Genomic DNA, 119,664 nt, shown 5'->3' with positions numbered 1-119,664 from the left:
GTTTCTAAATTTCATATAGCAAACATTTTGTAATACCTTAATTTTTATAATTAATTTTAATCGGTCATTATATTTTTAATGTACGGTTTATTACGTAGTTCATCTTTTAGTTAAAATATTTTTCAAATATTGTGTCATCATATGTAGGAAAATCCAACTTTAGTGCTATTACCTCGTTTATAATTAATAGGATATGATTCTTGGATGAGGATTTATATTTCATTTATTTGTTGTTATTTTTTGTTGGACGGACAATTCTAACATGTTTAAAGGCTAGCATTACAATATATCATTAAAGATAATAATGGAGAGAGTGTTTTTTATGTAGCCTTTCTCATCTTGCTCCTAATAGAACGGTTTGTCTTAAATATAAAAGGGTTGGAGACAAATTTGAAAAGTATTTTAAAACTTAAGGTAGGTTAGAAGGTTTGAGTACGACATTATCCCATTCAATCACTATCATATATATTAAATAAAAATATTTTAATTAATTTTTTTCTTCATTTTTCAACTTTGTTAAATATATATAAAATATTATTTTTTCTTAAAAATAAATTAAAAATATTTATTAATTTATAAATTGTATTTATTTTTAACACATTTAAAAAAAAAGTTTGAAAAAAATAAAATAGAAAGATTAAACACGGTAGAACAATGAAAGTTTTCCACACTCCCATCACCCCAATTTAACTCTATAAATATAAACAAATAAGGTAGGTTTAAGATGGAGTGATTGATCTCGAACTAGGTTTGTCCTTTACTTATCAATTTCATGTCTCTCCGTGAGATTCAATAAAAAAAAAGAATTATTCGTTTTTTTTTTTCATACTTTCCACATTTTATTTTTTAAATTTTATCATATTAAAACAAGTAGAGACATCATAAGTTATGTCGTTGAAAATTAAAATTCCCAATTTATGATTGGGATGTGAGAAAGTGACTTTCTTGGAAGTACTGGAGGATCGGTGATCCTCTAGACAGGTCCCATTTATCATTTTTAGGATGAGGGCATTGCGTGTTAAAATTGTTTTAATGTTGGCTTTTAGAAATGCTGTTCAAGGTTGTCATCTTATGAAATTACAAATATATAGATATACATACATGTTCCTCCCGGACAACCTTCATTCTCAAGTTCAAGTTTCTATCACGTCTTGACTAGCGGCATGTTTGTTTTCATCCGAAATGGAATTTGCTATAGCCATTCTTTCTTGCGTGATTTGTACCCCCTCTACAATTGTTCATACATCATTCCTGCCTAACTCCAATCATCACAATAGCTTATATCATAATTGATTACGATACTAAAAATATTTGTTTATTGTGTTCAAAATAGCTCTAATCATTAATATTTTTTAAATTTTTTCTAAGGCTTTGTTTTTATTTTAATTTTGTTTTTGTAAATTTGCTTGGTTTTTCTCTATTTGTGATATTTGCCTTTTTATCCCACCCCAATCCCATTGAGTACATCGGCCAAACGTCATCGTTTCATCCACACAAACGACTATCGATAACGAATATATAAACTATCACATCTATGAAAAATATAGCAAAATACGATAATTTTGTGTTAGTTGTAGAATATTGTGAATCATCGAGTATTTGAATTCAAGTTACCCCTTGTCCCTTCCCATCCCAGCTCGTTGAGAGCCCTCGCGAATTACATTGATCATAAATAATTTTAAAATATACAAATTTTAGTTAATTTTAAATTTTTATATTTTTCACATAAGAAAATTATTTAATTTTTATTTTTATTTTTTGATATTTTTAGGCAACCAAATATAACCTTAGGGTCCAAAGAAAAAAAAATCCCACATTAAATAATTTTAATGTCAGTTTGAATTAACAAAAGTAAAGCATATGTAGTCTAATCTTCATGTACTAAAATCATTAAAAATAAGTTTCAAAAATTCAAAATTGCGAAGCGTCTGCCAGGAATATAGCAGGACCATGGACCAATTTTCCATTTAGATTGTGAGAAATCCCTTCCGCTGAGAATGTTCATGAACTCGTACCAGGAGATGATGATATGTTTTCATCACGCCCACCGTGTACCCAATGGCAATCTGGCTATCACAGTCACGTGACGGACACGTGGGAATTTGACATTTTGGGAAAAATTTAATTTAGTGCTTCAGAAAAAGCTGGTGGGCAAACCACTCAACTAGTCACGTTACCGGTTACCTCAAACCTTTCGTTAAATGTTTGGATTTGTTGATTAAAATTAGGAAATGTACATGAACATTGGTATCATACATTACAGACAAACCCATTACTCAGATTTTTATCACTCTCTCCAATGGGATAATTTCCCCTCTAATTTCTTTAATTAATCAAGGTTAACTGAATCTAACCCCTCGCCGGAAATTTTACCTTTTATAGCCGGAAAACTGATGATTTCTTGCCGGAGATATATCAATCTCTATCAAGTTGTCTTCTTCAACGTGGAACATTGCATCAAGCTTGCCGTCCAATGCTATCTCAATCAACCCTTCACGGTCGTCTTGGTCCCACCTGAAGCTCATATTCTCCGGTGAGTTCCAGCCGTTGCTTGCCTGGAATTCACCGTCCGACGAGGTATCGGAGTCAGATTCCGGGTAGCAAAGCGACAGTGATGGGTATCTCTCGAGTCCCAGGAAGCGGGTCTCTTCTGTTACATTCGGATCTTCGTCTTCTTCGCCCTCGAACTCTTCGTATATCACCTCCAATGGCGCTCTCACGTTCCACCCGACGAACGAGTCACAGAAAAAGGGTTTCGTGTCAAAATCGGAGTGAATTTCGGGCCATTTTTCAGGTTGTGGATGGACGCATTTGAGTTCTCGTCCTCTCAAATCGGGTTGTTCCGGTTCGTTAGAACTGGGTTCCCCTTCAACCTGTTGGTTCACTCCTAACCGTAGAAGACTCAACAACAGAACCCCGGTGGAGATCAGTACGGGTGAGAAAACGATTCCCAGGAAAACCCTGGGGAAATAGAGGAGAATCAGAATATACAGCGTAACAATACATGAAAACAACGGGTCAGACGAAAGAGACGATAGGCAAGAAAACGCTTTTGCGAAGAAGTTCATCGCTTCAATTAGACCCAGAGTGGAAATGGAATCCAATTCCCATGGACCCTCCTCCATGAAGAATACAACTTTCCTTGAAAGCCAATGCCGGAGTGCAACTTTCAAGGACAACCCAAGAGAAAAAAACTGAATCCCATTGGAGTAAAGACCAGAGGAGGGAGGAAGAGGATGAGAAATGGAATGGGGAATTTAAAAGCAGGAGGAAAAGAGGGATGGGGTGGGGGGTTTTACAAGGTTGGCTTGTGGGGTTTAGGCCTTGAGGGAGAGAGAACCTTTTGGAAGTGCGCAAGAGCAAGGCATGGAATATCTAAGAGTGATGGGGATATGAGTGCAATTACTTTGATAACCACTCTTCATCCCCCTTTCTACGCATCTTAGCCTCAATGTCATCTCACAATACAGATTGGGGCACCATTTCATTTTATTTTATTTTATTTTTTGCATGAATCTTGAGGGGGAAGAATCAAGATCTTACTCACAGCCACATGAATTGGTCAAATTTGTTTGAAGGAAGAGATTGACTAACAAAATTTGAAGAAAAAGCAGTGCAAGACTTTGTAGAGTTGGTGTGCACTCAATTATCAATGGATTAATTTTCGGAATTGACTGTGGAACTACATCCTCAGCTCTTGTTCAAAACTTTTACTCCCAATGTTCAAACTCATATATTCAATGTTACCCAAATGAATTCCATTGGTGATAAATAAATAGCTTTGAATTCAGAATATGAATTCTTTTCCTATTACAAGGGCTTGTATGTTTCATGAAAAATGGAATGATTTCATTTTTGTATTTCATGGAATGTATTGCCATTTGCCACAACAATCCATTGGAATTTAGGGCCATTATAAAACAAAAACAAAGTCATGTCAAATAAATACTTTGGTTTTTCTGTTGGGAAGAATAAAGTTTTGCTTTTGTGTCAGACACCCATCATTTAATACTGCTATCTTTAAATAATGTAATTTCTTTTATTTAACTTATAGCATGAAAATATTAATTTCGCATAAAAAAGAAGAAGAAAAGAATGGAAAATAAATTGATGAAAGGAAAACCAATTGAGAAAAAAGGAATCCGGTCCTGCAGTTTCAGTGGCAGTGAAGTAAAAAAGAGGGAAATGGAAGGCAAATTTAGATCTGAATTGAGTTGGGAGGCTCTGGTTCATAAATTTTCTAGGACAGTTTCATCACCCTTTGAATTATTTCTTTCCTTTTTTCATGGTTCACTTTTGCCACTCTCCTTTATTGCCCATCCCCCTTTCTTTTCATTGCCTTATAAGTTTCAATCGTCCTTTTTCTGTGATATGGAACTTGTCTTCTAAGGTGGGGAACTCGTTGAATACCTACTTTTTCTATACCCTCTCTGAATTTTGTTGGTATTTTTAATAAATTAATTGAAATTTAAACTTCAATTATGGTTTTTTTTAGTAATGTAAGTCAAGAATTTAAAAGTTTTAGAAAATTCATTTTATATTAAAATTATGGTTGAAATGGGAATTGATGTGATGATATGTATTAATATTTGAAGGAACCATGACCCGACTCTAATGGTTCGGGTACAATAAGTATGATGAATTTTTCATATGCCAACAAAGGGATTGACCCGCTTGATGCCCTTTCTTCTCGATGATTAAGACAAAATCATTGTTACTTTCTCTAACCCTAATTTAGAATATATGGAATCATAGATAGAGCAAAAACAGAAATTGAGGGAGACATGATATTCAAATATCTGTACGACTTAATGATAATCATTTATTTTTGTTTAAAATCTTAGGTCAAGGAATCAAATCTTATCTCCTACATATTTTTTTCTCCTTTATAAATATCTTGATTTTTATCCCTTATCTATCCTATAAAGTAATTGTTACCTTTCTCTCACCTCCATTCAAAATATATAGATGTCTTAGATTTTTATCTCTTGTCTATTCTAAAATAGAATGAATAAACATTTCATCAATGCTTTATTTATTCATAAAAAGTGTGTGGAATTGTCACTTCGATTCTCATATGAGGCTGTTAAAGATTTATACCTAAAAAATAAAAGGCAAACCCACATATCAATGATCCATTAAACTATATATGTTTACACATAAGTAGTTAGTTTGAATCACCTCAAAAAAGATAAACCCACATGTCAGTGACCCACTAAATAATTTGTGATTATATATGGGTAGTTAGTTTGAAGGTAACGCAACATAAATCTATTATTAAGAATATTCTTGGTGTTATTCCCCTTTTTTTATTTACAATTTAAATAATAACTTGATTGTTTGGGAAAGATTGATCGAAACACAACAATTTGACATTTTTTTTTCTTATTTGCAAGAGCTATAAAGTTCAATTATGAACAAAATTATTGCATTTCATGATATAGTTATGTATTGAACATGCAAGAGGAAGAGTATTATTGAAAAATTATTGCTTCAACTACATTTTTATTAGACATTAATTTGTTTTATTAGTCGTTGTCTCTTTTGGTAGTCACCTCTTTTAAATTGACATTTTGGATTTTTAAAAAATTTGAAATCTTTAATACATTGTACATCTTGTTGTCTCTTTTGGTAGTCACTTCTTTTAAATTGATATTTTGGATTTTTAAAAAACTTGAAATCTTTAATACATTGTACATTCATTCGTCAATTTCAAGTTTCACATGAATTTATAATACAGTTGGTAATGATTTTAAAAAGTATTTTTTTTTATATTTAAAATATATTTTAAGTTTTTTTTTTTTTTTTCAAATTAGCAAACACATTTTTATTTTATTTATTATTTTTCTATGCAAATAGGATATTTATCACCGTAAAATATTATAATATTTCATCCTAAGAAATAAATTGACAAAGTCAAGCATATCGATTAATGAAGTAGAGGGTGGTTAGGCCATCACTAGTCAGAACATTGCATGAAGATGGAGTAGGGCTATAAATGGGCTGAGCTGCCGAGCACATGAGAGATAACGGTTTGACCCAATAGACTTGGAATAGAAATCCAATCAATAGTTAGGCGTGACTTGGTTGGCAGACCTAACGGTACCCAGTGTGTTTCTGTCACCTTGCTCATATAAATCAGGGAACATTTAGGCCCTTCCAACCCACTCACCACTGTGCCACTGTGGAGACGGTTCTCCGCAGCCCCCTTTGTGGCATATTCCCACCGTAAATTTTTTTTATAATTATAAATTATAAATAATAGTTTAGATTTTAAGAAGGGAGGAAAAAAATAAGGAAAATATCTAAGAAAGTAGGAATCTTATAACATTATTTATATAAATGTCGTCTCCTTTAAACCTTGATGGTTAATACACATGTGAGATATCAATTACAATTACCATTCGTGTAAATACAATAAAATATAACAACAATGTTGTTAGGAGTATGAGATTAATAGTACTTATAATAATTCGTTCTCAATCTTATAAATATTATCTATTTTGGGTCTTAAAAACTCTTATAACTTTAAAACACATTTATATGCTTAAGAGAAACTTCCACGTTCAATATGAGATATCGCAATTTAATATAAAAAATTGTATAACATACTCATCTATTTTTTTTTATAAATGCTGCTTTTAATCTATTATTTTTATTTATTTGTTTTATAAAAAAGATGTAAGTTAAATTTAAAATTTTACAAAGGTGTGATTAATTATGTATATGGCGTAACTCCATTTGGGTCTGTCGTATTTATTCTTAAAAATCTCATGTGGAAACATGAATTCAACAAGAGGGAGGGTCCCATGGAATTGAGATAGAGAGGAGCATTCCCTACATTTGGTCACCGAACGCATGTGATGTGCTCCTCATAAACGAATGGTGTCCCAAGAAAAAGCATGTCCATGAAAAGCTAATTGAAAAAGGAGAGGAGCCAACACAAATGCCACAAGTTCCATCTTCCAATTCTCCAACTTCTTCCGGGTCTAGAATAAAAGACTAGCTGCTCTTTCACTCTTTATCTCTCTCCAATAATATAATGCTATTTTGTTTTTAGTTTTGATCTTAGCCTCACTTTCAAAATAATCCCGAATGGAAAGGAAAATTTTCCTAGTAAATATATTAGACTCCTCTTAATTATATAAATATATTTTAAAATTATAAAAGTTCATTACATCTACAATGGAATAGGTAGGTAATTTTAAATGTTTTGACTTCCATTTAAAGAATGATTATGATATATTACATTCGATAAAAACACAATATATTCTTAATTATATAGACATATTTAAAATCTTGTCTATTTAACATGATAAGTGCTAGAATAATTAGAAAGTAGTATATAGGTATTATGTGAGAGAAGTTATAGAATTGTATTAGAATAATAAAGTATAGTCTTATAAACTTTTTAATTAAGTGATTAAATTATTACTCGATCTTAACATTTTCATGTTTTTTCTATTATTATTATGGATAAGCATTTGTATCTTGTCATAAATGAGTTATAATGGGTCAAAGATGTTTTATTAAAGTTATGAAAGTTTATTGAGTTTGGAAATACCAAGTCATTATAAATGTTATAAAATGAATATGTATATGTAACAACCCGCACCCAATCATATAAATATTGTCCGCTTTAAGCTCAAAGGGTTTCTCACGGCTTTAAAATACGTCTATAAAGTTATGAGGAGTTCATACTTCGCCATGAACTTTCTTCCTTATCTGATGTGGGATGTCATAAATACCCTCATGCAGACACAATGTCCTCGTTGTGTTTTACGGGATTGTAGGATCAAACAGACAAATACCTCTATGGGGTCAAACAAACCTCCATACTAAGGTCGGAGATTGGATTTGATATCATTTATAATAACCCACATTTGATATCATTTATAATAACCCACTTCTAACTGTGTAGATATTGTTCGTTTTTGACCAAAATGAGTCTTCACAACTTTAAAACGCGTCTATATGGTTACGAGGAGTCCATACTTATATAGCATCATGACTCCTATCCGATATGAGATATCATAATATATATTGAGTTTTTCCTAACTTATATAAGGGTATATTGCTCTCATAGTCATAAAAGAGGAAGAACAATGAAGATGAATGTGTACTGAGAATGAATGTCAATCATAGTCTCTTCTCTTAGATTTTATTGTATGCCTTTTATGGCACATTATTTTAAATTCATATTCATGAAATGCGCTCACTGCGTTGATTCATATCATTTCTGAAAAGAAAAAAAAAAAAAAAAAGTCATATTAGAGTGCCGTGGAGCCCCGGCATCTACAAAAGAACTCTATTTTATTTTATTTTATCTAATAAAATAAAAGAAAGAAAGCATGCCGACCCCTATAGATTAGATAGGAATCTTAGATTGATTTGTCGAAAAGTCGGGCAAATTTAACGTCAAAAGAAAGAGAAAAGAGGACAAATAAAAAGGTATGCAGCCTTTTCAACTCTGGCTTTCGTCGACGCTGAGACCTTAAGGAAAAAAAAAAGTGAAAAGAAACTTTTGTCACACACTAATCTAACCAATCAAATGACTGTTATGAGAGAGTTTTTTACTTAAACAAACAAGATTGTGAATTGATTTCCGAAAAGTTTAAAACCTTTTAATAAAACCAAGTGAAAAACTATTCACTCCTACAAGAAAAATAATTATTCTTCTATTTTTCTCTCCTTAATTGGAATGACGAGACTATAACAGTACTGAAAAATGAAAAGAAAAAAGGCAGGAAATTCCAAAATATTTGAGGTGGGTAACAACTAACACCATTTGACAGCCTTTCGGTTGGAAGCTTGTGAGCTTCTTTGGCTGACATTTCAGCTTCAACTTCAACATCAATGTTTCCCAAACCCTGCTGAAAGAAAAGAAACTACACCCACTACACAAAAAGCAAAGAAAGCAACCCACACAGCCATCCCCACCCCACCCCACCCACATCCACACCTCAAGGTCCTAGCGAGGGATCTCTACAGGGTAAAGTGACTTGTTTTCCCCAGAGTAAACTCACCCAAAGATGTCTTCTACTTTATCTTAAATAGTTCCATCACATCATGGCCCGAGTCACGGCCACAACAACTTAGAAATATCTCTTCCAATCATCCAAATGCACAAAACAAGAACATGACAGACGACAAAAAAAAGGTAGGCAGATTGAAGAAATTATACGCCCCAGTCACAAAATCCTCCCAAAAATTATGAAATGATTCCCCTTTTCATTTTGGTTAGTAATAGATCAACAAAAAGGGGAGGGAGAAAAACAGGGTTGTGTCAGTCACCATCATGTACAATGCTTCTCAATCGTATTCTTTCAGGTCATAAGTTGATAATTACAAAATTCAGTGGCTAAGACCCCTCCATTTCCCATGTTAACAACTATAGGCTTCTATATGATTTTTCCCTTCATCATGGACAGAGTTGTAAACTCTGGTTTTGGAACTCAGAAGGACAAGAACTTTATCCAGCAGTCAGTAATATCTTGGACGAGGAGGAGCATACCCTCCAGGATGCTGCATATCAGTGGGGAAATTTCCATAAGAGGGCCTTACAGGAGGAGCTCCATAAGGTGAACCTGAAAATATATATAATAATCACTCAATTCTTGTGTGGGAGCAACAAAATAACCAATCAAAAGACAGATTAATAACAAAAAGTTAATGTCATAAGAAACAAAGTGATTAAGGCAATCATCACTGGAACATTAGATAACAACGGTTTTCGAAATGAAACATGATACACATGATATATATATCAAGCTACTCTTTGTAAATTTTTTACCTACAAATGAATATTATAAACAACTAAATCACATGTACAATTTGGAACCTTGAAGTGATCAATTTCAATTTCTGGGATCCTAAGCAACAAAAGAAGTTTCCAATTGATGTAGTGGTACAAGTATTGTAAGCCATGAAGTCATGTAATGATACAGTACAGCAAAAGTAAAAAAGAACCAGTTAATCCTACCTACAAGACTAGGTTTGCTCCCTTTGAGAGTTTTTCTATGATGCATATCACCTATTAAGAAAAAGCGTCCTTAAAAGACTAGATTAGCATAATGCTTAATGAACCAAACCACCAGCGCAACAACAACAACAACCAAAAAAAGAAAAAGGAAGGAAAAATTGGAAATTTATGTGTGAATTTGTTTCACATTATTTCCAAAAGGCCAAGTAATTCAAGAATAAAAGTGTATGCTTCTTTCATAAATGAAAGAGTTTCTTCCACCCAAAATCTATTGCTTTTTCCAGCTACTATTGTAAAAAAATGTAGGGCAATAAAAAAACAATACTTTGAAAAGTGAGTGTAGCCAACTGAGGCTACTGCCATTGGCACAATAAAAAAGGAATAAGAATTAGAAATGGATGAATTAATCAGAAGAGAGTAACACAGATCCAGGATTAGCTCAGGAAAAGTTCTCTATGACAGGCCCTGTGCAATACAGGCCAGTTTTACTGCATCAGTAATGTGAAGGGCTCTACCAGTGACAAGAGAAAGGCCAAAAGGGTGAGGACTGCAGTGTGACAAGGCATTTAAGTGTATGATGGTGTAGGTCTAAATAAAATCAAATGATGAAAAAGGATTTGAGTGTGAATACCGGGCACATATAACTTAAGGCTTTCATGAACTGAGTTGGTTGAGATGTGCTATTTCTAACTTATTCCTAGAAGTATGGATGAATCTTTTAAGCAACAGGTTGTTCAACTATTTTAAAACATTTCCATCTACTTTAAAACATTCCCTAATTGAATATGACTTCCAAAAACCAAAATTGTTTCTAACAATAAATGATATCTAATTTCCGGAGTGGCTGCCATGACTAAACATAACCAAACCACTACAAACTAAACAGAGTGTTAAAATCAGATATCACATACAGCAAATAAAGAGTTAAAATACCTACCATATGACATTTGGGAAGGAGTAGGCAGATGTCTAGGGTCTCTTGGTACTAGCTGATTAGCTCCAAAGCCTCCAGGGACACTACCATGTCCACCAAGGGTGTTGTGTGAAAATAAAGACGTCCTCATACTTTCAGCTTGGGTTTCATAATGATTCACTCCTTCAACATTATATCTATCATGGGATTCAACCATTCCACTCACATAAGGGTCTGTAGCACCCATGGGAATAGGATTCCTGCTTTCAAGGTTGGTTCTTCTGTAGGGGTCAACCATCCCAAAGCTCTGGTAATTGGCCATACCAACCCCAGGAATGGAACCTCTGGAGTTATCATACCCATAAGTCCCATAGCTATTGGAATCATTTCTAGAAAGAAAATGTCTACTGTAACCTAAGGAGGTTTCATACGGAGCGTCTCTTGGCATAAACGGATTTTGATTGTCTTGGTACGCTCTGGGAAATGGTTCCACTCTTCCATGTAGTGCAACCCCCTGATGACCTGAGTTCATCTGCAGCATTTAAGCATAGGTTATGAAACAGTAAGAGTAACATCCTCCAAAATAACATAAAAAAAAATGATCAAGTGAATACATTGGAAGCCTAAATATGTAACCAAAATGACAACTACAAAAGTTGACATAAATTTCAGCTTTGTGAAAAAGCAAAGCTGATAGATCCTGATTACAAATTTGAAAGGCAGGGGTGAAATGGGAAAATTTCACTCACATGAGCAGGCCTTTGGTAATAATAGTTCTGAGGAGGGAGAGGAGGATGATAACTCAGGCTACGTTCATCAGGGACTGAACCAAAGGGAAACATCATCAGAAATATACATAGGACTAATTTCCAATTTCGAAATGATGTAAGGCTAAACAAAAACCTGATGGAGCCCCTTGATTTTGCAGTGAAGAGCTATTAAATGACTGGAGAGAGCTTTCCTGAGAATAAGGTGAAAAGTTGCTTTTCAAGTTCAAATGGGATGCAGTTCCTAAGGCACGCTTCATCTCTTCCAAACATTTTTGTGCTTCTCCTCTGTTCAGTTCTGGAAACAGAACCTTATGCAGGAGATCACAGCATTAGCTGCTATTATTATCAATGGCATGTGTAAATGGATTTTGAGATCTTGGATGACACTTACCTGATCAAAATCCTCATCTGAACTAGGCATGTCCTTACTTCCAGGCAAGACATAATTGGCTGTCAGAAGCACAGTAAAACCAGGAATTGTTAGAGAGAACTTATGAATTGGAAAAGGCAACCAAAGAACTATTCAAAGGAAAAACTAACACAAACATTAGCAGAATACCAATCATTTCATTTACTGCATCAGCTGGTACCTCCTTTCCCATTTCTTTAAATCTTTTTTCAGCACGAAACTTAAGCTCTTCTGGCTTTGGAAAGAGCACAACAGCAATCTGATTTGGAGCCATGTTATTCATGAATGTCACAGTAACTTTAAAACAAATAATCTAAATTTTAATTCTTCATTTAGAGATACAGAATGATATTATGTAGCTACCTTCTGAAAATTTGCAAATGGTTTCAGTTTACGTTTACGTGCATTCTTGTAAACATTTGTTTGATCAATAATGTAGTTGCGAGGTGTCTTGGAAGCCCTGGACAGTAAAGTATTAAATATTCCAGTTGCTCGGTCCATTAGACGCTCAAATCGTTCACCATAATTCTGCTTACGCAGTAGCCCTGGTACCTGTAGAAAGACTTAACTTGTGTCAAGCAGTAAGAAATGACAATAATGAATAGCAAAGTCAAAACAACTCTTGGAAGTCCAGCTGGTCCTCTTAAAGACTCAACAGAAAAGACAAGCAGAAACCTTCATTTGATCCAGAGCCAGATTTGTTCCAAGTAAAACATATCGCTTCTCAGCATGCTCTTTCACCCATTTCTCTGCCCAAGTGGACTTTCCAGAAGCAGGTAATCCTACCATCATCATCACTTCACAATCTCTTGGGCTAGAAAAAGAAGGTCCCATTATTGCATTTCCATCATAAAGTGCAGAAGCCCAAGGCTTATAGCCTTCTTCAGGAACAAGTCCCTCTTCAGTACTGAACTGGACTTGAACCATTACATTTTTCAACAAAACATGAGGAAAGAGAGCTGATTCCCAATGCAGCTGCCTCATTGGAGAATCCACAACCCCAAGACCCTTTACACCTGCATCAAATTCCTTTGCAACACCCAACCATTTCCCATTTTTGGAGAAACTAATGGAAGCCAAAGGTTTAGTTTCAAGATTTACAGCACATACAATTGTATCCCCAACTCCAAACTTTTCACCATAATTTGAAAATTTTCCAGCAACTGAAAATTTTCCTGTGCCACCAAACCCAAAGCTGTGCTCTGTTTCCCCAAGGTTTCCCACTGCATCATCTCCTCTTGAAATGCCAAGCCGACAAACATGCTGCTGGTCAGGAGGGGTGTCTTCCATATCCACTGGCTGAGTTGAAATAATTTTGCAACCAAAACAATACTTCCCTCCAGTTATTCCAACATTACCACGAGCACCAGACCAGCAATAAGCAAATCCATGGTCATGAAGTGCAGAACCTTGAAGACCATCACCAACAATATTGAAATCTGGTGACAGGGTAACAGTTCAGTCAAACATATGATACTTGCAAAATGAAACACAATTTTAGAAGTTAACTCGACACACAAGTGCACATGCACAAACACAAAAAACAGAGCCCAAGCCACGGCCATTTAGCTCTAGGGTGGACGCCTTTATGTTTCTATTTTAACTTTTAAGAATGGAAGGGTGTTCCTTTCTCTTCTCTCCCTTCTTTTCAATATTAATATGGTCCTTGATGATGCCGTAGTTTATGTGGACGGGAAACAGGGGAGTCACCCAATTGAATTGAAAAAGCCTGGGTTAGGAAACACATTCCTTTCCTATCCCTCTCTCTCTCCCCCACACCCCCAACCCACTTAATCTCTCTCTCTCTCTCTCTTTCTCCCCTTAATGAATCAAAACCATAGCAAACCTAGTGCTTTCGTCCAATCTTGGACTACAAAACACACTCCTTTCTAGTCTCTCTCTCTCTCTCTCTTCTTTAATGAATCAAAACCAAAGCAAAAATTTGATTTCCTCCAATCTGTACCTAAGAGGCAACGTAAACAGCCACTTCTTTACACTCATTTCTTCTCATTTTTGCATTTTCTTTCAATTTTATTCTTCAATATCATAATTTAGATTGAATTAAACTTTCGAAATATATTTGCAAACAGAGAAACTAGGCCCGGAAAAAGCTACATATTGCTCGATCAAGTTAAACTGAACGGAGCAAGAATTATTAATCTCAATGAAACCCTTTGAAATTCACAACACAACAAGAGCAGGCAGTGATAGGCGCGCAGCACATTATCAGAATATACCAATAATTAAGAATCTCATGGAAAATACCAAAATGATAGTGACGGACTATATAACATCAAGAATTCATGCGATTACAAGGAAAGAAACGCGAAATTATCGGAAATGTGGAAATGAAATTTGAACTAAAGACACGAAGTTTGAAACTAGGGTTTGATAAAAATTCAAAAGTAAAGAAGAATGATGAATGGAAGAAGGGGTTCTGAATACCTAAATCGCAGTCTGCGGGATTGAGCACCACGCGTTGCTTGGTCTTGTGTTCGGGAGAATCCGATAAGGCTGCCTTCGACTTCTTCGACTCGGGTTCTTCTGGTTCTGAAAGCTGGCGTTTGATCGACGCCATTGAAAAATAACTGAAGCGAAAAAGGCAGGATAGCTGAAACGTTTGTGCTGGTGTTGGGGTTTATACAGGGAACTGTTATGATCGCAGAAATTTGGAAAGGAAGGACGACAAGCACAAATTTAAGGTAGAGATCCGACCCGAATCGACCCCCATCAAAGATTCAACTCGAGCATAGCCCAAATTCACCAGAGTTTAATGACTTGGGCTGCGGTTGGCTCTCAACCCAAAATTGACTATACAGAATTGTGATTATTCAAATGTAGTAAAGTAGACCCGGGCCAACCCACCGAGTTGCAACCCTACTCAATCAATATACAAATTCAAAATTCAAAATGAAATAAATGAGGGTGAAAGTAAAGATAAAAATAAAATAATAAATAATAAAAAAGAGTAAAACAAGATGAAATAGAATAAAATAAAATGAATAAAAATAAAAATGGAAATGTATTTATGAACATGGCCGGCCCAGATGGGTCTAAATTGTATTGGACCTAGAGTGTATGGGTCTAAATTGGGCCAAGATGGAATATGAACATGGCCAAGGTGACTGTCATGTGAGGGGTAAACCTACATGATAGCGGGTAAGAAAAATTTGGGGTCTATAAGTTCCAAATTTGGGCCGGCCCAGGATCGGTCCATTATACCTGACCGTTGCTAAAACCCTGCATTCAGGGGTTTGCCTTGTAGCGAAGGAAGCCACGATCTCTGTCTACACAAGCCTTCAATCGTTCCGTCTGCGCTACGATCGATCTCCGAGTTCAAGTACTGCTGCAATATCCTATCCCAATTCAATCAATTGACATATCTGTAAGATGCAATCGCTTGAATGATGAGAAAAACATATATGGAAGATACAATCGTTTGAATGATGAGAAAATAATGAGGGAAATGAAAGAGAATTTGAATTGTGAAATTTCACCATCTAGGTATCCACCGCTGGTGGATACAGAAAACCCATGTGACTCTTTGTCTTAGTTGACTTAAGTTTTAGATTTTATTTTTAAATTTTTATTTTTCGTTTGTTTTGGATGTTTGGTAAAAGAAAGTGACAGCGATATAACATAGGAATCGAAATGTGGTTTTCTTTTGTTTTTCTTCATTTTCTTGGTAACCAAATAGAGGGTCGGATCCTGCTCTGAGTGCTTTATAGCTTGGGAATGCTACTGCTGGAAAATTTGAGTTCTATGGCTTCTCTTTGCACAGCCGTGGAACTGTTGCAATTTTGGATTACAGCTGCAACTGAAATTTTTTTTAGATTATCGGTCTTTTCTATTTGGGAATGTTTTCTTGTACAAAAATCATTTTAGTTTAGATGCAGGGAAAATATGAGAAGAGTGAGTAAATTTTTTAATTGTAAAATTTTCACCAGAAATGATTCGGGTGTTTGGCTTGGTTGATCTGTGTGTGTGTTTTGTGGGAAACCAAAGATGAGGCATAGAAATGAGAGTGTTGTTTTCTTTTATTGCTCTGTTTTCTTGAAAACCAAACAGAGAGCAAGGATTTCTCTTTTAATGCTTTGGACGTGTCTTTCCCAAACATTCAGTTATTTGGATTTCCAGAGGGATAATGGGGATCACCCCATCTCACACTTCATACTTCCCCTGTTAAAATGCCATGAAAGACTTAACACACTCACCAATTTTCATTACAATAAATAATTCTTCTTCTACAAAACATATTTGGGGCATGATTCAGCCACTGCAGGTCGGTTAGCAGAGAATAACAAACAAAAATAGTTACGAATAAAACTCAAATCCAAATCAATGCTTAAATGCTATAAATTGGCATTTCACACCTAAAAATGTTTAAATCTTGTAAAAATCTTGATGAATGAAAGCTGGTCAACTGACTGACAAACAACTTAACAGCATGCGCAACGAAGCAGGTCTCTGTGCATCTGCTCATACCTGAGCCGGTGATCACTGGTACAAAATAAAAGAGAGAGAGAGGTGATGAGTGCAAGCATGAAGTTTATAGCTACTTTAGTTAGTAATCCACAAAACATGTATTTGATTGAGATTAGGGCCAGAGGAAACCAAATTCAGTAATGCATAGAGGTCATGCACACTAACAGGGTGCACCTACTAGAAAAATAGTGAACGGACACTTGTCTGAGGAAAACATTCTGAACCTAATGTATTAAGCTCAACTCAATGGCTATGTGCATAGAATTCCCCAAGTATCAATTGTGGATGAATAATTTTTCTGATCTTTGATTTTTAATCTCACAACGATCCAACTGTTTCCAAATTAGCATATATAAGGGCTTATGTTGGTTGTCAATTGTTTTCATCATTGGCATTGTTCTAACGAGTTGGGGGTTGGCAAGAAAGCAAACAATCACACAAGAAGGATTATGTGGTTAGACAGTATTCTTATATCCAAGTAGGAGAATGATAAGGGTTTCAATCATACTCTTGCCTAAGCTCTGAGCTCAAAGCCATTATTCCAATTGCCTACCTGTTATTGCTTTCTGTTAAATACTTTTAACATAAATGCAAAAACAGCCTCAAATACCAAAATGTCCCTTGCCACCATAGTGACTCTCTCCGATACAGGGGTGGATAGGTCACAGAGCTGGGTACAGGCACAAACTAAATTCCCGTGTATAGTAGTGATAGACCAAGTAAAAGGGATATCAAGAAGGTCTAGAATGGCCAGACCACCTTGAATACAAATGCTCAGCCCCTGTAAGCTACTTCCATAGCTCTCCATTCCTCCACCAATCAAAGCAAGAATCTCTTCATTTTAAAAGAACTTTAAGAATGTTACTTCATGGCTGCCACCACTGTATTTTATTTTTTGAAGCATGGCTGATCTTGGAATTCTTTCACATGACCTTCTAGTTGTCTAAGAGGCTCTACTTACAAATAGATCCTCCCTTATCAACCTTCATGACCTTCTCTGCCCTTGAAAAGGTTTTAATATCAACTTGTAGAAGATAAGAACTCCCTGACAAACAACATGACCTGACACCCATTTCTTTCCCTTTTAGAGTTATTTTTTATTATAGTTAAACAGCGTTCTCAGCTACGCTTTCATGAAATACTTATGAATCAAAGCTCAAAGAAGACTCTCATTTATCACATCTGTAGAACACATTAATGATGCCCGCACCATCTGAAACTAAAACAAAATTGGAGTATGACCTAGTTCATCTAAAATTAATGTAGTTCAGAAAAATAGGGCCTCTATTGCTTCTTTGATGTACGACTACAGAGTGGAAACTCATTAGAAGCACCATCACTCCTCAAATTAAACATTATGCTCCCCTAATAAAATAGCCACAGATTAGCTAAAACAATAATAAGAAGAAAAGCATACCGGTCTTCTTTAAGAACTATTTCAAAACAAAACATCCACTGCTCAAAGGTGAAAACTGTGATTAACAGAATGACAAGAAATCTAATGAAAAAATAAACAGCCATAACTATTGTGTTGAATTTTGCTTCCTAGACTACCATTTCCTTCCCCTTCCAACATCATAAATGCCTAAGAGGATTTAGATCCATCATGAATATCTTTCTTGGCGTCTTAACAAAGGCACTTCTTGTCAGATGAGGCTATAAGCATAGAATAAACCACTGATTTCGATTAGAATTTTAATTAGCAAGTTAACTTGGAGGTGTTTATCATATCACAAATTAAATATGGGCATTAGGGCTAGGTTCTGTAAGATACAGAGTTGTCATGATCTGAGCATCCTTCAGCTAATAACAAGTTTCCATCTGATGTAGCGTATCGGTATCTCTGAAGCAGTAGGTGAATTCTAAAGCTAGAAATTAACCTTGTAAGTAAGAATCCCATCTGCTAAAGTAAAATGTATTTTTCATCAAGAAAGGTAATGTAATACTGTTGCAAACAAGCAGATATTTCAATTTTTTTGATAGGCACATTAGACAAGCAGATAAGCGACTCTCTAACCAACACAGCAAAGAGGAGTGATATGCCAATTATTCATGGTCACAGACAAATTCTAAACAAATGATGCAAAATGTTTATTTGTCACCTTATAAAGCCAGAAGAAAGAAAGCATTTCTGACCTTTTAAAGCCACTGTATTGGATGATGATAGAACAAATACATCAATGATGAAAATCAGAGAGGATGGCAATTCCCACACCTGCACAATACATATACAAAGTTAGAGGAGGGAACTGTCAAATATGCTTCCACCATTAAACTATTACAGTTAACCCAGGGACATTAAGAAACCATACCATCATGGAAATAAGAAAAATCTTGAAGTAACTAGAAATGAGGATTGCTAGCAAAAGGTTTTTGTACCTGTACAGTTTTGAGAAGAATGAGACAAATCGGCAATGCCCCTTTTTTAATTCACTTTGAATAAGAGAACGACAAATGGATAACTTTACAAAGAGAAGCCAATGTCAATCAGCTCAAGCTCAATAAAGGCTTATTAACTTCCTAAGGGCAGCACAGATATACTACCGTACCATTCTGCTCTAAAACCCTTGTTAAATACACTTGAATGTGTTTTTTCACAATTCATGTTCTTTTAGGCCTTACTTATCCTTCATCACCTTCAACTTGGACCAAGTCACCATCTTTGCTGTTGTGATGAATGGTCTGCATATGAAAAGACCATCACAGGCTCACAGCTTACCTTTCTTGAACTTGTTCTCATTTTTTTCACAGAGCGCTCAACATTCTGTGCCATCAAGCACAGATGGCCTCACTTGGGTTATACAATTTTTCCTTTAATTTGACATCAAAGTAATCATCAATCATGAAGCAGTCCAGTAGCACTTACCCGCTTCATCCATCACACCTTGCCAAGTGCACAACTTGAACCAAAGTGCTCCTCACCAGTATAATCATTGAGCTGCTATGCATATGATCAGACTAGCATAGCTAACCTTTCCTCATCTTGTCTGCATTTCATTACACTCATTTTTATGTACGGCTCAAATGCCTGGATAGCTTAATGGGCTCATTCTTATGAAGTTTCTTTAAATTTGATTTAATTGGACTTCATTGACTTACAAAAAATGAAATTTTTTTAACCATCAGTGTTTGGTATTTGTTTCTTTGATCAGACCTTCCCCCAAGCACAAACGACTACATAGTTGTGGTGAAAAATGGGAAAGAAATATTTACTCTAGATATTGTTAGAGGTGTACATCTAAAAATGGTATTGTTGAGCACTAAGACAACTCCGTTCTAGTGATAGGACCCACTACCGGCAATACATGGTCTCACACAAAGGAAAAATCATCAAAAACATTCTTTTTTTGTTCACGGCATCAGTAAATTCAATACCAGCTGAAAAGTAAGGCATATAGAACATTTAAAATTACCAAACAAAGAAATAACAAGTATCTTCATGAAAAGAATCAACTTAAGCTTTTACTTGGAGGCTCCACCAACTGTGTTGAGCAAATTCCTTGTTGCAAGAAGGAAAATACAAAGAAAAGCCAAGTTCCCAAACAAGACATCCATCGGTATCTACAATTGGAGTGGAGAAGCCTATCCCATCAGAGACGTAGCATAAAATCCAAGGTAATCATCATTTATTCACACCCAACACAGACATACGAACCTTTGCAAATCTCCAAAATAAAGAAGAAAAGCTCATGGATAAACCCCATTCGTCTTCACTCCTTGTTAAAACGAGTATCCTGTCTTGGATGGATAAGGCTCTGTCTGTATATATTTTGCAATGAATTTAAAGAACTGCAGAATGCTCCTAAAGACAAAATAAAATGGCAGATTGATGAAATGGATACATGCATTCAAAAGAAGAAACCCAATGCAGACTTCCACAATAAACCCTGCAATAACAGTTGGAAAGTGAGTTTACCACAACAAAGAATCCACTTTTATCGAACACCCACAAGCAATCAAGAAAGGAAGGTGGGAATTTCACTGAAGTGAATGGAAAAATAAGTGGATTATACCTGGAAATTGAGGGTTTGCGGATTGAGCAAATTGAATAGAAGATGCCTAAATGCTTTTGGCTTGTAAAGGATCAAATCAATAAGAATAATCTATGGCAAAAAGGATAATGATCTATTGATCATTGATATATATATATATATACATATATATATATATTGAGATAAAGGTTTTGAAGGGTTTCTCGATTATCTCACTGAAATTCAAACTTCACCTGTAGCAAAACCAACATGAAGCTACCTTTTTAATTAATATGAGTACTGAACTAGGTTGGTAATTTCATACAAAAATTCCTAAGTATCTATTAACTTGGTTTTATTTTTTTATTTTTATTTTTATCATTTTTCAAAGTACTTGCTTAATAAAGATCAAGATGTTAAAAATGCTTAGGGCTTAGGGGTTAAGGTATATAGTTGAGGGTGTAGGTGAATATGAATTAATCAAGTTTTCAAATTGCTATTTTTTTCTTAAACTATCTTTTAAGAGAGTTGAGGAGGCCAAGATAACAATTTTTTTTTACCTAGTGTTTTTGTGCCTTGTTCTAGGATTGATTCAATTTGGTAAAATCAATCCATCTTTTGTTGAATTTTGCTTTAACTATTGAATCAAAGATTCCTTTTATATTTAACTTAAATGGTTTCGTAAGGAATAACAATAATCGTTTTTCACTCCCTTTGAGCTCTCTTTTCAATCCAAATTAAGAGAGTGTTTTGAGAAAAATTTTTTCTATCTTGATTTTTAAATCATTTTTCAATTGGATTTTCTAAAAAAAAAAAAAAAGGCAAAACAATGGGTTGATTCATTTATTCCATTCATTTCTCATGTTCTTCTTGATTTAGGTTTAAGAGAAAACTCATTTTTTTTCTTGTACAAATTCAAGAAGAGATAGAGATTAAGTTTGGAGTGGACTCTGATTATGCTTTGAAAAAGAAGATATGAAGCTGAAGTTAGAAAATGCTAGTCAAATAGGTTGGAAGGATAGATAAATTTAAGATAAGGTAAAACTTTGTACTTGGTTATTTAGTGGAAGTTTTTTTTATTGTTAATAAGTTCAATATTTTCATCTTTTAGAATATTTTCCACATTAAAATTTGATATTATTGTCTTTCTTATTCTTTTCTTTTGTTCGTTTGCATTTATAGATCTCAATTTCATGCTTGGGCATATATGTTGGATAAGTGAAAAATGAGTTGAAATGAGTTCGATTATCCTTTGAAAATTTTGAATAATTAGTCATTCAATTTGATTATGATATCAAGTAGTAATTAGAAATGTGTTAAAGAGTTGATTGTTCTTATGAATATAGGTTGGGGAATGATGATATACTTGCATGCGAATTACATTTATAAATTATTGGGAAAGTGTTGTTATATTTACACTTACATGTAACTTTTATTTTTTTTGTTAAAAAATTGTTAAAAGAAAAGAATATAACTATGAAAAATCTTAATGCAAGATAATATGCATGGGAAGATCTCTTGAATTTGTTTAAAAACACCTACTCCTACTTTGGTGTAGTTCATAATTGAGATTGACCTTTATTGTAAATTACAACCGATTAACTCTTCTTTAAAGGGTCATTCAGCATTTGAACACTCATATTAATTTATTTTAAATCTTTTCCCATTTAAGTGTGGAATGTTAATTTTTTCTTCTATTTTATCCCATTATCAGATTTGATAATTAAGCCAAACATTCATTTTGGGAATAATACAATTTCCCCTACTTTCTTTTTTCTTTTTTTGGAAAATTATCTCTTTAAAAACGTAAATCTATTTACTTCAAATGTCTTTCCATGTAGGTGTGAAATGTCAACTTTTTCTTCTATTTCACCTTCAAATATATTCAAACTCCATTATTATATTGATTCTTTTAGCTTAAGTAATAAGTTTGGGAATAATACAACTTCTACAAATTTGAGTTTCTATTTTCTTACCATGTAAACAAAATGCACAACTCTACAAAAATTTCCCTCCTAGTATAACAAAATCTCCTTTTTTTTTTTAACCACTCAATCTTTCATTCATATATTGATAAACTTTCAAATAATCTATACTCATTACAAAATTTCCATACCCATTCATTGCCCATACAACTCAAAACAAATTCAATCAAGCTCTCCCCCAAATTTCCCTCCTAGTATAACAAAATCTCCTTTTTTTTTTTTTAACCATTCAATCTTTCATTCATATATAGATAAACTTTCAAATAATCTATACTCATTACAAATTTTCCATACCCGTTCATTGCCCATACAACTCAAAACAAATTCAATCAAGCTCTCCCCCAAATTTCCCTCCTAGTATAACAAAATCTCCTTTTTTTTAACCACTCAATCTTTCATTCATATATGGATAAACTTTCAAATAATCTATACTCATTACAAATTTTCCATACCCATTCATTCTCCATACAACTCAACAAATTCAATCAAGCTCTCCCCCAAATGGTTTTACTCAATGGATTTGTTGTGAGCATGGTTGAAATGACTTCTTCAACACTCTCTCCACTCTCTTTATTAAGTGCTCTTTCAATGGTCTTTTATATAAATAAGATAGCAAAATACTAAGATGTTTTTATAAAAATGGCATATTGGTCATTGGGGTCAATAAGTTAGACCAATCTCCTTTTTGAGATTAAGTTTAAGGGGGTCTTATTATGCAAAGTTTCCCTTTTTTTGAAGTCTCTTTTTGGGATCTAAGTCTTGTGTAGTCTCTTTTAACAAAACTTTTCCATAATTTTTATTACTTTTAAAATATACCTTTTATTTGTAATGGGCCATTGGAGAAGCTATGAGATTGTGATTTAGAGCTTATACAGAAGGCAAGAAAGGAAGAAAAGACCACAAAACAGGTGCGAGTGAACATACAATTATGCCCAAGAAAGTTAAACATGGTTTAAGTAGTTTTGAAAATATTTACTTCACTAGCATATTTCTATCATGCAATTATCAAAAACCGTATACAAAAGAGTTTTCGCTTTGGTTGAGAAGAGAGAATTCCATGTGGCATCACAGTAGACATATATATTATACAATAATCAATTCCTTTGTGCATCTCTTACTTCATGTTGATCATCTAAGATTCAGTCTGATGATGGCTTTTCATATTCTACACAGAATGGAACCACAGCGCCAATAAAGAAAATACAAAATGATTGGAAGGTTCATTTTTATATACAAAAATGGTATGCAATAATGGATTGCACACGAACTTTATCAAAAGAGAAGAGCCAGAGAAGTTGCTCTTCAACAGAATATCTATGGAATACATTTACTTACAGATGAAAACAAGGCAACCCGACTTCAATGCAATGGTTGAAGACGGGATGAGTAGTAAAGATTTGTTGACATGTACAAGCAAAATGAAGACGTGATACCCACATCACATCCTATCATACAACAATTCATTTACACAGCCCTCGTGTCTCTGTTCGGCACTCACTCTTCATCTGATGAGAACAGCGCTATCGCGATGCCGGATAACTTTCTTCCCCTCAGTCGAGACCTAAAATGCCTCGACTGCTTAGGTGCATCTGGGGTTTGAAGGTCATCGAAACCACTGGATTCTTCTGGATCGAGGGGGCTTCGAAAAGTTTGTACCTTTGAAGGAGTACTATATGCGAAATGCGACTTCTTTGCTATCAAAGTCTGTTGATTGCAAACAGAAATTGGGTTCAAATACGGATCGAAACAAGAACAAATCAAACCAAACGAATTTTTCAAAATATGGGGAACTTACTGCGTCTCTGATTGTGTTTGATACATGGAAAAGCTGCTTCAAATCATCATGATCCACACCACACAATATCCTAATCTGCAGAAAGGAAATCGTATGATTAATAAAAAAATCATTCAATCAAATCTAAAACATCAATAGAAGGTAAATTAATAAAAAAATGATTCAATCAAATCTAAAAATATCAATAGAAGTTAAATTCATAAATCTGCTACCTACCAAAATATCCTGAGGCATAGCTTCAAGCATCGACTTGTCTGCTTTCTCCTCCACCATTTCGCCGCATCTCCTCTTCAATGGAGTCCTGAGAACAGAACTCGGAGATGAAGATTCTGTGTTACTCGAAACCAGAATTCTCTTTCTACTCAATGACCGCGTGACTGGAGCAAACCCTAACCCTAATTCTTCATCACCACCCTTCATCTGTGATCCATGTCTCCTTCCTAATGCCATTTCTTCACCGATTCGAATAAAAAACCAGAGTCCCAAACTCCCGAATCCAAAAAAATTCAGAATGAATCTCAACCGAACTGAGAATCCGTGGCACGATTGGTAATTATTTTGAGAGACACAAACCTGGATTTTCGCTTGGATCAACACCAAATTTCAGGCTACTGCTGTTGAAAACACTCTGTGAAAACGGAAACAACCAGTCTTCTAACTGCAACCTTCCGCTGGTTAATATATTACCCTATATATGTTTTTGTTTTTAGGAAAAATTGTGAATAAAAAGTTAAAAGTATAAGTAAACCCTGGTCCCTGTGAGCACTTTCTCGATTTCTCTAGGTTAAAGATATATTTGAGGCGGTTAAAACTAGCCGTTGCAGGGTTACACGTGTCAGGATATGAGCCGTGGTGGGAAAGAACCTGGATGCTGCGATGCGGACGTGGAAGACGTGGTCGGTCCAAGTCGGCTGGTGTCGGTTCCTTATCTAACACGTTTCTGTTGGACACGGCGGTGTGGGCAATTGTGGAGTGCACACGTGGCGAATGATCATATGGAGACCGTGTCACGGTGACAGCTGTTTAGCGCCAGAGGATCGTTGTGTGGATATCTGACGGTGGGAACGCTGGGAGAAGGCAGGGGCGAGGAGTAGGTGATAATTTGGCCAATAGTTTCATTTGACCGGGCTTCTAAACAGGCGGCTGGCGACTTTGGATTGGAATGCCATATTAGGCCAACTAAATGATGAGTCAACAACGCGTCAAGACCTCAACCTTTACCATCGGTTGGGCCCACCACAGGAATGAATTCGGGTTCCTTCTTGGTGAAGAACCCGGAGAAGAGTCTGACTGGGCCGGGATCCAAAGACGGAAAAATAGCATCACTTGGGTAGAGCAGACCTAACCCTCATAATTTGAACGTGTTTTTTAAGGCAGTTTTTTTTTTTTTTTGTTATCTAGAAAAAACAGAACGTGGAAAAATATATTTAATACCTAAAAAATAGAAAATAACTTTATATTCGTAAAAACAGAAATTATTTTCATAAATATTTTTAATTATTTTAAGTTACTTTTACTTATTTTCCAAGATTTATTTTTAAAAATAATTATTAAAAATAAGACATTACATATAAAATTTCTTTTTAAAAAATACAAATAAAAAATTAAAAATATTTTAAGTTTTTAAACATTTTATAAAATATTATAAAACAATTCTCAAAAATTGTTTTTTAAGTTATTCTTAAAAATATTTTCCAAAGTAAATGAAGCTTTTTTTTTTTTTTCTTCCTTTTATCCCATCATTTCATCATAAATTTTAATTATTCCCTTAGTGACAAACTATTTGTGTCAACATCTTGTAAGTTATAAACATCAAACTACTTTCAACTGGTCGTCTTTCCATCACTCCTTTTATTACTCCTCTAATATTAATATTTACTTTCCACGTATCCTTTCCTTCGCACAACAGCCGGTTCGTCCTTAATTTCATTATTTTAATCCCACAACTTTTGCTATCTTATAAAGCTCAATCACCAAACCTCTTGATCTCAAAGTCTCATATTTGGTCTAACCTTGTATCAGTTCTTTCACAGCCCTCATGTTTACTTTCTACCCGTACCCTCCGTACCCAGAGCTTTCTCCTCTCTTTGCATCATAATTTTCAAATTCTGAAAGTTGCTGGTCTCGTTCCCAACTGGAGTGATGGAAGCCCCCACCAAAGCTACGTTCCAAAAAAAGGGTGCAAGTGGCCGGATTCAACCAACCTAAATTCACCGCGGATGTAGATAATCATTTTGAATATTTGAGTGGGGTTATATAATATTTATAATACATATTAACAATAATATTTCTTTATTTTTTAATTTAAAAAATATCAAATATATTATATCATATGCTTTTTTCTATTTTCTTAAAAATATATAAATTATTTTTTTTTTTTATTGCTATCTTAAAATTTTTTAAATTTTCATATAGATATAAAAAAAAATTTAAAAGATATTATAAATAAATTTTGAATTATGCAAATATGATAAACTTGACCAACTCAACTCTATCTCAATCAATTCAAATATAACCATTCAATTTGAAATTAGAGAAATGAGGTTATGAGGTTAAGTTGACCCTCGAGTGCCTTCCATGGTGGCACTTGAACGCTTCCATGCTAGCGCGCTTAAGCACCCTTGGACCTCGAACTACTTTTCATCTCCGGTCCACATTCCACAACCCAAAAATTCCTCTTCTAGTCACTTCCGACATGTGCTTACCACCAAAGCTACTTTTTCTCTTCTTTTAACCTTACCTTTGAATTACTTTAACACAAATTACTTTCCATTATTCCAATTGGACACAATTACTTAAATGTGTTTTCCTCCTCATACCATATTCGTTTGATCCCATTTAATCTTTCTTATAAGTAAACTTCAATCTCTTTTTATGAATGTTTTTGAATTTATTTAATTATGTGATTTAAAACAGTTTTTTGTTTATTTGATCGTATGATTTAAAAACAGTTTTTTTGTTTTTAAAAACATAAAACTATTTAAAAAAAAATTTAACATTATTTGATTGTTGTTTAAAAAAAGTAATTTTTAAAAATAAAGTGAAATAGAAAATTATTTTTAAAGAGATAGATAGATAATTTTATGTGGACATTTAAAATAAAATAAGATTTGGTTCAATGGTATAGACTATTTAGTACAAATCCAAGAACCTAGTTTTAGTCCTTTCTTTGTATATTTTTTATATTTTTATTTAAGTGTAACTAAGAGCACAATCCCACGTCCAAAGTTTGAAAGAAAACAAAGCTCCATACTCTTGTACTATCATAGTTAACAAGTGTAGGCTTGGGCTTAATTTAACTTTTGGCCCATTGGATATAACTAAAAAATTTAACTTGTATGGGTTGGGCTTGTTTTAACTCCTGCCGTTGCACACATTTAAAAAAATTTCAGGCTGGGCTAGTTGGACTTGTCCACATCATCGAAATTCTGCCATTGGATCACCTTACTTACAATTTTGGCCGTTGATTAGAGGAAGAGGGAAGTAATGGAAGCATGACCGATATTTCCCAAAAAATCATTGATTTTTCTTTATATTTCTCCGAATTTTTCAAAATTTGTCAATATTTCTTCAATTTTTTACAATGGCATGTGATCCAAAAGAAACATCATCAACTTCATTAGTCATATCAATGTATTGCCAATATATCGATGACTTTTGTTGATATTCTTCAATTTTTCCTATGATCAAGCTTTTGGTGGAGATTTTCGATTTGGGTATCACTGATATTCGATATTTCAGCGAAATATCGACAATATACCGACTAAAGCCCCCCACAACTTTGAAATATGTCTAACCAATTAAGAAGAGTTCACTATATATATATAAAGTTTTAGGAACTTCTACCCCTAATTACCAATATGAGATATCATGTTAGTCCCTATACAAACACAATATTTGCCTTGTGCTTTAAAAGACTCCATATGTAGATAATAATATCCTTATTGCGTCCAAGGATGAAAATATCCGTAATCACGGATATATCGGTATTTCGATTTTACGGATATATCGGATATATCGGAGATATATCGGCGGATATTGGAAAAAAATATTGGTAGACTTAAAATTATTAAAAATTCATAGAAATGCAAAGAAAACTTCATAATAATATAATTAGAAGTATAATGGACATTTTAAAGTTGTTTTATTGAAAATTTTGATATATATATATATATGATATAATTTGCGATATTAGATATAATTATATCATGTTGATCTATAAAAAATGTTAATTTTGTAATTGTTCTCATTATAAAGTCACATAAAATACTTTATTTCATTAAATATCAATAATTTGTACACATTAAATTCATTAAATAAACATATTTCATATTCAAAATATACTAGTTCATGTTAATTAAATTAATTAAATAATTTAGCATATTAATTAAATTAATTAAATAATTTAGCTAAGTTAACTAGTTTAATTTAATTCTAAATGTGAAAATAAATCACAAATAATAATCTAAAATAAACATATCAATTTATAATTAAATAATCAAATTAACCTAAGTTAATTCAATAAAAATATCAAAATTAATTACAATTGAATGTAAAAATAGCATTAAATCATCCATATTACAAACATACTAATTAATTGAAAATACATGAGCTAATTATAATTGCAAACAAAATTAATTACAATTTAAATTAAATATACCTTAAAATGATTAAATAATTGAGCAACCTTAATAAAAATTGGAGTAATGAGAGAGCAAATGAAGAATGAAAGAAAAAATTGATGAAATAGATGAAATTTGGGCTATTTATAGAAGAAATTTGAGCCAAAATAGTCGTTGGAACATTAATTTACCATTGAAAATCAATTTTGGCCGTTGGATCAAAATCTGGGAGTAATCTGGCCGTTGGATTGCCATATTACCATTGGAATCACATCTAGGCCGTCAGATCAATATGGATGTGATTTGGGCCGTCAGATCACGTTGCATGAAGGAGGGGAAATATCACAAAAAAAAAATCAGCGATATATCTCCGATATATCATCGATATTTTGTCACTAGAGGTGATTTTTTCAAAATATCTCCGATATATATCTCAGAACCGATATATCGCCGATACATCGTCGATATTTTGGCGATATTTACAGAAATATCTCCCCTCCGATTTTTCTTCATGAAATATTGTGTCGACCCCTCCCGATACACGATATATCGCCGATATATCCCGACATTTTCCTCCTTGATTGCGTCCTATGAACTTACAAGATAAGACAAACAAACATCTCTTATAAGCCCAAATATAGCTTTATATCAAGCATTTATGATAACCTACTCCCTTTCATGTAAATATTATTTACTTAATTCTAGTAATTTGAACTTGGAAATGTGTTAAAGTGGTGATAGTAATTGTATCATCAAGTGAAGTCCACAATGGTAATGTCCATTCACATCCACTATCTATTTGGCTAGCTTAATATTTTGAAATGAAAAAACACTCTTAATAAAGATGACATGGTGAGAGGTATACATATTATTTGGTGGCAATATTTAAACAATTTTAGGCACTTTAAAGTACTATTGTATTCTACCAATGTGAAAGAAAAAACTAATTACAGATCTATGGAGGAGCGAAAAGAAATATTAGTTAATAAATAAAGATTGATTGGCAATATCTAGACAACGAAGCAATCATCCCAATCTTCATGCTTTTTCAAATATTGATGGCTTGGAAATCAAGATGAGTACCATACAAACATCGACTTACATTATGTATCTTGGAGTTAACCCTAGTTTATAGAGTAAATGTAAACAACATTTTATGAAGCTGATCATTATTTAGCATATTTTTACCACAATTGTGAAAACAATTAGCTGTGATCCTTTCTCTAAGAGATTTGTCCCACCACCAAAAATCATACCTACTATTTATTGTGATGATATAGGGATTGGTACTTATCTCTTTATGAACCCAATGTTTAATTCTCACATAAAATATATTTCAATATATTTTCATTTTGTCAGAGAACAAGTATCACAAGGAAAACTTCGGGTCATACATTGGTTCCTTTAAACTAATTTTTATTACAACAAAATATACGATTTGTATTTAATCTTGTCTTGAAAGATTTGATCTGGTTACAAATTCAAACATAACTTAGACGGATAATGTGCAACCCAACTTCCAATATTTCTTCTAGGAAAATTAATGATCAGTGTACCAAACAACTTGTATACTTCAAAAAAGGAGAAAAAAAAAAGAAAAAGAAAAATGTTACTGTATCCCTATTTCCTTTTATTTCATTTCTTGCCACGAAATTGGGTATAGAATGTTTAATCATTTTCCTTAATTTCAAACCCTCAAGACATGTCTGTATGAGGACAGAGTTACATATTTCTGATCATCATGACTGTTGGTGATCCTTATTAGCACCACGTCTTCAAATGGTTTGGTACAATTGAACTGGAGTCCTTTTCATACAAAACTATTTTGGCTTTTGGAGATGCTCTCCATGTAAGAAAACAGTGCTTATATACTTGTGCATCTACATGACCAAATTGCATGTGACGGGTTTTGGGAGTGATCAGAGCTAGATTCTCCAAAATTATTGCCTTCTCCAGGAAGAGCCTCACCAATTCTAGTTCGGGCCTTTCAAACTTGAAACCCTTCAACTTAACATATTTCAGGAACTCGAACTTCAGTGGCTGGCTATCTTCTTGGAATTTTTTCTTGGCATGGAACTCCCAGTAGTACCCGCATCCAAAAGAGAAGTTATTGAGCTGCATAAGATTCGGGAAAGTAATAAGAAACCAGTCGAATTAAAGATATAGATATAAGTTAAAATTCTAATGAATACACTCACATCAATGAAAACCTTCTCGATGCATGGGCAGTTTCTGATAAAAGAAGAAATGTCATGAGGATTGCAAAAGCTGGTTGCATCCATGATCAGATGAAGCTCCTTCATATTCCCTAAAGAGAACTGCATTGCTCTGAGATCTCCCTTCTCATACTTTTGAGATAGCCCCTAGATTACAACATCAACACAAACCAATAAGAATGAGTAAAAACCATAATAATTAAAGTTTTGAGACTATATATATATATAAACCGGAGGAGAAGAATTACCTCAAGAAATGTACTGGAAACAGTGAGACAAGCGACATGAACAAGATTCAGTAGGAGATTTCTGGTCCGAACCATCTCCAAACAACTTCTTGCAGGTGGGCAACAGAGAATCACATCTTTCAGCTGTGGTAGACTGCCATTGAAACTCAGCTTGCTGAAATACCCGTGGTAGAAAAAGGAGCGAAGTGTGGGAGCCGAAATATGAATACTAGAAAGATCACTACAGTCTACCACCTTCAACTCCCTGAACCTTTTCAACTTTCCAGTCGAAATCTTCAAATGGAAGACTTTAGAACAGTGCAGTAGCTCCAAATTTTCCAGCAGCAAACAGTTGGCAAACACTGTCTGAATCAAACCCTCAGAGGCTGACATTTTCCTGAGGACAAGAGTGTTCAAGGAACACAAATCTTTAGGCTTGAGAGGCAGATGGAGTTCACAGAAGGACAGCTTTAGAACCCTTATGGATTCAACATCAATAAGATCAGAAACAATCTGAAACGGCTCTTTCCCTTGACGGAAGTCCAAATCGAGCTCTTCCACTCCCTTTTTAACCGATTTCCTGATCCAGCTCTCAGCTTTGGACTCCATGCCATCGTGATTGAAATACAGTCTGAAGCTGTCGATCTTAGAACCCAAATGGTGTCTGAAGACGCTGTTCAAGATCCACATGATCTCCTCACGCCCTCGTCCTTTCGCGAAGTCCTCGTCGAAATGAAGCTTCCGGTTTATAAACCATGAATTTCTGAAGCGCATGGACACAGTTCCCAATTGCACCACCTTCTTGATCGGGAGAAAAGAGAAGATTTTTCTCAACAAGATCATAAGGAAGATCCTTCTGAGGGTGGTTTCTCTTGAATCGCTTCGGAGCTGGTGAAAGGGACAGCTTTTGGGGCTGACTACTCGGATCCATCATGGAATCACCAAGGCAAAGAAAATACAGATTGTTTCATAAAAAAATTTAGTGTGTTTTTCTGTGAAAAAAATTTAGTGTGTTTTTAATGAGATATCTCTTTGCTGGAAATGGAGGAGCTCTGAGAAAAACCAGTGACGTTGCGCACTCCTGTTACTCCAACAGCGGAGATGGCTGCGTTTGGCTCGTGGGTATTTATAAAACGGTGTCGTCCTGACGATTTGATGAAGACAGGTGGAGTCCTTTGTCTCTTTCTATGAAAATCACTTTCCTTTTTTCTGCAGCTGATTTTCGTAGTAATTATTTTTTGTAGCCTCTTAATCACTTTTCCATTTTTCTTTACATCACTTTACAAAAGAAAAAAAAAAAACCCTTGCATACAGAAGTTAAGTAAAAAAGAGAAAGACATTTTTTTACTTTTTTTTTCTTTTAAATTTTAAGGAGGGTGAAAAATATTTTATTTAAAATGGTATTCTGTTAAATAAGAGAACCATTATTTCCCTTTTGCTTTAATCACTTTAATTAATACCTATTAAAATATTATGGAAGAGAAATTTTAATTGATATTTATCAAACATTATCTACAAAAGGAAAAAGTTTACCCATAAAGAGTAAGCAAGGAATAATTTTCCCTTTCTTTCTCATTCAAATGAATAAAGTAATAATTTTTATATATGGTATTAATAATTAAAATTTTCTACCACAAAGAAAATGGGTCATTTATAATTTTAATATAGGCTATACGATTTAAGTGGGTAATGAAATTTATTTTATTTTAATATTTGTGAGAAATTTGTTACCTATAATCTCCAATTATTTTTCCTTTTCTCCCTTGTTAATTTAGAATTAATAAATTCAAATTTATAAATACAAAATTGATTAAAAATAAAAAGTTAAATAGATTTTCTATTAGAGTGAAAATCATAAATCCTTTGTTATCATTGATTTTCCTTTTCTTAAAAAGGGCATAGTAACATAAGCAAGATTAATTAATATAGCATTATTCTAAAAAGAAAGGTAATTGTGATTAATGGTTGAGGGTGTGTAATTTGGTTGAGTAATGAAATTTTATTCAACATTAATATGTAAAAAAGAATTTGATGCCATCATTTTGAATTATTCTACTTTTTGATAATTTAGCATTCATTTTATTTAAAATTAAAATATTTTCGCACATTGTTTGAAGGCACGGTTTGGCCTTATACTAGATAAAAATCCGTTCAATGGTGTTTTGGATTTTTCTATTCAACTAAACGTTACTTATTGATATCAACCAATATAACTACGGGTTATTTGATTAAAAAGGCCTCTCAAAACCCAATTTTTGAAATTCAACCTCTCACCCTTTTTTGACATCATTTGGACAAAAATATCCTAATTATTTTCTTATAAAAATAACTCTTTCTTTTAAAACCTATATGTAAATACTTAAAATAGAAAAGGGCATTTATGTCAAAAATTGATTACTTTTTCAGACAAAACATGAGAATGGTTAGATTTCCGATTTTGGGGATTATTTCATCCCTTTTAACCAAATATTTCTATAGCTAAATTCAACAATAAGAAACTTCCAATTTAAGATAATTGAAAAAGGTATGCCAAATAAAATAGCAAACCCTCCAATATAAGCAATGAACCCATCATCAGACAAATAAATTGAAAAAGCACCAAGGACAGCCCAAAAAAGGGGATTGGATGCAACATTGCCATGGATTTTCATGTGTAATGTACACACAAATTTCTTAAATTGGGTGCATTCAGCCTCTATCCTTTCTCTCAATGACACATATCTCTTGATGTTCTCTAGGTTACATCAAAAAGTTTGATGTTACATGTACAATGAAAAGGTAAAATGATAGTAATCTATCCTTGACAAAAACTGATGGCCTGTATGTAGTTATACATACCTTTTAGAGTTGCATGAGGACCGTGAGTGTAGGTTTCTGTCTTTAGATGCTTTAAGTTCCTATGGGAACATTCTCAGCTGCTCAAATACGAGAAACTCCACACTGAAGCACAGTTTTCATTACCTACAGAAAACATAAAGCAATTTTAGGCTTGGCCGTCTCAATCAGTTTGAAGGGGATCCTCCAGATTCCTCCAGATTAGGACCCCATTTATTGACGTCACATGTATTCTTCAATTCAAATTCGGTAAGAAGTCAGCAACAATATTCCATTCGGAACAAGTGCGTGCAGCTCGGAGAGTAAAAGTGACCTTTCAAACCAAAATCTGTAAGCTAAGTGTTAAAAACAACATTTTCCTTTTGCTGATATAGCTAATTGGCTTGAGGTTTTTTCAGACAATGACCACTATTGTCTCAAGCATGCAGAAATGCTCCTCAATCTCAGGCTGTCTTTCATCAAATTCTAGAAAATTTCAACTCTCTTACTTTCTCATGCCTATATCTTTTATTATTTTTTGGATTCTAATCATTGTTATAATCCAATTTTGAATTGTTTTGTCATTGTTGTGTACTGGTTTGCTAACCAGAGATCATTGTCTCACCTGATTTTTGAAATTAGGGATTCCTCAAGTCATACAAATTATTCAAATTCGAAGTACCACAAACTTCATGATAGCTTGGCTGTTCAATATGTTAATCACATTAAATGGAAAGGTGGAAAATGAACCCTGTAGTAACACCATATGGATTTAGGAGTTACCAGATATACCAAGGCTCAAATCCTCATTGGATTCAGGAATTCCAAATCGCCGGTGGCCTGATGATGAGGCAGCCATTGGCAGAAATGGATGGAAAGAGAAACCATTAATGGTGTCTGTATATAAGACAAAAAGCAAGTTAAAATAGGTAAGAAACCCAGAATAGATGCAAAATTAAATTTATCATGGCAATTTCTAGCAAATCACATGTCAACTAGTCATACCAGATGCAGCTTGAAAGCATGATATCCACTGCCCAGTTTGAAGATCATAAATATGAACCAAACCGTCCTGGAACCAAAGGTCACAATGAGAAAAAAGAAAAAGAGAAAAAAAGAGGTAATTGATTTTGTTATAACACCATGATCAACCACAGCAAAAGGATAGAGGCTAAAATGATACCTGACCACCTGTACCAAGATGTCGGCCACCGGGCTCAATGTCAAAAAATATCCTCTGGTTGGTTGTTTCAGTTGATCTATAAAGCCTAATTACAAGATGCAGAAAAGTGAAAGCACTTAAATCTCATTGCATTTCAACGTATTTAATTACATAAAGAAAAATGGAGCCTGCCTCGGTTGACCACAGGAAATCTCACAAGAAAAACAAACATAGAACATACAAGCAAAAGGATTCTGCTAGACATACTTGTACACAGTGTTGACAGTGTTGCGTATATCCCAACACAGTATATAAGGGTCCTGTAAAGTTTTCAAAGATAAAACTTTGTCAAATGCACTTACAAAATAAAAACAAATGTACACTTGATATCAACATATTAACAATCAAATATGAACTTCACCAGATCAAGATAATGTTAACTGTGGAGGTCCTTGAAGATCACACAAGATACAAAGACTGACCATCATTTCAGAACTTTGCAATAGAAATGAGGAATATGTACATAATTTTTTACCTTTCGGCCTCCAGTATACAAAAAATTGCCATCTTTTGAGAACTGGACCTGAAGATGGGAAAAAGGGGTGTTTCACCTGAATGAGTTATTTGATGACGTTATAATTAGGATAATGAATGACAAATGGTTGCTCACTTACACTTGTGACCCCACCCTCTTGGCCATGTAAGATGTATAAGAGTTCCATGTTATCTTCCCTATAGATTGCAGTAGTTCGGCTATAAGAACCCGTAGCAAGCATCCCAGTATGAGTTGGACAAAATGCAATTGCAGCTATAATGCCTGTATGCAACAAAGAAGCTCAGGGTACACAAACTAACATTGAAATTACTCAAAAGCAAATTGATTTACAATCAAACTTCATCATTCCAATGTTTTATCACCCGCTTTTACTACTCATAGATTTCCTCAACTACAATCTAGCCACATAGAGCACACTCCTTTAGAAACACTGAAGAGAAGAAAAATTAAAAGGGAAAAAGGCAAGTTGAAACTGCTTCAGACTCTTAAGAGGAAAAATGCTAAAATGCAATGTTTATTGTGATCCTTAACCAACGCTTTACAATTTGTTGCATTCATCAGGTAACTAAATTTTAGGAAGAAAAACTAAGAATAGGTACCTGATTGCCCTTCTTTATTTCCTTTAATTGTAGAATACTGTTCAAAATCTCTACCAGGGCGATGTACATCAAATGCTCTTAGACATTTGTTGTATCCAGCAAATATTCTACAAGAAAATTTAAAAAATTATGGTAAAAAATGATTAAGCTTGTTGGATCATCATCTAATTTGGACCTGGACTTCATACATAACAGTAAAACCCTAGTTAATTGAAAGAGTAGATGCCAGACTGAAAGATACATTGATGGTAGTCAAAACACAATGATAAATAGCACACAAATGATGAACTATAAATGGTTCACCTTAAAATATTGGCACCTCACAAGCCAAAGGAGCTTAAATTGATCACATTTCTAGCATCATAGTTTTCAGCAATGCTTAAAACTGATTCAAACTAGCACAACTGAAAGAAACAAATGAACAAGTACAATAACACAGTACTTATAGCTGAAAGGGCTAAAACTGCTGTAAAACTACTATTTATACAAGACCTAAAATTATTAAGGCAGTACAAATGTACTCTAAAGTTGAAGCTCTTACATCTGATACTCTATCAAGTTTGAATTGGTTGATCAGGAAAGCCAAGAAAATGCACAAGACATTCATAGTGATATCAGCCACATTAACAAATAGATTAGTTCCACCAATATCCAACAATGTTGCATGGACACTTGAAAAAAGTGTGTATTACCTATGTTGACACAATATGACATGGTATAGATATGTATCCAACATGCCTACTATTGGACATGAACCAAACAGAGTGTCAGAAAAAGGAAGAGAGCACTACATTACTGGTTGATTAGAAGTTACTTTAGATACCTTTTTAATTTGTTGTGAAATGAAAATGTCAAACTATGTGAAAGTATGTATGTCTAACAAGCTTTACCACATTGAAATTTCCATTTAAACACAGGCAAAGATGAAGAAAATAGAAACTTTTCATTGTTCAGCCTTGTCATGTCTTGTAAGCTTTGGTGACTAAACAAATTGGAGACACCTGCACATTAGCATCCAACATACTTACCCAAGGCCATGACTATAGCCTTCCAAACCCCTTCCTTTGCCCAGTTTGTGATGTTAGCTGAACCATGAATCTCATGACAAAAATCAACATTCAAGATCCAGTTCTGCTGCTTCATTTAATGGAAACAAAAGGTCAAATATCTTTTTTCCTCACTACATCCAACATAACAGGACTGGAACACACAGGATGGTAAGGCCTGTATAATCCCAAAGGATCCTAAGAACAAGTATATAACCCATGCAGAGTTCCATGAAAAACAATTATACTTGCTGAGTTTCCAGCAAGGAAATGATATTGAAAACCATGGGATTACAAGATTCATGCAGCCTGGAAAAGAAGCAATAGACTTCCCAGTCACTGAGACATCATGCATGCAAAGAATAATAATTGGCATGTTGGACCATTATCATATTGTTCTTTTTCCTTCAACTTGTTGTTTCCTTATATGCAGACGAATTCATCTTGATGACCTATCAAAAAAAGAAATAGAGGTTCCACCTTGACGGTGACAGTACAGACTAGTTGATCAGAGACACCAAACAGCAGGCAGATATGTAAGAAGTTGAATATTCCAATACAATGTCCCTTGCATTATTTTCATCAGTGAAAGAAGGCGAGAAGTGTAGGTTTCTTAATTTATATTCCTAATGAACTGTAAAATTCATATAACAGACCATCCTCTGTATTACATAAAGTAAATGGAGAACCCTATCTCTCTTCATCTGCCAAAGTTCCAAATATGATATTGGTAACCATAAAATATTTAAACAGGATCATATCTTATTAGGAATCCCATAAAAAATGCAACAATGTCTTTCTGAAATTCATTATCCATAACAATAGCAAAGTGAATAGCAAACAACAACCAGTTCCCTGCTTGAAGGCTAAGATAATTCTAGATTTTGTTTTCCCCAGCAGACTTGGATTCTTTAGAAATGAAGTGGATGGCTGCAAAAATGCCAGCCCCATTGGAATCTAAGAATTCTATCCACATTAAAATCTGAAAGGCAAAATTTCACTCTCAAACATAAAACTTTGACAAATTCATTCAGGTGTAGTAACAGGGAGCAAATTATGAGCCATTCAAAATAAATCTTGCTTACTTAGTTCCTGCAGGGTTGAAAGCAATTGAAAAGGCAGTTGTGATTTCATCCACAGCATCATAAGCTCGATATGTGCAACGCAGCTGCAATTTTCAGTTAAAAACAGTTATTAGTAACCAAATAATGCCATACTGGACCAGCCAAAAAGCCAAAAAAAAAAATGGCTAATGACATTGATTGCAAAGCATAGCAAATTATAGCATGCTAAGGGAAGGGAGCACTGCATCATCACACTGCAGAAAATAATGCATAGAAAGTTCATTTCATTTCTGTGTTTGACAAGGCCATTACTAAATCTTCCTCTGTTAAAAATATTTTTCCATCATCTCCTTAACAAGCATGCTAGCAATAACAGTTCTATACCTCACCAGAAGCAGCATCCCAAAGGTGAATGGGATGATCCCGAGTAGTACTTGCAAAAACACAGGTAACTGGGTCTGAAATATCAACAAACATTGTAATTAAACTACCAATTTAAAAAACAATGGTTGCTATAAATAATTTGAGTATAAACTAAAAGATATTTGAAGTAACTGGAAGCAAAATTAATACTATCTCCTCATTAAGAAATATTACAGAGCACCTGAAGCAGACATGTATGGGTACCAACAGTGGTCATGTATCGACTCTCCCTCACTGACAACAATGCTTGCAGCATAAGAATCTGCAGATTAAGTGTAAAACTATAAGAATGAGTATAGCAATAAATTATAACACAAGAGTAGAGCTAAGCTTAAATGGGAGTGCACAAGCATATTTACCTTCATCACAAGCACTTTCATGATGATCACTCCCATTTTCTGGTCTGATAAAGAATAAAGTATTAAGTGATCAGAAATATTCAACAATTCTACACTGTGCATCAATTAAGAAACCATCATGCTAATAGAAGCACTACAACAAAGCACACTAATTGCTAATCCAAACAATTTTGATCATTATTTAGATAGAATTTACCAAAAAAATAACAGAAGACATTATCCAGCAGACTGCATTACTTTGTTATACTCAAAACATCAAAAGCAAACATATCTAATAAAATCCATTGGCAACATCTATATGAAACTAGGTTACAAACTCGAAAAGAAAACCAGTAGGACACATAAAATACCTAGACATCATATTGTTCCTATTCATCCCCAATTTGCCACTACATCCAATAGCAACAGTAATCCTAAGGTTCCTAAACCCGATTTTCACATTTCGCCTAAACATCCCTCGTATACAAGACATAAAGTTCTTAGCTCACCTTGCCTCACACAATGGTTTAGAACAGATCAATACCAAGCCACACAATGAGATACAAACTATGCAGAATCACTCTCAACCCGTACAAACGCACATTGATTCACATTCAGTTCATATAAATATATGCAAAACCACACTCAATTCAATTAAATAATGGCGGAATTACACTTGATTCATACAAATACGCAAAGAATCATGCTATATTGATAGAAATAAATGCAGAATAACATAGACTCACAATGAGAATACACGAAAAGTATTATCCTCAGAGCTCGTAAGGAAACATGAGCCGTCCGGAGACCTACAAAAGGTTCTTCAAACAGTTGAGATAACCGGAACCGTATGGATTGCAGATTTGGAAGAAGAAGAAGATTTCAGAGAAAAATGTCAAAGTTAATACCACTTAACTCCCTTGAGAAAATTATTAGGGTTTGAAGGAGTCCTGAACTGGTGGCAGAAATGATAGGCTCTATGAGGAGGAACATCGAACCTAATCACAGGCCAAGAATATTCTTCTTCCACCTGCTTTGCTTCATTTCCAATTTCTTCAGCTTCATCGCCCAAATTAGGCTGCTCCTCCTCTCCCTCTTCCATTGCCTCTGTTACTGACATTTTTTTATATTCAAGATTTGCTTTTACCGCCAAATGAAGTGTTGTGAGCTTCCACCCCCGAGCGCTGCTGTCGCGAGGCTGTCTTCCATAGAGGCTTTCGTTTGCCAATTAATATGATGATTATTTAATAAATAAATAAAAAATAGTGCTCAGAATGCAAATTTTGGGCCAATGAGGCCGAGTTACGTCAGAAGACGGGGGCCTAGGCCCACGTGAGTCCTTTCTAGGGTCTGGGAGGTTTAGGGTCCGTTCAGCTGCAACTGCTAATAAAATGCCTCAAGATTTTTAATAATTCAGATATTTTATATTTAACATGGTGTGATGATGCATGTGCTTTTAGAAAATATTTTTAATATAAAAAATATTTTTGAAGAAAAAAATCAGATGTTTATCAAAATTTAAAGTGTATTTTAAAAGGTTGAAAAATCAATTTTGGTACTTTTTTTATAAAGCCATTATAAATGATTTTATTTTATTAAAAAGCATATTTAGAGAACATTCTAAATTTTAAATAGAAAGTTCTTAAATATTTATGGTATAATATTATAGACTTAAGGCTTTTTTTAAATTTAGACATCTCAAGATATTTGATGTTGCTAAATCAATCTTGCCTTCATACATAACTTGCAAGGCTAAGTAATGCATAAAACTTGGAAATTAGGATGAAAACTGAAGGCACTTTAAGAAATGAAGATAGTATTGCACAAAGAAATTTTATGATACTTAGAAAGCTCTCATTTGCTTAGTGTATTGGTCAAATATGATCATCACTTATATATAGGCAACCAAGAAACTCTATAAAACTCACAAAGGCTCCTTATATTTCTAGAATTCTCTATAAACTTCTTAACAAAGGTTATATACAAGTATTAATAAGACTTATCTAGAGCTCTCTAAATAGTTTCATACTTTTTTTTTTGTCTTTCACCTTAATGTAGAAATATGTGAACATCTCTAAGTCTTTTTAAAATTTTCCATAGTAGGAATGGCAACAGGGCGGATTCAGGACGGATCGCTCCCATCCCAACTTCGCCCCGTTTATTCAAAACAAATCTCATCCCTATCCCATTTAAAAAATTAAACGGGGCGGGGCGGGGTGAGTATGATAAATTCTCATACCCGCCCTGCCCCGCCCCGTTTAATTTTTTTTTTTTTGAATTCATAACTGAAACAACTGCCCTCCTTCGCATACTGTCGCAGTGCCATCGTGATCAGATCTCTGACTGTTGAATCTGGTGACATCACAACTTGGACTGGCCCTAAACTCCTCTGAACGGTGAGATTGAGCAGCAACTTGGTCAACCTCCCGCGATAGTCCAGAGACACTCCTACCTAAGAACAAGTCTGACAAGGTCTTTGGATGGCAAAGCTCCGCCTGTGGGGCCATAGTCATCGGAATATCGGAGTGGAACAACGACGATCTCTGGGCCAGCTTCCCCTTCAGGTTCTTCTCTTTGTGTCCTCTCCGGTGAGTCTTGGAAGTAGACATGATGATAATAGTAGAATTCTAAAAGAGCGGGAAGGAAATTTCAATGAACAGATTATCTCAATCGACGGTAACGGAAGAATCTAAGGTGAGGGAAGCCAAGAAATGGAGAAGAGTTAGTGTTCTTTGGTTTCCGGCAACAGGGAGCTACCATACCTAGAACGGTGGAAGAGTGAATAAAAGAAACATTAATCGGGTCGGGGCGGGGCGGGTGGGGTGGGGAGGGGCAATACCCGAATCCACCCCGGGTTTTTTAAATAATTCCCAAACCCGTCCCAAACCCGTTTATTACAATTTAACCTCGTCCCATTAGGGACAGGGCGAGGCAGGTATTCGAAAAAACCCGCTCCATTGTCATCCCTATTCCATACTCCACTAATGTAGATGATTATAAGAGGCTTTGAAAACTTTTTGTTTTTCTATATAATCTGAAGAGAGGTTCATTTGAGCAAGTTATAACAATAAACTCCTTTTTTAAGCCTCACAAACAACCCAACATGAGCACAAACACCCTAACATGACATCCATTGATTAAGATTCTTCATACTTTGTTATTAGTGCTTTCCAATCCACAAAAAAATATTTCTTTTTGTGAATTAGCAAAAGGGTCCTTTCGTAAATTGCCAATTAGGAAATTGGCACGAAGCTGGCTATACACTCCCTTCTTCTACTAAAGTGCAGCGATGAAGCAGTTTGTATGTTGGTAAGGAGCGTGAGCGGGGGAGCTCACAGCCTCACACAAGTGAAGAACACTAATCATTTCACTATATTTATCTCATTATCTTTGTTAGTTTGTTTGAATATATATATATATATATATATATATATATATTTTTTAAATCATTCTCTCAAGAAACACACTCTTCTAGAGAAAATATTGAAAATATTTCAACTAAACAAGAGCATTCTGACACCTCTTGTTCGTTATTCATTTCCCCATATTTATGCCATCAGCTTTATTTATTTATTTAAAAAAAATAAAAGTAACGCAATGACACTGAGATTGAGAAGAGACCAATGGAAGAAACGCTAATGAAACTCTTTGCAAACGTGTGGTGTCTCTTCCACCATATATAGACAAACTTGATAGTGGTTTGATATCTCCTTCACTTCTAAATGCGAATATAAATACTGGATCTCTTCCAACATTTATTTGCCCTCCATTGTGTTCTCATGGTATTTTAGCATCAAGTCTCATCAAAATAAGAGAATATTAGGGTCACAATCATTTTCCTTTCAACTGATATCTCTCAGTTTAAGAATGATTTTCGACCCCATGCAAGGGGATTTTCAAGTAGGGGTCATCCTTGAAGTTTGAGTACAAGGGAAGATCAAGAGCTCTTTCTGCAATTCTCCTATCCTCATGAATCTTTGCTATCAGGCTCTCAAGGGATGAAAAATTGGCCTGTTGCATGACAAGTACAAAAATCAGTAACATAATATTAAAAAAGTCAGGAATTCGGATAAGGAAGCTGCTGATTGGTTACTAATACCTCAGGTCGTATATAGCCAACAATGACAAGATGTAATTCCTCGCCATAGAAATCCTCATCAAATTCATGAAGCAGCCATGGCTCCTAAAATTGTAAATGAGATTTAGAAAAACAGAGAAAAAAAATATTTGGAAGGTCCACCTTTACAGTCCAAGTTGCACTCACTATTGTTTTCTCGGTGTTGTTGAAATATGGATTCCAGCCAATGCTCATCACCATCTTGTAGACACCCTGTTTTGATAATCCAGCCCAACCGAAATATACTCCCGAGGATTGTTCAGAAAGAAGAGTTGAATAGCCCTCGGTGGATAAATTAGCTGAAAGGATGAAGTTATGGGTGATTTCAATAATTAAAAAGAACTTGAAACTGCTATCTTGTAGAATGAAAAATGCCTAACATTCTTAATAGCCTTACATTCATTATTGTAACAACAAACCCTATTCATGCAATTGGTCAATAAATAAATAATATCAGTTTCCAAATATGATTTGTGTTTTTGACCCTTATATATATAGCCTACTGATTGGGCTTGCATTTCTTCAGATTGTGTACAGTTGACAACAATGGCCTTGAAGTGGTTCCTAAGTTTTGTATTTGTTTTACTGATGGAAGGATCATAAAAGGAAATAGACTAAATGGAGATAAAACATAGAGAAAAAAATTACTAATAATCCTAATTCCACCCAGCCAAAGTCGTAATGTAGAATATCGAGTCACATCATCAACAACTATAGAACAACTATCTAAGAGCTAAAATTAACAACCAGAATGAATCAACAAAAGCACATTATAAGTAAAGCAAGCTACAAGGACTCGTGCAATTCAACACCAAGCACATTCAAAGGTCAAAGAAATGTCCATAGGAATTTAGCTTATCTAGCCAAAGGTATTGGAGAAAGTCATAGAAAATCACGAACCTGTTGGGATTCCAAGTACCTTTGACCCACGACCAAATCCCTTAATGACAGGCCCACCTATATACCAAGGCTCTACTGGTAAGGTATCCTCGACCCCTGCAGTTACAAATCAATAGTTCAGATGAAAATAAGTAATACCAAGAGAACCTTACTAGGAAATGTTTGAGAATATGATAAGAAGTATCTGAGAGGTTTACAATCTTGGAATGAAGGTAAGCCCCACTGTTCTGGTCGCAAATCAAGTAGAGAGTTGATCACCTCATCTGCCGAATTGAAAATATGGGATTGTTTTGGAATGGAAGGTACAGCAACCACTTCCATTCCAGCAGCCTTACCAGCCATGACACCAGGTCTGACACAATGCAGTCCCACAATCAAAAACTGATATGGAGCTTTCTTTATTGCTTTCTAATCAAATACAAAAAATTATGCCAATTCCAGATCCAGTTGATCAGAAGGAGGAACAAAGAAGAACTAGATGGAAATAGAACATAAATGTCTTTGGACTAAAAATCTAGTGAAATGTTATTTGTTAAAAGAAAACAAACCTTAGTCCAGAATCCTCCTATAAATAAGTTTAATCTCAATCCAATATATCTTTGATACTTGATTGGTTGGTCTAAGGTCATTGACAAAAAAAATTTGTCGAAGTGAGATCATTGTCCAGTTCAACCCCCACCCCCAAAGTTGCTTCTATTATTTCTCACAATATATATCATCAAGGCATAGATGCAATAATTCATTGGTTTTCAACTACCTACTTTTCTTGGGCTGTTTTTTTTTTTGATAACCGTGGATATCCGGGCCAGCTTACGCGCACCTCGACTAATCCCATGGGGCCCTGAAGTTAACGACCGGGTAAACCTTCAGTGGCCCTGAGGGGACTCAAACTGGTGACCATTGGGGAGCAAACCCAAGGCTAAACCAACTGAGCTACCCCTCAGGGTTTTACTTTTCTTGGGCTGTTATCCACAGGAAGTTGTCTCTTTGGTTATTTAATTAAGTTGCTAATCTTATCCTCTTTTATCCAACATAGAAAACATTAACAAAGAAATATACAATCAGACTAAAACAAAAAGAAACAAAGACATGGCAAAGATAATCTCAATGGGAAGTCATTTTTATCATTCGATGTCTAGCAAGTAGTCCAGTATGCTCATCTTTATAATGCTAGAAAGTGTTTCAAATTCCTAATTAGTAAATGTTCTTTTTTGTAAAGAATATTGTATAGAATACTTCTTATATGAATATATCATTGTAATATTATAATTCCTTATAGAATAAGAAAAATTATTAAAAATATCTTTATAAAGATTTTAGATCATGCGAGAAAAAGTTTATAAGATAGCGATAGACTTGTGAAGATGATATGTGGTAGATAGAGATGTAGGGAAGAATAAGAAACACCAGATAGAGCGAGGGGCTTGTGGTTCAAGTGTGGATACGGGCAAATATGGGATATTTCAAAACCTAATAGTTGTATCTAGCTTCTATTCTTTGTAATATCCTCTATGGTATAGTGAATGATTTTTCTCATCTGTGGATGTAAGCAGGATTGGTTGAACCACGTTGAAACCTTGTGTACTTTTATGTGTGGTTGGTTTTATCTTTATGTTAGCATATTAACATCTTTGCATTAAAGCTTCTATTAGCCTAACACATAAAACTTGACAGATAGAAGCTGCAGTGATTGTAAAAAAAAAAAAAAGATGAATCCATTTCTAAGAACTGTAACTGCAAATACTGTCCAGCCACCTGGAAAATGTATAAAACCATAAAGACTACTTAAAGGCAGTTCTTTATTACACATACAAAGTGCATTACACTACTTTCATTTGTTTAGGCATTAGACTCTCTTCATTTGTTTAGCATATGACAAAGGCACATTATTAAGGCTCATGCAAATATAACCCAAAAATTTGAGCATAAATAATTAAATATTCATACATCAGATCTTGTTATATTGGATTTTCTGGAAGCCAGTTTCATCTTTATGGAGGATTGGGCTTTTAATACTTAAAAGAGAATGAAGTGTGCAAATTGAACAAAATTGGAATGAGTCCTCATGCAGCCATGTTCATTCCTAAGCGTAGAGAGAAAATAGAATTATGACAAAACAAATGTTTTTATATACCTGATCAACAAATAAAAAGCTTAAAGTTTTTAGGAAAATATTTCTAGAAAAATGTTAGAAAATTTCCCATTTCAAAAATTAATAATATATTTTGCAATTGATATGGCAGCAACAAACAAGGGACACATATACAAAGTTCAGAACTGAACTCTCTGTACCTTGAGGATGACCAAAGTAGATTGTAAAGAAGGAATCAAATTGGAATTTATGGAGATTAATGGCTTTGCAGACTTAAAACTTTCCAAATAAAAGCTGATTGATTGTTACTTGATATGCTTCATATGCTTATTGTTTGCTACAAGTTAGAACGTGGCGAGTGTTTTTGTAGTAAGCATCCACACGACCTATTTCAAGAAACTGTCCATACGTCAACTAAACGGAACCACTTCTCAAGTCCCAATTTATTCCTTCCATGCAGTTCTTAGAGAAAACTGGGCATTTTACTCTTGAAAGACATACTAGTATACCATTTAAACAGACATCTGTCCCTGAAGAGCTGTGCCCAGATGCTATTATAAAAGAATAAATTCAAATCTGCAATGGATTAAAAATTTAAGACACTTACAGTGAATCTTCAATGACGAGGCAGTTGGAAGGTTTGACGCTTAGCCTTTTTGATGCTTCAAGAAATCTTAAATAAGCAAAACCCACAAAGTTAGAATTTCAGAAGACTGAGAATTTATGTTTTATTTAGACGATAAATAATCACCAAAGTCAAGCTCAAGCAATGAGTTGTTGCATCTCACATTTCAGGAGATGGCTTCCCCATTCTGACTTCATCACCTCCAATTATAACAGAGAAGGATTCTTTCCAACCTATAAATGAAAGAGCATGAACAAATAAGGTTGGCAATAAAAAACATGAACCATAAGATTCCCTTATTCATATCTCACTTCCAGTAGATTATTCTCAGATAAGGATGCTAAAACCTACCCTGATGGCAAGATATTTTTGATTCTATGGATGCCCTTGGAGAGTTTGAAGCCAATGCTATTGGCACACGATGACCATGCAAATGTTTAATTAATCGATTGGCACCTGGAAGAGCCTTAATATTGCACCACCTACAGTGAAAATTGTAGCACCACATTCAGCAAACTGTCACAAAGGTTCCTACTACGTGAGCACAGAAAGTAGTATGTAAAACACTAATGGCTCTATTATTATAATCTGGGAACCTATTTAGAAATAAATTATGCAAATAATTTCTAAATCAGAATGCAATAGCTGAAAGCCTTTGATACATTAAAAGTATATTTTTAAACAAAGAAATGAATATAGCATACATCATATAACATATGGTTTCTAAAATCCACTAAAATCAGCAACATCAAGGAGATCAATTTGAGCCCTTTGCTTTGATGTCAAGGACAAACTCCACTTGAAACAATGTTAGACAGCATTACTGTAGCAAGAATATCCCACTAGCATGAAAACAATAAAGAATACTACGGAAAACACAAGAAAATAAAGATTGAATTCCTACGATTTGCAACAAAAATAAGATTACAAATCATAGGGATTAGCTAAAATTTTAACAAAAATTAGTCGAGAAGCTAAGGATCAGGCGAGGTCATCACTCTCATTGGATTTAAATCTTCTATCTGTTTTTCCAAGATCTCTTACTTGTCTAATATGAAGAGAATTGTTCTGGAACTTCTCCCACATTTATGGATTTTCATTTTTTCTTAGCTGACACTAATCTTATGTTTTAGCACCTGCATGCTTTTGATACAAAAAATAAAAATAAACTAATGTGAGATAAGGGGAGTAAGGAAAAAAAAAATGAAAAAGAAGTTAAATATGTTGATTAAAAAGAATCTATCACTCATTAACAAGAAAATTTCCAGTTGGGGTGGGATTAGAATGCTCTAAGTTTTAGTTCATAAATACAACACAGGTGGAAGCCCCTATGCTTTGGCTATCAACATTGCAACAAGTTTGCAGTTGGAATACAGTATCCAAACTTGTATTACACATCCATACCCAAAATTCAGAAGACTTCACCTTTGCCACTGCTGATTCCTAGACAAGTTAATAACTACCAACTTGAATCACTTGAATCAATACACACTAAGATTTCTGGAATTTGAATTAAGATCCTCCTAATTTAAATTATTCTGATCCATATCCTTAATTCTGAAATAAAAGGAAATGTATAAGTTACTTACTGATTGGAGAACATCGGGGTAATTTCTGACATAAGTTCTTCAGTTGTGCAAGGGAGCCCATAGTCTTCCACAATAACAGCTGCAGCTTCAAAAGGTGTCTTTCCAACTAACTTATGAGCCACTTTCCCATTCCATTGCTTTTCATACTTAACCAAGAAAACTTTTAAGACTTCACTCACAATGCCATCTGCAATAAAATTGAAAGTAAACTATAATCTACATGCATCCATTTAATCTAATAGTGGAAAAGAAGCATAACGAAATGAAGATGAAGATTAATGGGAAGAGCACAACTTCACCTGTGTTAAGAAGGGTGCCATCCAAATCAAGGATAACACCAGAGACTAACTTCTTTAGAGGCTTTGCTGCAGACATTTTGAATACCAAACAAGGACTTTCAACAGAGATTATGCGGCCATTCTATAGCTGAAGAAAAATAGAGATGAATAAGATTAAAAGAGGAGACTGAGGCAATGGAATCCCACCAGTGTAGAAGAAAGGAGAAAATGTATTTTATGGATCAGAGCTGAAACCAATTTGGAATTCCAATTCCATGGAATACCAACACCATGTTTTGCCTTTTTCTTTATGTTCCGTACATTTCTTCAGCTTTCAAAAGTTTAAGTAGCCAAATTACCTCAACTGATATTTCAAAACTCCAATTCAGAAATGCTCCAGCATGCACTTGTAGAGTCTGCAATGAAGAATGCACAATGTAATTGAAATCGTGAAAAGGGTGTCAAGGCACCCAACATTTGACACATATTTTATGTTTTCCTGAAGCCAAACATGAGAAGAGAGAAGGAGCCCCTTACATGGATATGAAATTCTTGCCCAAAAAGATGATGTTGTCATGAGAGAGAAAAGGAGGGTACTGACCCAAAGCGCTTACAGAGATAGGTAGTTTTGAACAGGGCCTGCATTATTGCAAGGACATATACACATCACATATGGATAAATTGATTTGAATAGGGTCTTTCTAGAGACTGAGAAATCAAGGAGCAATAATGTGTCAGCATGTGATTGACGTGAAGTGGATGTTATGTAGTCCTTGGATGGGCTCCTTCAACTCTTTGCTATTATAGTATTAGGGGATTCAATTTCAGTCCCCACTTCAGTCTTTCCTATTCCACCATTTTTTTTATTTTTATTTTTTAAATCAAAATGAACATGTAGACAAAGATATACAATTGTTCTCATGTTTTTCCTCCAATCAAACCTCATCCAAAAACCTACATCCCTCCTCTTTTCACTTTTTATTTTATTTTCATTTTTTAATTTAAAGTGTAGAAGAAGATGATATAATGAAGACAAAATGGAAGGGAAAGAATGCTCACTTTAATTTAAAGGAGATTCTTACATTATTAAAGAGGTATCATATTGAAAATCAATTCTTTCATCATATTATATATACCTTAGTCGTTTTTTTTCATCCAAACTACGTTTTTGTACTCGTATTCATGCTAGAAAATTAGTAGAACCCTAAAAAGACAAACCTGAGACACTCCTCATTTCACGAAATAGCATCACTACAGACAACCCTAGTTTTCATCATTCAGAAATCAGAATACCATAAAACATGAATTTGGGAAAATCAAACAAGATAAACAATCTTCGTTTTTCCTTTCCTCCACTTTCCAGCTACCAAACGAAAAATCCCAACTTATCAACTACCAAAACAAAACAGAATCTAAAATTAAGGGGAAAAAAAAAATCTCCTCCTTTGCGCTACCCCCCACAACCAAGGAGAAAATCAGCAACATAATACATATTTCACATTCCTTCCTTCTCTCATTGGCAATCAAACAGAATTTACCCACTGACCTGAGATGATTCTTGGCATCCTCATCCCACCGGCGAGAAGAGAGACAGACATCATAAAATCCGTAAGCGTTGCAGATATGCGCATATAAGGAATATTTGAAGGTATCAATTGATGATTGGCGTAGCCACCAAGCACCTGGGGCGTTTATTTAGGAATTTAAAATTTTAGAAGGAAAAAGGGACAGTCCAACTAAAAGAATAATTTTGTGTGGGAAAAATCTTAGATAAATACGGATACGAAATAGATTTTATAAATTTTTTTATTTTAGATTTTATTTAGTGTTCATAAAATTAATTTTATTTGAAAACTATGTAGATGTTAAAAAAATAATTTTTTTTTTTATAATTTTATATTTAATATTTTTTTAATGGTAGTTTATCTTGTTTTGATTTTAGATTTTTTTTTTTAATATTTAGATTTTTAGGTTTAATTAACTAGATATTAATTTACAAATGATTATGTAAAATATGGTTTTAAACAAAAGAGAAACAATAGAAAGTCATTGTCAATTAATTCTTATTTATAAATTTTTTATATTAATTGGTTCCTTAATTGAATTTTGAATTGCTTTTTAAAAATGATTAAATTTGTTAATAATTTAAATGTCCTAAGTTTTACTTTATTTGAAATTTATTTACCTAAGAAAAATATAATTTCATATAAAAAAACTAATAAAGTAATTCATAATAAATTTTGAATGATTTTGATAAAAACATGCCTAATTAAGAAAGAACTCATATTTGATGCTTTTATATTACTCAGTGAAAAGAGAACAAGAAAAGAAAAGAAAGAGCTCCCATAGTCCCATTAGGGCCTGTTTGTTTAGTGTTTTCAAGAACTGTTTTCTGTTCTTGAAAACAAAAAACACCAAAAACTCGTTTGATTGAGAGAGCCATTTTTGTTTTTGTTGTTCCCCGTGTTCTCAAAATGGCACTGTTTAGAGAACAACAAAATGTTGTTTTCCCCGTTTTTTTACTGTTTATAGAACAAATTAAACAACAAAAAAATCATTTGTTCTCCGTGTTTTTTTTTCCTTCCCGTTCTCATCTCATCTCCAGCACAGTCCGTCGCCTCTTCTTGATTTTTCCCGTTTCTCATTTTTGATTCAGGGTTCGTGAAATTTAAATCCAATAGCACAATAGCAAGGAGACCCCTAAAACGGATCCAGAAAACACAGTGAGCAAAAGAAAAGCAATTTTTTTTTTCTTGGGGGTTTTGCATGGATTTTCTCGGAAATCAAACGAGGATGAATTTTCCCGGAAATTGAATGGGGCATGGATTTTCTTGGGAATCAAACGGAGGTTGAAAAAAAAAAATAATAACATGATTAGATTAGTACCTGCGAGGATTGAGAGTGGCAGAGAGAAGGGGATTTTCCCGGCTGAAGGGCAACTTCAGAAAAGGGCTTCTTGATTAGATTAGTACCAGCGAGGATTGAGAGTGGCAGAGTGAGAGAAGGGGATTTTCCCGGCTGGAGGGCAACTTCAGAAAAGGGCTTCTTGATGCCCGAGTGAGAGAAAGAGATAAAAAAAATTAAGAACAAATTTATCTCAACTTAATAAAATAAATATGCTATAATTTTTAATAAAATTAAAAATTAAATAAAAATATATTAATAAAAATAATTTTATTATGTTTGATTTATTTTAAAAAAATATAAAAAAATATTTTTATTTTAAAATTAATAAAATAAATAATTTTTTTAATTTAAATGAACTATATATCTAAAAATTATTTATAAATTTATGATATAAAATTACTTGAAGAAAATATTTTATTAATTGAAAAAGAAAAAAAAAACATCTTTCAAACGTGTTTTTTGTTTTATTTGTTCTAAATTTTTTTTATTAACTCATCCAAACATGTTTTTTTGTTTTTGAGAACAAAAACTGTTTTTTAAAATTCAGTTTCCAAACACAATTTTTTTTGAAAAAACACCAAAAACTGTTCTTAAAAACCGTTCTCAAAAACTGTTTTCCAGAACAGTTTTCAAAAACAGCAACCAAACAGGCCCTTATATTTTATTTATTTTTTTATGATTTTTTTTTAAGTTTTATTTTTATTTGTTCTTTCGTGTTTTCTTTTTATTTTTAAAAAGGATTGAAAATAACAATCCACTCATATTTTAAAATTTTAAGGCATTTGAATTTATTTTTAAAAATTATTTTTCCTTTAAAGAATAAAAACAAGTTTTAGAAAAAAAGTCAAACAGATTCATATTTCATTTTTGTTTTTAAAAATGAGTAAAAACAACTTTTACTTATTCTTTAAAAATTATTTTCCATTTCATTTTATTTTTTAAAATTATTTTTAAAAAGCAATAACTAAACAACAATTAGAAAATTTTAAAAACAGTTTTCTCTTTACATAAAATTGTTTTAAAATCATATCAACAAACACGCTCTTATTTTTTAAAAACTATTTCTAGACCACAACCATCAAACATGCCCTTAAATTTAAAAAATAAACCGTTTTCATTGATACCTGTTTTTAAATCATACTGACAATCACACTAAAAAGATTTATTTTATTTGGCTGTTTATGAAAAAATTAAGGAAATTAAATTAAATTTACTAGAAATCCACTCTCTTCAAACCTTTTTTCATATTTTCTTTTAAAAATAGAGATGAAAATCTTTTAGTATTTTCTCCCTCTAAACATAAACTACATGATAAAGTTACCTTCTAGAACACCAGCAAGCACTAAGAAAACAAAGTTAGTAACCAATTCTTGACCTAGCTAAGAGAAAAGAACCACTGCATTTGGGGAGGCTCTTGGGAAGCTTAACAAGCTTTGAGCTGAATTTAGTGAGCTCCACCGCGATCTAGACTGAGAATCCCTTTTGGCACAGATCTCCACCTTTTCCAGCATCCTTGCATTCTTAAGTAGAAATTTTACCAGTCCAAACACAAGTTCAATTCCAGGCTGGTTCCAGATAACGCCAATAATCTTGACAGTCTTGAGATTTATCAATGAATTAGCTAAAACCCCCTCCCTTGAGCTCCAGTATTTCTCTTCATCAAAATTGTGAACGTCGGTGAAGCTGAAGCCTACCTCTACAGAAATCTGAAGAGAAGGATAATGTTAGGTTTGAAATCTTTTAAATGTGTCCTGAAGCAAAAAGAAAGCGAGAAGAAGCATAAGAACAAAAAGGAAAATTCATTCTAAACAAAACTTTTTAAGTAGAAAACATCAAGGATTTGTAGTTACAGAATCCTTTCTCTGATCAGTCTCCTTAAAGGCCACCTAGAACTTAGCTTCTAGGAATCACCTCAAGATAGATCAATTCAAGTCATTGAACAAAATGGAAAAAGAAGATAATAAAGCATTCATTACTAAAATTCCTTCAGACACCATAACAAATGAAATTAAATGAATAAGGAAATAGGAGAATACTTCAGAAAAGACCCACCTGTTGGCTGCAAGGGGAGATCATGTTTATAACGAATGTCTCCAGATGAGTTGAACTTTGTAGCAAATTTGCTATTCCAGGGAGGTCCCACTTGTTGAGGTGTGTATCCAATATTAGACATTTAAGATTAGACAATAGAGAAGACAAATCTTTTCCCTCGAATATGGATAGAACCTTAGCACATCACACAAAAAGCATATGAGCACAAACAGGGTAAATGCAACTACAAAATAAACATCATTAGCGATCAATGTAAAATATACTGTGAGCATTTATTCATTTTATGTTTTTCAAAAGTCGACAAAGGTGTTTTGCTATGTATCAATAAGGGTTTGATAACTGTAAAATACTTTACACTCAAAAGGCATCATGTTTTTAGACTTCAGAACTCACCAGGGATTTTGCAGAAGCTAGGAAGAATCCTACCAAGTCAAGAATAATATTGACACATAGACATAGCAGGGTCACTCTTGAATAGAAAATGGACATGGAACCAACTTTCATGGGATATAAAAAACTAGAATGATCCCCATTAAGAATACAAGCTTTTGTTTTTAAGTGGACCATGTTCTGCACTGTATGCTGGCTTGGGAGCTCTGGTGTTCATCTTTCCTTGTTTTGTAATTATAGGGTCATGTGCAGTGGTTCAAAATCCGGGTTGCTAATGGAAAAATCATTTGGGGAGTTGTTTGACTTTGTTTGCTCTGGTGCTAGGAAGGAGAGGAGCCATAGGACCTTTTGATTAAGGAGTTGAGCACCTACAAACTTAAAAACATTGTTCTCAAAACTCTTCTCTAATGGACCTTCCCTATTCCTCTCTTGTCATTGGCTCTCCCTTCGGATTTTGTAGAGTTTTTCTCCACAGGAGTTCAGTGCTACTAGGCCTTGTGGGATCCCTGTTTACTCTCTGTTACCAAGCCTTTTCTTTAAGTATTTGCCTTACAAAAAATAAAAAATAAGAAAACAACACTGGTTCGACTCAATTACTTGACTAAGTTAATTGGGCAAAAAGAGTTCAAATTATTATAGGCATAGATTCATAAGTTCTTGTAGAGTTTGCTTGAATAGAATTAACTAATATGAAATATTCACTAGTAATGACAACTACTTAGTGAGCCAATCTTACAAAATGACCATTTGATGATAAGGGTCACCAGGATGCACTACATAATAAGCAGAAGCTTCAAATTTGATTACTGTACATGCTTTAACTAATAGAAACGGTATCAAGATATGTAAATGTGAAAGAATGTCAAGAAAGACTTACCTGAATACACCAAGTCCCAACAGTAAGGGCTTTAACATGATTGACGCTCTTAAGGAGCTTCATCACCACCTTGTGGTACAGTTTGTAATGGTCTTTAGGGTTTCCCTCCTGCATTGCTAGCTCAAAATTGAGGCTGGCATCAAACAGCGATGGAACATTTTTTACCCGACATTCCTTTGTATACATATTCCCTAAAATGCCTAACGACTGGACATTAGGAGCAGAGATTTTCAGCACACTTCTATGGTGGGAATGTGAAGAATCCCAATATCTATTTATCACCAACTTTTTCAAACTTGCAGAAGTTATATCCAAACTATTAATGCCGAAGCAGTGATGCAATTCCAAGGATTCCAAGGCAGGACAACCAGATAAAATTTCTTCAATTAAATCATCACATAATTCGACAGAACCAATAGACAAAGTTTTCAATGAAGGCCAACTAATCACCCAAGTGGGCTTGATATTGCAAAACCACAAACTCAATTTCACTATTGATGAATTGGCGTACAAAAACTGAGGTAATGCGTGGGCATAATCCATAGGAGAAGAACGAATATGCTGGCCAACGCGGAATTGGAGATGGAGCTCTTCAACGTTCTTTCTAGTGGCATGACGGATCCACACATTAACCGATGACTGAAATTGCGACTGATAGGTGAAATCGATGAGAAATTTCTTAATCTGAGAATTTTGGTGAAGAACTAGGGTTTTATCGATGGAATTTACAAAGTGCTCATCCCTTCTACGGAAACGGAAAACAAGATTTGGCACCATAGTCCACAGAAACTGCCATCGTTTCGATAAAATTGAGGTGGCCACAACATATTTCATGGGTAAGAAGGAGAGAATGCGAATGAGAATGGAGTCAGAGAGTTCACTGATACCATCTTTTCGACTTGAAATTTCTTCATCACCATCATCCTCATCATCGTCACCTCGTACCGACTGATTAGCACCGGAGTCATGGCTAGAGTAGTAACCATCGTTTCCCTCTGATTCAGAGCTGTGACTTCCCTCCGATTCAGAGCTGTAACTTCCCTCCTCCTGTTCGGAGATAAGGCTTCCCTCGGATTCGGAGCTATGGCTTTCCTCCGGTTCGGACTCCATAACAATTACGGAGAGGAACTGTGTAACCCTAAATCTGTGGGATTGGAAACCTAGAATATCAAGCACTGTCGTTACAAAACCTCTTTCAATGTCTCTGCTGCATGGCGATTCCGAGGAAAAATAATTTAGAGCTTCAGTATTGTTTGAACGGGTTTACTTAATCATTTTTAATATTTAGGTTAGACTTGGATTAAGCTTTCTAATCTGAAATTATCTTGGATTGGGCTTGGTTTAAGTTTTGACCAACCAAGTCTAACCCAAATTCAATATAATGCATTATAATAAATATTATCCCATATAATAATATAGATTTTTTTTTTTTGAACTTTTCTTAAAAAATATCAAATTATATTATATCATTTTTCTAAAAAATATATAAATTTATTTTTAATTTTTTTATTACTATGTTAAAATTTAGTTTATTTACCATTTAAATTTTAAATAAATATAGAGAAATTTATTTATAAAAATTCATGATCAAACCAATTAACTTGATTAATATAAACTCAATTCAAATTTAAAGAAATAAGGTTAGATCGAGTATCTCAGGGTTAAAAATCGGAGTGAGTTGGTTTTGGGTTGATGGTTTTTTATAATTAAGGTTAAAGTTTATTTATTTTTAATTTTTTTGAATCATCCTAAATTTAACAAGAGTATTAAATTATTTGTTCTATTCTCCATGCTTTGCTTATATGATTTGTCCATTCATTATTTTGTATAATTTTTAAAAAGATTTAGTAGAATCCCTTATTTTAACTTCCCTTATTTTTGTATAATTTAATATTTATTCCTTAATATTTAATGACATTAAATTAAATTATGATTTAATTATTAAGTCATTCAATTGATTTATCATTAGTTTTAATTTTAAGTTATAATATTAAATTATTTTATTATTCCTAATAATTTAAATTAATTTATTAAATCACATTAAGTCAATAAAATGATTTATGAAACACTTCAAACTTATTATTTGATTTTTACTTCAAATATTAAGATTATTTAATAAAATTAATTTTTTCTTTTCAAATCAAATTAATAAATTCAACCTCATTAATTTTAACCCATATTTATCATCATTAATTGTAATTAATATTTACTATTATTAAATTTAAGCAATAAATTTGCTTATAAGTAATGAACCATGGATGTAAGAAAAACAGTAAATATAGTAGGAATTAAAATTTAGAATAAGTTAATCACTTTAACTTAATATTTGTTATTTTTATTTTAAGTTGTGATATTAAATTATTTTATTAAACATATAATTTAATAACTTAAATTAAATTATTAAGTAATAAATTATTAAATTAACTTATCAAAAACTCTCTCACTCTAAATAAATGTAATAACTCTCTCTCATTAGATCATGCATTTTACATGAAAATAGTAGCAATATTCCCAAAGCAAATTTTCAATAAACCATTTAGGGCTTTTGGAATTATTTTTGAAAATAGTTATTTATTTTAAAAAGCAAAAACCAGTTTTTTGACTTAAAAAAATATATTTTATGAAAATAATTTTTATATGATTTATTCTAAAAATAGGTTACTTTTTAAAAACATTCCAAAAAACCATTGAAAACTATAAAGAATATGTTAGAAATTTTTACATTATACAAAAGTCTGCAACATTTCTATAGATAATCAACCCAACTAAAAATCATGTCATTGATATTAGTTTCCAAATAAAATTTTATTCCTCAATATTATTCAGAAATACTTTTAAGAAATGTTTTTAAAAATTACTTGCTTGAGAAATATTTCAACAAAAGTTACCAAATACACCTTTGCTCATCACAGCCACTCAATATTTTAACATTTTCCCAAATCAAGACCAACAATTAAGCAATGAACCATCAATTGAATCTTTCAAATCAACCCAACAGCACAAGCATGAGCAAGCAGATGATTGTTAAATAAAGATAAATGAACTGCGGTTACGTAGGATGTCTCTGCAAGACATAGGTGGTGTTTGTTTTTTTAGTTGATATTCAACTAAAAGCTGTTTGATAGTGATTTTAGGAAATGGTTTTAATATCTTTAATACTTGAAATTTTTTATTAATTAAATATTAGAAATACTAAAAACACTTTCTTGAATCAATTCCAAACACATTCTAAAATAACTAAAGTCAAACACTACCACAAGCTAACAAATGCTCAAAATTTTTACCCAACATAATCGCTCCAATCTTCTCACAAATGGTTTGTGCAGCATCTTTTCAACTTCAACTTTACACCATTTTCAAGAGAAAACAAGTTCCTTTCATGGGATTACTACTCTGGACATAAATTACATCATATAACATAGAAATTTTGTTGACTAACCCAAACAAAACAAAACAAAAAACAAAGTAAAACTATTGTGACTTACCTACAAGGCCTGAACTATTCTCAGTCTCACTTGGAGAACAAAACTGCTGCTCGTGGAGACGCTCTTGTGAAGCTTAACAATTTTTGAACCACTGGGAGTTCCTGTGCAGCATAGGACGTCTGCCTTTTAACCTTGCGCACATTGATAACCATCTTCTCAAGCACCTGTGCGTTCTTAAGCAGAAACTCTATAAATGCAATTGCAAATTGAATGTCACAATGGCCAGGGTCGAAGCCAACGATCTTGATAATCTTGAGATTCTGCAGCAAACACTTGAAACTCTTTTCTTCTGATTCCCAGAAGCTCTCTCCATGATCGTCTCCATATTTGTAATAGTTGTTAAAGACTTGATGCTCCCAAAACTACAGATGATGAATAGATTAGGCTGAAATTTTGTTCCAGTTCTGATACAGTGTATATTATTTTTTCCAAGAGTGGGTCTGAGACCAAATTTAATGAAAAATGAAATCTAATGGTCAAGGGGGATTTCATCTACTTTAAATGTCATTCTGAGAAAAGAATTTGAAGCTCAAGATATTTAAGGTGCATAACAACCAAAAAATTCTTTTCCCAGCCTCCAAAATCATCTTTTCATCTCCAATGTGAGAACATCATCTTACCCTATGAATTACTTCAATGCATCCAGCCAAAAAGGAACCATCATAATTTAGGAATTAATTGGAATTATTAGCTAGACAATTTGAGATTGCTCAGAGCTTCATTCTTCATTCAAGCTTTTACCACAGATAAATCTCAATGAATGAGTGAAGGAAATGGGGAAAAGAAATGGAAATGGTCTGGAAAAACAAACCTTTAATACGTTTAGGGGGTTCACGTCTATATGCAATTTCTCCAAATCAGGTGAACTTTTTAGCAGGCTTGCAATCCCAGGGAGGTCCCATTTTTTGGGCAAAGTGTTTAGGATTAAATATCGGTGCTTTGACAACGGAGAAGGCATAGATTTCATTTCCGATACTGACAAAACCTATGTGCACCAAAAAAAGAAGCAAATGAATATGAATGCAAGAACAATATATTAGTCATTTTAAAGAACAACACTACTACTAGTCCCGGCATGAACAGTAGCCTTTTTCTTTGATGTATGTGAAATTTCGCAGAAATGTTTATGGAATAAATACAATTTTTTTATTACAATTCTTAATTTAACCGAAGGACCAAGTTGCATGGACCCAGGAATGTGTGTGGTGTGCATTTGTGTAATTATTAGTTTTATGAAATCCCAAAATCTTAGGACACTCAGACATGTCAGAAATAGCAGACGTCAATCTTTCTTCTATAACACCCTAGTTCAAAATGAACTGTAATATAGCATGTCTAACAAAGAAAGTAGACTGGACACAAATCCTATAGATGTTCCTATTGTGCACCCTGAATGACACATGCTTCACATACATTTTCTAAATGTCCATGTAACAAAGACAACACACATTTTCAAAAATGAAGAAGTCATGGCGGAAATTCTCATATAGATCTTTTATTACTTATAGAAGGATATATATATATATATATATATATATATATATATATATATATGGAAACTTTGCAATCTTAAGTCTAAAACCATGAACACTTTCTTATAGTCATGCTATGGCTATGTTTGGTTCCTAAAAAATTTGAAAAAAAATGTAAGGGAAAGAAAATAGAGAGGAAAAAAAGAGTTAAGGAAAATAACAAAAATAGATTTAAAGTCAATAAATTATTTTTATATACTACTTCAAACTCATTTCACTTATTTTAACTCTTCGATATAAAGATTAAATAATTTGAAAATACATAAATTTTTAATTAGTTTTAATTATATTTTATATACTACTTCAAAATCATTTTCCATAACATTTTTTTTCCTTAGTACTTTTTGGGAACCAAACAGAACCGGAGATATAACATTTTTCATTGTAGATAAGGACAGTTTAGGAAATTGGATTGCTACAAAATTTATTTAGTTATATCTGCGGATAACGCACCCTTATTCAGGATGCACAATTGGCACTATTAGGCGTTAATTGTTGTGTAGAAAGAAAATGTGTACACAGAATGGGCAGAGCTATGACAGTATAAGACATTTCGTTCACCAGTCACAAAGGAATGGGTACAAATACCATTATTTTCATTGGCATCTTTGATTAGATCCCCACATAAATCAGTTGATTACAGCAAAGCTTTAACTCTATTACTCTCTAAGTTAGAAAAATTTGTTCAACACAAAAGAAAATATTATATATCAAGATTCTGCATTGAATTTTTTAAACCAATATCATGGAGCATTCACCAATTTTAATTCAAATCAAGAATCAAGAAGCACTGAACTTCCTTAAAGCCCGTGAATCTCCAGCTAATTCATGGGGTGGACACGAATTATCATTTACATGAGAAACCTTCTAATCACAGAGTTCAATGACAACACAGGGCAGTAGGAACATGTTGTGAATAAAAATCTGGAAGGCCCCTCAGTTCAAAGAGAGTGGAGACCCTCAGAATTTTAATGGTCAGTGGAAAAAACCCTGAAGTACTCCACTTCCCAATCACAGGTTTTTCACACTTCATTCAAAAAAGCAGTATAAATATTGGAAATTGGCAGAGAAAGGTAGAGAATAAGATACCTCAAGGCACCAAGTCCCTACAGTAAGGTTTTCAACATGACTAAGTTGTTTAAGAATCTCTCTCAGCATGTTACTGTAGTCCTCACTGAAATACTGAAAATTTCTATCCTGATGCATCATCTGAATATCAAGCTTAGCATTAACCAAAGACGACATGTCCAGTAACCGACACATTTTTTCCCAATTGCCTGAAAGTTCAAGTGACCGGATATTAGGAGCCGAGACTTCCAACACAGTTTCGCCTTCTGCATCATTAGGAGCCCAAGGTTCGAGGATGGACAGTTTCTTCAGACTCTCAGAACAAATATTAATCCGAGCAAAGCCGTGACATCGGTGGAATTCCAAGCACTCCAGAGCCGGACTGCCCATCAAAATGTTCCGAATCGTTTCCTCATTCAACTCAGCATACCCAATTGATAAACTCTTGAGCCAAGCCCACGAAACCACCCCATAAGTCACGAAATTGCAAAACCTCGTAGCCAATTTCCTGAAGGAAGAATGACGAAATATGAACTGAGGCAACAAGTAACGATAAGAATCATATCTAGACTCCCACAGATGGAGGGGATCCTCATCATCATTGAACCCTAAATTTAGCTCTTCCACGCCCTTCCTCGTCGCAAAACGAAGCCACAATGTAACACAATCTTCTTGTAAGCTATTTTCAATAACTTGGTCCATACAGTCCATGTAGATGGTAAATTTCTGAACCTTGCAATTGGGGTCGTGGAGAAGAAGGGCTCTGTTGACGAAAGTGATGAAATCGTCGATCTCCCACTCTGAGTCCTGATCGAAGACGAGGTTTGGGGTTGAAGCCCATTTGTACGCAAACCTTTTTGATAAGACTCCGGTTCGGATGGCGGAGTCCATCGGCAGAAACGAGAGAATGTGGACGAGGACCAAGTCTGGCAACTCGCTGATTCGATCTACTCTGCTTTCTCTGGGGTTTTTTCTTGATCGCTCAACATCAGTGCTGGCCAGGCAGGAAGCGCCGACGACGGTGTTCCGGCCGTGGCTGGTATCATCCATGGTGGGGGCCGGTCCCGGTTGGTTCCCTGCTTACACAGTGTTTTCTCAGCATAAAAAGTTTCAAATTCAAAAAATTATATAGGTGGAGATCATTTCAGAAATATTAAAATCGTGGCTAAAGATGATTGTGAATTGTTTAAGAAAATGAAATGAATTTCGGATTTTTTTATAAATATTTACGGATAACTGTGAATGACTTCACAGTTCACAGTTATTCATAGAGACTTTTGCTATTTTCCGTAAATTTAAAAAAATTAAATTTAAATTTAATTCTGGCTTTTTCAACACAAAGACTTGGGTTTCACTTGTTTTTTTGACTTTTTGTTGAAAGCAATTTACTTTTAGCATTTAAGTTATTTGTTTTTTTAATTTTTAATGACTTATTACTGAAAATTTAAAATTTTTTGTTAAATAAAAAAGGTCAGTTTTTGAAACCTCCCAAATATGATTTTCAACCCGACCGTTATTCTATGGCGGCGTCGTTTGGTGTGAGGAAGGCAGCCCCGAGATTGGGTGGCAGTGCGGCGGTGATAGAGTGTTTGTCGTGGCCATAGAAGAAAGCAACGTCTCACCACATTAAAACTCGCCCACATAAAACCTAGCCATGGGATATTCATTTGATGTTGATGCATCCGATGTAGTTGTTCCTCCTCCAACACCCCAACCTGCAACTGAGTATTCAAATTTTCTTTCCGTAGTTTTGTTTGTCATTCTCTCTAGTTGTTTGTGTAACGACCCGCACCCAACCATGTCCGCTTTGGGTCCAAAGGGTTCTCACGGCTTTAAAACGCGTCTACTTGGTTAAGAGGAGTCTCTACATATATAGCGGCAGAAACTTTCTCCCCTATTCAATGTGGGACATCACAAACCCCCCATGCGGGATCAAACAAACAAACACCCCTTATAGGGCTAAACAAACCCCTACACCGAGGTCGGGGATTGGCTTTGATACCATTTGTAACGACCCGCTCCCAACTATGTAGATATTATCTGTTTTGGGCCCCGGGTCGTTACAAATTCTTAAAGTCGTGAGGGCCCCCTTGGGCCTAAAGCGGACAATATTTACATGGTTGGGAGCGAGTCGTTACAAATGGTATCAAAACCGATCCCCGACGTGGTGTGGGAGTTTGTTTGGCCCCACAATCCCATAGGATACAACGAGGACGTTGTGTCTGCATGGGGGGTGTTTGTGATGTCCCACATCAAATAAGGGAGAAAGTTCCTGACACTATATATGTAGAGACTCCTCTTAACCAAGTAGACGCGTTTTAAAGCCATGAGGATCCCTTGGGTCTAAAGTGGACAATATCTACATGTTTGGGTGCGGGTCATTACAGTTTATTTAATTAATTGTAGGATATATATTGAACTAAGGAAATGTCTACAACCTATTTGATTTAAATCCTAGTAGAACCAAAAGTGCATTCTCGAGGCGGAGTTTGAGTTGGGTTGGGTTGAGTCAGTTGTCCAAAAGCCCATTAACTCAATATGTCAACTTTGAGAATTTAGTACATCTACGAGTTTACAGAGCCCTAAAAATAACTCAATTTTTGAAACCTCCCCAAATAGAAAAAGCCAGTTCATATTATTAAGTTTAGATATTTTATTTTAATTATATAAAAAATAAATATATTAATTATTTTTTGTAAGAATGATAATGATAAATTATTTATTATAACAATTTTATTATTTTGAATAGAAATACATTAAATTATATTTTTTTTAATACATTAAAATATTAAGATATTGGTTTTTAATATATAAAAAAACAAATAACTTAATACTTAATAGAAATAAAATATTAAAAAAACAAACAACTTAATACTTAATACTATTAAACATTATTTAGTATTAAGTTAAAAATAAGTTCTATTTAGAATTAAGTCTAAAAAACAAACGCCACCTTGGATTATTGAAAATCACATCTTAACGTTCTTTTTGGTAATAGCTATGATTAGCTTAGATGATGCATATTTGAAGCCCATCTTAAACCAATTAGAATGAAAATAATGATTGTTTAATGAAATCGCCAAAATTAAGTAAAAAAGAAAAAAAAATGCAATGGGAATAGAGAATTTGTTTTTTACATGGGAGAGTTTAATATCTTCATGTAAAAAAAAAAAAAATGAATAAAAACATGTATTAAGTTGATAAAAAGATATTATATATTTGGTAGATTCACCTACTATATTGCCCCTTTATTAATTTTCTTTTTCAAAAAAACAAAAAAGGCTAAATAGATGGTAGACACATAATTAAAAGGGGTAGATTAGGAACTATAGTACCCACTCATAACAAAACTTATAAAAATGTTAAAAAAAGAAAAAAAAACATTAGTTTTTAATTAATAATTAGAATACGTTTTATAGTGATTTTGAGAAGTATTTATAGTATTTTTAATAATTAAAAAATAAAAAATTTTAAGTATTACAAAAATTAAAGACAGGTCCTAGAATTATTGTCAAATATAGTGTGTTTGAGAGTAATTCTAAAAAGTGTTTCTAGTATTTTTAATATTTAAATGATAAAAATTTTTAAGTATTAAAAATATTAAAAGTGTTTCCTAGAATCATTATCAAATAGACTCTTAAAATTTGATTAATAATGATTCTATAAAACGCTTTTAACTTAAAAAGTGTTTTTGAAAAAAAAAAATAAGAATGCGTTTGATAGTGATTCTAAAAAGTGTTTTAAACCTTTTTAATATTTGAAAGATAAAAATTTACAATTGTTACAAAAATTAAAAGTATTTCCTAAAATCACTATAAAATGCACTTTAAATATTTGATAAATTTAGGAAACACTTTTAAAATCTAAAAATTTACTTGTAGTATTAGAAAATCACTTGTATTGTTTTCTAGAAAAATACTTGATAGGTGTACTTGTATAACTTAGACATCTTGTATTTCTCGAAAATGTATTTTGATTGATAGGATTGATGAAATTGATATTTCTTCTAAGGATGTATTGATTTGAACCCATAAGCGGGACCACCATCCAATAGCATGTTACTGCCAGAAGTAGAACCCGTATTTCTTTTAGAGAATCTCCTAATTGTTCCAGAGCAACTAGAAAGAAATTATTTAACAAAAAAAAATTCAGTTCAGATGTAGGATATTTATCAAGTTTTTACAACTCAATCATATATGATGGAATTATAAAAGATTTGACATTTTTGAATTCTATCCATAACCACTCACTAGAGGCTCGACAAACAAATTGAAGATGCATATGAACGAGATCTTCAAAATATTTGTAGAAAAAACACTTTTACTAAAGACACTTTGAACAAAAACATGCCAAACTCACTCTTAGTGTTAGCCAATTTAAAAAATAAATTATCTAATATAAAAAATATTGAAAAAATGGTAATTAATTATTAGTGATCATTTGCTAAAAGGTAAAATGTATAAAATGTGAATAAAACTAAAATTAAAGTGGATTTGTCAAATAGTAAAGATTGTTTAAATTAATTATAACTATAAAATTAACAAAAATAATAATATCAAAGGAAGGGCATATCATTTGAAAAAAAGAATTAGGCATTTTGGATAATGCATTATGTGATGAAGATATGAAATAAGTGAAATAGGGAAAAGTGTATGGAGACGACCCAAAACTCATCCAGAACTCAGGCTTTTGACTCCAACCCAAAATTAATTTCATTCTTGTGGTTAAACTTTTAAATAGGAACGGAAATTAGTCTATGTAACCTTTATAACTCTCAACACGCCAAACGCATTGAGTGCAGTTGTTTTGAAATCTAGGGTGTGTTTAGTGGTAGAGTAAATTTCTTCTAACATTTTTTGTCTTTGATATTTCAATGATCTTAGTGGGAGTCTTTACCAAACTTTCAAAAGATTCATGATTTTAATCTTGGTAGAGAGATAGAAGTTTCTAAGGGTTGAAGATGGGGGTCTCCATGTAAAATCTTTTCATTATCATATTGGGTCATAGGAAAGACGTTTGATATCATAGCTAAAAGGTGTGTTTTTAGGTGACATATATAAATTCAAATAAAATATATTTTTATAACATATTTTTATTCAATGAAAATATCTTAACGTGTATAAACCCGTCAAATTAGGTCATCTTTTAATAGAACTCTTGATGAAGCCCCTCATATATATAAAAGTTCAAGACTTATATAATGAGAGACTATCCATTTGAGTATAGACTCTTATAATACATTACCGTATCATATTAGGTAGCCTTTACTTAGATTGCGATGGCTTTATAATGATAAAGGTCCAAGAATTATTTGATAGAGGACTTAATCTAATTCAACCTATAAATAAATCATTCCTTTTTCATAGAGCACTTCCAAAAAAGACAATCATTTGTGAATATTGTCTTCTTTCTCTCTTATATCTTGGATGAGACTTTTGATTGTTAGAAGTAAAATGAGGGTGTGTTAAGAGATTCCTTCATGCATGTTAACTTCATCTTAGGTATGTAAGTATTTTTTAATTCACTTAAATTACATGCTTGAAAACGATTAGTGGAAAGTACTCTAATATTACACTACTCATATATGTAGGTTGTAAGCTTCCAACCTTGGTTGAACAGTGCAACCTTTGGTGCAATATACTTATTTATCAGTCCATTTAAAGGGTATCAAACTGCTTACGATATGTGAACTATCCTTAAGAATAGATTAGGACCTCTACTACCAAAGAATGTGCATTGACTCTTAGATTTGACACCTATTAGATGCTCTCAAATATCAAATTATAAAATTGTGCCTTGGAACTATTTCATCTATAATATGGAACTGAAAATAGTTGGAAACAACCTTACCAATAAATAATATGTCTAAATTGACATTCATTTCCTACTTGATTTACGGGAGCATATGAAAATCAATATGATGTAGAATGAGAACATAAAACATTCAATGACTTGTTGCATCATTCAAAACATGAAATTGAGTGCTTAGAGGCTACTAAGGCTTATAGCTCCCATCCTGCAATGAAGGGAAATTAATGCAAGGGACTGAGCCTTAAACATAATAACTTTAAGAGAACTTCGTAAAAGGGAAATAATGACGAACTTAAGTCTCATAAGTCTATAACCATCAAGCATAAGCTAGATAAGCATAGAAAGAAGAGAAATGCTGGAAAAGCTAGCATGCTTCAATTGTGGTAAGAAATGAGACTTCGCTTGTGTTGCATTGAGTCGATAAAGGCACTCCCTAACTCAATGTGTGTACGTTTCCAATTAAGTAATCAATAGTTATAACCTTTTAAGTAAGAATAGTTTATTAGTCTAGGCATGGATGGTTTTATTTGGGCATCTTGTTTGGACTATTGGGTTTGTGTTTCTAATTTTCTAGTGTCTTCCCTATGGTATCATTACTTAGGTCTTTTATTCTTGTTTTTTTTTTTTTCTTATGTAGTACCCAATAATGAAAAGATTGGTTTTGATGGATATATTAGTAACTTGATTTTAAGGATATATTGAGATATATTGGTGAATATGTTAATGCAAAATATCAATGGATGAAAAGATCAAGGTTCAAGTGGCCCTATGGGAAGCAAAATGAAGCCATATTCGAGCCAACTTCCCAACATCCTTCTAGGGGATTCTCTTTTGACTCAACCTCCATCTTGAACAAGTACCCTTAGAGTCAACCACTTACACTCCTTATGAGTCATAGACAGGTAGCTTGACCTACCTCACTTATGACCTAGGGTTACAAGTTATACTCAAGCTAGTTCCCATAGATATGAGAAATTAGGCTTTTGTAAACTTCCAACAATTTAATTATTTAACCAACAAATTGCCTCATTTATTAAATTTTGCACATTTGGCGTTATTTAATCAGATAATGGTCGAGAGTTTTTCTTGACAAGCAAAATGGAAGCAACTAGCGCACCAGAATCACATTAAGATGGTCTATGAATTATTCCCTATTATTACTGGATTGTCCAAAACATCTTTTTGCAAAGTGGTTTTGGTTGTCCCATTTTCTTTCTTGAAAGTTGAAACTGGCCATTTCATTGTTTTGTCCAGGAAAAAAAAGGTCACAATGGTACTTGTTGAGGTCCAAGAACTTGGATGAAATTGTAAAAGCAAAGTAAAAGTGCTCCAAACATATAAAACAACTGAATTATAAAGGCAAAATGTTATCATTCACCTAAACATGAGGATGGATGTTTAAAAGCTTATATAAATTAGAGGAATTTCTTATAGAGAAAGCAAATTCTTTTCATGAACAAAGCTCCCTACATAAAAATGAAATGATATTCACATAAATGTTGTGTTCTTACTAAGAACTCTGGTGATGTACTTACCAGGATTGGGCTTCATAGACAACCCTCACAATATCACTCGACTGAGAATTCCCGTGCCGCATAAGAGTACATTATCTCCTGCTTGTTTCCATCTTCTCTAGTTCCTTTGCATTCTTGGGCAAATTAAAAACTCTATGAATGCAATTACAAATCCACTGGAACTACGAATCGGGTTGGATTCAACAATCTAGATAATCTTGAGGTGCTGCAACAAACACTTGAAACTCCTCTCTTTGACGTCCAGTAGCTCATTCGCAAATCAACAGAAGTGAACAAGTCCTTAATGATTGGATCAAGTAAATAATCCTACAGAAAGAACACATGAAGCTAAAATTTTCTTCCAATTCTGATTATAATGTTATATAATAAGAGTAGATATGAGACCAACTTTAACAAAAGAATGAACTCTAATGGTCGGCTACATGAGTTTTCTCTACTTAGATCATGTCAGTTCAACTAAAGATTTTGGAAGCTGAAGATATTTAAGGTGTATATATAACAGTACAGTCATCTTTTCTTCTCCAATCAACACATCCAGCTAAGGAATAACCATATTGTTCAGATCGAGAATTGTTCTTCGTTAAAGCTATCACACTCAAGGATATTATAGACTAAGCATTCAACAGTAAGAAAGTTAACACAAGGTCGACCTTGAACTCTGATTGGATCCTGGAAGCTACCGAGTAAAGAAAAGAAATATATAGAAAGGAATATCAATTTCTAGGCCATGGATGCTAAGATTATCATTAATGAAAATGAAATATGATGAACGCATGTCAAGAGAACAAATGTAAAGAATGAGATTCCTTAACAGAAGTACGGAGCCCCACTTGACTAAGTTTTAGAAGGATCACTCTTAAGCGTTTCTGTACCCAACAAACAATAGAATTATCTTTAACCCATAAACTTAAGATTGATGATAGCATCAACCAAAGAGGGTACGTCCAGTAACTGAAACATTCTCTTATAGGAATGCCCCAAAATTATTAAGACATCAGTGCATGGTAGGGTACCAATTAATTAATTCCATGATCACCATTTTTTTTATTTATTTTTAGAACCAATGTGAACTGTGAAGAGCATCAAAGCCCTCACAGTTACTCAATCCAAAGAGCTCCAAATGGGGACTGCCAAACAGAATTTTTTGGATGGCACGTATACTCCCACTGATGAATGCAGACCGACCTGATTGATAGACTTCGGAGGAAAAGGCCAGCTAACTGTACCAGAAGGCTGAACATCGACATAGCTGATAGTCAATGTCTTCATGGAATTGTTGTATATACGAACTGAGGCAACACGCAACTACAAATGCTGCCCCTAAAATCCCAAGAGCGGAAGTAGACTAGATCACTTAGTTGTAAATTCAGAGCTTCAGCGGCTCTTCTTGCGGCCCAATTCGATGGCAAACTGTTTCACTTGAAATCACAGCTGTCTCGCTTTTCAATTTCTGTGCTAAGTTATCTCCGCCTTTGTACTTTCACCTGATCCTGTCACTCAAAAACAAAAATAAATAAATAAATACATAAAATTATTTGTATTCTTCCTGCATTTTTAAAATCAAAATAAAGCAAACAATTTATTTCAGTTTTTGGAATTTTTACGTGATTGACTCACTCCAAGAATAAAAGAAAATGAAATAGAAATTGACACTACCAAGAAAAAAAAATATTGTCACTATTTATATATAATTATCATTTTCGGTTTTATGTATGTTGGGTATTCTAAAGTTTCCTGTTTTAAAGAGCATTAGAACACCCACTCGGTATTTAATGGAATATTAATTATATATATAAATATATTATTTAAATAAAAAATTATTTGTCTCTTCTTTGCACTTAAAGATGTGATTGTGTTGCTTCAACATCATGAGCAAAAAAGGAAAAAAAAGCAATTTCAAAGGATGGAAAATTGTTGTGGTGATTCCCATAATTATTTTTTTCTCATTTTATTAATGCCAGAGCTAGCTCTTTTTAAAAATATTTTATCTTGTTGTGAATAAGTTCACCATCAATTATATACTCTCTCATGCATGGTTCTACCCACAATTCTTTTTGGTTTTCCTATAATCTCCACGTGCTTATGCACCTTCTTTCGTAATATCAAAGAATATTGTTAATTAGAAAATTAACAAAAGAGAAGCTATTTGCATTTCCACCATATTGCATCACTCCAAACACAAATAAATAAATAAATAATAGTACTTTTAATAAATGCAAATTTGTTGATTTGATTATGATCATATTTTTCTTTCTTTTATTTATCGGTTATATATGATAACTTTTTCTTCCTCTAGGAAGGCATCAATACAAAGACCTAATTTCTCCTATTTAAATGACCAAAGTAAATATGGGTGAATTTTTTTTTTAATCGTATTTTTACTTGGTGTCTTAAATATTTCACTTGATAATTCTAATTAGCTTCTCTCGCTAAAAAAATAAATTTCGGAAATCCTTTAGAAATGTGAAAGACTATTATCCTAAATTAATTATACTATAATTCTCTTTTTCCTATTTATTTTACCAATTATTCTGATCATAATCACCTTTTTCTATTTGAAAAGAACTGATTTTTCCAACAAAGAGGCCACTTAGTGAAAAAAGAAACCTAATTGTTGAGGTATAACAACTAGGAATCAGGATTCCAACAGATGATCAAAAGGCTCATTGAACTAGCTTTGTTGCAAGCATAAATGTGAAATGTTTCATGTCCTAAGAACATGATCATGAGATCGGCTAGAACGATCGATTTCATTGCAACATACATGAGACAGTCTAAACATACATACATCTACCAAAAATATGATTTACTAACAAGAGGAAGCCTGATTCACTTCATGAGAATAGACTAGCTAGCTATTGAAAGTTTGAATTTCCCACACAAAATTAACTAAATTCATTCATGAAGTTAAACCAGTACATATGAATAAAACTACTGAACAATACTAAGTATTCTGGTTACACAGACCTATCGTTAAGAAAACTGGACTAGTGCTTTACGAGAAGCTCTTCTGAAGGTTAATAATTTTTGAGCTACTAAGCCTTTATCAGTGTTATATTCAATCTCTGGTGCATAGATAGAAATTTTTTCTAGTACCTTTGCATGCTTAAGGAGAGACCTCACGAGTGCAATCACAATTCCATTCCTATCATGGGTTTCATTGAATCCAACAATTTCAACAGTCATGAGGCGTTCCAACGAATGTTTGGAAAGCCTATTCTTGGGCGTCCAGCAGCTCTCAAGAATAGTATAGGAGTCTGGATCAAACTGCAGCTGCATATATATGAAGAATACATCAGGCTGAAATTTTGTTCCAATTTTGATTATGATAATATCATATTATATTTTTAAGACTATTAGGGTTGGAATGGCCCACCATTACATTAGCACCTTAAGCTTCTGGGCTAGTAGCTTAATTAACATGATATAAACCTTGTTGTATGGGACATTAAAAACTAGAACCTGCTCACTTGTTTATTTTCCTCCTTTATCGATAATAAATGCAAACTCAAAGACGGTTGCCCATAAAATGTTGTGTACGTAGGGTACAGAGCTTAAACTTTTAAGTCAAATTGATAACTTAACAAACAGTTCTAACCCTCCAATATGTATGATATATATTATAGTCCATCATTATCTAACGGTTTAAGCTTTTGGGTAATATAACAAATTAAAGACCGTAGCTCGAATACCTTCAAATATTAAGATTGCATGAAGCATATAGTTCATTTCATGAAAATAAATCTGAATGGAAGAAAATTAAGCTCTGCAGAATTATTTAATTCAACTTATTCTTCTACTGCATTACTTTGGTATCAGAGCATTCCATAAAACCTTGTACTTGTCTTCAAACCAACCCAACCTTCTTCACAATGGCCACGAGCAACAACAATATACTTTTTAACTATCTGTTCCAATTTTTTATGGAGAACACAAATATTAGAACATTCGGATGCAGACAATCTTTACTTACCAATAGATGGGATTTCAGTCCAAAATGGCTATAAAAAATCAACAATATCATGGTGATCAATAGGAACAAAATTGCACAACCAAAGCAGACAGGTAAAGTGAGCCAATGGGTTTTGCAGCTTATTCACTAAGAGGTAAGCATTCAGCAAAAATATTTCACCTAGAATTATGAATGCAACTAAATCAAAAGATGCACAAGATATTGTAAGAAAAGTTTGAAAGGTCTAAGAGATCTATCACCATTAAAAATCACTAGGGAGGGACTCATAATTTACTAATGAGATAAAGTGAAAATATTTAATAGTTTTTCTCTTGAGTTATAGAGATCATCAATCAAATGGGAATCTTTGATAATGACATTCATGAGAAAAAGAATTGCAGAATTTTTTTTTAAAAAGTTTTCTTTCAAAGTTCGACCACATAGCTACTGCAACTTAAGAATCCAAAAAAATATTGGTCAAAATTAATTTTCAGGAGTTAATGGAGTCCTTTAAAATACATGAACAAAGAATCAACGAGCATTCCATTGCACTGGATCAATCTTTACAATCAAAATATAATGTGTCTAAGAACAAAGTTTCATATCAAAGCAAGTAAAAGGAAGAGGTTTCTCTCAAACAAGGGACCAGCACACAAGCAAAAGAAAGAACTAGAAGGAAAGTAGATGAGATTTTCACAGATATTGCAATGATAAATCCCGGTTTTTTATTTGAAAAAAATTGGTCATGATTCGCAAAGACTGTGATGTTTTGGTTTAAAAATAAAATGGGAAAGAATTACCTGAATCTTTCCAAAGAAAATGATGATTGATTATTTTCCTACATGAAAGTTGAACAAGAATATTCACAGATATGGTAGTAGGATAGCGCAAGGTCACAATATTGATCATATGATAGGGAAAAAAGAGACCATTGTGTAGCTAGATAAGAAGGTGTCATCTCAGGTGAAACTCGGAGACGAAAGCATGGAAATGGTTGAAGGAAAGGGCATTGTGCCTGCTTATGCAAAGGGAGATACGAAATATATAATTCATGGTGAGCATATATGTTGCTTGTTGATATGGATATAGTCTTTAATTTTAAACAAAAATAAGAAGCTTTTTCAGTGTTTCTTCAACTCATTCCATATGTCAAATGTCAACAACAAATAAGGACTCTAAGCATAGGCCGCGATGAAGAATTCATTTGAAAGCTACTTCTGGATTACTACAATGAAAAAGGCATATAGAGGCAGCTCACTTTTTTATATACTCCTTAACAAAAGGGTGTGGCAGAAAGAAAAAAATAGAACCATTTTTGAAATGGGGAGAAGCATGTGTGTGTGCGTGTTTTTTCCTGTGTCAAAAGCTGTTGGTATAGTTGTTTATATTTTGAATTGGCCTCCTACAAACTAGATTAGACAAAACTCCATATACAGCATGGAAAGGATGAAAACCTTAAGTGATTTTCTTAAACTATTTGGTTGTATTGTCCATACTCTTATTCCTTCACAAGAAGGAGAAATTTGATGAGAAGGGAGAGAAGTTCATCTTCATCAACTACAGTAATGGAACCAAAAGTTGGTAATTTGTAAAGACTGTATTTGATGAAGTGGCAACCTAGAACTGGGAGGAAAATCATGCACCAAGGCCAAAGACGAATGAACCATAGACAAATCCAGCGCATGGGGTTAATGCAAAAACCTATCAAGTTCTCCAAGATCAAACTCACCTAGTTAATTTCTTTTTTTTTTTTCTTTTTTTTTTTTTTTTTTAAGATTTTGAAACTCTACAACAAAAGGAATCCTCGATAAGGGAAATTCATGAATCATGTGATATATATATATGGGATTTTGATTTTTCAAAGAAGCCCTGCATGAGGAAAAATGGAGAAAATCGATAGACGAAGAGATAGAAATCATTAAAAATAGAAATTATCATTAATTTGCTGGATCTACAGCCCAGTAACATCTTGGATTGAAGTGCATTTACAACACTAAATTTAATGAAGACAACTTTGAACAAAAACTCAAAGCTCACTTGGTAGCCAAAAGTTATTCACAACGGTCAAATATTTGGCTGAAAACCTTGCTAAGTGAGCTTGAAGTTGAAGTGGTCTCATCCTTTGAGAACACTATATAATAATCAAGAAGCAACTCATATTGTCTCTAATCTAGTTTTCCATGAGAACATAGAGGCTTAATACCTTAGAGAAAAGTCTTTAATTTGTTCATAAAAGGTAGCCATGAAAGGTGAAATAGAAATGATTATTAATTTGTTGGATCTACAACCCAAAAACATCTCGGATTAAAGTGTTATGAGACTAAGGTGGTGTTTTTTTTTGGCTAAATAGAAAAAGTCAAAATATTTGGTTTTTTTTTATTCAACTAAAAGTAACTCATTGATATCAACCAACATAATTAAATTAAACTTATTGATAACAAGTTCATTTTAGTTATGTTGGCTAATATCAATAAGTTACTTTTAGTTGAATAAAAAAAGTCAAATATTTTGGTTTTTTCTATTCAACCAAAAAACAAACACCACCTAAATTTCATGAAGATAGTTTTGAATAAAAACTCAAAACTTGTTTGGTAGTCAAAGATTATTCACAATGGTCAACTATTTGGCTGAAAACCTTGCTAAGTGAGCTTGAAGTTGAGGTGGTCTCATCCTATGAGAACGCTATATAATAACTAAGAAGCAACTCATATTGTCTCTAATCCAGTTTTCCATGAGAACACATAGGCTTAATACCTTAGAGAAAGGTTTTAAATTTGTTCACAAAAAGGTAACCATGAAAGATGAAATAAAAATGATTACTAATTTGTTGGATGTACAACCCAATAACATCTTGGATTGAAGTGCATTTACAAGACTAAATTTAATGAAGAGAGTTCTAAACAAAAACTCAAAGCTCACTTAGGAGCCAAAGATTATTCACAATAGTCAACTACTTGGCTAAAAAGCTTGCTAAGTGAGCTTGAAGTTGAGGTGGTCTCATCCTATGAGAACACTATATAATAATCAAAAAGCAACTCATATTGTCTCTAATCCGGTTTTCCATGAGAACATAGAGGCTTAATACCTAAGAGAGTTTTTTAATTTGTTCATAAAAAGGTAGCCATGAAAGATGAAATAGAAATGATAATTAATTTGTTGGATCTACAACCCAATAACATCTTGGATTGAAGTGCATTTACAAGATTAAATTTAATGAAGACAATTCTAAACAAAAACTCAAAGCTCAATTGGTAGCCAAAGGTTATACACAGCAATCGACTATTTGGCTGAGAACCTTACTATGTGAGCTTGAAGTTGAGGTGGTCTCATCCTATGAGAACACTATATAATAATCAAGAAGCAACTTATTGTCTCTAATCCAGTTTTCCATGAGAACATTGAGGCTTAATACCTTCAAGAAAGTTATGTAATTTGTTCATAAAAAGGTGGTCATGAAAAAAACTTTTACTCCATTATGAAGTCTCAAGACTAGTTGGCTAACATATTTACTAAAGCTCTTCCTAGAGATAATATGCTCCACATTGCATTGAAAGGCTTGAGGGAGGAATTGAGAGAGCATTATGCTAACTATTAATTTATGGGAGATTAGACAATTCACTTGCATCTATATATACAATACTAATCTTACAACACTCAACTTTTGTTTTCCTTTTGAAAGAAAAACTTGAGTTTCATCTTCTGGTCTAAAGTCAAGAGTTTTCCAAAGATTACTCACAAGGGAATGTACAACATAGAAGGGAGATTCATTTTCAAAAGAAGGGAATCAAGTCTAATAGTGCCAACTATAAACTTCTATGATCTATGTCGATCACCCTTCCGTTTACCTTGCCTAGAACTCTTAAATTCACTTTTTAATTTGAGGAAGTAATTATTTAAAAGAAAGCCTTTTTTTTTTTTTCAAAACTTGTTTAGTTTGTGGTACCTACCTATATCAAACAGCTTTAACATGGGTGATCTACAATTGCAAATTGCCTTCCAGCTTCTTTCACTCATAACACAAGAGCTACTAAGGGGTGGGGAGAGGGAAACTCCTTTTAAAGGAAAAGGGATTCATGGACCAATTGGTTGCCTTAGCTTCCTTGTAATGCTTGGACTGCACTCATCTCCAACCACCCTATACTTTTGCCTTCAAACAATTTTCTAGAAAAGAAGTACTAAAAGATAAAACTTTATATATGTTCAATAACCACGATATTATTTGAGAAACAATACAGAAAACAAGGTTTATAGGCTAAAAAAAAGCTTTGTTAGGACAAAAGCAAACATCTTATGTGTAGAATAATACCAAGATCGACTACTACCTTTGCAAAGTAGATTTCAAAGAAACCCCAGTGAGCCAACATTAATTGTGAAACACTAGGATAAGATTTCCCAATTGTTTGGCTTAGGATAATTCTTACAACTTGCAGATAGTAACTAAATGCAATGATAAAAGCACCTGGTTCTCCATGGAAGGACAAACCACACACTACTACAAAAAAAATGTAAATAACGATGCTTCATTTTTTTGGCACTTGATAAAAACATCTGGTTTCCCATGGAAGGATAAAGCATATACTACTCAAAAAAAATAATGATGTTTCATTTCTTGGCACTTATGAAGCATCAACATTTAATGTGAACAAATACTTGTACAAAATAGCTCAATCTTAATAGTAAAAAGAAAATTAGGTCAAACTTACCACACCTTAGAAGGATTAAATGCTTATAGGAGTTGCAAACCTTGGCGTGTATTTCTTGGAAGAGTTAATTAATAGAATTATTTTGCAATTGTAGAAAGCGCCATGTTCTAAAAAACGTCATGTTTCAACCTATCATATATAACTTCTAATTCCAATATCTCACATAGCCTGCCAAACATATCCCACATTTCTCACACCTTGCGACAAACTTTTACTATTCTTCATCAATACTCTTTAGTGAATCCTAATTTTTTAATATCCAAACTGCCAAAAGGAACAAATCCCACCTTTGTCACACCTTATGACAAATCCCTCACCGTTCTTCATCTTCTTCTTTAGATAACCCAATTTTTTGAAATCCAAAAGTTAAAGAATTGCCTCTCACATTGTTTGTCTTTTTGTTTTAATTTTAAACCCTAATTTATATTTTTGCTTTCATTCACCCTCGATCCTATGTACCCTTGAAGCTAGTAAACCCTAGTCGAAGGAGTGCTTCAACATTTCTTGTTTCAAAGTTGGTAACTTCCTACACATATATTCATGTGTTTTTTTTCCTATTGCTTATTCTTTTTTTCTTTTTTTCTTTTTCTTTCTTGTTTGGGATGTTGTATGGATAATTTCATGGAAATCATATGCTATCTTAATTTGATTGTGTTTTCAATGTTCCATTTTATTATAGTAAATAGTAATTAGGAATCTTCCTCATTCAATTTTCCATATCCTTTATCTTTTTAATTTTAATCGAATTTTGTTGCTTCATAAACCACTTTGGATCATATCTAGGAACCCTAGTTGTTAGCATTTGTGAAAGGTTGCTTTCCATAGTGTGTACATCTATTATTCTTTCTTTTTTTATAATTATTTTTACAAATTTTATTTTGTTTTTTCTTTTGTTAACTCATAAATTTTACTCAATTTGATTCTAGTAGAGGGTTTGTTTGTGGTTTTTTTTTTCTAGTTTTAAAAGATGTGATATGAGAAAGGTTATGAATTAGTTGACTTGAGAATTGAAGTTGGAGTTTCGATATGATTTGTTGAGGGGGGTTTTCCTTCACTTTGGAGTAGAAATGTGTATCTTGTATGATTTTTATTGAGGAATATTAGTTTGATTTGAAGAGGGGTTTTTTTTTTTAATTAGTTCAAGTGTGTTTGAATAGGTTGGGAAAATCTATATGAAAGAGGATTGAGTTTGGGTGAATTTCTAAGTATCTTGTTTTGGAATCCAAGGTTTGATGCAACTTTTGAAGTTTCAACATTATTCAATTGACCCAAGAGTAGATAATCGTTTCAAAAGGTAACTCTTCTATTAAAATGTAACATAATCATGATTACTTCCCCAAAAAATGGTAGAATCTTTAAATCTATTTTCTAATTTAATCAAAATATACTGTCCAATAATTGAGTTTGATATTATTAAAATTTATTATTTTGTTAATTAATGAAAAATAGAATAGAATTGACCTTAATTGGGAGATGGAGTCCTAGTTGAGTTTTTGAGTTAATTAGGGTTTTAATTAACAATATTGCCCAGGCATACATAGTGAGGAGGAAATTGGAAGAGGGGTCTTTTTTCCTTTACTTCGAAAGTAAAGGAGGGAAAATGAATGGATTTTAATTTTTAATGGTTTGTTTCATGTGTTATGTTGATTGTTTAGAAACTTTAATGCCTTTTGGAATGTCAAGGATGCCTTCAACATGCTTTGACAAGGGCAAGATGACGTTTTTAAGGAAGCATCATCTTATAGCTTGTATATATGATGCATACAAATCATCATCATTGTCCCTTTTTCCTTTAGTATGCGTTGAATTGCATCGTCATTTTATTTGTGATATGGTGACACTAAAGAAATTTAGCTAAAATTTGTACATCAATGGCGGTCAATTCATAGATAGTTTCACATGATAAACAATTGTTTCAAAGAAAAAGGTTCAAGCAAGAGCAATTGTAAGGTTGCTGCAAAATGAAGATTGGTGAATTTTTTAACTTAAATACTGAAGCAAATTTTGATAATAGAATTTTCTAGGGCAAAGTTTTTGTAGCCTAAGACATATTAATTAGTTTCAAAGTAGAAACTCTCAAAGCATATCAAATGACAGTTTATAATAGTGCATGTTCACCTATCTAACAAAAAGTCCTTTCTTCAATTATAAAATTCTGGTTAAAAAAAATAAAATCTAAATCAATGAAAAATCTCTACAAAATTATTCTAATAATTCTATTTGCAGCAAAGTATATTGAAAATACTACTTTAGAGCACAATAGCTTCAACAAAAGGCCTCTTCTCTAACCTCCAAAACTATATATGGCATTTTTAACTTATCCTATGTAAAAAGGTTGATCTTGTTCTTACCTTGGAAGCCATCACTTGAATACATCAAACTAAAAAGAGAACATCAGCGATCTTAGCAATCAGTAGTAATTAAACTAGATGAGAATGATTAGAAGTCATTCTTTGCCAAAACATCCACAGAAAATGAAGAATCAATAAATGACAGAGAAATGGGGAATGATCTATAAAGTTGCACCTGTAGGCTGCTGGATGAGGTTTTCTGTGATTCAACCACTTTCCTTGAAGTACCATGAGAGGAAGCCATGTTGATTTGTAATCTCTCCAATTGAGGTGAAGTTTGCAAGAAGCATGCTATATCTGAGATGTTCCTTTCTGTAGGCTCCACATTTAAAATTAAATGCTTGCGCGTCGACACTAGAGAAGCCCAAAATCTCTCTTTCAACATTGATAGAATCTAATCCATCAAAGAAAAAGGGAAAACAAATGGAGTCACAAGCACTATAAATAAATCCAATTCAAAGATAATTGCAGCACCAACTTACGTATTAACTTGTAGATTTCTACTAAGGTCTGCAAAACTTCAATGAGAAATGGTTTAAGATTGTTGATGAATTTTGTTTTATGAGCTTTGGCATACCCAACACCTAACTATCTAAAGCTTTGGACTATCTCATATCAATGAATCATCGATGTGCCAAATTTTTTTTCTTTAATAACATAAGGTGAATGGAGTTAAATATAAGTACATTTTCCAGCATAGACAACTCCTTCACATTTAAACATCAATGAAGAAAAAGAAAGAATTTGAAAGAACTTGAAGGAATGTCAAACCATGACTATATTTAATAGACAAGACATATACGTTATAATCATATGAAAATTTTGTCCTACACAACCTGCGTACTTTTGCTCATTCTAAGTACCAAGGTCGATATCAAATTTCGTGGAATTTTGGAATTTGTAGTTTTTAGGGACAACAAATCATCCTACCTAGCTTGGAAGAGTTCTAACATTCAATTCTCACAACAACATTCTTGGCCAAGAAGAGGGACTGTGTCAAACTGCTAAAAATATCACATTGTATTGGATTAATCCTAAAACAAGAAAAAACCCAATAATAAAATTTAAATACTATGCAAAGGGCTAAATGAAAACTTAGAAAAACACTCCTAAACCATTAAGAAACCTATAAGGATAAACTAGTAAACCTTCAATCAAATATAGAGAGATGTGAAGGAGTTCTTCATCCCTGACTTAATTTGACAACCCCACACCATAAAATATTCCACAGTTCTTTTCTTTCACAAACATAGGTATAAATACAACAAAATTGTCCTGCAAAATTTCCTTCTCTCACCAAAGGAGCCTTCCAGATGCAAGCTAACCATAAAACTCTCACTGATTCGGGTAACACCCAATAAGCCAGATATGGATCTGACTTTTTTTACACCTGAAGAACCAGTTCACAAGGGTCCTTCCTCTCTCCATGAAGTACTCATCTATGATGAAAATCTTCTCCTACTGTTCTCAGATAAAGAAACCAGCCTTCAATGCAGTAAAACTTCGGCCTCCAAACCTGATGGGGGCAGGAACTAATATAATTGAACTGGGAGAAAACACCAACTTCATTGAGAAAGCACCCATTCTTAGAGACTTTGCATACCAATTTATCCTCCCTACCTTCCCATAAAACTATATCATAAAGATCCCATAGAAAAGACATGAACATAATTATCATGATATTTCCCAAGGAATCACAGATTCCAGTGGCCTCCACCTCTTTTAATGTCCCAATAATCAGCTACCAAGGCATCCTTACTTGTGGGGATGCTGAATATTAAAATCCAACCAATGTTGCTCAGAAAATAAGAAAATAGTAATTTCACAATAAAGAAAAACAAAGAATGTGACACTAAAAGGAGATCTCAAGTTAGGGATATCAATTTTTAGCATATTTAAAAGACTTAAAACTACAGGTTTATACTAGTCTAATCATAATTTTATCATAATTGTTCAATCCACCTAATTCATCTAACAAAAGTGTTTTATCATATTCAGGTTGGAGATCAACCTGTTTTACTATCATGTGTTGTGTGGACATGGTTGTAACTCAATTCATATATAGGCTATTCAGTTATCATGTCATATTAACATGTACAAATATTACAACTTAGCAAGGGTATAATTTGTTTAACTCATGTAACTTCCTAAATTTTAGAATTTAGAAAAAAAGAAAAAAAAAGGGCACCAACCAAGCCAAATTGTGCTCTACACATTTTAAATATGTCCTAATTGTGTTGACATATATATAACATGTTATGTATGTCAACTTGAACACCATTTGCCTCAACCTAGCAACCTGTTTATCACATAGTTACTCTAATTCCATTGTATTTTCCCTATAACAAATAGATTGTGTTCACGTCCAAGAGTTCTAACACATCTATTAAATGAGAATTCTCAATTAATTCATTAGATTTTGAGAATACTTTTACTTGACATAGCATGAACCTGACACGACCTAATCTATGTGCCCATGTGAAGATAAGGTGTTAGCTTAACAAATGGTACAAACTAAGAATGAAAACTAAAACAAATTTTCATTCAATGACGCAATTAGACGAAGAATCGGTATCATATGTCTTGTTCTTTTACACCTTTGATTGAATTCACATAACCAAGATGCCTTGAATTAACTCATTTTTTCTACTCTAGCACATTTGGTGTGCAAGAGTTGCAAATGTCACTATTTGCTGCATAATGTAATTGTAAAACAAACAATCAATAAGAGTAGCAAAGTGAATTCAAGATCCTTAGACTCCAAGTGGAACTTGGAGAATACAAAGTAAAGAAAAGCAAATTGAAGGAATGCCAGTTTAATTACACCTTGGCTGCATAAAATTATAAATGAAAATGGAATAGGATGAATGCATATGTAATGAACAAATGTGAACAATGATCAGATACCTTAATACTAGTAGCCCCTACGGTGAGTTTCTCCACATGTCTAATTTTTTGAAGAATTTCTCTTAAGATGTTGCTATATTCTACCAACAAACAGTATCTGTCTTCCACCCATAGCTGAAGATTGATGATAACATCAACCAAAGAGGATAGGTCCAGTAACTGAACCTTTCTCTTGTAGAAGTGCCCCGAAATTTCCAGCGACAGAATGTTAGGGCTGAAATTTGTAAGACATCTGTACCCCAAGTAGGGTACCAAATTCCATGGATCACCAATCTTTTCAAGCTTTTAGAGTCAATGTGAAGCAAATCAAAACCCTCGCAGTTATTCAATTCCAGGAGATTTAGCTGAGGGCTGCCCAACAAAATTTTTTGGATGGTGCTTTCACTGATGAAGGCAGACCTGATCGACAAACTTTGGAGGAAAGGCCAGCTGACTGCATCAGGAGGTTGAACATCGATGAAGCTCATATCCAGCCTCTTCATGGAATTGTTGGTGTATATGAAGGAAGGCAACAAATAACGTTCAACTGGTCCCCTAAAATCCCAAGAATGGAAGTAGCCTAAATCACTTAGTTGTAGATTCAGCTCTTCAGCGGCTCTTCTCGTGGCGAAATGCAACCATTTGTTCAGAGAACTGTCTAAGTGCAGCCGCTTTCCTTTGTAATCCAAATCAAGGGCCAACTTTTGAATCTTGGGGGAGCTGTGAAGAACAAGAAATGCGTCGATGAAGGGAACAAAATTGTTGGTCTTTTCATCCCATTCTCCTAGTTGATCGAAGACCAGGTTGGGAGTCCAAGTCCAAAGTCGTGCCCATCGTTTTGATAACACACCAGTTTTCACTGCGTCTATCACCGGGAGATACGAAAGAATGTGGATGAGAACAGCGTCGGGCAAGGCGCTGATTCGATCTTCGCCGATTCTTCTGGGAGTTTGATTGGAAGGAGGAGGTGGATTTCGGCAATGGCGTTTGGTCCTCATGATTTTCGGAGGGTTCCTCTGGGCTGTGGCTGCTATTTCGCTCGTTGTCTCCGCCTTCTTCACTTGCTACGTGACCTGAACACAAATGTGAAAATCACTTTTCAATAAATAGGAAAGAGAATGTTTGTCTACGTGCCACGCTATGCTATCTGCTTAACCTACAAGCTATTGTACGTCTCATTCATCTTTTTCTTGTCTGCATTTTTACTTTTTATTTTTGTCCTTTTGAGTACTTGTAAGAATAATTCATGAGAGGACTCTTTTAATTTTAGCACTCAATCATTACTTATGAAAATTAGCAACATCACGCTTTACTTTGCATAAAACATATTGATTTAAAATTAGAGTTAATTTTGTATAGTCAATATATAAAAATAGAAATTTTCAACTTTGAACCAAAATATATTTTGTCCGCTTTACTATCACATTATTTATTTTGTAGGAAACTATCTACCAATATAATTGTTATTAAGATTCAACTCTATGGGGCTCTAAGGCATTATTTGGATATCAAGTCTCGTGTTTCATATCACTAGTGTGTTATAGATTTAATTTTATAAAAAAATCTCTCATATTTTCATATTCCTCTATTGTTAATATAGTTTATGATGTTTCATATCAGATAGAGGAAAAAATTCATATCACTATATAAGTATGAGTTCCTTTTAATCATGTAAATATATTTTAAAGTCATCAAAACTCCTTTAGACTTAAAGTGAACAATATTTATATGGTTTAAGTACGGATCACTACAATTGATATCAAAGCATTAGATTATGATTTTGTTAAGAACTTGTTTTAGTTTACTTTAAAGATAGATGAGTGACGCATTAGTTCAAGTTTCAACTTCATCTAGTATAAATTCCTATTATTTTTATAATTCTAAATTGTTTAATTGGTTTCTTAGTGACTAATTCAACCATACCTTATGCTTTATAGGGCAACATGCCACCAAGAAGACCAATATCATCCCAAAACAATCAAGTTAATGATGGTGTACCTTTTCCACTTGAGGGTTTGCCTCCAATGAATGCAAAAGAGCTTTATAGGTTCCTTGAAACTTTGGCTACTTTGGTTGAGCATCAAGCTAGTGCTATTGAGAACCATGCTCATGGTCAATCCTCATCTTCTAAGGGTAGCTCCTTTGATGATTTTAAGAAATTGGGTTTTCCTTATTTTTTTGGTACTTCACATCTAACGAAGACAAAGACTTGGATTCTTAAGATGGAGAAATTCTTTGATGTCATGGATTGCTTTGAGGAGCTAAAAACCTCTTATGTAACATTTATGTTAGACAAAGAGGCAAATCATTGGTGGCATACCCAAGAGGCTTTTAGAGGATTAGTTATCTACAGTTTGGAGGCAATTTAAGGAGGTTTTCTATAAGAAGTACTTCCTTGATAGTGTTAAACCAAAAAAAGTGGTAGAGTTTGTTCTAAACAAACATGAGGATATGACCGTAGCCTAATATGAAGCCAAATTACAGAGTTGTCACATTTTGTCCCACATTTGATTACTACAAATAAGAAAACAACATTACAGTTTCAGGGTGGATTGAAGCCCTACTTGAAGGACAATATATCTATTCTAAATCTTAGTGTTATTCAAAGGGTTGTGGATAGAGCCATTATTGCAAAAAGGCTAATGAGGAGCTTTATCAGTATAGGGAACAACAAATGAAGAAGAATAGGAGTGATGGTGCTCATGGTAACAAATTACAAAAAAAAAAAAAAAATGGTCTACTTCAACCAGCAATCAAAATAAAGGAAAACAGTGCAAAATTCAAATGTGATTTATCTTACTTGTGGTAAGAAACATAGGGGTAGATCATGTTATAAAGAGACTGGAGCTTGCTTTAGTTGTGAGACGTAAGGACATATGATTTAAGATTGTCCAAAGGATAAGAAATTTATAATTGGGAAACTTGAGGAAGAGAATAAAGATGATAAACAAAAGCCCAAGGTCCAAGGCCAAGTGTTTGCTATAACTTATTGAGATGTTCAAGCCACTTCTGATGTGGTGACAAGTACTATCCAAATTCACACTTTATTTGCTAGAGCCCTGATTGATCCAAGTTCGACACACGCTTTTATTTCAATATCTTTTGTTGGTTTGTTAGGTATGTCTGTTGCTAGCATGAACTTTGGTTTGATTATTGCTACTCCTATGGGAGATTCTGTTATGGTCAGTAAAATGCTTAGAGATTGTCTTATGATGAATATTGGTTATAAGGAGATGTCAATTGACTTAACACTCCTTGATCTTTAGGATTTTAATGTGACTTTAAGGACGGATGTGTTAGCTTTCTATCATGCCTCTATTGATTGTTTTGGGGAAATGGTGACTTTCCACATTCTTGGTCAGACTTAATTTAATTTTAAAGGAAAGCATGTAGATAAACCACTGCATATGATCTTAGCCTTGCAAACTAGTTATTTGCTTAGGAAAGGTTGTCAAGGCTTTTGACCTATGTATTAAGTGATGAAAATGATTTAAAACTAGAAGACATACCCATTGTAAAATAGTACCCTAATGTCTCTTTAGACGATTTGTCTAGCTTGCCACCAAAATGAAGGTAGAGTTGGTCATTGATTTGGTACCAAGAACATCTCTTATATTTAAGGCCCCATATAGGATGTCACCAATATGGTACTTAAGGAGTTGGAGGTTTAGTTGCAAGAGTCGTTAGATAAGGGTTTTATTAGGCTTAGTGTTTTACCTTGGGGAGCTCATGTTCTATTTGTGAAAAAGAAAGATGGATCAATGAGACTTTGCATTGATTATAGAGTGTTAAATAAGGTGACAATGAGAAACAAGTACCTTCTTTCTTAGATTAATGATTTGTTTAATAAACTTCAAGGTCATGTATGTTCTCTAAGATCGATCTTTAGTCTAGATATCATTAGTTGAATATCAAGGGTGAGGATGTACCCAATACTGCTTTTCAGACTAGATGTGCACATTATGAGTTTTTTGTTATGTCTTTTAGTTTAACTAATCTACCTGCTATTTTTATGGATTTAATGAATTGAGTATTAAAACCCTATTTAGATTAGTTTGTAGTGGTTTTTATAGATGATATTTTGGTGTACTTAAAAAGTAGAAAGGGGCATGAGTGTATTTATTGAAAAGTAATTTTCACATTTGTGCTCAAGTCATGTAATGAGTGAAGAAGGCAGAGACAATGAGTGAAATAGCAGCCACAGCCCAGTGAAACCCTTCGAAGATCATGAGGACTAAACGCCATTGTCGAAACCCACCTCTTTCTTCCAATCAAACTCCTAGAAGAATCGATGAAGACCAAATCGACCTTTTACCCAATGTTATTCTCATCCACATTATTTCCTATTTCCTGAAAATAGATGCAATGAAAACCGGTGTGCTTTCAAAACAATGGGCATGACTTTGGACTTTGACTCCCAACCTAGTCTTCAATTAACTAGGTGAATGCATGGGATGAAAAGAGCAACAATTTCATTCCCTTCATCCTCACATTTCTTGTTTTTCACAACTCCCCCAAGATTCCAAAGTTAGCCTTTGATTTGGATTATAAAGGAAAATGGTTTCACTTAGACAATTCGCTTGACAAGTGGTTGCATTTCACCATGAGAAGAGCCACTGAAAAGCTGAATCTACAACTAAGTGATTTAGGCTACTTCCATTCTTGGGATTTTAGGGGACCAACTAAATATTACTTGTTGTCTTCCTTCATACACACCAACAATTCCATTAAGAGGTTGGATATGAGCTTCATCGATGTTCAACCTCTTGAATCAATCAGTTGGCCTTTCCTTCAAAGTTTAAGAGATTATTTCCTATAAAATCCTAACTTCGAGAGTTTTTTTTTTTTTTTTTTATTCATATCAATCTCTTTTAAATTTTTTTGAATATTTCAAATTGAATTGTTTTTCCCAATTTGAACTCATTGTCATTTTCAATTTTTATCATAATTTGTCACATTTTCAATTGATCACACTTATTTCTTTACTTCTCATTCAAGCCTTAATTATCAAGATTAATCTATCCTAGTGGATAATACCTAAAATCTCTATACTACCATAACTTTTATGAAAAACTATTTTTTGATCGAATAAAAGTTATCTTAGTATAGTTGAATTATAAATTTCTTTTTGATATAATAAACGACAAAATCCATCGATCAATGACTAATTTTGGGTGCTAATTATGAGAGTGTATTGCTAATTTTGTAAGCATAATTACTAATATTTGAAACAAAATTAAATTTCAAAAATAGATTTTTCCTCTAATTTTTACCATATCCATTTAACAAATGTTGGAATTCTCCACATTTCTAACTTATTCATTTCTTCATTATGATGAAGAAAACATAATATGAATAAATTGTATCTCCCAATTTATACTTATATAGGATTATATACATGAAAAAAAAATGTTTTTAAATTTTTTACAAGATCATATTTTATTTCATTATTTCATTTTATCATTAGAATTGTTTTATTTAAATAATAAAATAAATTAGTGAAATAAAATATTATCTTAAATAATTTGTTTTAAAAAATATTCATTTGATAATATGGTCACTAACATAGAGGCCCCTCAACCAATTTTACCATAAACAATTTATCTCTCTTGAATATAGCTTATGGGGCGAGGCGGCACAAATATGTGAATTTCCCATACCAACCTACCTTATCCCACCCTATATCATTTAATTTTTTTTGAAAAAAAATTAAAAAATTAAAAATATATATATATTACATAAAAATAAATATATTTTATAAATAATTAAAATATTATAATTTTTTATAACTTATTTTATTGAAAATTAGTGGGACAAGGCAATATCTAAACCCGTTTCAATTTTTTTTTTAAATCTTAAACTCACTTCTAACCCTTTTATTTAAATTTCAAACTCATCCCAATAGGGGTGAGACGTGACAAATACCCGAAAAAACCTACCTTCATCATACTATGCTTTCCAAATAGCAAGTTTTCTCAAAATCTCGAAAGGTATTAAGTTAAAACCCCATTCTATCCAAAAATCCTTATGATTTCTAATGATTCAACTACAAAAGAACTAGAAACGGAGAACTTCCCTTTTTTCTTTTTGCAATTTGAAATAATAAAATAAATGTTATAAAATATTTTCAAATTACGTGAAAGTATGTTACTGGTAAATATATCGAATAAAGTGGAAAGAAGAAAAGATAAAAATCAATAAATAAATAAAATAAAAAGGTGAAAATGGATTCTGAAAGGAAACTGAACATGCTCAACATAGGTTTGGATTGTTTTTTATTACCTAAGGACTCACCTTAAAACCTTAAAACCTTAAAACCTCAATACCTAATTCGGTACCTTAGAATTCTCTAATTTTATAGTTTGTAAAAATATATGAATCACACAATTCAATATTAGTGAGAAATCAAAACTATTCATTCACAGTTGCTTTTATTATTGGGCAACATTTGATCAAATGATTAAAAATAATGACTACTTTTCATTACAACATCCTAGACAATGCATTTACTTGATTAGAAGTCCAATACCATTCATGAGGAGGGACATTTGTTTCAGTTTTCAAATATGACCCACAAATACTAGGAGGGAGGCAGACAAGATAAATGTGGATAGAAAGCTCTGACCTGGAGATACTTCAATCCTTTAAAGCCAGCTCATTGGCTGGATAGAACTCCGGAGTCCCACCACCACCGCTCCGCTTCCAACCTCACATTTCTAACCACTCGTTTTGATTCTTCCTTCACTCCTTTTAAACTGCAATTCTCACCCGAGTTCTTGCAATTGAACTAACTGAAACCAAGCTCAGAGCTGATACAGAGGAGTCAGAAATGGTAGCCACTGTAATGGCAGCAACTGCCAGCTCCAGCACTGGTCTTAGACCAACTCAATTCTTAGGCCAAACCCGGGGATCCAATGCTAACCAGCTTAGAGAAGTTGTTCCTATGGGAACTGGAAAATTCACTATGGTATTTCAATTTCATACATTTATATTACTTATGATGCTATGTTTGTTTTTCCAGTTTGGTTTGTCTGAGTGCTGATTGAGGTTTGTGTTGGCTTTTTGGTTCCCAGGGGAACGATTTATGGTATGGACCGGACCGGGTGAAGTACTTGGGACCCTTCTCCGCTCAGACACCTTCATACCTCACCGGAGAGTTCCCCGGTGACTATGGATGGGACACTGCAGGATTATCAGCTGACCCAGAAGCCTTTGCCAGGAACAGGGCCCTTGAGGTAATTCAAATTCTTCCTCCTGTAATCTGATCTGCATTGCCAAGTGCCAACAATGCCGGAAATGGTAAATTGTCTGTGAACCATGTTGTAGGTAATCCACGGGCGGTGGGCTATGCTGGGAGCCTTTGGCTGCATCACCCCAGAAGTTCTTGAGAAGTGGGTGAAGGTGGACTTCAAGGAACCAGTTTGGTTCAAAGCCGGAGCTCAAATCTTCTCGGAAGGCGGCCTGGACTACTTGGGAAATCCCAACCTTGTCCATGCCCAGAGCATCTTGGCTGTGCTGGGCTTCCAAGTCGTACTGATGGGCCTTGTGGAGGGCTACCGCATCAATGGCCTTCCGGGAGTAGGCGAAGGCAACGACCTCTACCCGGGTGGACCTTACTTCGACCCTCTAGGCCTTGCTGATGACCCTGTCACCTTTGCTGAGCTGAAGGTGAAAGAGATCAAGAACGGGAGGCTAGCCATGTTCTCCATGTTTGGATTCTTTGTCCAAGCCATCGTTACCGGCAAGGGGCCGCTCGAGAACCTCTTGGATCACCTTGATAACCCTGTGGCCAACAACGCTTGGGCTTACGCAACTAAGTTTGTGCCTGGATCATAAGTTGTTACATTTCCCCTTCATTCCCATTGTTGGCAGAATCAATTGAATGGGAAGTTGTGTAGATTATTATAATGGATGAATCAAGTTCGAAGCTAAAATGTACGGATAAAAAATCTTCACCATTTGATGGACTGGGCTTGACTGGTTAGGATTTACCTTCAACTCACTCCAAGTAAAGTTGGCACCCTTGGGTTCTAAATAAGATTGATTTAGTCTATATATGGAAAAAAATGATAGAATGGATACAACGGTTTATGCATACCAAATAATCAAACCAATCAATTTTTTATTCGAAAATTAAACCAAACTCTCTTAAGGCCAATTTTTTCATTTCTTTAATAGAGAGTAAAAATATCTTAATGTCTTCATTTCTTTAAAGGGCAAACAAATGTGTATTTGTTCCTTTTTATTATTATTTTGATTTATTAATTAATTAAAAAATTATATCATTTATCAGATTTATGAAACCCGAAACTGACTTTGACCCTGATTAATTTAATCATGGATTGAAAATCTTCAAAGCAAAATGCACTGGTTCAAGCTTCAGTGGGCTTTCATCCGGGCCACACTATTGAGTTGCAACAATAGAAATCAGCCCAGTCATAGCCCAATAGTCCAAAATTGGGCCGGCCCTGTCTCAGCCCATTATCACCTATAGTTATATGACAATGTACTAAAGTACTAATCTATATGGCCAGGGCTCGAAGTTAGTACGGCACCCGCATGTTCAACATCGCGACACCAGAAAGTCCAGTAAGTATTAATGGGCCTACTGGGCCATAATGGACCAATATCCGCCCGTATTTATAAGAATTTCTTGATTGTAGCGTTGTGATGTGCGTATTCCCGCCATTTTCATTTCATTGCTCTTGATTTTCTAGTGATTACTCTGGCTCTTCAGCTAATCTCTTGGGCTTTTTCTTCTTGGCCTAACCTTGCGTTCGGTTGCTGGGAAATTGCTGAGAAAAGCAAAGAAAATTTTTACTCTATTCTGTTGTTTTGGATTCCAAATTCCTTATATTTCATATAAGACTAAACAGGCTTTGTTTTATAAATCAGCGACTGAAGATTTCACGACGAGCTAAGTCGATCGTCGACCTGTCCTTATTATTCGTCTCTCTCACGTATACAGGTACGCCAATCTTGGTCTCATCTCCTTCGAGTTTTCTCTCCACTGTCTCTACTGATTTTTGCTTTCAGATCCCAACCCTAGTTCTTTTTGTGTATTTGCATCAGCTAGGCTCGCTTTTAGTTTGATTTAAATTTTTCAGCAGGTTGAGGTTAAATCGGACGCTGAAGGTTTGTTAAATTTGAATTCATTTGTTTGACTTCTTTAGATGAGATTGTTGGATTTACTTGTTTTTTCTTTTGAATCAAGCACTTGGTGGTGTTTTATTTCTGAACTTTCTTAACTAGTGAGCTAGATTTTTTATAGTATTGAGTTTCGTTTAGTATTAAATGATGGATGCTAGTAGTTTGGATGATGCACGCAAGCTTTTTGATGAAAAGCCGAGCCACTATTTCATGAAATATCATGGTACTGTTGAATTAGAAATCCATCCATTTCGATACAACCGGATTCCAGTCATTGTATTCCAATCCAAATACATGATTCCAACTGCTCCTCAAATACCTAAATAGTTGCAACAGGCAAGAGTGGATGTTTTTGTTTCTTTAATGAAGAAGTTCTAAATATAAAGTTTCATATTCAGATTTGCTTTGGTACTGTTTGAACAAAATATTATTATATGCATAACAAATTATTCAATCAAAAAATGATTTGTTGTACGCAATGCACCAAATGGGAAATTCACTACTGCCTCATATTTTAGAAACTCCTTTCTCTTAAACCCTAAACCCCAACTAAAAGGATATGAATAGAGAAATGCTTCAATTGCATGAGAGTACAAGAAAAAGCCCATTTCACAGCAACCAAATGAAGCAATGAAAAGAAATGAAAGTTTGAGTCTTTCTATAGCTATTTCAAATTGAACAATTTATGCATTTCTGAATTTTCATTTGTTTTTCAATGATTTTTCAGCTACAAACAGGCCATCACTGGAATTCGTTTTCAGATTGTTCTTTCCATATATTCACTTTTGTTACTCCAATCAATTTTTAATGGCCATTCCATAATTTGATTAATTGTACAGAAGTGTTGAGCTTTCACCATGGAAACTGATGAGGTTGAACAGGGCCTTCCTTTTCAGCTTCAATTTGACAAACCAGTCCCTGCTCAGGTGTGTTTTTTACCTTTTCATGCAACTTTCTAATGTAATTTTGTCACTCCTATCTTCCTAGTTTATCATTTTCTGATTCAGTGATTTCTTTGACAGATCAAAATAGCTGAGTGGAACCCAGAGAAGGATTTGTTGGCCATGGTTACAGAGGACTCAAAGATTCTGCTGCATCGTTTCAATTGGCAGAGGTTATGGACAATCTCCCCTGGTGCTTACCTATCCCTTTTTGTTTTCCTTTAGAATCCTTTCTACAAGCCTTTCTTGTGAGTATATTGTTGATTCCAGGTCATATATTTCTCTTTTGAGAGCTACAAACGACTGTGGAGACCATAAAACCATAACATGTTTGACCTTCTGCAACTAGAGTTATGCTGCAGCATCCTTGGCCTCCTCTGTGGACACCATAAAACCATAAAAATTTGATGGATGTGTTCTATGCTACCTTATATATCATGGAGTTTATGTGAACTGTCTGCAGTTACTTTTTCTGTTCTTATTTATTTATTTTTACTTTCATTTGTTTTCTAAATGTTGTAAAATGCTTTTGATTTTATGAAAAAAAAAAAAATTGCGTGTTTAAATGTTTGATAACTTTACTGGTATTGTAAGTTATTGGGAACTAAAAACAATAAATGGGTAAGGTCAATCTGATTTGAAACTGGCCATGTTCCCTTTTTTGATATTTTGAATTCTGCCTCTGGTTCACATTAGTTTAAATTTATAAACTGGAATTTGGTGTTACTTAAAACTATATTGGCAGCTTCACACTGATTATTATTTATTCCTTATTTTCTGACTCTACCGTTGCATTTTAAAGTTTTGTATGTATGCTTTGTTCTTGATTCTGGATTTACTAAGCTTTTCCAAAACCTTATCTAGGAAGGTGCATAACATCCTTATGTTGGCGTCCTGATGGTAAAGCAATAGCTGTTGGGCTTGAAGATGGGACTGTTTCATTGCACGATGTTGAAGTGAGTTATCTTGGTGTGTTGCTAAAATATGCTATTTAGTTGCTGGCTAGTTTTATTTTTCTCAGGTCAGCTGAATTTGTGATTTAACCTTACATCAAATTATAATTGATTTGCATCTTATCTTTTGCTTCACTGTTATTTTTGTTGTCATATTATTACTTCTTTGCCTCTATAGATGGTCACAAAAAACTCAATGGTCATTATGGTTAACCTCCTACTGAGCTTCTGCACATTGTATTCTTTTACAATCCCAGTTTGTAATAATTTTGAAATTCAATATGCTATTTTGCTAATCTTAGTTGTATGTGATGTATTATATACATGGCTGCTGTGTGAAGCATATAATCCTTTTAAATTAGTATTCTCATTACCTCAAGAGCACCAGCAAGGTGGTAGTCATGCTCCAATAACCAATTTTCCTAAAAACCTGAGCTATTAGGATTTGGGTCCACAATGTATTTCATGCTCCAATAATACCAACATATTTGTGGTCTGCAACATGATGAGTTTGTTGTATATATAAAGAAACTTGACATAATAGAATTTAATAAACAAGAGAGAGCCTATAGCAAGATATTGTAGTTGCCATAATGATGGCCTTTCTCTAAAATTATTTTATCTACTCCTTTATGGTGTTTGCAGTTTTATTACTAATTTTGCTCCTGGAGACACAAACTGATTCCTTGATAACTTTCTTTAATGTGATTGTGAATTCTGATTGATATGTTGGAATAAAAATGCTTCAGTTATTGCACATATTCCTTAACTGTGTTGGTACCATTAATCATTCTCTATGTTGTATATAGACGATGAAGCCATAGTAAATGAATCTTTTCCTCTGTGTATGTACTTTTCTAATTCCTAGTGTCTTTCACATGAGCAGAATGGAAAATTGCTGAGAAGCATGAAGTCCCATACTGTGGCTGTTGTGTGCCTTAACTGGGAGGAGGATGGACAACTGATTGGGGTATATGCAATATGTAGCCTTATTCTTCTTCAGCTCCTTACAGATAATATGATCATTTTGAGTTCGATGTAAAACCTTTCAATTTTTATTTTTATTTTTTGATAAGCAAACAGAGAATCTTTTGAAAGAGTGCCAATGTAAAGGGGTGCACCTAAATATAACAAAAGTATACACAAAAAACAAAACAAAGAATAACAAAAGGTATCTGCAAAAAAACAGCCTCAAAACCAAACTATCTGCAGCTAAGGCTATCTATGAAGGCCAACAATGAGAAATTTCCCATTTCTAATAAAACTTTGGACCAATCAAAGAGGGAATTAGCGAAACTCTCCTTTAACCTCTAGTCTGCAAGTTCTTCTCCATTAAAGATTCTGTGGTTTCATTCTTTCCAAATACGCCAAACCAAGTAAAGAGGGGTCATTTGCCAAACATGGTGACTTTTTTTTATCCAAACCCTTAAACTTCCACTCGATGGGCAAATTTCGTACTGTAGCTGAAAACACTCAATTCTGACTAAAAATTGATAAATGGAACATCCATAACACCTTTGTCCTCACAGTGGATCAAAATGTGATCAGCAAACTCTTCACTTTCTTTGCAAAGACGACATCTATTAACTATTGCCCATCCCCCATTAAGCATCCCCCCTTTATTAATGTGTCTATAGTTGAGATTTTCCCCCATGCTACTTCCCAAGTGAAAAAAGGAGATCAGATAGGAGCTCGGGAACCCCAAATTTCTTTAGCCACAAAAAACCATAAAACGGCTTTACATTGGAGGCTCCCTTCTTTTAAAGTTTTGTTTACATGAAATATATATTATGGAACTTGTAGTGGCTGTTCTGTCTTCTTTGTTTTATCTTTTTCTTTTCTGTGTGTGTGTGTATCTGCATCGAACAGTATTAGATGATCCTCATTAAGATCAGATGGTGAATTGACCATATCATGCAATAGTCATAAGTATTGCCTTATTTTGTAACTATAATAGGGACTTGTGACACTATCCCTCTTTTAAGGGTACATCTATTAGGACAACATGATGTAAAATAATCCAAAAATTTGTATTCTAAGATAAAATTATTTATCGGATATTTTTAACTGGAAAGCGTACAGTCATTAGTGGTTAGCAGATTTAAAGGATGAAGGCAGTTTCAGTCTCCTGAGACTCAAGCTCAGGTCTGTGGCATCTAGCAAGGCCTTCAACAGAAAGGCCTGCTGAACTGCTGTGTCCTCAATCCACTTATTTATCAAATCTCTTTTTTTACTGATAGTAATCTTTAGAATTATCTAACCTTTCACCACCTATTTTTTTGGGTTAAAACATGTCAGCAAGTTCCCTTCTCCATATTAGTGGACCTCTGTGTTCTTTTTTAATATTTTGTACTTTTTGGAGGAATATATCATCCTTCTTTGTAATGACTAATTTATTGCAATAAATATGTTGTTTCTGGCATGCACATATAACACACAAGCACATCAATAGACTACTACAGTAAACTGCATTAGTTTCAAACTTCTGTGAGATATTGTATGTTGTTGAACAATTTCATTATCTTGACTCTATTTTCTATTAGCTGTTATGATGTTATTTCTTCAGCAATCTCAGTACCCTTTTCTTTGGGTCCAAGCCTTTAACTATTTCTTGGTTTTGCCTCTCCTAGAGCTGCAAAATTTATTTGCTTTCACAACACCCCACCCCCCTTCCTCCCCCTTTCCTGTAAATTTGATTTCAGGATTCTGGTAACATCTTGGCCTATGAAGACCGTACCTCCCGCTTCTTCCCTCCTGCTCCAAGAGTTCCTCGAATGCCTGGTCTGGTATCTGGAGATACAGGTTTCATGGATGATAGTGAAGATTCATTTGGAGAGCTTTCTAATTCTTCACATCAACGTTTCAACATCCTATGCAGTGGAGACAAAGATGGAAGCATTTGCTTTAGCATATTTGGCATTTTCCCAATAGGAAAAATTGTAAGTTATTTGATTCGGAAAGAAACTTGTTAACTTACACTGATAGACCGATGCCACAAATGAACAGCTGTATGTACTGAATTTTCTGTATGTGTGTACTCATAAATGTTGAAATGAAATTTTCTTCTGCAACTGATTCTTCATAAGCATCAGTGCATCGCTTACTTTTCAAGCTTTATTTTCCCTTCTCACACTGCTCTTTTTTTGTGTTCTTCCTGTTCTATTTCTTATCATACAAAAAGCTGTGGTACTTCGCTTTGCATCCGTGCTAGAACTTTTTTTGTTAATATCCATGGTCCCTTCTTTTATGTCATTCTGTAATTTATTTTAGTTCCCTCTTTTATCAATTAGATTATTAGTCAATATGTTCATTATTTTTACTGTAGATGAGCCACTTTTAACGCCTTCTTCGTTTCTATTTGAATTTCGTTTTGCTTGTGGGATACACCAGAATATACACAAGTTTTCTGTTTCTACTCTGCTTATGGACAACCAAGTTACTTACCGACTTCTAAATGCTTCCATTTGTAAGGTATGGTTATTATTAATGTTAATGCCCCAGTAAATGTTAGTCTCTATTTGGTGATCCTCATGAATGTTGGAATATCCTGTTTTCTATGTTTCATGGTTTGGATGACTTGATTTGCCAAAGAAGATGCAGTTTTCATATTTTGGATAAGAAACAGTGCTTGGGAATGAGTGTAACCAAGGTACTGAAATAGTGGGAAGATCAGGAATCACATTACAAATGTCCATAAAAGGGAACTTTGGGAAAGTTGTGATAGTTTATTAACAAAAGAAGTCTTCTGAACTAACTTGATCATGTTCTTAATCATATTCTTTAATTGATAGATCTTTGCACAGACTCTGTCAGTGTTTAACCGCTTAGGTAAGATGGTGAGTATGGGACCAACATGTGGTATCACAGTCATGGTTATAGTTTTGAGTTTCCCAAGAGGGTGAGGAGCGGGAGAGGGATTGTTAGGGTATGGGAGCAGCTATCCAACTAATCAGGCAGTTGAACAACTGAAACTGGACATTGTACCTGTCAAAGAAACAACTGACACTGGAGATTGAAGTTTAAGATTTTTGGCATGGGAAGCAGAAAACCAGGGCACATAGGGAACCTAAAAATCTTACTTAGTTCAAGGTCTGGGCAGGATGTGATGGAAGTTGGTTGGTTTTCTGATTGAAAGAAAATAAATTCCTTTAAAATTAAAAAACAAAATAAAGGAAGAAATTATATTTCCTGTAATGTTTAAAAAAAATCCAAATAATTAGCATAATACAATTATCAGTTCTTTACCTAGGTCCAGGCTATTAGTTGTTTATATTCCTTGTTTATACTATGTTGTCTCTTCTATTTTTCCCATCTTTGACCTCTAATGAAATTTATTAATTATTGGGAATAGAGAATCCAAAGGAAACTAAGCCATTATCAGTGCATAATTGATATTCAAATGTGTAAGCTTGGGCATAGAAATCGTCTTCTTGCCTGGAAGGTTCAGCTGTTCAATTAATCTATTGAAAGAATGATCATCAATGTTGAGTTGCTAGCAGCATCTTTGACCCTTTTTATTTCAGATTTCAGTTTTAATAGTTTATTACAGGTTGGCCAGTCTTCTAGAGCAAGCTGATATTGTTATATGTGTTTGCCCTTAGGTTGCTTTGTCAAAAGATCTTTGCCATTTGATAGTCACATGCTCAGGAGAACTTGTTGAAGAAAGTGTCGAATCAAGAGATAGACACATTTTTGGGCATGGTCTACTTGGCTTACACTCTTTAGTGCTTGATACTTCAATCTTTTGGAAGAGGTAACTTCACTGTGCCACAGGACTTGAGATTACTGGCAATTTCTTTGGACATAAATACATACTAAATTGTCTATTCCTCTGAATTTGTGCATCTCGATTTCTCTATGGAGGATTCTCTTTCTATTTTGCTTTTGTTCTCTTCGCCATTTGTCTTAGAAGGCGTGACTCTATGTTAATTCTGAGCTCTGTATTGGTTTAGTTTAGTAACAAATAGAAGTATTGCATCTTTCATGGCTGATTAATATGAATCACATTGAGCTTTCTATAATCAGCAAGTTATAGGACATTGTCATCATTGTGTATTGTTAAATGTGAGAGTAAAATCTTGCCTCCTTGACAGGTTCCCATTAATGGTGAGAAATCCATGTGTCTTTTCTCATTGCAGAGTATTACACTTTTAGTAAGCTAGATCATCATATTCATCACTATTATTACTATCATTGTTTTTGTTACTATTACTATTATTATTGTTGTTGTTGAGCCCCACCTTTTTCTAGTGCTATAAGGCTATGTATTTTTCCAGCAATCCATTTTTTATTGTTTATTTATGTCTTCAAAAAATTCCATTGAGAAGTGTGCCCTCTTGTTACATACTATGAAAAAAAAAATATCAGGTGGACCCACTAAACATTCTGCAGCTCTAAAGTATGTAACAAAAGGGGACCACCTGATATTGTTCACTTTATGTTACTAGTTAGTCTAATTGTTTAATAGATAGTCTAGTCAGACATTTCTGATATTGATGAAAACCTTTTTCTGCATAATCAAATTGATTCTTGTCTTTTCTTAAAGTTTGTAGACTCTGATACACAATTACAGTTGACTCACCTCTCTTTCTCTGCTTCATTTAGGAAGAATGAGCTGCATCAGGTAGCTCAACAGGCTTCTAACATTGAGGATTTAACTGAGGTTATCCGGGCATCACTGTCTGTCATGTGTAAGCAATGGTCTGATGCCATGCACATGTTTCATGAGAAATTCGATTCTCTTTCTTCTCTGATTATTGACCATGGTAACTGCTGATAAAACACTTTTAGTTGAATGGTGATATTTTCTGTTTGTTTTTTGTTTTCTCCATTCATGGGTTTCTTCCCCTCTTATATAGGACTGGACTCATCACCCCAGGAGGAGTTTCTTAGCCTTTTATGTGGTGCTCGGACAAGTCCACCACTTCATCAATTTCTAGTTAGCTCGCTTGGCGAAGTGGTACACTCAAACTTATGTAAAGTTTTCAAATTATGAAAGAAAATTATGATGTTATATTTGACACAGTGAGTCTATTACTAACTAGGGACTCAAGCGTGTATCAAAGGCTGTGAGTAATGCAGGAAAAGAACTTCAGCTTATTGTCCTTGATCATCTCCAGGTGTGCTATTGTATTTCTCTGCAATTAATGTATATTTGCATTTGCAAGCATTGACTTCTCATGCTATTTTTTCTTGTATATCTTCTAGAACTGAGCCAATCAGTGATTAGATCCATTGTTTGGGCATACGACCAAGAGCTAAGGTTCTGTATATGGAATGAATAGAAGTAAGAAACAGGAAATGCTTCACTTCATCCCACAAAAGCCTTTAATTTATACTGATATTAGTTTGCAATCTGATTTTGTGGACACTGAAACCAGCACAATGTGATATCCTGAGTCTGTAGACACTTCAACATGTTTAGTTCAAATTATTCATAACATGGTTCAAAGTATCAGCCAATACATTTACTGAAACAGTTTGTTGACTCATCAACAACCAATAAATATGTGTTTGGTTGTTCACGAGTCTGATATACAAGTCGGTATTGTGCAATTCAGCAGTAACTCGATTCCAACTCAAATAGGAATGGCTTGACTTAGCCAATTCATGGGATGATTTGAAGTCGTAACACTGTGTCTTAGGTCTAATGAAAATGGAAGAAACAATAAATAAATAATCTCTGCATATCTCAGAAATTCCCCTCGTAAGTCAAGAAAAGACTCCTCAATTCATGAATAGGAATAAGAAATTCAAACTGATTTATTTTCAGATAATTATTGACTTTTATGAATTACCTTTTTATCATTTTCCATTTTTTATTTTCAAGACTACCAAAAATTAATATTAAGTGTAAAAATAAGTATGGTAATGTTTTATGAATTTTGAATTCTTAACAATATCATAAACCAATTTAAATGCATGCTTTCATAACTATATAGATATCATCTAAGCTGGAAATATAGGAAAGGAGATTGGTCTCTTTTACTCCAGGCAAGGTTCCCCATGAGGAATTGGATTAAAGATGTGACATTTTTAGAAGGGAAGAAACCACCTCAACTTCATTTCTGATTTTTTATTTTTCTTTTTCTGTTGATTTGTCAGTCTTATTTGAGTTTCAGTCTAACCTATCTCAAAAAAGAAAGGGTCTCATGATTGATAAGGATTGCAATTCATTTATTATTATAAATAATATAAATAGATAGATAGGTAGATAGATAGATTGGGTGGATAGATGGATTGGGTGGTAGGTTAATGCTTGATCCACATGAATAGTTTGGGTGTTGCATTCGAAAATTAGTCTGCAGAAGAGTGAGAAAATCTCGATTGGTGAAGTGGAGAAGGTGGAAAGCTAGGCTTCTTTTTTGAGTGTATGGTAGTAGGCTGCTTTCTTCTACACATGTAGGCCTTTCTTTAGGAGCTTCTTTTAAGTCATGTTTTGTGTGGGATGTGAATGATTTAAAAGGAGGTTAGCTTCCCATGCTGGGAGATATATGCCGAAATAGAGAGAAAGTGCTGAAATAAGAGAAAACTTGTCTAGATAGTGACTAACACTTCTTTACCAAATTAGCAACCCCAAGAGAAAACTTGCTTGGGGTTCTGTGTATACTACCTGTATACGTTGGGTCTACCCCCTCTTTATGGCGTTTGTTAATATATGATTTTGTTGTCTATCGAAAAACAAATTCAAATTCAAATTTGATTTTGCCATGTGAAATATAAAATATAAGTGAGCAAATAGAACCATAGGCATAAAATGTAAACTGTGTGGTGCACCTATGTCAATCAAATGGTATAGAAATATCATCATCATATGCATATACATAAGCAATTACTAATATATCATCATCTAGACAGTCAAAACATCTATAGAAGTGTAGAAATAGCCATCTTAGAATCTAACAGTTAGCTTTGACTATCCTATATCATGTAAAAAGGATATTTAAGTTCAAACTCATAATTGTCAATTGAAGGCTGAAGCTGATTAACAATAGACATGGATTTTCAAATTTAACACGCTACAATGAGGCTAACAAGGGGTTTTTTTTTTTTTTTTTTGGTTCATCTTGTTCAAGTTTTGGTGCATTGTTGTGTTTATGCTTTACACTTTGTTCTAAGGTTAATTAATTTCTGTACCTAATATAGTTTTATTTTTCATGTTCCTTATGCCAAGGGGATTGAATCAAAACTAAAGATAAATATCCATTTCCCAGCCTGCTGCAGAAATTATTGGATTTCGAATGGGGGAACTCAGAGGCCTTTCAAGATGGCGTACACGCTATAAGGTTATAGGATTGGATGAGAGACTTATAGATAATGCAACAGAAAAAGCTGGTATGTTGCTTGTACAAGTTGAACGCTTTATGATGATTCTTTCATCTGCAGTGCAGCAGGTATACTTCTCCTTTATTTTTCCTCTCTTCTTTTCCAAATATATAGCCATATGTGTATGAACCAAGGATGAAAATATTGGAAAGTCACGGAATATCAGTAGTTGGATTTTACAGGAATCTCAGGAAATATTGAATGGAAATTCAGAAGAAAAAAATATCAATGGAATAGGAATTGATCAAAACTCATAGAAATGTTTGAAAAAAATCCACAAAATGTTTCTAAATCCACATAACAAAAATGTTTGAAAAAATACTTATCCTCTGTCTGTCAAGAATGAAACACAGACATTGAATCTTCTCATGACCACCCCATGCAAAATATGCTTGAGGTTTGGTCTATTACAATTCCCCCCTCCCCCTTCTTCAAGAGCCCAAGAAAATGGCACCAGATTGTGGCTATTGATTTTAATAATATAAAATATAATTTAATATATAAATGAGTTATTTTTTAATCTGTGTCTTCAATCAACACAGTATGATTGATTCACCAACTCAATTCTTCGTTGTGTATGAAAGACTCGTAATAAATCATGAAAGCATTTAATTGAAATTTCCTACTTCCACATCATTGCATCACTACATCATTATTTGAGTTGAATAAAGTTTTACAAACAAAAAGGCCAACATTTGACCTCATGAGAGAGATTAATCAACCCTTTGAAATGGTAGAGGCAAATTCTAGTCTCATTTTAAAATGCTAAAATTTTGATATGACTTTTTTGACTTAAGTATCAGGCTTGTGCTTGAGTTCTCATCGTATTGTTACACCTTTGACAATGTCCACATTGAAAGCAAGGACATTCATATCTCACAGATTTCTATTATTCTCATCTGTGAACTCTAACATTTGAATTTCCTTTTTCAGTTTTCAAATTTCTTCAGCTGGCTTCTAAAATGTATAAAGCTTTTAATGTCAGAAACAAGTGATCAGCTTCTACCATTCAATAGGTTTGACTTCTAGGAACTCCTTAATGTTTCTTTGCTTAAAGATTCCCTTTTTTCTTTCTTCTTTTTGCTAATCAAATGTTTTGGTTTTGGTAGTGAACTTGTCATTATATTCTTGAGGTTTTTGTATGATCAAGATCCTGTTAGGCAATTGCTGGAACTGTCTGAGGTTGATCACAATATTGAAATTGAATTGTAAGTTACCTTCTCAACCCCGATAATCATGTCTCAATATAATATGTTCATTACTCACTGTTAAGTTACCAACTTTCCTAAAAGCTTAAGCTATTAAGATTTGAGCCCACAATGTATATTAAGCTAACCCACTCCCTCACTTATATGAGGAGTGCAACCCAAACCCAAACCCAAACCCAGGCACAGAGAGACAAATCAATAGCAGTAGATAAATAGTAGATATAGGGATAGTAGCAGTAGGAAGGACACAAACTAAAGGTCTCTTAAACTCAATACCTCTAGCTTAGATATCATGCTAAACTATCAACTTTCCTAAAAACTTAAGCTGTTAAGATTTGAGGCTGCAATGTATACCAAACTAACACTCACAGCCTTGACCTATGTATGATGTAACATGTTTTCTACATGTTATACTAATAGGTGCGTTAATGTTTTATTCTGCCTATCCAAAAATATAATTTTTTTTTTCTTCATGTTTTCTGCATATTGTTTTAGTTTGCCTTAGCCTTGTACAATTTTGATAGAACTGCATACGGTTAGACATCTGAGACTGTTATTAGGTGTAAACCATTTAAAGATTGTGAATAAGGGTATAGTTCTTTTAATACAAAAAGGAATAATGCATGACCCTTCAAAAATTTCAGGGGACTGGTATGTAGGAATCTTATCTGTGCTCATTTTGTGTTCATAGTTTTTCCTTCCCACTGTTCATCCCATGCTGGAAATGATATGATTTGTGTTAGATGAACATCCATTTTAATTTCTTTTTTCCTATTTTTAGGGACACCACAAGAAAAATAGAATTGAAGAGAAAAAGGAAAATGCAGCGAGAGTAAAATCTCTGGTTAAAGCCTTGTAGAACATGGGTCAAGCCTGTAAGGAACTAATGATATATTTCTCACTAAAGCTGCAATAGGTATTTATTAACTTGGAAGATACTATAGAAAAAGTTCTAATTTAATAGTGGTTGATAATCACCCCCCAACCCCACCCCCTAAAACACCAGTAGACAGTTGACAGTTGACGAAACGTTTGGATTCCCCATTCAAGTAAAAATGTTCGTAGACTACATTCTATTAAAAACTAAATTTTGTAGTAGAATTATGCTTTCGAACTACTGAAATTCTAAAGAGACAGGCAATTCCAATTTTCCTCAACATGTCTGATAGAATACCAAAAAATCACAATTTTTTGGCGTTCTCTCTGTAGGTTGACCTCTTTCACTTGTGGAGAATGTTGAGGTCAAATATATGCTTATAGTAGATTCAGAAAGACCAGCCAAACACTGATGTATCATTAACAAGAAAAGAAACTTATTTCCTGTGTTTTCCTTCCTTACCTGTCATCTTTTCATTTTAATCCTCAATAATAGAGTGGAAACTGGAAGGGTATGTAACCAGGATTCCATTTGTTAAATGCCATTGCTACAGTGGATTGTTATTGGGGAAAGGTAACATATTCAATACTGTATAATACCGTATCTGCACTCTTATTTTGTATCTGAGTGCTTAGTTATATGGGATTTGTAATTTCAAGTATATTTATCTTGCTCTAGTTTATAGAACTTCATGTTTTTACTACCTCATGTTCTTCAATAATCTGGTTTTGTTACAGGGAAACAATGCAAAAGATTAAAGAACTAGTTCAGCTTGGAGGATTTTCAGATTCTGAATATCTGCGAAGAACAATGGCTAAAGAATTTCAACAGATGGAGTCTAGGTATCCCTTCTTTTTTTTTCTCCTTTGTTCCGGCTACTATATGATTCATAATGTCAAACTGCTGATGAAGATGCTCACATAGTGAAGGATGACACACTGCATCTTAGGTTTCCAAATAAGGGAAAATTCTGCTTTGTTTTGTGAATTGCTCTAGTCAGTTTATTTACAAGGCAATACTTACTTTCAAAGAAATAAATTCTGGAATTCTATCTCATGATAAGAACTTAGCTAATGATCAACTTTGAATATATCCTCTTGCTTTACTACAAGATATAAATGCCTTCTCAAGTGACTCCATAATCTCAGCTTCAAGGAGGCTTTTGCAATGCCCTTCACTACAGTTTCAGAAAAGATACTTTGTGAGGATTTACTGCCAATGTTTCCTTGTCCATCTTCACCGTTCAATGTTCCTATGTCAATATCATACTACAAGGTACTGGTTCATTGCATAAGTGTCTTTACAAATTTCTCCCTGAAGATCTTGATTGTGTGCGCCATATTTTAAGTGCTTATCAGCTATTATTCATGAATTTCAATTAGTATCATCTTTCATCCCCATCTATCATCATTACACAAGTAGGTTCTATATTTTTGCTACTTCAGTCCAATTTACAATCTAATAGTTTCCTTTTGTCTGTAGGATATCTCCCAGGCTGTTTCAACTTATCAAACATGTCAACACAGATTTATTGATTACATTGCATTCAAAGTACCTGATGAGTCTCTCTCAGATGTTGCAAATTGTATAGGCATAGCAAGGGGTTTTATGCATGACTCGAGCAGTGTGAAGAAGGGTTATACTTCACTGGAAGCTGTATTATTATCTGTTCCTGATGGTTATCACTGTGTTGATCTTTCTCTATATAAAGTAATGAACTAGAACGCATGCTCTATACATTTTAGTTTCAATACTTGATTTGTTCTCTAATGTACCCTTGTTGAAAACAGGAAAGTCAAATGGTTCTGTTATTAAATGAAACCACCAGCACTTCTGAAAGCTCTGGAAGTGCTCATATGCTGGTTGTACAAGTCACTGACCTTCCATTTGTTTCTGTTCCAAGATCCACCAATTTAAACTATTGGAAGTTGCATGAACTAAAGGTATATCCTTGTTGTATTTGCTGAGCTTATCAAAATTTCTTAGGATGAGTAACTTATAAGAAGACCAAACTATTTTGTAGGATTTTACTCCTAAATGTAATTGCAAACTCTGTAAATATTTTAGTTCTAATATGCTTTCATAATCATTCTTTTGTGTCTCATCTTTAAGGTCCTTTAGCTTTAGAAATCGGCCATCTTTATTCAGTTTATAACTGTAAATAAATTTTAGTAATTTTATAAATTTTAAGCATCTATTAATTACAACTAACAAGTTAGACTTATGCTTGATTGGTGAAGGAAAGCTGAGAATTTTGAGTCTGGAGAGGATCAATGAACCTAAGAGCTGTAGGGTCACCTGTGGCTGGATTGAATCTTTATTAGTTACACCCAGTCTTGATTTAAGAGTCCAAATCTCAAGGGAAAATATATCAATTCATTCTCAGGAAATACATTGGCCTTTTGTTCCTGTTCCTTCTTCAATCTCTAGCCTTTGTTCTAAAGCTTTAATTTCTAGGGAAGTATGAATTTCTCCCAAGTCCCAAGTGGAAATCCTTACTGACTTGCTTCTATCATTTTATGTATTCTTTTGAGTTTCTCCTCACATATACGCGTCTGTTTGGGCCATTCACAGAATTTTTACCGGTTTGAGGTATGCCCTACAGTTATCCAGGCATTCTGGAGCATCGCATTCCACACAGCATTCAAACAAATAATTTTTGTAGGACTGAAATTTTTCATGAATTTCAATCCTTCTCTTGCTGCTTTTTTGCTAAGTATTTTCTTTTAGGTTCTTTATTGTTTAGTAATCATTTCTCAAGATGATGTGATTTTAGGACTCTATCACTTACCTGCAAATGGAGAATGAAAAGGTCCGAAGCATTCCTCACTCTGCAATTGCTCCCTTGGCAGTGAGTGGTAAGTTTCTAATTTTGTTTCAGTTTGTTATGCTTCTGAAATTTTATAAAGAACTAGTCAACATGGAGTTCAATTGACTGACTCTAAAGAGTGGATGCTGAATTTACATGTTGACTAATGATTGGAATCCTGAAATGTCATACTTATGACTGATTTAAATATTTGCAAATGCATCCATCTGAAATGCATGCATGTGTGTAAACCATTTCTTAAAGGAAGATCATTACTCAGATCTGGGACAGTAAACAATGGGGAGAACCTTTAAAAATTCATTTATTTTTACATATAAGGCCCGGTTATGTTTTACAGTACATACATTGATCAGTTAAGAGCTGGTGTGAAGTAGTATAACAATAATGAACAATGAATGCCTCTGTCAGATGTTAGAGGTGCTTTCAATTAAGAATATGATGAGGTATTTTGGCTACAAATAGAGCCCAATGAATACCCCATTACAGGGGAGTGTGGGTTGAGATGCTATAAAAAGCCATGATTGCCAAAAATTCAACCAAGGAAAGGACTCTAGATAGAGTTGAATAAAAATAGTTAAAGAGCATGATATACATTACGAACCCAAATCTTACTAGCTTAAGCTTTTAGGAAAATTGATTGTCTAACATGGTATCAAAGCCTTGTTTGACAAGAGGTCATGTGTTCAAACCTCATTGTATATTATTTCCACAATTTACTACCCCATATGTGAGCCCAAAAGAGGCTGATTGTGGTTGTTTGTCTACGAGTTTATCTCTCTATATGCAGGTATGAGGCTGCATATAAGGGAGGATGTTAAAAAGCATGATATATATTGGGGATCCAAATCTTACAAGCTTAAGCTTTTAGGCAAATTTGCTGTCCAACAAAAATAAATAAATAAATGAAGAGAGGAAGAAAAAAAATTTTGGTGCAGTTGGATTTGAATTATTGTGGTCAAGGCTTTCTTGATATGAGTTGATGTTCATGTGGTAACAAGAAAAAAACTAGTGCTTAACTATTTGTTTAGGGGGCATGTGAACTTCCAAGAGAAGTGTGATGTTCTACAAAAGCACATGTGCCATCCAATACTATAGGCAACAAAATAAAAGTTCTTTCATGGGAAATTTAAACTGGCTCTTAAGTTCTTCCAAACTCTTGAGGTTCACTTAAATTGATCCTTGACAAAAATATAGCATACCCATGAATCTTGTCAACCTTTGAGATTGAACATCATGCAATGCTACTTAGCAACTCAGTGCCATTAGTTGTTCATCATCACTGTTATGTCATATTCATCATGGTCACTGATTTAGCCAATATAGCTTAGAGTGCGTTTGTAGTGATTTTTGGAAATATTTGTAGTCTTTCTAACACTTGAAAATGCTCGTCTTTCAAATATTAGAAATGCTAAAAATACTTTCAAGAATCTCTGCCAAACGCACTTTTAGTTCTTTTCCTATTGATAATGATAAGGTGATTAAAAGAAGGCCAAATACAACGATGGTTGAGTCTAATACGATTTCAGATCTAAAAGAACCATATCATAGGGGTTAAAAATTAGAAGATACTGTTAGTATAAGTTGATTGTATCACTCACCACCAAGGGGTGAGGGGTGTATTTGGGAGTGTTAATTTAGATCGTTGTAGTTTGGACACTTCTTACTTGTGCCAGAAGGAAAAAAAAAAAGAAGGGAAATTTTGTCGCTTAACCTCCATTTAACAATACTATCGGAAGCATTTTCTGTTCCATCTGTGAGAACCTGAGCGGAAGTATTAATGAAACATTGTTTTTAACGGTTAATTGTTCAGATGTCATGACGCTTTTCTTTAAAATTTAATGTGACAGCATCCAGAGGCGTGGCATGTGTCTTTGCTGCAAGAAAGCGTGCTTTGGTCTACATCCTGGAGGAAGACGAAGATGAAGCCACAGATGCGGAATGATTGATGTTTTTTCTCATTATTTTCTCATTTATGGGTTTTAATAGAGGTTAATTGGAACGGATGTACCATAATAGTAACTTTCCTTCTATAGCACCTATCCAATTGCTTAGCTGATCAATTGTAATTTAAATGTGAAACAAAATCCATATGTTAAACCAGTATTAGTTGCCAAGTCATTCGACATCATTTTAAGCAATAGAGAGATCTTTTATGCTAAATTGTAAGAAAAACTGGAAACTGGCAAGAAATACAACCACCTGAGAAAGTCGGGTGTTTGTAGTTTGATACAGGGAAGTACTGTGAAAAAAAATTGGTAAAAAATAATACTTTATGATGGATTTTGTTATGTTTTATATGATAGAAAATTAAATATGTTTTAAATTAATTAGAAACTTATATGTTTTAAATATTCCAATCTTTATATAAAAAGTTAAAATAAGTGAAATAAGTTCAAAAATAAAATATAAAAATATTTTATTTTTACTTTTCCCTGTTTTTTTTTCTTTTTGTATTTTTCTTTAACTTTGGGGAAAAAATGTTAAGAAAACAATTTTTTTCCAAATTTTATTTTATTATTAAAAAATAAAAATAAAAAAATATAATTAAAATTAGTTAAAAATTTACTTACCTTTAAATTATTTAATGTTTGTATATAAGAGTTAAAATACTTAATAATAAGTTTGAAATAGTAGATACGAAACTTTTCCTCCCTATTTTCCTTCCTTTTTTATTTTTCCTCAAATTTTCCCTAATAAACTTGAATATGGGTATCAAGGTTTGGTATGCTGGAATCAATGCAAGTAACAAATCCATTGGAAGCCAAGTAGTTTGGTTTGACGAAGCAGGTGGGTAGACACTGAACATCTCAATGATCAATTAATCTCCTATCCATAATCCAGAAACCCCAAAAGGAAAAGGGAAGAGTAGTAAGCTATAAATTACAACTGCAATTTGTGACTCAGCTGTGGTGGCTTTTTAATAACTCCCAATATGGTAGATGCCATTCAGAATCAACACCAAAGAATTATTGCTGAGGTAACTGGGCTCAATACAACTAAACTGTCATTTTAGCACTTGGAATCATAATCATAATTTGTTCTGTAGAAAGCGTAGTTGGATCAGGCCATATCGCTCCTACAATCAACTAAGGCAACAAGTAAAATAAAAGCACATTTTATTGTGTTGGATCTCAACTAACATCAAACAGTAACCACAATAACACATTAGCCACTATGAAAGTGACAAACCTACCTGCCACTTCAACTCCTCCACTCTCAAATTTAAGTCTGAAAAATCAAAGAAAGAAAAAAGGAAAGAAGAAATAAATAACTTGCTAAATTTCCTGGCCTTGAGAAAGATTCCCTCTGAAATCACAGTTGTGTCACCATCATTCACCAGCATTTTCAGCTGCTTCGACTCAAACCCGATGGTTATTCAGATCTTGCAGCCAATAATGACGGGCATAGAATATGATCTTGATAAACAGAACACAATTTAGTAATGTCATCGAGGTGTGAAACAAGCTTACTGTACAGGCAAGAACTGTGCAAGCGAAGAGGTTCCTAGATGTCACGTTGTTATGATGACTCCACCAATTAGCAGTCCAAGGACCCACGCCCCCGAGCATCAATTCAAGTCCCAAGATCAGTCTTTGCTCACGCTGAGAACTTCAGCAGGACAGGAATCAGAAGCAGGGAATAAAACAGGAGTTGAAAACAGCTTGTCTCACTAGCTAATTTATGGTTCATCCAACTCAACAAGTTGAGCCCGTCTTTCAGCAGCCTTCTTCCTAACGAAGATGCCCCATCTCAGTGCTGCCTTGAGCTTCAGCCACCCTACAACAGCTTTGCCTGACGAACGGCTTCGATCTTCATCAAAGCCATAACCTGTAGATGAAGTGGGCATGTATGCTGATGAATAAGGATACCCATCATCAGTAACATTTGCAGAGGCATGACCATGATTGCCCATGTTGAAGATACGAAGCAGGTGCTGCATATCATCATTTTCAAGCATCTCATGACTTCTCATGCGAATCTCATCCTCTGGGAAGAAGTCATCAACTCTATAATTAAGATTTGAAGTCCCAACAGATTGGAAGCCTGGTGTGGTTGCTGGCGGGGCACCAAGGGCAAGCATGCTTTCATTACTTGGTAGTTGCACTTGGTGTGGATTGCCAATCAACTGATTCTGGAGAGGGAATGAGGTGCCATCAAACTGCATAGGAGCATTGAGATTTACGTTCTGCGACTGTATTGGGTATCTGGTGGGCATATTATCATTATACCCTAGACAGAAAGAGTATCCAAATAGTCAGTAAACAAATCAATGGGTTATTACGCACATAAAACAAACACAAGCTCAACGCTTTGCACTAGTAGGAAGAGCTCAAAAAACCATATATCTTCATAAGGTGCCATAGGATTTGCTTGAATTAAATTTGATGAAGATCTGGATCATTCAAATCATGGGAGAGAAAGGATATCTGGAAATTTAATATGCAAAAGAAGTTTGGTATCCCAACACGCACATGTATGATCATTCTTTTTTAATCATTTAATAAAACATGAGTATGTTAGCACTCCTCCCACATTTAGTCATATAGCAAAATGAGTGTATCTTTGCTTCTCTTGAGTTGTAGGAAACATTATGGAAATTGGAAGAAGTTAAAGATATGCCTTTTTTTAGCCTTACCTATAAAGGGAAGAATGTTTTATTCTCCTGTCAGACATTAAAGCTTTTCTGAATTTCACAAAAAAAAGAAGGATTTGACTACCATCTACCTTCCTCCTCCCACTAACCTTGGTGCAGCCTGATTTGTAAATATGAAATCCACAGCATTGGGGAACTTAATCCTATATCTAAAGAAAAGAATTGAGGAATAAACTGACAGACATCGCAAAATACCAGAATGGGAAATTCATGCCCAATATCTTTTTTCTTTTTTGGTACGCAAGAAAATAATATGAATTAAAAGACACCTAACAAAATGGTGTGCAACCCCAGTAGACGGGAGGTACACAGGACACACAAGGAATAAGAGAAACAACAATGCAAACCCCATTCTCTTGACCCACATATTTCAAACCTACATAGGGTTTTCCCACTCCTCACAGCCCCAGTCTAATAACAATTGAGTGGCAGTCTAAAATGGATCTTGGGAGAATGATATGAGAGACATTTGAGAGATGTACTACCCACTCTGGAGAGATTAGGAAGTAGTCCAGCCTTCGGTAAAGACTTTCCATTCTCAACCTACTCCAATTGCCACCACCTGAGAAAGGGATATCCACCAAGTTAAAATCTTCAATAAAACCTGAGAAGCCTCTCAGGCCAAGAAGATCCTACCACTTGAACTTCTCTCAAGAGGGAAGTGAACAACATTAAAATCTCCTACAATAAACCAATGATCTTCCTACAGCCCTCAACTCCTAAAACTCCCTGATTTCTGCCCCCAGCACCAGATTATACACCCTTAAAAATACCTGAATTCTGTCTAACAACAACCACCAATTATCCCATAAAATTAAGACCCCCTTCCACTGCCCCTCTAGCTCGGATAGCCACCCCCTCCCAACACACATAAAACTCCAAAAATCTCCCATCACATCTCAGTTGATGAAACGTCCAACTTTGATTCTTGATGATAGACCAAATCCACCTTTTATGATCTCAGAAATGATTTAATGATTTTTCTTTTATCCACATCATTAAAGCCCTCTCATGTTCAAAGGGATTATTCTAAAATTTCCATTGATCGACTAGAACTGAATGCTCAATCACCCTCTCATTATTCACAACTGCCAAGTGTCTTCCTCCATAATTCACAGAGGATTGAAGTTTATTCAACTCCCTTTCCTTACATGAGATAGCTCAGTTCCTTGCCTTTTTGGCTGAAGGAAAGGTCTTGTATTCCTAATTCTCCAATTTTCTGAGTAAAGCCAAGACTTCGTCCTTTTAACCCTCCAATGACATTCCCACATGCTTGACAAATCTTGGTAAGTTCCTATTAACCCAAACAGAATCTCCTTTTGCATCTGCTACAGCAACAAACTCAATCTGTCCTGATGACACCAGACAAACCAGAGTCACAAGTTCCACACTTACTGGGGATTCCAGAAACTCAACACAAGAAATAGAGTCAACCCATGCTGATTCAGAAGAAGGAACCTCCACCAACTCCCCCACAGCCAAGGGTGCCACAATTCTAGCCTTAAGAAAGGGTAAAGAACTTCCAAGGCCAATATCTATGTCCAACTACACTTACCAAAAGGTACAAGGGGAGTGACCTGGTCATTTTGTGGGAGAGAAAACATGATCTAGATCCATGAATGCAACTACTCTGACAGAATCTTTTCCAGGTTTTGCCATTTTGATTAGCAACATGGTTTTAGTTTTATTTAATAACATCAAATCACCCAAATCAACCATTACCATTACACAAAATCTAACTACTTGTACTGTGGGTCATATACTGTAATGGTTTTGGCACCCAAACCACATACCTCCAACCGTTATGCTTGGACCCACAGAAGGCTGCTGTGGTGGAACTGAAACCGGCAAGCTTGGTAAAGTGAGCTGATGGTCAAAGGAGTTAGGATAGTCTTGTGGGCCCATCGCAACTTCAGTCTGAGAAGAACCTGAGCTCTTACTTTGGTTAAAGTTTAAAAGAGACTTGCCATCATACTCTACAACACTAATCCAATTGTCATATGCCTTCTTCACCAAGGTATCCACAAAGACCTGCAAGAACCAAACAATTGGCAGTTTGCTTAGGCTTCTTTTTTTCTTCTTTTTTGCAATTTAAGAAAATAGTAATTTCTTTATAAACATCAAATATAAGTTCACTGCTCAAGAGAAGGTAAGTCCTATAGAAACCTTGGTATTCTAAGAAATGAACAGCCCATGCCATAATATTGAGCTTGACCATATTGAATTGATGTAATTTCAGTTTAATTTTGCGATTAAACATAGAGAGAATCGTATGCACAGATATCCAAAGATTAGACCCCACAACTACACTATATAAAAGCTCAAAATAAGCCACTAATTCTTTTTTCACATCCATAAATTTTCATTAGTATAATTATCCTGTTTTAAGGAAACATGATATTTATTGTTTAGAGATCTTGCAACAGCAGCTTCTAATGGACCAGCCTCTACTTTTAATCTGGAAAGATTCCTCTAGCATGAAAAATTATTAAATGGAGTTAAACCCCATATTATTTTTGTAGTACAATGAGGCAGCACGACATCCAAATGAAATCAAACTATAGGATCACCTACCTTCTGATTGTCAGTAAGAGAATCAGCTGAGTGATATTGTCCACCTGCTATTAAGCCGCTCAACTCATAGATATTGTTGAACACAACGCCTACGCTCCTCACATCATCAGGATAGTAAACATAAAGTTTCCCACTTAGAACACAAGTTTTTGCATGCTCCACAAGAACATCCCACATCTTATTTGACATGCCACTTCCAAGAATCTACAACAATTGGAGACAAATAAATAAAAATTACAATAGACGGATTCAAATTCTGAAATGACAACAAAATGTACATTCTTACATTCCGTAATCTTTGTGAATCTCTAACTACAAGTCGTAGGAAGTCCTCAACAGTGAATATTCCAGCTTTATTCAACCTCTTGTGGAATGACCCATCTTTGCCAATCTTCTCCAATCGCCAAACTTCATCATTCAATGCAGGAGGGTAGTGCTTCTTGTATACTGGGAAAAAAATGATCTTTCAGATTCACCACCATCATCCCAACAGATACACACATTTATGCATATATAAAAAGAAGTAAATAATAATTTGACACTGCACATCAACTCACATTCCCCTCTGTGATCCTTAACAGTGAAGGCATCTGTTTTTGCTTCACGAATACGCATGCCCTCACAATAGCCTGAGGCAACCTTCAGCCCTAGCCTGAACTTCCTGCTCCTTATCCAGCTTGAGTTGTCAGTAAATGTCAGCTCTCCTAGCGTCCCTACACCTTCCTTCAGGGTTACTTGCAAATCACCAGTCAGAAGTGGCCTCTTTCCTTCACGCTCTTTCACCACGTGACTCTCAAATTCTTCTTGATTCCAGCCATCATCATCTTCATTGTTGAAATCACCTTCAAGTACAACAACATCTAGTTTTACTGAGGACTCTGGACCTGATGTTACAACATGCCCAGTGCTTGCATCAAGCAGGACAATATGAATTGTTGTACCCTGCTCCCCTTCTACTTTCCCTCCAGTAAAGAGAGGGAGAGATAACCTGGACCTGAACTGCAGCTGTAAGTTTCTTCCATCAGGCCCTTCTATCCTTTTTGGAGATGACCTGCATTTTCTAATCTCTTAGAAGAACAGACCACTGACATGGAAAGATCACCATGAAGCAAGGAAAAGAAGAGCAACAGAAATGATGATGTTGAATTTAAAAAAAAAAAAAAACAAAACAAAAATAAAGAGAGAGAGAGAGAGAGAGAAAGGAGCAGAAACCCCCAAAACAATATTTATCCAATATTACTACCCTAAGGAAAGTTAGCATCTAGTCATTTCTGTCACTTGAAAACTGGTCCCCCTGAAATTAAATGCAGGGTCCAAACCATCCTTGAAACAGTACAGGCTGCAAGGCCTAGCCAAATACTGTCAACCTCATGCACAATGAAATATGGCAGTACTGCAGGCTGCGGAGCCAGGCCAAATACTGTCAGCTCCATGTACAATAGACATGTAGCAGTAATTTCAGGACCAGAGAGAGAAAGTCAGAGTAACAAAACGCTAGATAGCGGATACCCTCTTCTGTGATTCTAGGAGTTCACAATCAACAGATCATATTAGTCAAACATAACCACAACATGCATTTTTAAAATATGTACCAACTAGTTACATTCTTTAATTAATAATTAATTTCTAACATTATGTAATGAATTGATAACAAAGTCTCATACCTCCCAGTAAGTTTAGCTGGGCCTAACTTTGCCAAAGCACGCTCCACTTCTTCACTGACCTGTTCACCAGTCAACCAAAGCAAAAACTCTAAGAAACACTCAAAGCATCAGACACCAAATAATTTGAAAGTTGTTTATGATGCATGTTCAAATAGACATTTACAGATGAGATGCTTTGCTTGTATTAATGCATGCACCTAAAAGGGGGGGAAAAAGAAAGAAAAATGCAACACATGCTCCAGGCAAATCAATGAGCACACCATGGAATGATTAAGTTAGCAACTCACCAATTGATTGATAATTACATAATTCAAATGTGACACGTTTTAACTATTGTACTTCCAAAATTAACATTTTGACTTTGATAACACTAAGACCATCCATGATCTATTAGCTATGTTGGACAATCAAGAAAAAAAATTTAAATTAAATAAATATGCATTGTCTGTCGCTGGCAAGTAGATGAAGCTTCTCATGCTCAGTCCCTGGTTTGTGGATAGTACCAGATGTTCAAATAACAAGCAAGGACCAAGATGACACTTGACATGTGAGATATTGAAATCCAAGAACACTAAAATCCTTTGGAAGCTTGATGCAATTTTAGGCTTCATATCATTTATTATATCTGGGACATAATTCCTTATTACAGAGCTGTACTATAAACAATGTTCTTTGACATGGCATCAAGGTCATTCATATCCTACACAACTTCAACCACCATATTACAGAAAGTGAGTCATATTTGTGTTTGACATATTAGGAAGCATATCAAAGCACCACAAAGAAACAAAAGCTAAAAAGAATAAGAAGAAGAGGAGGAGGAGGAAGAAGAAGGAACAAAGAAAGAAATGAAAAGCATTCATATTGGCACTCTGCCTCTATAAGGTCCCAAATTGTTGGCCTAAGTAATATTTAATTGGCCAGGAAATAAATGAAGATAAATTCCGACCATATAAATTACCCAAAAAAAAAAACAACAAACAAAAAACAGAATAAGGCTGTTATCCTAAATTCTTCACAGAAAGAAAAGAAATCCATAGAAGAGTTTATTTATCTTACAACTCTCCGAAGAATAGGTTCCAATGATGAGCAAAGTTTCTGCAGACTATCCACCTTCAGAGCTTCAACTATTACACTGCAAAACAAAAGTACATTTCAACAAACAAAATAACAGGGCATAGAAAATGGAACTAATTAATAATGCAAAAAACCCACTGCCTCAATTCCTTTGTTTGGACCTAACAACTCATGTTAGGGTTTCATTTTGGCCACCAACAGCCAGGTTCCATTTCTAATTTGTTTCAAAATCTCTCTACCACCAGTTCAACATTTCCTTCTCCCTGCTTAAGCTCCCATCATGCACCCCAAACCAACCACTAAACACACGCGCAAAGACACAATTCAACACTTTCTGTATTTCAAAGAATTTCCATAGCATTAAAAAAAATTATAAATATGATTCTTTCAGCTCGGGTGACCAATTTCTCAACAAAATCAAACATACTCACACATACACACAAATTTTTGCAGTTCAAATGCAAGAGCAAGAATAAAAAATAAAAAAAACAAAGTAGAAGCAAGAATTTGTAGTCTCGTTTCATCAAAAACAAGTTTAGTTTTGAAGATTATTGTGTAGGTATTCTGCTTTGTAGTCTCCTTTAATAAAATAATAAAAAATGAAAAAAAGGTAGAAGCAAGAATCACTCAAAAGAAAACAGAAATACAACCAATTTCTCAACAAAATCAAACATACTTACAGACACACAAATTTTCTCAGCTAAAAGTAGAAGCAAGAATCAACAAAAACAAATTACTCAAAAGAAGATAGAAATACAGTAGAAACAAATAAATACCTAGCCAGAGCAGGTCGTTTCCTATCAGACTGTCCTTCTTCCGTTGAAGAAGGATCCAAAGCCCTCTTTTCCCTCGCGATGCTGTTGGATCTCTCCATATACCTAGTTTGCATTTTGTGAGCTTCCAAACAACCCTCCCGTTTGGTCAGTGAGAAAAATGTAAGACGGTAAACCAAATCAAACTCTGAAACAACAAATTTGCCTCCACCAGAACCCAAGCTTAGTCCTAACCGAGCTCTTCACCTTCAGAAGACCAAAAAACAACAAACAACAACAAAAGGCACTAACTTCAGCTCCGAGATTCTTTTCTTGTCTTTCCTTTTTCCTTTACCTCGTTTTCCCAGCAACCAAACGGAGACTCAGTTCTCAGACTCCCTTTTTCTGATCTAAACAAAAAGAAAACAACAAATCAGAGATTCATTCACAGCGGGTGAAATTTCTAGGAGATTCAAGCGAATGAGAAAATGAAAACAAAAAAATTTTGAAAAGCGGGAAAAATGAGAACCTTAGAAAGTTGGCGGAATCCGAGAAGTTTCAGCGAAATATCTACGAATTTTCGTTCTCACTTTACGTCTCAGTTTTCTTTTCTTCTTTTCTTTTTTCCCCTTTCATTTTAACTCTCCCTTATAATGACGGCTGAAACAGTAACGCATCGTTTGTGGTAGTTGGATGGCGACTGATCTTCGACTGCATACGATCGTTTCATCTCCGCCGTCGGTTTAAGGAATCTGAGGGTTCATAAATATATTTTAGTCGCGCCACGTGCGGGAAACGATGCCACGTATGGTCTTAGATAACGCCAGTCGTTCTCGTGCATGTTTGATTGCGTCCACTGTTCTACCCTTTTGAGATGTTGAAATTTTGAATTATGGCGGATCACTTTTCCAAAAATAATTTAAATTTTTAAAATTTTAATTATTTTTTTATTGTCATTTTCAAAAAATACAAGCATAAAAGTTTGAAAATACGCTTGACGTATCAAATCAATTTTTTATATTTTTAAAACCTTAAAAAGGACGAAATTCGAATCATAACTCATAAGAGAAGTGAAAAAGGTTTTCGGAAAAATTCAACAATAAAAATTCAAAGTGATAAAAAAATAATATTTTAAAATTGGTAATCCTAATTTTGTCTATTATTTAAAAAATAAAAATAAAAACGCGTAACGCTAGAAGCCAATTCTTGAGATCGTTTTCGTAATCGATATGTACGAATGTACTGAACTTTAAAAACACTGGAGGGATGGGTGGAATCGTTAATTAACGCGTGCGGGTAATTATTGGATGCTAAAATCTGAAGTTTCGTAGTTACGACTAATGAATGATTGGTGAGGGCGTTTTGCAATGTCAATTAATAATGGTAAAGTGGAGATTTGGATGAGAAAGAAGGAAGGGGAGAGTAGAGAGAGTAGAGAGAAGAGAGTAGAGATTGACAGTTGAGGTGATCGGGGAGAGTTGTCCCTTCCAGATATGTGCAGTGACTGTGGGTAAGATTCATGATTTGTACCCCACGCACATCAATGGGATAACAGGAGTGGTCAATTTATGATGGCATTACTTTATGGAAAGATTCTAGCCTCCGTGTAACTGTTGGATAAGAATTCGGTTATGCTGTCTGACGTGACACTGGCTTTTGGTGGCTTCCTCCTCCTCGACGCCCCACTCTGCGTCTTTCCTCGGTATCTCTGTTTCCTTTTCTCTCTTGTTTTGTTCCTAGTTTTTACCTCCTCATAATAATGGTAATAATTAATAAGCAACCGTTTTAATTTAAAGCTATTATGAAATGTGCTTTGCTATTCCTAACTGTAGTTGACTGACACAATTGGCGGTTATAACTTTTATTATTTCAGGTGATACGTATTATTCTTGGCTGATTGTTATTTCATATTTTTTATTTTGGATTTATTTATTTATTTATTTCATGTATTATTGAAATTTCCAATGAAATGGATTTCATCATTCAACATGTTAATGTATTGGTTTGAATTGGTTTTTTTGTTTTTAAAAATTATTATTTTTAAAATTATTTTATTACCATGGAGTTTTGTATTAACATATTCAAATCCAAGATATTGACATGGAAGATAAGCAATTATGTTTCGAGTTTGA

The 119,664-nt window shown here is 34.0% G+C and overlaps 12 protein-coding genes and 1 pseudogene across 15 annotated transcripts; 2 read left to right on the top strand and 11 right to left on the bottom strand.

Annotated features, from left to right (window-relative positions):
- Window positions 1-2,192: 2,192 nt before the first annotated feature.
- On the bottom strand, window positions 2,193-3,361 carry LOC117923972. Its single transcript, XM_034842503.1, has one exon. The coding sequence runs from the start codon at window positions 3,123-3,125 to the stop codon at window positions 2,370-2,372; it is 756 nt and encodes a 251-aa protein (XP_034698394.1). The 5' UTR covers window positions 3,126-3,361; the 3' UTR covers window positions 2,193-2,369.
- A 5,787-nt stretch (window positions 3,362-9,148) lies between these two features.
- LOC117924130 (heterogeneous nuclear ribonucleoprotein U-like protein 1) lies at window positions 9,149-14,844 on the bottom strand. Its single transcript, XM_034842699.1, has 9 exons — window positions 14,520-14,844; window positions 12,750-13,513; window positions 12,438-12,626; window positions 12,225-12,333; window positions 12,057-12,115; window positions 11,799-11,973; window positions 11,645-11,718; window positions 10,920-11,427; window positions 9,149-9,587 (listed from the first exon to the last, which is right to left on the bottom strand). The coding sequence occupies exons 1-9, from the start codon at window positions 14,650-14,652 to the stop codon at window positions 9,484-9,486; spliced, it is 2,115 nt and encodes a 704-aa protein (XP_034698590.1). The 5' UTR covers window positions 14,653-14,844; the 3' UTR covers window positions 9,149-9,483.
- Window positions 14,845-16,272: 1,428 nt separating this feature from the next.
- Window positions 16,273-20,802, bottom strand: LOC117923167 (annotated as a pseudogene).
- Window positions 20,803-23,653: 2,851 nt separating this feature from the next.
- LOC117922982 (F-box protein At1g61340-like) lies at window positions 23,654-25,054 on the bottom strand. Its single transcript, XM_034841229.1, has 3 exons — window positions 24,527-25,054; window positions 24,311-24,385; window positions 23,654-24,219 (listed from the first exon to the last, which is right to left on the bottom strand). The coding sequence occupies exons 1-3, from the start codon at window positions 24,758-24,760 to the stop codon at window positions 24,010-24,012; spliced, it is 519 nt and encodes a 172-aa protein (XP_034697120.1). The 5' UTR covers window positions 24,761-25,054; the 3' UTR covers window positions 23,654-24,009.
- A 4,311-nt stretch (window positions 25,055-29,365) lies between these two features.
- On the bottom strand, window positions 29,366-32,149 carry LOC117923166 (putative FBD-associated F-box protein At1g61330). The gene is made up of 4 exons (XM_034841403.1): window positions 31,397-32,149; window positions 31,131-31,295; window positions 30,805-31,047; window positions 29,366-29,527 (listed from the first exon to the last, which is right to left on the bottom strand). Exons 1-4 carry the CDS (start codon window positions 32,147-32,149, stop codon window positions 29,366-29,368), a joined length of 1,323 nt encoding a protein of 440 aa, XP_034697294.1.
- A 1,789-nt stretch (window positions 32,150-33,938) lies between these two features.
- LOC117922943 (telomerase Cajal body protein 1) lies at window positions 33,939-40,589 on the bottom strand. 3 transcript variants are annotated; one of them, XM_034841178.1, is made up of 14 exons: window positions 40,286-40,589; window positions 40,124-40,186; window positions 39,399-39,442; window positions 39,221-39,301; window positions 39,001-39,074; window positions 38,638-38,720; window positions 36,507-36,613; window positions 36,026-36,168; window positions 35,887-35,934; window positions 35,619-35,671; window positions 35,373-35,457; window positions 35,195-35,261; window positions 34,973-35,086; window positions 33,939-34,336 (listed from the first exon to the last, which is right to left on the bottom strand). In XM_034841178.1, exons 1-14 carry the CDS (start codon window positions 40,495-40,497, stop codon window positions 34,287-34,289), a joined length of 1,224 nt encoding a protein of 407 aa, XP_034697069.1. In that variant the 5' UTR covers window positions 40,498-40,589; the 3' UTR covers window positions 33,939-34,286. The 3 variants fall into 3 exon arrangements, with proteins under 3 accessions (XP_034697069.1, XP_034697070.1, XP_034697071.1); XM_034841179.1 differs by having other exon boundaries at window positions 40,294-40,589; XM_034841180.1 differs by lacking the exon at window positions 36,507-36,613.
- Window positions 40,590-43,006: 2,417 nt separating this feature from the next.
- LOC117924200 (bifunctional riboflavin kinase/FMN phosphatase) lies at window positions 43,007-50,671 on the bottom strand. Its single transcript, XM_034842781.1, has 13 exons — window positions 50,525-50,671; window positions 49,516-49,617; window positions 49,338-49,394; window positions 49,000-49,126; window positions 48,701-48,887; window positions 47,463-47,593; window positions 47,275-47,344; window positions 47,094-47,159; window positions 44,592-44,746; window positions 44,395-44,490; window positions 43,642-43,793; window positions 43,477-43,560; window positions 43,007-43,388 (listed from the first exon to the last, which is right to left on the bottom strand). Exons 4-13 carry the CDS (start codon window positions 49,073-49,075, stop codon window positions 43,239-43,241), a joined length of 1,167 nt encoding a protein of 388 aa, XP_034698672.1. The 5' UTR covers window positions 49,076-49,126; window positions 49,338-49,394; window positions 49,516-49,617; window positions 50,525-50,671; the 3' UTR covers window positions 43,007-43,238.
- A 2,423-nt stretch (window positions 50,672-53,094) lies between these two features.
- On the bottom strand, window positions 53,095-56,453 carry LOC117922839 (F-box/LRR-repeat protein 25-like). 2 transcript variants are annotated; one of them, XM_034841025.1, is made up of 3 exons: window positions 55,205-56,451; window positions 53,938-54,111; window positions 53,095-53,591 (listed from the first exon to the last, which is right to left on the bottom strand). In XM_034841025.1, the coding sequence occupies exons 1-3, from the start codon at window positions 56,312-56,314 to the stop codon at window positions 53,265-53,267; spliced, it is 1,611 nt and encodes a 536-aa protein (XP_034696916.1). In that variant the 5' UTR covers window positions 56,315-56,451; the 3' UTR covers window positions 53,095-53,264. The 2 variants fall into 2 exon arrangements, with proteins under 2 accessions (XP_034696916.1, XP_034696917.1); XM_034841026.1 differs by having other exon boundaries at window positions 53,561-53,636; window positions 55,205-56,453.
- Window positions 56,454-58,465: 2,012 nt separating this feature from the next.
- LOC117922977 (putative F-box protein At1g49610) lies at window positions 58,466-62,397 on the bottom strand. The gene is made up of 3 exons (XM_034841221.1): window positions 61,311-62,397; window positions 59,501-59,674; window positions 58,466-59,051 (listed from the first exon to the last, which is right to left on the bottom strand). Exons 1-3 carry the CDS (start codon window positions 62,337-62,339, stop codon window positions 58,716-58,718), a joined length of 1,539 nt encoding a protein of 512 aa, XP_034697112.1. The 5' UTR covers window positions 62,340-62,397; the 3' UTR covers window positions 58,466-58,715.
- Window positions 62,398-82,292: 19,895 nt separating this feature from the next.
- LOC117923165 (putative F-box/LRR-repeat protein At5g02930) lies at window positions 82,293-83,525 on the bottom strand. Its single transcript, XM_034841402.1, has 3 exons — window positions 82,948-83,525; window positions 82,549-82,780; window positions 82,293-82,334 (listed from the first exon to the last, which is right to left on the bottom strand). Exons 1-3 carry the CDS (start codon window positions 83,523-83,525, stop codon window positions 82,293-82,295), a joined length of 852 nt encoding a protein of 283 aa, XP_034697293.1.
- A 5,765-nt stretch (window positions 83,526-89,290) lies between these two features.
- LOC117923647 (chlorophyll a-b binding protein 13, chloroplastic-like) lies at window positions 89,291-90,580 on the top strand. Its single transcript, XM_034842043.1, has 3 exons — window positions 89,291-89,494; window positions 89,601-89,762; window positions 89,854-90,580. Exons 1-3 carry the CDS (start codon window positions 89,357-89,359, stop codon window positions 90,361-90,363), a joined length of 810 nt encoding a protein of 269 aa, XP_034697934.1. The 5' UTR covers window positions 89,291-89,356; the 3' UTR covers window positions 90,364-90,580.
- A 581-nt stretch (window positions 90,581-91,161) lies between these two features.
- LOC117923646 (anaphase-promoting complex subunit 4) lies at window positions 91,162-108,971 on the top strand. The gene is made up of 20 exons (XM_034842042.1): window positions 91,162-91,495; window positions 92,517-92,603; window positions 92,700-92,811; window positions 93,483-93,574; window positions 94,458-94,541; window positions 96,274-96,510; window positions 96,962-97,042; window positions 98,173-98,324; window positions 99,176-99,336; window positions 99,430-99,530; window positions 99,616-99,690; window positions 101,785-101,964; window positions 102,830-102,912; window positions 103,006-103,104; window positions 104,719-104,823; window positions 105,130-105,256; window positions 105,464-105,691; window positions 105,772-105,924; window positions 106,758-106,839; window positions 108,659-108,971. Exons 2-20 carry the CDS (start codon window positions 92,535-92,537, stop codon window positions 108,751-108,753), a joined length of 2,316 nt encoding a protein of 771 aa, XP_034697933.1. The 5' UTR covers window positions 91,162-91,495; window positions 92,517-92,534; the 3' UTR covers window positions 108,754-108,971.
- Window positions 108,972-109,798: 827 nt separating this feature from the next.
- LOC117923715 (calmodulin-binding protein 60 C-like) lies at window positions 109,799-118,169 on the bottom strand. Its single transcript, XM_034842140.1, has 9 exons — window positions 118,062-118,169; window positions 117,557-117,942; window positions 116,763-116,838; window positions 115,704-115,762; window positions 114,597-115,090; window positions 114,326-114,486; window positions 114,040-114,243; window positions 113,259-113,496; window positions 109,799-111,041 (listed from the first exon to the last, which is right to left on the bottom strand). The coding sequence occupies exons 2-9, from the start codon at window positions 117,667-117,669 to the stop codon at window positions 110,491-110,493; spliced, it is 1,896 nt and encodes a 631-aa protein (XP_034698031.1). The 5' UTR covers window positions 117,670-117,942; window positions 118,062-118,169; the 3' UTR covers window positions 109,799-110,490.
- Window positions 118,170-119,664: the final 1,495 nt, after the last annotated feature.

The sequence above is a fragment of the Vitis riparia genome, chromosome 10 (assembly GCF_004353265.1).
Source record: "Vitis riparia cultivar Riparia Gloire de Montpellier isolate 1030 chromosome 10, EGFV_Vit.rip_1.0, whole genome shotgun sequence".
In the NCBI taxonomy this organism is placed as follows: domain Eukaryota; kingdom Viridiplantae; phylum Streptophyta; class Magnoliopsida; order Vitales; family Vitaceae; genus Vitis; species Vitis riparia.
Note: the sequence above shows the minus strand (reverse complement) of the source record. Positions and strands in the feature narration are given on the sequence as shown.

Excerpts from the sequence above, each read along its gene's own strand:
- LOC117923715 (XM_034842140.1), bottom strand. The coding sequence starts at position 117,669 with ATGCAAACTAGGTATATGGAGAGATCCAACAGCATCGCGAGGGAAAAG. Across the intron at positions 116,839-117,556 it reads AAACGACCTGCTCTGGCTAG|TGTAATAGTTGAAGCTCTGA; the intron begins GTATTTATTTGT and ends TTTGTTTTGCAG. Across the intron at positions 115,763-116,762 it reads AACCTATTCTTCGGAGAGTT|GTCAGTGAAGAAGTGGAGCG; the intron begins GTAAGATAAATA and ends ACTGGTGAACAG.
- LOC117922982 (XM_034841229.1), bottom strand. The coding sequence starts at position 24,760 with ATGGCATTAGGAAGGAGACATGGATCACAGATGAAGGGTGGTGATGAA. Across the intron at positions 24,386-24,526 it reads CTATGCCTCAGGATATTTTG|ATTAGGATATTGTGTGGTGT; the intron begins GTAGGTAGCAGA and ends TCCTTTCTGCAG. Across the intron at positions 24,220-24,310 it reads CAAACACAATCAGAGACGCA|ACTTTGATAGCAAAGAAGTC; the intron begins GTAAGTTCCCCA and ends TGCAATCAACAG.
- LOC117923972 (XM_034842503.1), bottom strand. The coding sequence starts at position 3,125 with ATGGAGGAGGGTCCATGGGAATTGGATTCCATTTCCACTCTGGGTCTA.
- LOC117923165 (XM_034841402.1), bottom strand. The coding sequence starts at position 83,525 with ATGAGGACCAAACGCCATTGCCGAAATCCACCTCCTCCTTCCAATCAA. Across the intron at positions 82,781-82,947 it reads CTCCAAAGTTTGTCGATCAG|ATGTCTTACAAATTTCAGCC; the intron begins GTCTGCCTTCAT and ends CTTGGGGTACAG. Across the intron at positions 82,335-82,548 it reads TAGGGGCTACTAGTATTAAG|CAAATAGTGACATTTGCAAC; the intron begins GTATCTGATCAT and ends TACATTATGCAG.
- LOC117922943 (XM_034841178.1), bottom strand. The coding sequence starts at position 40,497 with ATGTCAGTAACAGAGGCAATGGAAGAGGGAGAGGAGGAGCAGCCTAAT. Across the intron at positions 39,302-39,398 it reads TGAAAGTGCTTGTGATGAAG|ATTCTTATGCTGCAAGCATT; the intron begins GTAAATATGCTT and ends CTTAATCTGCAG. Across the intron at positions 35,262-35,372 it reads ATCTTGGTACAGGTGGTCAG|GACGGTTTGGTTCATATTTA; the intron begins GTATCATTTTAG and ends CTTTGGTTCCAG.
- LOC117923166 (XM_034841403.1), bottom strand. The coding sequence starts at position 32,149 with ATGCGCTTCAGAAATTCATGGTTTATAAACCGGAAGCTTCATTTCGAC. Across the intron at positions 31,296-31,396 it reads TTTCCAGTACATTTCTTGAG|GGGCTATCTCAAAAGTATGA; the intron begins GTAATTCTTCTC and ends GTTGTAATCTAG. Across the intron at positions 31,048-31,130 it reads TCGAGAAGGTTTTCATTGAT|CTCAATAACTTCTCTTTTGG; the intron begins GTGAGTGTATTC and ends AATCTTATGCAG.
- LOC117922977 (XM_034841221.1), bottom strand. The coding sequence starts at position 62,339 with ATGGATGATACCAGCCACGGCCGGAACACCGTCGTCGGCGCTTCCTGC. Across the intron at positions 59,675-61,310 it reads TAGGGACTTGGTGCCTTGAG|GTTTTGTCAGTATCGGAAAT; the intron begins GTATCTTATTCT and ends TGGTGCACATAG. Across the intron at positions 59,052-59,500 it reads ACCCCCTAAACGTATTAAAG|TTTTGGGAGCATCAAGTCTT; the intron begins GTTTGTTTTTCC and ends CATCATCTGTAG.
- LOC117923647 (XM_034842043.1), top strand. The coding sequence starts at position 89,357 with ATGGTAGCCACTGTAATGGCAGCAACTGCCAGCTCCAGCACTGGTCTT. Across the intron at positions 89,495-89,600 it reads GAACTGGAAAATTCACTATG|GGGAACGATTTATGGTATGG; the intron begins GTATTTCAATTT and ends TTTGGTTCCCAG. Across the intron at positions 89,763-89,853 it reads CCAGGAACAGGGCCCTTGAG|GTAATCCACGGGCGGTGGGC; the intron begins GTAATTCAAATT and ends ACCATGTTGTAG.
- LOC117924130 (XM_034842699.1), bottom strand. The coding sequence starts at position 14,652 with ATGGCGTCGATCAAACGCCAGCTTTCAGAACCAGAAGAACCCGAGTCG. Across the intron at positions 12,627-12,749 it reads TGGCTCTGGATCAAATGAAG|GTACCAGGGCTACTGCGTAA; the intron begins GTTTCTGCTTGT and ends GTCTTTCTACAG. Across the intron at positions 12,116-12,224 it reads TGCAGTAAATGAAATGATTG|CCAATTATGTCTTGCCTGGA; the intron begins GTATTCTGCTAA and ends TGCTTCTGACAG.
- LOC117923646 (XM_034842042.1), top strand. The coding sequence starts at position 92,535 with ATGGAAACTGATGAGGTTGAACAGGGCCTTCCTTTTCAGCTTCAATTT. Across the intron at positions 92,604-92,699 it reads ACAAACCAGTCCCTGCTCAG|ATCAAAATAGCTGAGTGGAA; the intron begins GTGTGTTTTTTA and ends TTTCTTTGACAG. Across the intron at positions 97,043-98,172 it reads TAAATGCTTCCATTTGTAAG|GTTGCTTTGTCAAAAGATCT; the intron begins GTATGGTTATTA and ends GTTTGCCCTTAG.
- LOC117924200 (XM_034842781.1), bottom strand. The coding sequence starts at position 49,075 with ATGTCTGCAGCAAAGCCTCTAAAGAAGTTAGTCTCTGGTGTTATCCTT. Across the intron at positions 47,345-47,462 it reads AAAAATATCTTGCCATCAGG|GTTGGAAAGAATCCTTCTCT; the intron begins GTAGGTTTTAGC and ends TTTCATTTATAG. Across the intron at positions 43,794-44,394 it reads GGTACTTGGAATCCCAACAG|CTAATTTATCCACCGAGGGC; the intron begins GTTCGTGATTTT and ends TCATCCTTTCAG.
- LOC117922839 (XM_034841025.1), bottom strand. The coding sequence starts at position 56,314 with ATGGAGTCCGAACCGGAGGAAAGCCATAGCTCCGAATCCGAGGGAAGC. Across the intron at positions 54,112-55,204 it reads TTGGGACTTGGTGTATTCAG|GTTCTATCCATATTCGAGGG; the intron begins GTAAGTCTTTCT and ends TGATGTGCTAAG. Across the intron at positions 53,592-53,937 it reads TCTCCCCTTGCAGCCAACAG|ATTTCTGTAGAGGTAGGCTT; the intron begins GTGGGTCTTTTC and ends CCTTCTCTTCAG.